This window comes from Delphinus delphis, chromosome 1, assembly GCF_949987515.2.
Source record: "Delphinus delphis chromosome 1, mDelDel1.2, whole genome shotgun sequence".
Lineage (NCBI taxonomy): Eukaryota > Metazoa > Chordata > Mammalia > Artiodactyla > Delphinidae > Delphinus > Delphinus delphis.
In genome coordinates this window covers 21,148,086-21,256,948 of record NC_082683.1, presented here as the reverse complement: position 1 = coordinate 21,256,948, position 108,863 = coordinate 21,148,086, and the positions used below count along the sequence as shown (strand labels likewise).

Here is a 108,863-nt window from a genome sequence, read left to right as displayed (position 1 = left end):
CCCCTGCCTCTGGGCTCCCCAGACTGCCCCCTGGGGTTTCCTGGCCCCTGGTCCATGCATTCTGTCCTGGGTCCAAGGAGTCTGCCTTTTAGACCTTCCTTTTGCCCTAAGTCCTAGGTCTCCCATGATTCTGAGACCCCTGTTCTCCCCCAAGTCCTTGGTTTCCTCTCCCTGAGGAACTCCCATTATAAATCCGGTCTTGGGTCTCCCCTGCTTCTAGATCCCCTTACTCCATCCTCAGTCCCAGGTCTCTGACTCCAGCCCCTTCATTTGTCCTGTGTCCCCTCAGCCTTTGGACCCCACCGTTGTACTCTGGTTCAGGATACCTGTCTTTCAGACACTCCATCAATCCTGAGCGCAAGAACCCTTGTGGGACACCCCCCTTTCCCACAGAGACTGGAGTATCCCCTGTTTGTGTGTCTCCCATCTACCCCAGGGCCTGGGTCTCCTTTGTCTCCAGGCCCCCCTCTTTTTTATCCCAACACACCTGCCTCTGCCTATGCAAACTCCAGGGTTTGACTAGGCCAAACCCATTGGCCTTCTCCTTTCTTTCCACTCTGAACCCCAAATGCCAGGTCTGTATTTCCTCCCAGCTTTTGTAAACTTTGGAAGAAGAAAACTCCTAATCCTGTGCCTATTTCTGGTGGACCTGGCAGGGCCGAACTGTATCACACCCCCTGACCTTGGGGAGCTCTTGGCTGCCCTTGACCAAATAAGCCCACTTTGGGCTGCCTGGTCCCTAGCAAGCCGCTTTTCCCATAGACCCAGTTTACGTTGAAGCTCTGCTCTATGTCCCTCCCTGCTGAAGCTCAAGGAGACTCCAAGGGACAGCTCCGCACCACCTGCCCCCCTCCCTGACCCTACCGGTAAGGCCCAGGCCTTGGGAGGGTCAGAGGAACCCTCCACCTGAGGCAGGAGACAGACCCCCACCTTCTGGGCACCCCTGTCTGAAAGAGGACGCTGGAGGGTTCAGACAGGGGCAGGTAACAGTCCCTAAAACTGCATTCTCTGTGCTGGATGTGAAGGTTCAGCCTCCCACCAAGCCCCCTCTGTGCAGCCCCAAGACTCAGCTGAAGACGCCGTTGTTCCTACCCTCCTGCGCAGTGAGGGCGGAGGCATCCACTTCACTCAAGCTGCAGCCGGGGTGGGGCTGGGAGTCGGGGCAGGGGCAGTAAGACCCGGCGAGGGTTTCCTGGAGGCCAAGACCAGGGTGCGAGGCAGAAGAATGAGGGAGTTCCCAGAGGAGGAAAGAGCAGGGCAGGGGGTGGAAGCCACACGTGGCTAGGTCTGTTTGGAGTAGACACTGTGTGTGTGTTTGGGGAGGGGAGAGGGCTTTGGAAAGGTCACCCCTGGGCAGGGGGGAGGTTGGTTGGAAGGGGTGGGTGGCTTCAAAGGCACCAGTGGGAGAGGCCAGGAGAAGTTTGTTTTCAGCCCCAAGAATCGCCCGCAGGGAGAAAATGAGTGTTCAGCGGCTGCTGAGGAAGCGGAAGAGATCAGGGAAGGCTGTCCAGGTGGGGCCGGCTGGGTAGAGGGTGGGGCCCAGTGAGGGGGTTGAGGGCTGGGAGATGGAGGTGCAGTGGGGAAGGGGTAGTGGGGGGATTATTCCGTGGAAGGGATTGTTGCAGCTCTGCAAGATGGGGAGGAGGGACGGTGAAGGCTTGTGTGCCCAGGAATTGGGGTGGGGGTGGAGATGGGTGACCCAGGAAGGAAATGGGAGTTTAGGGAGGAAATTATAGCCCAGCACGGGCTAGGGGACTCTGTAACTTGAAGAGGGCTTTGTAGGAGGGGTGGGGATTCACTGAAAAGAGAGGGGCACCTGGAGAGGGATGGAACCCAGAGAAGGCCTTGTGGTTTCCAGGATGGGAGGGAGGCTTGGTGAGAACTGGGGCTCCTTGAAAGGTTAAGGAAGGGCTCCTGGAGAGAATGGAGCTCAGCAAGGGGAGGGGTCTCAGTCTAGGGTCTGTGGCTTAGTCTGGGCTGAAGAGGGCTAAGGGGGGCCGAGGTGTATTTGGAGAGCAGGCTCAGGGACATCTGCCACGGCCCAAGGGCCCAGCCTTTGGGATGGAAGCTTCTCTTGGCCCTTGGGCCCTGGGGCTTCTGGGGGAAGGGGCTTCACAGCCACAATCCCACACCTGATCCCGGAATACATCAAGGCAATGTGGCTCCTAGATATTTGGGTTTTGCCGCCATTTATTAAACGCTTCCCTGAGGTTTTTATTCCTCAAGACAATCCTTGAGGTAGAGAAAAATATTCACCCCATTTACAGATGGGAAGACAGGTTCAGAGACACGGAGTAAGTGACCTGTCCAAGATCCCACAGGAGGTGGCAGAAGTAGGTTGGCCCAGAGTCTGGCTCTGAGCCCTTACTTTTTCATAACAATTTAAAGGCAAAAAAATCTTGCTTATAAAATTCATCCCTCAATTCATCTATAATAAAATTTTTAAATGATAGAAATAAGAGTAAGAAATAATTATATAACACTATGTACCAGTTACTATTCTAAGCCATATATATAAACTCATTCCATCCCCACAACAATCCCATGAGGCTTTACTGTAATGATTATCATTCCCATTTTACAGACAGGAAACTCAAGTGCAGAGAGGTAATTTACAAAGACCACTCAGTGAGTAAATAATGACACCAGGGTTGAAACCCAAGCAATCTCCTTCAGGAGTCTGCTTCACTATACTGTTCAAGGTGAAAACCCATTCTACCCCCATTCCTGGTAACAATCCTTGTGTCAACATTTTTGAGTCCATTCATCTAGATCAGTGGTTCTCAATCCAGAGATTTTATTGGTCTGGGTGGGGCCTGGGCATGGGGATTTTTAAAAGCTCCCCAGGTGGTTCTAAAGTGCGGCCGAAGTTGAGAACCTCTAACCTAGCTATTGTGCTGAGTGCGTACAAGCAGCCACCTGTGTGCACACACCTATATTTAATGAGTTGTCCTAGGTGTGCATAAGATGCTTTCTTGTGTGAACACTGTGGTATCCATCAGTGGTTATCACTGAGCGGCTGGTTGTAAATTACCATGGGTTCTTCTCAGTGACTGTTAGAGACACTGTGTGAACACATTAATTCAACTGATATTTCTTAAGCATCTATAAGATTCCAAGCACTGTCCCAGGCACCTGGGGATACACCAGTGAACAAGACAAATGGGGTCCCTGCCTTTGTGTGTATGGTCTGATAGTATTGACAAATTTGGTCTTATGTCTTTCCCTGTGGGTGGCAGGGCTTGGGAACCCCTCAGGGGTTGCTAAGGGGTGAATGGCTGGCTGGGAGGGCTTAGGAAGGTGAGACTTGCTGGTTGGCTGTGTGCAGGGTGGATCTTCTGGCCCTGTGTGCAGATGTGTTTGAGAGAGGGAGACCCAGGGCATGTTTCCGGGTTTGAATGAGTGTGGCTGACTATGTGGTATGTGTATAAAGGTGTGCATGATCTGGGCCAGTGAAAGTGTGGACAACAGTGTGTGTGTGTGTGTGTGTGTGTGTGTGTGTGTGTAGGAGGGGGTGATGGGGGAGGGCTGTGTGCAAAGTAGGCACCAGCCTAGAACAGCACACAGATGGTGGCACGTGCACACTCAAGCGCACACACACAGCCAGCTGCTGCAAAGAGGAGGCTGAGTTCCAGTCTCAGGGCACAAACTCCCAGGGCCAAGAGAATTCTGCTTTGGGTGTGTGGAGGAGGCACAGCTGGGGCTGGAAACTCTAGAGTGGGAGGAAGGGAGGGAGGGACAGGGAGGGAGGCTGGGGAGCCACATCCTTGATCTCTGGTCTGTTTCAGCAGTTCCGGACTTAGTGCTCTGGGTCTCTCTGTGACTCTGGGTCTCCCTCTCTCTAATGTCTGGATCTTGGATCTGTTTCTCTCTTCTGGGTCTTGGGCTCTGAGGCTGATCACATGACTCTGGGTCACCACCTCTCCAGCCTACTTGGCTCTCTGTGTCCCCTTCCAAGTCTGTCTGTCTCTGCCTCTATGTCCGCCTCTGTCTCCGTGTCCTTCCTTGTCCTTGCCAGGTGGGAGGAGGGGGCCCAGTGCTCAGGGAGCAGGTGTCAGCTCACTCAGGCAGCAGGGAGTGAAGTTGAGAAGGGCACAGAGCCAGGAGCCCCTGGACACACAGCCACACTCCAGGACACATACTCAGGGAGCTCACAGGAACACACAGTGTCATACATGGAGAGATGGGTCCTCAGGGACATACAGGTACACAATTCAACACACAGCTACACCCCACAACACACGGATGCCAAACACCGAGGGTCACATGCAAAGATCACACACACACACTGACAAATACTCATCTAGGCACACCGGGATACACAGTCACAGGCACCCGGGGCATTCTTCCAGAGGAAAACCCAGGGCCATGGGCACGCACACGGACACAACCGTACACACACCCTAAGAAACATACAGACACACAGACACAAAGATAGGAGACACAATCACACACTGAAACACAAATATACAGGGGCACAGGCACACTCAGTTCCACCACGGCAGTCACACTCAGAACCACATACAGCCAGGAGTAAGGAGGCAAATGAGCACAGACAGGCAAATAGCCTCAAGGACAACCAGAGACAGAGGCACAACAGGCACACTGAGGGACACACCCAGGCACAGGAAGAACATCCTCAGGTACACCCCCCCTCGGGGCTCACTCTGGAGCACCTGGGGACACGCCCACAGGCGGCGGGAGCGGGGCCCGGGCGGCCCAGCGCACCTGGCGCCCTCGGCTCGCCCCCAGGCGGCCCGAGGCGCCCCGAGTGTGCGTGCCCGCGCGTGCGTACCCGTGCGAGCGTGCCCGCCCCGCGCGCGTCGCCACCTGTGGGAGGAGAGGTGCGCGCTGCGCCCGGGGCTGCCTGGCCGGCTCGGCGCTGGGGGAGCGGTTGCCATGGTGCGCAGAGCGCGGCCGCATACTAATGGGGCGGCCACTGGCGCTGCCCCCTGTCCGTTCCGCTCCCTCCTCCCACTCCTTCCTCCAGCTCAGCCCGAGTCGCCCCGTCCCGCGGCTTGGCCCGCGCACCCGACTCAGAGGGCGAGAGCCTCCCCCCGCTCCCCCATGCTGGCCTGGGGCCTGGGGCGGTCGGGAAGCCCGGGGCTGCGGGACCCCCGGGGCTGCGGGACCCCCGGAGGAGGCCAGGTGAAAGGCTGCGCGGGGCGAGGGCCTGGGGCGCTGCCCGGCCTGGGCACGGGCACCAAACGGGCACGGCAGCTGGGAGCGCAGGTGCTGTCTTGGAAACCGGGGTGGCAATCCTGGGAGGGGGGAAAATAAAGGGGGAATTTAACCCTTTTGTTGCCAGAGGTCCCTCCAGCCAGTCTTCCGCCAGGCTTGGCTGGGGAGCGTGAGGGGACTTGACCAAGCACTAATACAGTCTACACCCCTCACTTTCCATCTGCTTCCAGCATCTCTCCAGTTCTGGCTTGGCCTATGGTGTGTGTGTGTGGCGGTGGGGCGGGGGTGGGAGTGGGGGTGGGTGGGGGTGGGAATCAGTTACCATCACTCCAGTTCTGCTCATCTGACTGGTGAGGTGGGGCTGTGGAGGAGTGTGCTGAGGACTGAGGGCAGGGGGGCATTGGCACCAGAAGGGTTACAACTCCCCATACCTTAATCCCAGTCCCTGAGCCCCCCCTTTCACACAGCCTTGACCCCCTACCCACTCAGGCCCGCTGATTTAATTGGTGTGGAGGGGCGTGGCGGTATTCTAGGGTTGGGGGAGCCAGCAGAGGGTTTGCAGGTAGAGGCAGTGGGTGGGGGGGTTAATGGGGGGGAGCCAGGCGGTTGCCTAGCAACCCCACAGCTGTCTGTTGACCTAGAAGAAGCTGCGCTGTCTTGACACAGCTGGTGTTTACATGTAACCGAGGCTCTGGCTTACCCGCTTGCTTGGAGGAAAGCTGAGGCAGTGCCCTGGTGGCAGCCTGGCCCCAGCCCCTGGCTGTGGTGGGCTTCGTGCCTGGTGCCTGCTTGCCCTCTTTGCTTCAGCTCCTACCTCAAGTCCAACTGGAGAGAGAGTGGGAGGGCAGAGCACAGAGCTGGAGGCTTTGGGGCTGGGGACAGTTGATACACACACACACACACACACACACACACACACACACACACACACAAAAACCCAAGGCCTTCAACATAGAAATAGTGGGAGACTAAGAAAGGGTTGGGGGAGTTCCCTGGTGGCCTAATGGTTAGGGTTCTGGGCTTTCACTGCCGTGGCCCAGGTTCAATCCCTGGTGGGGTAAATGAGATCCTGCAAGCCGTGTGGCATGGCCGAAAAAAAAAATTCCCTGAGAAAGGGCTGGGGGATGAGGGTGCCCAGTTTGTGCACAGATTTCAACCCACACAGACAACTCCAGCATTTGCAGGGACACATGGACACAGAGACCCACGAAATCAAACTAACATAGGCACACACACAGGCACAGAGATGCCCATTCACCTAATGACATCCAGGTAGACACACAGAAGTGCAGTAATCAAGGGATTGAAACCCCAACACACAGACATACGCACAGACCTCTTGATACAGAGGACAAACAGGCACTGACCATCTGATAAGAGACAGACACTCCAAAACACTGACACACCAAAATCCCCATGTGGTAACACCAGCAGCTATCATACTAACGCAGTTCATTCCAGCTAGAGTTTGCAGGTCTGCATTATGAAAGAAACCCAGCCTCACATATAGAGTCACCCACACGCACACTGAGAAACACACAACTCCCCAAACTTTTATTGATTGCCCACAATGCTTAAGGCAGGCAGTTGCTGACAGCACAGATGTAAGCAAAGACACACCCAGGAGCCCAACATGTGAAGAGACACAAGTCCCTGAAGGACCATGGGCCCTGACATGTCCCACCCGCACCCACACAAATACCCGTAGCACAAACACATGCCGGCCTAGGGTGTGAGCGGAGCGGAGACTCCTCCCTGCCCACAAGCCCTGAGGAGCAGCAGATGTGCCTTGAGGTCAGAGGGCCCTAGTGGCTTCAGTACCAGCTCCAGATGAACCCATACAGCCTGGGCTGTACCCTCAGCACTAGGGAGGAAACAGCACCAGCTCTTTCCCTGGGAGCCCTCAGACTGAGGGGAAAGATACAGCCCATCCCCAGGAGGCCCTGTCTGAAGCTCTGTCCTCCCCAGTCCCTGCCTGTACTGACAGAAGAGGCACTATCCTGCCCAGATGAGGTCCAGTCTGACGGAGGCCGCACCTCCCTCCCAGGCAGCTCTGGACACTACAGACGGACACATAGACACACACACCAGCATGTGGCAGCTCCTGGGGGGTTCTGGAGGGCTTCCTGACAGAGGTGAGCCTGGGGCCTGGTTTTGGAGCCAGGGAGGAAAGGGGGAGGGAGTGTGCTGAGGAGGGCCTCCTTATCTTACCCCACACCCGCCCCTCCCCCAGCAGCTCCTCCTCCCACCAGGGCCCAAGGGGCCTGCTGGGGCCCCACAGCCCTGTCAGCCCAAGCAGTGAGCAGGAGGAGGAGAGCGGGTATTTTTAGCTTCTCTGCCACTGACATTTCGCAGCAGGCGACCTGGGGTGAAGCTGAGTGAGTGCTGAAGGCTGGGAGAAGCCGCCAGCGCCTTCCCGCCCCCGTTGCACATGCACACACAACTGTGCACGCACACAGCCACGTCCCCCAACACTCGCAATGCTCACCTAAGGGGCACAGCTTCAGGTACACAGTTATGTGCGGATCTAGACACACACACATGCACCTGTGCACACACTTGGTCCACGTGCCACTTATGCCTAAAACCTCACACACCCGGACAACACGAAATGTACCCGTTCACACACCCAGATACATGCACACACAATTCAGACATATAACACACTTCCCACACCTAGCCAAGCATGCACACACTCGCTCAGCATTCAGTTGAGAAGTATGATTCAGTGCCTACTGTGTGTTGGGCACTAATCTAGACACAAAGGGTATCGTGAACATACAGACCAAAATTCCAGCCCTCATAGAGTTTACATCCCGGGCGGGGCGGGGGGGGGGATGTTTGACCATAAACAAAAAATAAAGTATTGCTTCAAGAACCACCCATTTAACCCAGTCCCCCCAAATACACAACCACACGTGTGAACAGCTCCCTGACAGTCACTGTCCCACAAATATACAAAACTGCACACACCACCCATCGTCAGGACTCATACAGACAACTCCACCTTGTCCCTCAAAACAATCACAGACGTGTACACAGCTGTGCACATATGCAGTTATACACTTCCCGTGTAAACACTCATGCAATCAAACACACGATACACACGCACAGATCCAACCACACACACGCTGTGCATAGCTATATAATTTACTTACCTTCGTACACAGAATATAGCCTCTGCAGAAGCATGTAAGTGCAGGTTCACACACGCCCCTCTACATGCCCGTGTGCACACACACACATGCTCACAACTATCCCCTCAGGGTAAAATTCCTCTCCTGCCTATAGCAGACACACACATGCACACATTCCCACAATCGTCCCCCCACCCAGTGAAATCCAAGCCTGTTTGCCTATGTTCACAGATGTACACACAGAGCCCTATCACACAACTTCACATACACACCTAACTCCCAAGCTCCAAAGAGGCCACACACCCAGGTTCGTGCCCATCCTCCCACCCCCAGCCCCTTCCCTCTTTTCTCAAGGTGAGTGTGGTCACTGCACACCAGACGTGCACTCAAAATTCTGCCCCCAAGATTCCAACCCTGCTGACCCCAGGGACTGGGGGTTGAGGCCAGGCCCTAGAGAAACCCAGCAAGGGGCAGGACTCCCTCTGAGCTCAGAGTTTGCCCCTGGTGCTCTGACTGGAGGTGGAGCCAGGAAGCAGGCTATGCTTCTCAGAGGCGCCACCAGGCCCCTCCTCGCTTTGCTCTCCTCCCCTCCTCCCTCTCTTCTTGAGTTCCTTTCCTTCTCTTTCTCTATCTCCCCATCCCATCGCCACCTCCCCAGTAGCCCTTGGCCCAGAACCAAACTCTCCTTTTCTCTTCCAGGTTCTGCTGCCCTAGAGGCTGTTGGAGCCCTTGTGATAAACAGATGGGCTATGAAGCACACAAACACATCACTTGAGACAAAAAAAAGAAAAGAAAAGCAAAAGCCAGAGGTCATTGTCGTATCATGAAGAACTGGGAGGGAGAAACAGCTCAATGGGCCACGGGAAGGCTAGGAGAGGACAGACGGCCACGGGCCAGTGGCCACAGCAGACACAGCCAGGGGAAGGAGCAGCCCTGGCTTCCAGTTCTGACTCTGCTGTGTTACCCTGGATCAGCCGCTGCCCCTCTCTGGATCTCTTTTCTGCTTCTAACAAAGAGAGAGCTGCAGTTGGTGATTTCTGAGGCAATGAGATTCTCAAAGTCACTGCAGCAGTTGTATAAACAGGGCGGGGGCCTGGGAGCCTTGGGAGTCTGATCAGAGTAACAAGAGCCCCCTCCTCAGAGGCTCCCCGACAGTCTCCTCCCCCCTCTAGGCCAGGGCTCTAGTCTGGGTTGAAGCACCAGAGGCCAACAGCACCCCTGCCCCCCAGTACGTATAAACACATGTGCCCATGTCTTTTGCCCTCTCTGGACCTTAGGCGTCCAGGCTCGTGTATTTAGGGGCTCACGTTCGGGCTCTGTGCCGGTGAGCCAGTCGATGTGTGCACTGTCTGTCTGTCTGTCCGGCTGCCAGCAGCCTTCAGGCGCCAGGAGGGGAGGCAGCAGTCGGGGAGGTGGGGGCGGGGAAGGAGGTAGCGTTGACAAGTTCCAATGTCTGGCTTTCCCTCCTGGAAACCCCGAGCTGGGGCTGGCCCCCCCTTCCCTTCCTGTCTCTCTCGCTCAAGCACGTCCCTTCTAAGAGCCCCTCTCTGCAGACACCCCCAGTGGAACCAAGCCCAGATCTGCTGCCAGGAAGGCCGACATTTCTTCGACTTGCCACGTTAAAGGGGCCTGCACAGGCACGCACTCAAATCCCCCCTCCATGTCCCCCTCCTGTGCACATTCAGACGACCCGAAACACACAAAGACACGGTTGGACACAGCGGCCACCTGTGCACACAGGAGGCAGCACATGGAGCGCATCCGACCCGGGGCTCACAGACAAGTACCAACACGGCCATGTACTCCCCCTTCCTACACTCAGCTCACCACAGACTCAGAAGCACGCAGTTTCCAGCACGCGGTGCTCACAGACACGCACAAACACAATCACACACAGGGCCCTGCCGAGCAGAGAAACAAGTGCAAACCCGTAGCATACTGTCTCTCCCTGCAGAGTGCAACTGCCACCTCCGCCACGGCTGCTTTGGCCCCGTGCGGATGCAACCCCAGGAACACAACAACCGTGCCGCCTGTTCTCTGCACACACAGCCGAGCATCGACCATCACACACGGTCATCCCCTGCATCACCAGAGATAACCACGCTTACAAAGCCCGCCGGGCACAGAGACACCCCGTGCCCACGCCCTGGACATTTGGACCAGCGCGCTCTGTTACACGGTGTCTTCCTGGGCACGGAGACCGGCCTAAAATCCCAGCTGCACGCATGACTCTGCTGTGCACGTACAATCGCCGTCCCTTGGGCACACACAGAGGAGCTCAAACTCACAGTTACGTCATTATCCTCTTGCACACAATAACAAATTCACAGGGGCCCCAACACACCCAGACATGAGGTGAGTACACAGACTCAGACACACATGCTGAGCCTTTTACGCACACAGATTCCTTATCACTAACAGTCGTCGTCTTGTCATCCTCCCTTGTGCTTACACAAACACGCAGTGGCCCCTGTGTATCACAAAGCAGCACAAACTCACCCACAGAGTCATCTGTGTGCATTGAGGCAAACACAGCCTCCCGAATCACCCCCAGCATGCTCCTCCCTGCACACCTAAGCGTGCACACTCCCACAGACAGACCCGGCTATCTGAACCTCACACACACACACCCCAGCCCCAGGACCCCAACCCAAGCCTCCTGCCTCCCTTTCTTGGCTGGTGAGGGTGGGGAAGGACTGGGAAGGTCGGGGGCTGGCTCAACCCTTGTTCCCTCCCTACGCCGGCTGGCTCGCTCCTTCCTGTCTGGCAGCGTCAGCCGGCCCAGCCCCGGCTCCGGCAGCCCTGGCTGTTCTGGGCAAACTCCCGGCGGGCTGGTCTCGGCTGATGCGCGGCAGCAGCGGCAGCAGCAGGGGCGAGGAGGCTGCGGGCGGCTCTGCCAACGTGGCAGACGGCGGGCAGGGCGGCAGGAAGGAAGCTGGGCCCGTTCTGCGCCCACTCACTGGGGGAGACAAAACCAAGGGGGCTGGATGAGCAAGCGAGGCAGCTGGGCAAGGGGACTTCGTGCCCAGCCCGGGCTCTGGGCCCACATTGGCCCCAGACTCACTGGGTGACCTTGGGGAACTTGCTCCCCTTCTCTGATCCTGTTTCCTTCTCCTTCAGCAAGCGAACAGCCTGGTCTGGATGCTTCCTCCAGCTCCTAAACCTGGTATCCAGTTCAGTGCAAAGACCTCATGGGAGGGAGACGTGGGTTCGCTCTGTGGCCTCAAGCTAGTCCCTTCCCCTTTCAGAGACAGCTTTTCAGTCCAGCAGTTAAAAACTCCTCACCTCTGAACTGCTGTCGCCATTGACAACACGGTTTTCATTCTACAAAGGTAGCACCATTTTACAGATAAGAAGACTAAGGTTCAGAGAGGTCAAATCATGCACCCAAGGTTGCCCAGCAAGTGAGTGTGGCAGAGCTGGGACAGACGCTCAGGGCTTCTGATTTAGTCTTTAAGATCAATGTTGCCTCCTTTATCTTTCAGACATCCCATGCCCCTGCTGGTATCCGGGCTGCCCCTCTGAGATCCTCCCACTCCCCCCCCCACCCCCCCAGGCCCTGAGCTCCCTCAGAGCCACCTGGTTCGGCCCTGGGGAGTCAGGGTGCAAAGGCCAGACAGGCCTCCCACCAGCATTCCAGCTGCCACTGGGAACATGGCTGTCGGCAGGGCCAAGAGAGCCAAAAGCCACCTCCCGAGCAGGCCCACATAATTGGTACATTGTCAACCCAAAAACAGAGCTGCTGTGGGATCTTGGGCAAGCCCCAGTCCTCTCTGGGCCTTGGTTTCTTCATCTGGCTGCAGTGGATTAGACTAGCTGATTTCCAAGGGCCCTCTCGGCTTGGAATGTCGCCTAGGGAGTGACTGAGGAGAAACACGGCTGGGGGCGGCCGTGGGTGGGCCTCAGGTGCCTGACCGGAGGAATCTGGTCTCTGCCTCGCCTGCTTGCGGGGGTCACGTCTGGGCCCTCTCACACGTCTTTGCAGGATGGCTGGGTGGACAGACAGATGGACAATCAAAGGTATGAAGGAGAGCGGGAAAGGAGGCCCTCAAGCAGTGCTCTAGGGGTTGAGCACCCCCTGCGGAGGAAGGAGGACAAAAGGCAGAAGGAGGCTCCCCCTACCCGCCTCCTTTGTTTACTAGACAAATCTCTCCTGCTGCTCACTTTGCCCTGCCCTACAGGGCAGTCTGTGGGGAGGATAAAGGTGGGACAGACAGTTACAGGAGGAGGGTGAATGCTGTCCTGGGGACCATGGAGCTCAGCTGTGGGTGTGAAGAAAGGCCTGTGGGAGGAGGAGTCACAGGTATTGAGCTCAGCCTCCTAGGATAACTCAGAGTAGGCCCAGAGAAGTGTGCATGTTCGAATGTGTGTCTGTGTGGGTGCAATTACTATCCCATTTTACAGATGGGGAGATCAATGCTCAGAGGTGGTGAGACAGAGCCAGGCCTTACATCCAGGCCTGCCTGACTGCAAAGCCAGTGTTTTTGTGCTATGCCACCACGCTGCCTCCCGAAGGAGTGAATTGCTAATGGTGGCATTTCAGATTTCAGATGTAGTGACAGCAAACTAGGGAAGAGGTTCTGGACAGATGGTTCCCAGTCGGGTCCCTGCCGCGGGCTAGCAGAGCAGAGGTTTGTCGTGGCAGGCGAAGCGCCCTCTCCTCCATTCCTCTTGTGTGTGGGATGCAGGCAGGTCCCCCCCACACACTCTCCTCACCATCCCCCTCCAGCCCTTTGGCCCTGCCTCGGTGACCTGCATGAGCTCAGCTTCCCAGCAGCCCTGCGGAGGAGTCAGCCAGGGCAGAGGCTGCCTCTGCCCTCTCACTGCTTGGCAGTGCCAAGAGAGGTGGGGCTCCGGAGGGGTGGGGGGAGCCTCCCAGCCACCAGACCTCCAGTTCTGTCCCCCAGCTCAGGCGCCCCTGGGGTTTGCTGCAGAGGCCCAGGCTGGGACAGGTGGTGCCGGGCTGGGGCATGCTGGTCAGGCCCGTCCCCGTTGCTGCAGCCTTGTTGAGCTGCCATTAACAAGTGGCCGGAGGTTGCCGTGTCTCCATGGAGACCAGACAGTCAGTGCGGCTCCGGGGTGAGGGCCGTGATTAGTGAGTGTCAGCTTTGCCAGCCCTGCTCTTCCCACCGCCTGCTCGCCGCTGGGGTCTGAGACAACAGGCCTGGCCGGGGGTGGGGAAGGACAGGGAGGGGCCTCCAGTCCCCCACAGGCAGGGGGTTTCCAAGGCTGGCCCCAGGTACTGTCTTTGTCTCAATTCCCCCTTTCTCCCTCCCCAATTCATCTTCCACACAGCCCCCAGGGTGAGCTTTCTAAAACACAAGCTGAACCCTGACACTGCCTCCCTTAAGAACTTTCCATGGCTCCCCGTTCCTCTGAGGCTGAGAGTCAAATTCCTTATCTATCGTGGCAATCACGGCCTTCCTTCCTTCCTTCCTTCACTCATTCATACCAATAAATCTTGTTTTGAGCACCTACTGTGTTTCACGAAACCTGCCAGGTATACGTGGTCAGTGAAATAAGCAAGATCCCTGCCTTCGTGGAACTTCCCATCTATTGAGAAACACACACCACAAACAAAATACAAATCAATAGATACCCGATGACAATCATGAAGACGGCTGGGAAGGAAATGGAGAGGGCACGTTGGTAGAGAGTGATCCACAGGGGGCCAGCCTACCTAGGGTGGTCAGAGTGGTCTCTCTGAGGAAGCAACATTTTGACAGAGTCACAGACATTGATGGGGACCCACCGGTGGGGAGATAGGGAGGAAGGGCATTCCGGGGAACAGCGTGCACCGGGGCCCCATCTCCCGCCTAGGCCTTCTCCTCCTCCCCACCTCCGCCCCCACCCATGTTTCCTATCTTGGTTAAAGGCATCGGGTTATCAGAGGGAGAGACCTCTGAGTTATCGCCAACTCTTTCTTTTCCCCCTGTGCTCACTTCTCATCAATCGTGTGTCCTGTCAATTCACCTGCTGGATCTCTCTCCTCACGGCACCGCAGGCCTCATCATTTTCACTTGACTATCACACCTGCCTGCTAACGGGCTTGTCCCTTCACTCAGCGGTTCAATCATTCCTCCAATCGTGGGATAAGCGCCCCCTACGTGCTGGGCACGCTCTGCTGGGCCTTGTGGACTCAAGCCTGAGCAGGACCACACAGTCCCTGCCCTCGGCCAGAGTCCAGTCTGGGCAAGTTTACAGGTCCCGAGGAGGAGGAGGAAGACCTCATCTAGACCTGGGGTGCCCAGAACAGCTTCCCGGAGGAAGCATGGCTAGACGGAGACCAGAGGGAGGACCAGGAATTAGTGGGCGAACCGAGGGGGACGATGTCGATGTTGCATGCAAAGGAGAGAGCCTGTGGGCAGGTGGGAAGTAAGAGGTCAGAGCCTGATCTGCAGGCTGCTGGGAAGCCCCTGGGGGACTTTAACCCACGGGGGGCACACACTCAGATCCGCTCCCTGACATCCAGTCTCTCCCCTTCCGGTTCACTCTCCACACTACAGTGAGAGTCATCTTCCTAAAATAGGCACAGTCATGTCCCTTCCCAGCTCTTAAAGGCCTGCTCCGTCCCCAGCCCTTTAAAGTCCAGACTCGTCGGCAGTGAGACACTCGAGGTCCTTGAAACCGGCTTTCCAGCCTCATTTCCAGTCACTCCTCCCAGCTGACTCTGCTCAGCCACACCCAAACAGGTATATCCTCCCGGTCTCTGGGCCCTTGTCCTTGTGGTACATCCTCCTGGAGTGCCCTCCCCCACTTCTCCAGGTGAAGTCTTCATCCTTCAGGGCCCAATCCAGATGTCCCTTCCTCCAAGAAGCCTCTCCTGACTCCTGTTCCCCAACAAAAAATAGGTTTCTCCTCTATGCCCCCATTACACTTAATTACAGACAGCTAATACTCATTGGATACTTCTTTCTTTCTTTCTTTCTTTCTTTTTTAAATATTTATTTATTTATCTATTTTGGCTGCGCCGGGTCTTAGTTGCGGCATGCAGGATCTTTTAGTTGCGGCATGTGGACTCTTAGTTGCGGCATGTGGACTCTTAGTTGCGGCATGTGTGCGGGATCTAGTTCCCCAACCAGGGATCAAACCCGGGCCCCCTGCATTGGGAGAGGACCCACTGGACCACCAGGGAAGTCCCCTGGATGCTTCTTTCTATGTGCCAGACTTTATATAAGCATATCATGTTCATGATATTATTTAATCCTCATGGCTATCTTAAAAGAAAATATCTTGGAATTCCCTGGAGGTCCAGTGGTTAGGGCTCCGTGCTTCTACTGCAGGGGGGCACAGGTTAGATCCCTGGTCCCGGAACTAAGATGCTGCATGCCGTGTGGTACAGCCAAAAAAAAAAAGAAAGAAAATATCTTATCATCATCCCCATTTTACACACATGAAACTGAGGCTCAGAAAGGTTTAGTAACTGGCCCCATTTCTAAGGGTAATAAGTGATAGAGCTGGGGCCCAGCGAGTTGGTTGCCACAGCTCATGTGCTTACTCTCCAGTCCACCTCACCCTATAGTACAGTTTCTAGCCATGCCTCTGTCTCCCCTAGCAGACTAGCAGCACTCAGAGGGCAATGTCCAAGTCTGACTTATCCAGGGTCCCCAGGGCCCAGCACATGGCTACACTTAGGGAAGGGGTGTGCAAATGTGCATAGAATGAATAAATAACTTTAGTAAGAACGATACTAGAGGGTTGGGAGCCGGGTTCACAGGCAGGTTTCTGAGGGTACATTAAACCCCTCTGTCCTGAGTAGATCTGCTCATCATCCTGGGACCACACCATGCCCAGTCCAGCCCATGGCTTCTGGTCCAGCCCTAACAAGAGTCTGCTGGTGACCTTGGGATTCCTAGCCTTTGGCTGGCAGCCCCTTTGGGATCAGACAGATCCAGCTTTGAATCTCAGCTGTGCCCTTAGATATACATATTTTTTATTTATTTATTTTTTATTTTTTGCGGTACGCGGGCCTCTCACTGTTGTGGCCTCTCCCGTTGCAGAGCACAGGCTCCGGATGCGCAGCCTCAGCGGCCATGGCTCACGGGCCCAGCCACTCCGCGGCATGTGGGATCTTCCCGGACCGGGGCACGAACCCGTGTCCCCTGCATCGGCAGGCGGACTCTCAACCACTGCGTCACCAGGGAAACCCATGTGCCCTTAGATATAGCTGTGTGACCCCCAAGCAAGTGACTTTACCTCTCTGAGCCTCAGCTTCTTCATCTTCAAAATGGGCTCAATAGTGCCTGCTTTTCAGGAATGTTGTGAAGATAATGGATGGCAGCCATTCTTACTATTTCCCAAGGGTCTACTATGCGCTTTGTCATTTATTCTTTTTTTTTTTTTTAGAGTTTTTGTTGTTGCTGTTGTTTTTTGTGGGATCTCATTTCCCCAACCAGGGATCAAACCTGTGCCCACTGCAGTGGAAGCGTGCAATCCTGACCACTGGACTGCCAGGGAATTCCCTATCATTTATTCTTAATTAGTTTGGCCCTTAGGCCCAGGCCACCAGGGAGGTAGGAACCCCCCCTTTCAGAGGGCCCACTCTAGGCTTCCTCTACCGGGCCCTTCCCAATGGAATGAGGAGTCAGAGAGAGGCCAAGAGGCCATGCCCACCTGGAGCCCTCTTCCACCCCCTCTAGACCACCTCTGGGTACCCAGATCCTAGAATCCCTTGAGCTAGGTCCCAGAGACTGAATGACCCTTGTCTAATCCAAACCCCACTGCCAGGGTAGATTCCTAGGCCTACAAGGTGGCCAAGGGGCAGCTGTTTGCTGGGGACAGATGAACAGAGCTTGAACATGCTAACGATGAGGTAGGGAAGGGATGTGAGAGAGAGGCCTCCAGTGGACTCCTATTAGGGGCCAGCTTGTCCTTACTAATCTTCACAGATGCCTCGAGAGGCAGAAACTATTAGCACCATTTTAGAGATTAAGAAACTAAGGCTTGGACTAGAGGAGTGACTCCAAAGCCTGTCCATTTTGCTGCCTCTGAGGTGGCAGTGCTTTATATCTTAATGCTTTACATCTATTGCCTCATTTATTCCTCACAACAACCCTATGATATAAGTAATATTATCATCCTACTTTACAGATGAGGAAGCTGAGGCACGGAAAGGTTAAGGGATTTGCCTAAGGTCATACAGCTCGTAAATGGAAGAGCTGGGAGTTGAACCCCAGCAGTCAAGCTCTTAACTCTAGGCTCTGCTGTCTATTACCATCTGCATAGTTGTAACTCAGCTCCAACTTGGCCACTGACCACTCTGCCTCAGTCATCGGTCTGAAGAATGGGATTCAGTAAAGATGCTCTGAGTGCCCCCTGGTTGTAAAGCCGGGAAGAGTCAGAAATGTGATCCAAGCTGAAGGGAGGGCCCTGTGGAAGGAGCTGGGGGCTGGGGCTTGACTCTGCTCCTCACCCTCAGTCCTGCAGCCCCAGCATAGCTGGGCAGGGCCCTGGGGGGCTGCTCCAAGAGAGGCCCCTCTCGCCTGAGCTCACAACAATGCCCTCCTTCCTAGCCTGTGGCCTGAGAAGATGGCGCTTTCCCAAAGCCAAGGCAGAGGCAGCAGCCCCCCCTTCCCCTTCAAGGCTCAGCTGTGGGGCGGCTGCCCAAGCTCCCGCCTCTCCTACTCCCTGGCCAAGTTGCTGCTCTGTGGTCACCTGGACCCAATTTCCTCCTTCCTGCCTCCTCCCATCTCTGGGAAGCGCCCCTGGGCTGCCCTGCCAATTTCCAAAGGCTTCTCCCCCAGGAAGCCATCTCTGTCTTCTCCCAACCCCCACTGCCAGGTCTCCTACCCCTACTTGGAACACTCCAGCTCCTCTCCCTTCAGCCCCACACGTAGAGAATCACTTGGACCATCAGCCCATTTTCCATTCGGTTCCTGGCTGAACATTGGGTCCCCCTGGCCAGACTGCGAGTTCCCTTTGCAGGGTGGTTATCACATCGAGTGCTTTCCTCTCCCCGCACAGTGCCTGGCAGGGAGGAGCCCAGAGCCAGCTTCCCGCGCTCCAGGAACAGAAACTTGGTGCTCAGAGGCCTGGAGCCAGAATCACTGCTCGTCAAGCTTTTGAGGTCAACCTACCCCGCATTTTAAGGGAAGAAACCAAGGAGACCCAGGGGAGGGAAGGGACTTGCCCAAGGTCACCCACAGGCGAGGCCAAGACTCAAACCTACGTCCTCTGACTCTTAGGCCCAGGCTCCTGGTGCTCCACGTGGGTATAGTTTCTAATCCCGCCAGGTCCTCATTTCCAGGCAGAAAACCAAAATAGTTCCTGACAATGTATTGTCAGAACCTAAGGGGGCTAATTCTGCCCCAAATGCCATACCTGGAAAAGGCCCAAAGGGATTATTATCCAAACTCCCTCCATCACCCCACCCACCCACCCATTTTGTAAACAAGCAACCTGAGACCCAGAAAGCAGAGGGACGTCCTCAAAGTCACATTGAGCTAGACCCAGAGCCAAAATTGGATTCCATGTCTAGTTCTTTGAAGAAGAATTAAGCATCATCAATTAATTCATTCATTCAGCGAAGAGTTGGGATTTTTTTGGTTTTTTTGAGAGCTTAATAATGTCTAGCTCTGTGCTGGGTGCTAAGAATATAAGGGTAAAAAAAGACAGCCATAGCTGAGGGGAGGGGACTCCTGGGTACAGAAAATGTTTAGCATCATAACGGTCTGCATCTTGATCTGGGTACCAGTTATGTAGTGTGTTCAGTTTGTGAAAATTCTTCAAGCTATATATTTTGATATGTGCAGTTTTCTGAATGTATATTTCAGTACAAAGTTTTTTAAGAAGACCGTCACAAGCATTGAGTTCAGAGAGCTACAGTATACAAGAGGAGAGGAGATGTTAAACAACTAATTACACGAATAATTGTTTAATTACAATTGTGACAAGTGCTACAATAAAGTACAGGGTGCTATGGGCTGTGGAGTGGAAGGAACTGATCTAATCTGGGAGCAGTCAAGGAAGGCTTCTCAAAGGAGGTGAGGGATAAGCTGAACTGTCAAGAATGAGTAGGAATTAAAGCGGGAATGAGTCTCAGCCTGTCTGACAACGCACAAAAATTAATCCACGATGAATCATGGACCTAAATGTGAAAGCTAACACTATAAACTTCTAGAAGAACACATATGGCAATAACTTCATGATCTTGGGATAGGCAAAGATTTCTTAGGCATCAAAAGCACTCAATAACCATTGTAAAGCAATTATACCCCAATAAAGATGTTTAAAAAAAAATAAAAAAAAAAAAGCACTCAACATAAAATATAATTATCAGGTGATGGGGAAAATCATTCGAGACAGAGAAAACAGTATGTGTGAAGACCCAGAGGAAAGGGCAAGGTGTGCTTGAGAGAACTGAGAAAGGGCCAGAAGACGTGGAGGCAGGGGGACAGGGAAGCGAGAGAAAGTCCACGAGGAGGCAGGGACCAGACTACCCAGGACTTTCTGGGTTGTATTGGGAGTTGAGACTTTATCCTGAGGGTACTAAGCAGTGAGAGAAGCGTTTTTAAATAGGGGGAGTGACAGGAGCACCAACTGAAGCAACAGTTGGGGATAATGTGACCTTAACCTGGGTTACAAAGAGTACTACGTTCTTTGATGTGCCCAGGATTGCAAGGGGTTGCCAACACAAAAAGGAGAATAAAAGGGAACACTCCCCTTCCTCCCTGCTCAGCAACCAGACAAGGCCAGGCTTGGATTCTGCTTCCTTGCAAATCAAGATGTAGTTTTACAACCTGAAAAGTCACTTAATCCAGGTGCCAGGATGAGGCGGGGCATGGCAGGTGGCAACCTGGGCTCTGAGGCCCTGTCCTGGCGGGCCCAGCCCTGGTCTTAGAGCAACTGGAGTCTCCCAGCTCCCACCCACGCCCCAGCTCCTGTTATAGCCCTACCTCACCCCTGCTCAGCACCTGGACCTCCTCACCTCCTCTCCCTTCTCTTCTTCCCTCAGAGGACTGAAGAGTCCTGGCCAGAAGAAAGAGCCCAGAGGTCAGGGGTTTCTTCTACCCACTTCCACTCCCATACACATACCAACATACCCCACACCAGAGCTGGAGTGGGACTCAGGCAACCAGGTCCCAGCATCCCTCAGGCCTCCTCCCTGCAAGGTGCTCAAGAAAAGCACTGAAAGCGGTGACTCCATTCAATTCTACCAACACTGTTTGAGCACCTGCTGCATGCCAGGCATGGGCTAGAGTTAAGAATGTATTGTTTCTGCTCTCCTGGAACTCTTGGGGTAACGGGGAAAAGAGTGCAACAACAATATTACAAGTGCTTTACAGAGGTGCAAAGTGAAAGCGAGTCTGGAAAGTGAGACTGATTTCACTTAGGGAACAGAGTATGAATACCAAGAAAAATTTCCTTCAAGAGGTGACATTTGAGCTGGGTCATAAAGAATAGTAAGACTAACAGTAAGAAATGCTCTTGGGCTTCCCTGGTGGCACAGTGGTTAAGAATCCACCTGCTAATGACAGGGGCACGGGTTTGAGCCCTGGTCTGGGAAGATCCCACATGCCGCGGAGCAACTAAGCCTGTGCACCACAACTACTGAAGCCTGCGCACCTAGAGCCCGTGCTCCGCAACAAGAGAAGCCACTGCAGTGAGAAGCCCGTGCACTGCAACAAAGAGTAGCCCCTGCTTGCTGTAACCAGAGAAAGCCTGCGCGCAGCAACGAAGACCCAACGCAGCCAAATATTAAAAATATAAATAAATAAATAAATAAATAATAAAAAAATAAAAGAAATGCTCTTTGTAGCAGAGGAAAGGATAAGAATTACATGAACTATTGGGCATGTCGGGTGCTGTGCTCAGCACTGTATGTATTCATTTAATCCTTACACTGACTCTATGAAGAGGTATCATAATTATGCCCATTTCCCCAGATGTGGGAACGGAGGCTTATAGAAGGGAACTGATTTGTTTACAAACTTCCACATCTAGTAAGTGGCAAAATTCAGACTTGGACCCAGGTTTGTCTTCTTCCATGCTCTTAACTTCTACTGCATAGAGTGGCTTGGCCAAAGGACATGTGGAGGAGAGGGGCAGGAAGTGAGACTGGACAGGTGGAGGCAGGAGTTAGGTGGTAGAAGCCTTGGTGAGGAGGGTGGGCTTTATCCAGAGAGCAAAGGGGAGCCATGGAAGGTTCATTAGTGAGGGAAGGGGTAAAGAGGGGTAGCACCCACAATTAGCTTTCTGTTTTTAGAGGCCCACTTTGAAGGAGGAGAAACTAGAGACAGAGAAACCTGTGTAAGAGTTGCTATAAAAATCCAAGGAAAAGATGGGCATTGAAGGATGGAAAAGAAGGGGTACACTGGGAGACATCGAGCAGAACCAGGGGACTGAATGGCTCTGGCAGATAAAGTGGAAGGAGGAATCAGAGATGACGTCTCAGGTTTTTGGCCTGTATGTTCGAGAAAGAAGCCCAATAATTGGTCTGTAACAATATATTGGGTACCCCCTCCCATCACCACGGCTCTACACGTGGCACCTGCAAAACTCACTCCTGGAAGGTGCTTTAGTCTTTTCCAAATGCTCATGTGTATATTCATAACCTGTTTGTGTCCTCATTCACCCAATGTATGTGGAGCACTTACTGTATGCCAGATGTTCTGGGAGCTGGGATGGACAAGGAACAAGCTGAATCTGCCTGACTAGTGGGGCAGCCTGGGGTCTGGATTTGAATCCTGGTTCTGCAACTTCTTTTTTTTTTTTTTTTTTTTTTTGCGGTACGTGGGCCTCTCACTGCTGTGGCCTCTCCCGTTGCAGAGCACAGGCTCCGGACGCGCAGGCTCAGCGGCCATGGCTCACGGGCCCAGCCGCTCCGCGGCATGCAGGATCCTCCCGGACCGGGGCACGAACCCGTGTTCCCTGCATCGGCAGGCGGACTCTCAACCACTGCGCCACCAGGGAAGCCCTCTGCAACTTCTTTGTATTGAGTCCTGGCTCAGCCTCCAGCTTGCTGTGACGTCAGGTTATTTACTAAATCTCTCATTGTCTTAGTTTCCTCATCTGTAAAATGGGAAAACTAATCATACCTGGCACAGGGATTCAATGGGTTAATACATGGAAAGTCTCCGGCACTGGGTAAGCCTTTTGTGTCAGCTATTATTATTACAGAATTCACATTTTAGTGGGGAGACAGAGCCAATTACACAATTAATTATTTAATTACAACAGTGATAAATACCTTGAAGGAGCATCACGGTCTGGAGGTGAGGGAGGGCTCCCCAGAGCGAGGGATGGTCCGGCTGAGCTGAGCTGAGCAAGCTGGGGCTGGCCAGGTGAAGCGTGAGGAAGGGAGGGGCCTTTGAGGCAGAGGGGTCTCTGAGTAGGCTGACCCTCAGGCAGAAGAAGGTGCTGAGAGGTCTGTATTTCTGTAACTTTACCTCTTTGAAACCTCAAAATGGTGCTGAGACATAGGCCAGGCAGATACTCTGCCCCCATTTTCCAGAAAGGGCGCTAAGGCCCAGAGAGGAAGAGCGACTTAGCTGGTCAGTGACAGGGCCTCCTGATTGTTGCTCTGCCCCCACTGATCCAGGGGGCTGGAGGGGACAGGCTGAGAAGAGGCCTTTGTCCCTTTGCCTGCTGGGGTGGGAGCGGCAGGAGCTGAGGCCGCAGCTGGCCACCAGCAGCTGTGGCGGCCAGAGCTGCATTCCTTCCCCTGCCAGCAGAGCAAGTCCAGGCTCATGGCAAGGGCTGGGAACGTTCTTTTTGTTTTTTTTTTTTTTTTTATAAAAAGGCACTTTAATCAACATTAAGTCGTGACTTCAAACAGACACAGCTCCCAACTGTCCTCCCTAACCCTGGGTCTCTCCAACTCCCCAGGGTAAGCCCCCAGGCAGCCAAGTTTCAGGGAAAGGGAATGAGGCCTGGACTTGGAGTCCAAAGACTTTGTGGTGAGCCCTGGCTCAGCCTCCAACTTGCTGTGTGACCTCGGGCAGGCCACCAGCCCTCTCTGGGCCTGAGTGTCCTCTGCTAAACAGGGAAGGGAGGGTTGGATGACATCAGGTGTGTGTGGGGCGGGGAGAGCCCAGCAACTGGCTTCAGCCAGCTGCAGCAGCTTTGCTGCCCTTCAAGTTGGAGGCACTGGGGCCTCGGGGGTCCGGAAGCTGGGGACAGGCAGCCTTTCATCTCTGCTGGCCCAGGGTCGCTGCAGGTTGGCAGGCCCCACATCCCGAGATCGCGTTTCAGGCTGGAAGAGGCCTTCCTGTGACCTCAGCCAGCCAGCCCTGCCCCTGCCCCCTCCTCCCCATTCTCACCAGAGGGAAGCAGGCAGCATCCCGCCCAAGGTCACTGGCCAGCAAGTGGCTGTCCTTCGGCCTGCCCTTCCCTCCCACCCGAGCCAGCCCCCACCGGCCTCCCACTGTAAAGCCTCAGGTCTCCTGGGCCATTAGGAATCTGCCAAGCGAGGCGTGGTCTTTTTCCTCTCTCTTGTTTCTTGGCTTGTTTTCCTGGTTCTCCAATAGCCGCCTCCTGCAAAAGCCTCTGGGTGCGTGCACAGGAACATTTTTCTTTCTTAAAAAAAAAAAAGAGAGAGAGAGAGAAAGAAAGAGAGAGAAATGCAGCCACAATTTGGGTAAAAAAGCAACCAACTCCTTAATCCTCCCCTGTAACCTCTGGCTCCTCAGCAGGGTTGGCTCCAGCCACTGGGAAGGAAGGCCCTGCTGGGGTGAGAGGCCTGGGCTTGTTTCCCGCCCGCCCCCTCCTCACCCGCCTCTGTTCTCCTTCAGGGTTTGGTCTGACTTCTGGAGCCAGGAGGAGACAAGCTGCAAGGCTCAGCAGGGCTAAGAAAGCATGGGGGTGCTGACGGGGTTGGCCAGGGCCTCTGCCCCTCTGCCCACTTGGCCACCTTCTAGGGAGGTTATAGGATCAGGATTTTCCACCCCTAACCCATTGCCTCTACTCCTGCTTTCATTCCTTCCTTCTTCTCTCCTAGGAGTTGTCGGTCTCTCCACTGCAGGTACCCTGCAGGTTCCCTGAGTGCCATCTCCCATCTCACTGCTTCATTGTCCAGCACAGGGCTTGGCTTTCTTTTTGTGAAAGCCATACCCTTTCACAATCCAAGCCTCTATACACTCAGACCGCTCTGTAGAAGGGGCACTCAATGTCCCTGCCACATCTTGCTCTGTCTGCAGAACCCTTAATTAATTCTCTCTTGCAGCCCCAGCATCTGGGTCAGTGCTTGAAACATAGTGGGTACTTGGTGTCTCTTGCATGAATGAATTCAAACCACAAAAAGGTCTCTAGCAATATTCAGAATGATCTTGCAAAAGGGACATCTGATCATGGCACATCCAGCTAAAACCCTTCCGTGCCTCCCCAGCACCCTTAGAATCCAGTCCGATTCTCCGTCCCTACCTCGTCCCATTTGCCAGCTCTCATCAAAGGATTTCCTTTTTTCCCCAACATGCCATCTTTTCTCTTGCCTCTGGGCCTTTGTACTTATGCGAAATTCCCCCTGCCCGCCACACCCTCCCCAACTCTCCCCTGGCTGACTCCCTCTGGCCTGTCACCCCGTCAGATTACCCAATGAGCAGAGCAGCATGTATTTAGAACACCAGCAAAGGAGGGGCACTAGAAACATTATTTTTAAAAAAATAATTTGATGTATGATAATTTAAAAAACATCTATATAGTGTTCATCGGAAAAATCTGAAGTTTATTGGAGTTCCTTACTCTCATTTTACAGTTGGTTTTGTTTTTATGTTGAATTTACGTAATGGCTGGGGTGGTGGTAGGTGATATAATCTGGCTCTGATCTTTAAATCTCAGCCTAGACATCAACTACTCCTCCAGGAAGCCTTCACTGACCCACTGACAAGCTTAGGTCTCTTTTTTGGTAGTCCCAAAGCCCCTCTGGATTTTTCTTTAATGTTGCTATTTTTGCTTTACTTGTTGCTTTCCATCCCCTGACACCAAGTCTGTAAGCTCCCTGGGGGCCCAGTTAATTTCTTTCCACCTCTGTATCTGCAGCGCCCAGTACAAGACCTGGCATAGAACTGACCCCAGCATGTTATTCTCTAGCCTTTATTGACTCAGTCTCCCTTGCAGGGTCTGCACTATACATCATATTCTATGTCTCTACTTCATAACTGTCTGAGGAATTCCTACTCACCCTTCAAGACCCCACTCAAATGACTCCTCTTCTGGTAAGCCTGCCCCAATCCTCCAGTTAAGTTCTATGCTTCTGTGAGCTCACAGCTCCTGCTGCAATTGGTGTCTGCCTCTTTTACTGTAGTTTTTATGTATGTGTTTTCTCCCTCACCAGATTGGGAGCCACTCGAGGCAGAGACTGAGTGGATTGATCCCTGGGTCCCCAGTGCCGTGCCCAGGCCTGGCCAGAGCTGTCAGCAATAGATGCTCATTAAATTAATAGACTGGAAGATGTAACAAAGGAGGGAAAATTCAGGCAGGATTTTGAAGGTGGGAGGAAAAAAAAGAATAACATGTACTTACTGAGGGCATAGAGTCAGTACAGATAAAAGCAAATAAAACTACCACGGAGAGCATCATAGTATGATGGGTAAGAACAGAGATAAGCTCTGCCTCTCATTGCCTGTGTGGCCTTGTGTAAGTTATAGAACTTCTCTGTGCCTCAGTGTCCTCATCTGTAAAATGGGGATAGTAATGGTCCACCTCACCAGGAATTAAATAGGCTAATATATGCAAGGTACTGAGAGCTGTGCCAGGCACACATGGGCACTGGGTGTGTTTGCCATCATTGTTATTATCTCCATTGCTGAGCGCTTTGGTTGCGCCCCGGCACTTTCATCTGGCATCTTACTTCGTCCTCACAGCAGCCTCAGAAGAAGGGATTGTTGTGTCCTTTTACAAAGAAATCAGGTGTAAGCAGGCCAAACAGCTTGCTAAGGCCACTCACTGGGTAAGCAGCAGGAATGGGATTTGAACTCAAGTCTTTCTGGCCTGCCACCCACACATGTTCCTTGACTGTGTGGCACCTGCCTGCAGGAGGAGGGGGAGGGAGAGAAGATGGCACAGTGGGAAGGCAGGGAGGCTTCACCGAGCTGGGGCCTCGGGAGCAGAGCGGCAGGCGTTTTTCTAGAGCTTTCATTTCTGTCTGCCTCTTCTGAGCAGGTGAAAAACCCCATAGAGGGCCCTTCATTGAGCCCTCCCCCTTCCCCTACCCCTCCCGGTGCTGCCTCGTCCCCCACGCTGGGAAGGGGGAGGTCAGGCTTGCAGTGTGGGAGATGCAGGAAAGGGGAGTGAGGTGGTGGGGGAGCATCATTCCAGATCCTTTCCCTCCAGCACCGCCCCCCACCTTCCCCATCAAAGTCGCTCCGGGAGGAGAGAGCATTCCAGGTGGAAGGAATGGCAAATGCAAAGGCTGTGGATTCAGGATGTGGAGGCGGGGAAAGCCTGCAAGCTTGGCTGGAACTGAGGTTCGGGGGCCCCCTGGGATTGCTCAGTGGAGAAGAACTTGTTTGACGAGAAAGGGGGAGAGAGAGAGAGAGAGAGAGAGAGAGAGAGAGAGAGAGAGGGAAAAAGAGAGAGAGAGAGAGATGCAGTGGACCCAGCCAGAGCTGAGGATGCCAGAGGCAGGGCAGTGGCTGGAGTCCGTTCTGGCTCTGATCACAGTACTCTCCACCCTCTTGCCCTCAGGCAGGGGTGGTGTGGAGCGGCCAGGGTGATTCTCCTTAGTCCCTCTGCTCTGAATCCCTAGAATCCCTTAGCCGACTGTGCTCTGCCAGCTCTGTACTAGGCATTGGCTCATGGCTTTTGATGCATTCTTTCACTATGTTTTGTCTCCAGCCCTACAAGATCAGTATTATTCACTCTATTTTATAGATGAGAAAACTGAGGCTAAGACTTCCCCAAGGTCACTCGGGCATAAAAGGGAGCTCTGGGACTCGAATCCAGGACTGTTTCCAGAGATGGCAATTTTCCTGCTATACGCTATACTGGCTTCAGCTGCTTTCCTGGAGTGCTTGCCATCCCCATAGCAACAGGAGAGGAAGGCTTGTGCTGAGAGCACTTTATAGTTTATGCAGGACTTGTTTTTTCTGCTCCTCACAACAGCCCTGTAGGCAGAGCTATTATCATCCCTGTTTTATAGATAAGGAAACTGAGGCTCAGAGAGAGGGTGTGACTTGGCTAAGACAGAACCATTAAGTGGCACAGCTGGGACTCAAACCCAGTTCTGGTGACTCTACATGTCTTTTTGCTTCCCCTTGCAGAGGGAGAAGTTCTGTTCCCTGATCTTATCAGCCTCAGGGGACAGGAAACAGGCAGGGGTTATTTTTTAGAATTGGGGGGAAAGGAATGGGGCTTGGTCTTCAGAACCTGGGATTTATGGGCAATGAATTATTTCATCGTTCCAGGTGATAACTCCTTGGGTAGTAGAGGGAGGGCTTGCCCCTCAAGACCAGCAATCCTTCTCAAGTTCCAAGGTTGGGTTTAAACTCCAGCCATGCTGTTTCTCTACTGGCTGGCCTTGGGCAAGTCACTTAACCTCTCTGTGCTTCCTTTATCTCATTTGTAAAATGATGATAATAACAGGCCCTAATTTATAGGACTGCTGTAAGAATTTATGAGTTAATACCTATAAAACACTTAGCACATGGCTGGCACATAGCAAATGCTCAAAGTTAGTGCTTATTGGCAGTGCCGTGCGGCTTGTGGGATCTTAGTTCCCTGACCACGGATTGAACCCGCACCCTTGGCAGTGAAAGCGTGGAGTCCTAACCACTGGACCATCAGGGAATTCCCAGTATTAGTATTAAGATGCACAACACCACTCCCTCCGAAAGCAACCTATCTCCATTGCCTAAAAGGAGAAACAAAGTCTCCTGTTGCCAGACAACCTTCAAGCAAAGCCCCAGAATCTTATCTAGTACGGGTAGTAACTGCTGACATCAATAATAATAATAACTATTATTAAGGTGAACACTCAACAACTGCTACTTATGTGCCAACTACCGTGCTAACTACTTCACATTTATTATCTCATTTAATCTTCACAGCTCTGGGAAATAGAAGCAATTATGATCCCCAGTTTACAGATAAGGAAACTGAGGCTCAGAGAGGTGACATCACCTGCCCAAGGTCACACTGCTAGGAATTGGTATAGATGTGATTTGAACCCAGGCTTGCCTGACTCCAAAGTCTTCTATGACAATTAAGGTCAGATGACAACTTGCCCAGTGCACAGGTGCTTATATCAGCTCTCTCCCAAATGCATCTCCAAATGCATCTGCTGCCTCAGGCTCACTTCCTTCCATGCTTCGAAGACCAAGCATCATTTATGGAGTGACTTTTGTGCGCCAGAATGTTTTATACACATTTCCACACGGAATCCTCACTCTCCACCTTATGCCCTTCTAGCACTATTCCCATTTCTCAGAAGAGTAGCCGAGGCACAGACGTGTGGTGACTGCTTAAGGTCATACAGTCCAAGATGAGATGGCAGAGCCAAGATTCAAACCCAGGTGGGTTGGCCTCAAAGCAGGGACTATCAGAAAAGAACACAGACCCTGGGAGAACTGCCTCACTTTCAAGGCCAGGTTCCCTCCCCTGTTAACACCTTATTTGTTTAGGCTCTAAGCAACAGCTCCGCCCTCCCTCCCCAATGCCACTATCCCCCTTGGCCTAGATGCCTTCCACACCCTTTCTCTTGGCCTGCAACACTTCTCCCAACCACCAGCTGCTTAGTCAACCCCCACTCACCAACTCACCTCTTCAGGAAGCTTCCTGTGTCCCCACCCCATTCCCTGACATTTACTCTCATAAACACATTGTACTTTGCCTCCTGTTCCTTATCACGGTTTCTAATTGTATTTTGATTTGTCTGATCATTTGTTTAACAACTTGTTTCCTCATCAAACTGTAAGCTCCATGAGGGTCTGAGTCTGTTTTGCTCCTCATTGTAGCTGCACCACTGGCAGGCTGCCCTACACATGGTTGGTGTGTAATAATTTTTTACTGAATGGATGAATCCATGAATGAATAAATAGCTATCAGGCACTTTACACACATGACTCATTAATTCCACAATTAACTCATTGAATCCTCACAACTGCTCTGTTCCCATTTTAGAGAAGACTTAGGTGCGGCTGAGAGCTAGAAGGTAGTGGAGCTTAGATTCATCTTGGGTCAGTCTGCCCCTAAAGTCACTGACCTCTACATAGCACCTGCTGCCTCCCAGCACCCAGTGGCCACAGGCAGGATTTAAATAGTCATTGGTTGTCAGACCACACTGCCCAACTTGAGCCTGGAGGTCACTGACTCAGCAGGCACTGGGGCCTTGTCGGCACCACCCAGTTGGTAGTTTCTGCCCTTCTAAAGTCTTAGGCTGCTCTCCCTCCCACTCCCTTTTTGGCTTCCTTCCTTTCCAGAGAGGGAAAAGGACTAGGAATTATAGCCAAGGCAGCCCTTCTGAGGAAAACAATTCTGTGGTGAAAAGAGCCCAGTTCTGAGAGCAGAGAGACATGGATTTAAGTCCTGGAATGGAGACTGCCCCTCTTGGAGCTTCTGCGTCTTGTTCTGGATTCTACCTGGGTTTCTGAACCACGTGTCATCCCTTACCCACTTCCTGATTCCTAGGCCCCCAGAAACAGCTCGGGTGCACCACTAGGATCACTTTTCCCAGGAACCTTGGTGATTAACAATAGCTGGGGGGTGGCCTGTGCCTAAGTTTATGGTGACCAGAGAGATGGGGGACTGGCCTGGCACCCTCAAGTCCCTCCCTGGAATGCTAAGGGGTTGGGGGAGGGAAGTCTCTCTCAGGGGACACCACACCTGGAAGGGAGAAATACGGGAATGGAAGCCAAAAGATATAGGTTTGAGATCCAGGGTCATTTCAAATTCCCTGGGTGACTCAGGGTAAGTCATGGAGTTTTCAGTTTCCTCTTCTGCAAAACGAGGACAGTATCTGCCTTACAAAGTTGCTCTAGAGAAGTAACTGAGGTACAGGTGAATTTGTCACACTGATACCCAGCCTGCAACCCTTTATAATCGACAAGGCGCACATATACACACTCACGCATGAATCCTTAACAAATACCCCAGGGCACGAGGCAGACATGACTACTCTTACTTTGCAGGACAAACTGAGACTCAGGTAAGTTCAGAGAGCTGTCTGTGGTCAGAGTGCGGTGGCGGCTGAACCAGGGTCCAACTCACCTGACCCTGGCCTTTCAGAACCAGCTCCCAATCCCAGGACCCCGGGCCTCGCCCCGGACGGATCCTTTAACAGCGGGCTGGAGCCTATGACTCACTCTCCCCACCCTACTCTTTGCCCGGCCTGAGACCGGGAGGGAAGGGATAAAACTACCACCAACTTTAGGGGTGTCCACAGAAAGTTCATAGGCTTGGCCCCTTCCTTCCACCAAAGGTACTGGTTATTTGAACTCTAACAAGACGAATTAGCCTCTCAATACACTTTGTACGCGTTTTTACACTTTCTTAGGTGGGATTTTCCTACTTTGAATTTAGGAGTTGGTTTAGTTTAAAATCCACCCCCACTTCACTTGGTTTGCCCCTTGCTGTTGACTCCGATTACGGAAGTAGCTCGGGTGGAGCTCCCGGGACAGTACCCTTGAGTACGTCGTTTGCGTAACTATTTAACTGACATTCTACTCAGGCCAATGGAATGCCCGGAAGCACCAGGCAGGTGGGGCAGAGAGCCAATCAGGGCGTTTGGCGGGGTGTGGCTGCGTCCCGGGGCGGGGAATCGCGTAATGGCGGACGCGGGCCGGTTTAGCGCGGCTGGGGGCGTAGCGCGCTGAGGGGGGTCTGGCTGTGTGGCAGCCCGCGACGCGGCCGGCGAGAACAGACCCCGTGCGGAGAAGGGCGGCCGGCCGACCAGCCCCTCTGTTGCTGAGGGCGACCGCGCGAGACCAGGTGAGCATCAAGTCCCCGCGGGCTGGCCCGGCCGTGAGGCGCCGGGCCTGGTCGGGCCGCCCCTCCCAAGCAGCGCAGGGTCCTGGGGGAGTGGGTGCCGCGCCTCCTGCCGCAGACCGGCAGAGACCCGGTGAGCGGTCAGCGAGGGGTGGCGCCTTACAATACACTCACCTCCCCAGGGAGAGGTGTGCCGGAGATCCCCTCGGAGGCTTGGAGGGGCCCGCGAGTCTGTGAAGCTGCGAAAGTGTCCCAAGCTGACCTAGCGCTGCCACCAGCTCGTCGTGTGACCTTGGGCAAGTCACTTCTCTCTCTGGGCCTCGTTTTACCCATTTGTAAAACGAAGGCTTTGCAGGCAGATGTACATGAGTTGGATCCCAGACGTTGTCTGAAATCTTGGGCAAGTTCTTCTCCAGGCGGAGCCTCAGTTTCCATATCTGGACCATGAAGGCGTTGAAGTGCTCTTTGAGACCTCTGGCCTAAGTTGCAGAGTGGAGGAGAGGAGTGTGTGTGTGTGTACGTACGTGTGTGTACAGGATGGTCTGCAGAGTAAGGAGGAGAGTTAGCTAAAGGGGCCCATTGAGGAAGGCTCTGGATGGACCCTAGGCTATGATGAGGTAGAGTCCCGTTTTCTTGGTCCTCCAGGATCCTAGAGCCTCTGAGATGGGGGAAGTTTTATACAGTTAGTTCTCCATAGAATCAGAGAAGAGGAAGGAATCCTTGGAGCCTTTTGGGGCTATGATTGAAATTTAGGCCCCAAAGAATTCAGGAGGGTTAGGAGGAGGAGGAGGGGGAACATTTATGGTGCTCCTACTATGCGTCAAACATGTTCTTGTTTAATTTTTACAGCCTCATTTGAGAATTTACACATAAGGAAACTAAGTTTCAGAGGAGTTAAGTAACTTGCCCAAGGTCACACAGTAAGGTACACAGCTTACCATCATTAAGGTGTTTTCCTTTGAGAGTCACTGGGCAAGGGGGAATTGTCCACTTAAAGGAAGTTTGCTTTGTCACAGATGGGGGTCAGGTTCCAGTCCCAGACACTTGAATTGACTTCTAGCATGGAGACAGGATGGGTCTTGATCTCTGGATGGTTAATTATAAGTACGTTCCCTTTGTGCAGTCTGTGAGTTGGAAAGGACAGTTACTAAATTGGAAAAGTCACTTTGAAGTGGATCAGAACCTCAGAGAACTCAGTTTGAATCATGACTGCATGGCCTGTGGAAGAAAGTTCACCAACTATTGGTGCATAGACTTGACTCTTGGTTCAGAGCGGTGCTAGCCCAGTAGCTTTTTCTCTTCCCTAAGAAGGCCAAGTTTTCCTGGGGTGGAAGAAATTTCCCATTTGTTAGTGCAATCCAAAGTCTTTGGATTCCTGGGGTGAAAGGTTCAATAGCCGGCCTCTTGATTAAGGGAAATACTCCTTTCTTTGTGCTCCCTGTTATTTGACTTCTAGATGAGTGAAGATTGTGGACTTGGAGTGGGTACTATAGATAAATTGCAGCCCTTAATTTTTCCAAGCCTCAGAGCTTTTTGTTAATCAAAATGGTAGGACGGCAGTGTGTATTGTTCTCGTATGTCAACGGTAGGGAAGAAAATTGGAAGAGGAAGTTGCTGAGAAAGAGGGCGTTTCTTAGCATTGGAGCCAATATGTATTTCTTTGTTTGAAATTCTAAAACCAGAAAAGCAGCAGCTGAAGGAGGAAGGAAGGAAAGAACTGTGAAACTCTTCTTCGCTTTGAAATATCTTTAAGGACTGTTCTGTTGTTGTCCCCTGTCCAAGGCTCTGTTTTCACAGAAAAAGTCAATTGTAATTTGTTCAACGTTCAGAAGTTGTATTCTAGAATGAAAGAATTTTAAATCTTAAACTTTCTGAGATAATTTTTAAAAAATCAGAACCGAATATGTTGTTTATTAGTGGATGATTCTTTCAACATAATTACCAATCGCAGCCTTTGGGTTTTTTTTTTTTTTAAACTGTGATTTAAATTAGTGGATTTCAATCTAAGAGGAATTGATCTAGATATTGCATGATGCAAATGTCCCCATCACCTGAAAAACACGTAATGGTGTGTTCGTTTTTTGACGTTTGTTAAGTCTTTATAATGCTTTATTTTACCGGATTGTGTATGTGTGAATAGTTAAGACACTGAGTTTATTGCATGTAAAATCTACATTCACTCTCAGTATTAGTTATATTTTCTATGTAAGATTTAGTCTTAATTAGTATACCAGTCTACAGTACCTTGGGGCCAAAAAAAAAAAAAAAGGTTCTTGGGGCCAGTTGTGCTTCTGAAATGAGAATTTTTTGAATTTTGGATAGGGAATATGGTACATATACTGTATGTTATGTAACATCCCAGAAAGGTGTGGGGCAGCACCTTGTAATCAAATGCATTACTATTTCTTCGGTAAAACATCAGAATGTTCACACCAACTGGGATAAATAAATACTATACATAGCCTCATGTCATTTCATGTCAGGATTTGCCGCCAAATGAATAATGAAAAACTTGTTTGTTTATACCTTTTGGATTTTGGAATTGAATTAAGGGATTGTGGACTTTTATGGATAAAACTTGTATGATGACAATAACAATTACAAGGACAAATATTGTAAACCAAGCTAATTTTAAAGTCATGGATCCTAAAAACAGTATTACGTAGAAGACACATTTTTTTCTTTCTTTCACATGGCAGTCTTATTCTAATTAATATATGCCAATATTCATTTTTCCTTAAGTACCAGATTTTACCTTTTAATACTGTCATTGGGCCCTGTTTTAGATGTTTGAATGACACCCTGCCCTGTTTTTTTTTAAAGTAATTTATAGGGTCTTGTGCTCATCAATTTTTGTACAGCAGTTAAGAGAATTGTACCTTTTCCTACATAATTCAGAAAGAGACGAATCAGGTGAGGATCTGTAGATTCATGTTTGCAGAATTTTAAAGCTGATGTTCCCTTCCAGGTGGTCTTTAGTATGAGGTCGTTGCTGCTGGATGAGATTTAGATCAAAATCTTTTAATTTTTTAAGCCTCCACAATTTGTTCATCTTAGTAAGGAGTTTACTAAAATATATTTAGAATTTTTTTTTTTTTTTTTTTTTTTTTTTGCGGTACGCCCACCTCTCACTGTTGCGGCCTCCGGACGCGCAGGCTCAGCGGCCATGGCTCACGGGCCCATCCGCTCTGCGGCATGTGGGATCTTCCCGGACCGGGGCAAGAACCCGTGTCCCCTGCATCGGCAGGCGGACTCTCGACCACTGCACCACCAGGGAAGCCCTAGAGTATTTTTTATTTCAAGTGTATGCCATTTGAAAAACTAGAGTTTACCAGTCTTATGAATTTGGGTGATTTCTTTAAATGGCCAAGGACGTCTAGGAGCAAATTTACAAAAATTCAGTCTACTCTTTGCTTTTCTTGGGCACTTCAACTATAGAGTGAGGTGGACTGGTATTGTTGGAGGTTAAAGAATTATTTCTTCTCTTTATTTATTAAAGAATATTTATTTATTCATTTGGCTGCATCAGGTCTTAGTTGAGGCATGTGGGATCTTTCATCGCGGCGTGCGGTCTTCTCTAGTTGTGGCGCGCGGGCTCAGTAGCTGCGGCGCTCAGGCTTTCTAGTTGTGGCACACGGGCTCTAGAGCATGTGGGCTTAGTTGCCCCACGGCATGTGGGGTCTTAGTTCCCCAACCAGGGGCCGAACCCGCATCCCCTGAATTGGAAGGCAGATTCTTAATCACTGGACCACCAGGGAAGTCCCTGTTTCTTCCCTCCCTCCCTCCCTCCCTCCCTTCCTTCTCTTTCTTTCCTATAAATTTATTTATTTATTTTTGGCTGCGTTGGGTCTTTGTTGCAGTGCGGTGCACAGGCTTCTCATTGCGGTGGCTTCTCGTTTCTGAACATGGGCTCTAGGCATGCAGGCTCCAGTAGTTGTGGCACATGGGCTCAGTAGTTGGGACTCGCGGGCTCTAGAGCGCAACGGGCTTAGTTGCTCTGCGACGTATGGGATCTTCCTGGACCAGGGCCCGAACCCATGTCCCTTGCATTGGCAGGCGGATTCTTAACCACTGCACCACCAGGAAAGTCCCTCTGTTTCTTCTCTTTAAAAGAAGGCCCTTGACGGCATGAATTTGAGAGATTCTGGTCTTCAGGACAAACAACCACCTCTTTTGAGGGCCTCAGTTCATCTTCCTACTTGGGTTATCTCCATAGTTCTTAAGAATGGTACTTTCACTGTCTGGGGGATAGAAGGGGTATGGAACAGTGTATCAGGAGTTGAAGGTGCAGTTGGTGTGTGACTGGACTGGGGAATAAGAGCAGTTGTTATCCAGACTACCTCAGTTTCTTTTGTTTCATAAGGATTGATAATATTGCAAAAGGGTTACAAATTAGTGAACAAACATACTATTACAAGTTACTCTGTTGTGACTGTGGATAAACTCTTCAACACAAGAACTGTATTTTATACTTCTTTTGTATTCTTTAACGCCTAAAGGCCAGGGCATCAGACATGTTGCATCAGAATTTACCATCAAAAAATAAATTATATCTGGGAACTCCTTTGTCAGTAAACAACCAGGGTTGAGAACCATTGAGGTAAGCACATGGTAGGTGTTCAATAAATATATGTTGATTAATTATCTCTTGGTTCTGGCATGAATTGGGTAGGGTGGAAGAGGACCCAGATTTTTTATAAAGTAAAAATAGCTTTCCAGGATACCAACACACATCCAACAGTTGGCAGATCTGGATCCATAGTCAGTTCATTGCTAGTTACTCTACCAGCATAACCACCCTGACTTTGTGATCTAGGCAAGATTGAATACAGTCTTGTCAGCAGGCAACTGAAAGTTTTATTTAATCCTTGGGTAGTGGCCTTACTGATTAATAAGATTGGTTGGGGTGACAGTCGCTAAATTGAAAGAATTCTTGGGGATTTGGGTTGGGGAGGTAGGCTGCTGGGCACCAGCAGTGCCAGGGGAAGAAGTAGAAAGTTATAATTTGACTGTGTCTCCAACACATAACACAATGTATGGAACATAATTGGTGTTCCATAGTTTTTGTTGACTGAAGAAATGAATGGTTCTTTGTTTGAAAAGAGGCATATAAGTTGTGAAATAAGATGCTTCCTACTCATCCTTCAGAACTGAACTAAGATGTCATCTGTTCCATGAATCATTCCTAGGAAAAGTTGAGTGACTCCCTTGTATGTCTTCTCCTTCATTAAAGCATTTATCAGATATTGTCAAATCAGATATCAGACAAATTATAAAACTCTTTCCCCTACCTAATAATGAGCTCCATAAGGGCTGGGCTGTATTGTTCATTTTTGTATGACTGGTGTGTAACACACAATAAAGCCTTTTTTTTTTTTTTTTTTTTTTTTTTGGCCATGTGGCACGTGGGATCTTAGTTCCCCGACCAGGGGTTGAACTCGTGCCTCCTGCTTTGGAAGCGAGGAGTCTTAACCACCGAACCGCCAAGGGAAGTCCCAATAAAGGCAAAATAGATTCTAGTAATGTTTAATTTAGGCCTCTGTCTTCTACTTCATTCTTGTAGGCTTCTCTTTCTTCCAGTTCATGGTCTTTACTTTTCAGTTCAGATCAGCAAACATTTATTGAGAGGTAGGTCTTCGTTGGGCCTTGGGGTAGGGTTTCTCATCCTTGGTGCTGTTGACATTTGGGCTGGATAATATCCTGTATTGTGATAGGCTGTGCTGTGCATATTTAGCAGTAGCCCTGACCTTTACCCACTACCTAGTATCACCCTTCCAACCCCCACCCCAGCTGTGACAACCAAAAATGTCTCCAGATATTGTCAAATGTCCTTTGGGGAGCAGAATTGCTCCCTGTTGAAAACTATGTCAAGGGTAGTGGGTTCATAGAGGGAAATAAGTGTAGATGTCCTCACGTGTGTACTATCCTTTCATTTGTTCTTTCTGGTTATACAGTCTCATGTCTCTGACTTTTGGATAAGAAAGAAAAATGAGGGAAATCAGCAGGTGACAGCCTTAAAAAATGCACCATTGGGCTTCCCTGGTGGCGCAGTGGTTGAGAGTCCACCTGCCGATGCAGGGGACGCGGGTTCGTGCCCCGGCCAGGGAGGATCCCACATGCCGCGGAGCGGCTGCGCCCGTGAGCCATGGCCGCTGAGCCTGTGCGTCCAGAGCCTGTGCTCCGCAACGGGAGAGGCCACAACAGTGAGAGGCCCGCGTAATGCAAAAAAAAAAAAAAAAAAAGCACCATTATTTTTTTTCTGTCTAAATTTTATTTTATTTGGTTTAAATATATTAGAGCAGTACAGACAGCTGAATTATTTACACAGATTTTTGTAAATTCAGTTTCCACCACTGATTAGGTGGAGTAAAGAACTACTAGAATATTACTACCTTGAATAAAAGACTCAGCTTTTCTCAGAAAAGCTGTTTAACACCTAAAGAATAACCAGCATTTTTTTTTTTTTTTTTTCTCCAGTACGCAGGCCTCTAACTGCTGTAGCCTCTCCCGTTGCGGAGCACAGGCTCCGGACGCGCAGGCTCAGTGGCTATGGCTCACGGGCCCAGCCGCTCCGCGGCATGCGGGATCTTCCCAGACCGGGGCACGAACCTGCATCCCCTGCATTGGCACGCGGACTCCCAACCACTGCGCCACCAGGGAAGCCCCCAGGATTGGTTTTATAGAGAACCTGGCAGGACTTGTCAGGATTCTTCTCAGCTAACTTTTTTTTTTTTTTTTTGCGGTACGCGGACCTCTCACTGTTGGGGCCTCTCCCGTTGCGGAGCACAGGCTCCGGACACGCAGGCTCAGCGGCCATGGCTCACGGGCCCAGCCGCTCCGCGGCATGTGGGATCCTCCCGGACCGGGGCACGAACCCGCGTCCCTTGCATCGGCAGGTGGACTCACAACCACTGTGCCACCAGGGAAGCCCTCAGCTAACTTTTGAGCTTCATGGCTAAGATATAATATATCTTTTAGTGTTCCTACATAGATACTTTATAACTCTAAAAAACATGTTTAGCTAATGAGCATGCTTTTCTAAGCTCAGTATTTTTTGTGATAGGTAGATTGGTCAAGGCAGTGGTCCTTGGTGCCAGTGGGCATTCATAAAATGATGACAGATTAGTAGTAACACTGGGGAACTTCGCGCCTTTGGCCAGCCTTCTACAATATAACATAATCATTCATGTCTTAGTCACCATTAAAGTGAAGTTGAATGAGTGTTTTTTTTTCCTGTTCCATTTGAAGTTATGAATAGTACTCTAGAGAATTCAAATGTATAGTTATGAATGGTATCTCAGAATAGTTACCATTTATGCAAGTGAGACACACTTCTTAACTTAGGAACCAAACAGAATTGAATTAGAAAAGAGAAGAATAGAAACAAGAATTGTTGAATGCTTGCAGAGGAAATAATGTTCAGATAAAGAAGTACCTCAGGAAACTTTGGTCTCCATCATGATTTCTATACACTAATAAAGAAAAAAACAGTTTGAGGTTGATGGGAGAGGCTATTAAACTTTGCCTATGATATTACCTTTCAAGCTGTTTTTCTTTTCTGGTAAAATATGGAAAAGCTCAAGACATAGTCTCTTAGTTATAAGATTAATTCTAGTTGAACCAGGTTAAGTTTCTTAATTTTTTAAAAAATTTTATTTTATTTTTGGCTGCATTGGGGCTTCCTTGCTGTGCAAGGGCTTTCTCTAGTTGCGGCGAGCGGGGCTACTCTTCGTTGCGATGTGCTGGCTTCTCATTGTGGTGGCTTCTCTTGTCGCGGAGCATAGGCTCTAGGCCCATGGGCTTCAGTAGTTGTGGTTCACAGGCTCTAGAGTGCAGACTTAGTAGTTGTGGCACACAGGCTTAGTTGCTCTGCGGCATGTGGGATCCTCCTGGACCAGGGCTCGAACCTGTGTCCCCTGCATTGGCAGGTGGATTCTTAACCACCGCGCCACCAGGGAAGCCCGAGTTTCTTACTTTTAAATTTATTTATTTTATTTATTTATTTTTGGCTGCATTGGGTCTTCTTTGCTGCACATGGGCTTTCTCTAGTTGCGGTGAGTGGGGGCTGCTCTTCTTTGTGGTGTGCAGGCTTCTCACTGCAGTGACCTCTCTCGTTGTGGAGCACGGGCTCTAGACGGGCAGGCCTCGGTAGTTGTGGCAGGCGGGCTCAGTAGTTGCGGCTCATAGGCTCTAGAGCACAGGCTCAGAAGTTTTTGGCGCGCAGGCTTAGTTGCTCCGCAGCATGTGGGATCTTTCCGGATCAGGGCTTGAGCCCGTGTCCCCTCTATTGGCAGGTGGATTCCTAACCACTGCGCCACCAGGGAAGTCCAAGTTTCTTATTTTTAGAATATAGAGGCCCTCTTGGGAAGAAGCAGTGGTTCAACTCAGTTCCAGTTTGAGTGAATATGTGTGTGTATATGCACACATACATACTTACACATATATTTATGATGTGGCTTACGGGGACATTTGAATTTTGTAATTGACATAGTAATGAGCAATTCTTTTACTCATGTATTTAGAATTGAGACCTTTTTCTCCTGTGATTATGCCATTGTTCTAGCAAGTCCTCAGTCTAGAAAGCTTTCTTCAAATCATATCTTGAGTAATTGTTTTTAACTGTGTAGAAGGAGGTCTTAGGTCATGTCCATGATGTTCCCTTCCATTCACAATTGAGAACTGTAAGTAAATTTCCCTTTTTAGAATACTGCTAGTCTTTAAAGAATAGTTTTCCTGATAACAAAGCCATTTGTGGAATTATGAGAAGTATAAGACCAACTTTGCCCCCTTTTTACCTTTAAAGTTCCTTCAACATTCATTGGGTGATAATTTGCAAAGCACAGTGATATGTATTGTTACAGTCAGTCCCCAGCATTGAGATAAATTATGTTATGCTGCATTTTTTAAAAAATATATTTATCTATTTGGCTGTGCTGGGTCTTAGTTGTGGCACGTGGGATCTTCCTTGCAACATGCGGGCATCTTTTAGTTGCGGCACGTGGGATCTTTAGTTGTGGCATTTGGGATCTAGTTCCCTGACCAGGGATCGAATCCGGGCCCCCTGCTTTGAGAGCTCGGAATCTTAAACCACTGGACCACCAGGGAAATCCCAGTAGCTACATTTTGTACAGATAAACAGGCTCAGAGAGGTTAAGTAATTTCCTTAAAGTCACTCAACTAATAAATAACAGATTTGAGATTGAACCCTGTCTTTTTTTTTAATGAGTTTTTTTAAAGGTAAGATTTACATACAATAGAATGCATAAAAATGCACGTATATAATTAGATGCGTTTTGACAAATGTAAAGACATGTGTGGCCAATACCCAGTCAAGAGAATATTTCCATAACCTTCCAAAGTTCCCTCATACCCCCTTCCAATCAGTCCCTGCTATCTTACAGGCAACCACTGTTGTGATTTCTATCCTCACATGTTAATTTTTCCTGTTCTTCACTCATACAATATGCACGCTTGTGTCTGAATTCTTCTGTTCAACGTAAAGTTTTCGAGATTAATCCATGTTGATGTGTATATCAGTATCAACCCAAGCCTTTTGGTGTATATCTGGAGTTCTTTCCAACAAACTACAACTGCTCATTTGCTAATTCTTACATCACATCCTTTTTTTTTTTTTTGCTTTGGTATTTGCATGTAATTTACTTCCTTTTTCTAATATACTAGATGTATTTATTTTTAAAATCGCTTTGAAATTACAAAAGTAATACATGATCATTGCAACAAATTACACAATTAGAAGTGAATAAAGCATGAAAGTTTCCTCAGATTTATTTTTATTTCTGCCTTTTTCCAATTATGAAAATGAGTGCTCTTTGTTTAAAAAAAAAAAGCCAAATTCAAAAAATATGAAGCAGAGAATAAGAATCGCTCATAATCCCACTAGTTAGCATTTTGATATCTTTTCCTCTTTCTCTGCACTTTGTTTACCATGGCTGAGACCACAGTTTAGGGATTTTTAGGCTTCCCTACTTTTTTTTTTTTTTTAAATTAATTTATTTTGGCTGTGTTGGGTCTTTGTTGCTGCGTGCAGGTTTTCTCTAGTTGCAGCAAGCGGGAGCTACTCTTTGTTGCGGTGCAGTGCACGGGCTTCTCATTGCGGTGGTTTCTCTTGTTGCAGAGCACGGGCTCTAGGCACACAGGCTTCAGTAGTTGTGGCATGCGGGCTCAGTAGTTGTGGCTCGCAGGCTCTAGAGTGCAGGCTCAGTAGTTGTGGCGCACAAGATTAGTTGCTCCGTGGCATGTGGGATCTTCCCGGACCAGTGCTCGAACCCATGTCCCCTGCATTGGCAGGTGGATTCTTAACCACTGCGCCACCAGGGAAGTCCGAGGCTTCCCTTCTTGTATTAGGTTTCTCACATCCTCATTAATCAGGTCTTATTATTTCAGTGTTCATGCTTGTTGGCCACCCTAAATCTGAGTATGTATCTGGCAGTGTGACCTTGGCTGGGCTGGGCTCATCAAGCAAACTGTACACTCCTTCATCACTCACCTCATTCTTGCATACCCAACACCCAACATTTCTTGCAAAGTAGGAGGCAGTTAGTTCTGTGGTTATGAGTATAGATTCTGGAGGCAGTCCATCTGTTTTCAAATGTAGGCTCTGCCACTTACTAGCTCTGTATGTACCCTTAGGCAATGAATCTCTTAGCTTCAGTTTTCTCATCTGTAAAGATGGGGACCTGGCTAATTTTACTGTAAAATATGGAGCATATCTCAAAGGATTTTAGAAGGATTAAATGACATCATTACTTAGTCCATTGCTCAAATAATGTTAACAGTTGTTATAAATTAAGACAATCAATGGCATGTTTGGTTGGATATGTCATCTATCTAGCCCAGAATTCTGCTGCTTGTGGGAAAGGGATGAAAATGTCAACTTCAAAATTTAGGGCTATGTTGCCCAAAGTTTATAATTTCTCTTAGGAAGGAGGTTCTTATGGAAATGTTGCCTATGAATTTATCTAGACTATCTAGACTATCTTTGAATTATTTTTTCTTACGTTCTGTACTCCCCATCTGAGTAATGAGTTTTATTACTTTATACACTGGATTGGGCAGTAAACTATTACTTTTTATTAGTCCTAATAAAAGTAGTAAGTGTATACTATGTGTCAGGCATTGTGCCTATTTCTATCCTCATAGCAGTCCTTCAAATTAGTTATTTACAGACGAGAAAAGCGAGGCTCAAAGAAATTAAGCAACATGCGCACTGTCACACAGCTAAACCTACTGGAATTAGAACTCAATTCTTTCCTCCCTCCACTTTCTTTCCCTTCCTCTTACCCCTTCCCTTCCCTTTTTCTACATAAAACTTCTGTCTTTGTGATTCTAAAACCTGGGTTTAAAATTTTTTTAAAAATATACTTTATTGTTTCTTTAGACTTCTAACTACATTGTAACTTCTAAGATTTGATGCAGTCTCTACCATTTCACACCCTTTTTGTTTCATACTAATATGTCCTTTATATATCTATATCTATATTAAAAAATATGTATGCATACATAAGCTCCTCTGTCCTTTGGCCTTTTGGGATACCTTTCTAGGCCTTGTGTATCTATTTTACCTTTTTTGTGCTATGATGGCCACAACTGCACATTCTATTCTAGGTACAGATACGCTTTGGTTTGTACAAGGGCAGGATAATGTGTTCTGTGTTTTCAAAGCCTTCGTAATAACAGCCAGCATTTTGTTGCCTTTTTGTAGCTGTATTCAGCATAAGTCCAGGGACTCTGAAACCCTTTTCTTGTATTGTAACAGGTAGCTTTAGAGCTCATCATCTGATAATTACAATTTGGACTATTTTTCCATTACTGCATTACCTTATTTTTGTCTACATAGAAGCTATTTTCCACATTTCTCAACACACAACTTTGTACCATCATATTTCTAGCTACTGTTTTAGAGTCATCTGCAAACTGGGAAGATGTCACTAGACAGTTTTTTCTAGATAATTTCTAAAAATGTTACTTGTGATAGGTTTCAGCATTAATCCTTGGGGGACCCCTTTGTTTATACATCTTTATCTAGAGAAGGTACTATATCAGAACACTCTTATTTCTGTTTCTAAATGAAGTCTCTGGGGAAAAAAATTAGTCTTCTTAAATAATATTTATTTACTGTTTTCAGTAGCCTTTGGAAGAGTTTTTTTTTAATTTTAATTCTATTTAATTTACATTATATCACATATCCTTTCACTTCAGATATGCATATGCTTTACCTGAAACCTTGCAAACAGTAGGTTCTCTGTAAGGCTTTGATATATTAAATGTTCAACAATAAGATAATGCCCAGTATTGGTTTATTAGTTTAACATTCAACAAATAATTATTGAGTATATGTTATGTGCCAAGTATGAAGAATACAACTCAGTGACTATGAGAGGTAAGGTCCCCAGTTTAAGAAGCCTTGGGTAGACAATAAACAAACACATAAATAAAATATTGAAAGATTGTGATATGTTAGGAAGAGAATAAAATAGGGTGCTATAATAGAGATAATAGAGGAACTTAGAGATGGTCAGGAAAGGCTTCTCTGAGGAGGTGACAAACCAAAACTGAAGAATGAAAATGAATGAGCCAAATGAAGAGGTGAGGAAAGAGTTCCAAGATAGAAGGAACTAAGAGCAAAGGTATTTCAAAGCTTTGTAGGACTGATAAAGGAGTTTTATTTTTAAGTAAAATGGGAAGTCTTGGTGAGTTTTTTTTTTTTAATTGAGGTACTTGAAAAGTTTTTTTTTTAACTTTTTTTTTTTTTTTTTTTTTGGTGGCCGCACTGCAAGACTTGTGGGATCTTAGTTCCCTGACCAGGGATTGAACCCGGGCCTCGGCAGTGAAAGCATGGAGTCCTAACCACTGGACTGCCAGGGAATTCCCTAAAAAAACTTTTTAATGCAAAATTTCAAGCATATATAAAAGTAAATGGTATAATGAACCCCTGTGTATCTGTTTCCTAACTTCAACAATTATTAATGCATGACTAATCTTTTTTCTAATATCCTATCTCCTCCCCTAATATTTTTTTCAACAGTTAATGTAGCTTTTATTTATTTTTATTTTTTAAGCTTTGAGATATAATTGACAAACAAAAATCTTATATATTAAGGTATACAACATGATAGTTCGATACATGTATACATTGTGAAATGATTAACCACAATCAAGCCAATTAACACATATTGATACATCACCTCATGTAGTAACCATATTGATGCATCACCTCACGTAGTAACCATTAATAATGTAACTTTTATTTAAAATTACTATCTAGCCTGTAGACTGCAGCAGTTTAAATACTTGAATTAACAGTGCTTTTGTTTCATTTTTACAACAGTTTTATTGAGATATTATTGGCATACAATAAACCCCATACATTTAAAATATAAAATTTGATAAGTTTTGACATATGTATATACCATTAAAGCCACCACCATAATCAAGGTAATGAACATATTCATCATCCCTAAATCTTTCCTCCTTTGTAATCACTCCCTCCTGCTCCGATGCCTCCCCCCACACCCCCAGGCCATAGGCAACCACTGACCTGCTGTCTGTCACTATAAATTATTTTGAATCTTCTAGAATTTTATATAATCATACAGTATGTGCTCATTGACAGGGGACGGAGATCTGGTGTCTTTCATTTGGGATAATTATTTTGAGATTCATCCATGTTGTTGCAAGTTTCACTAGTTGCCGAGTAATAATGCATTACATGAATATAGTAATTTGTTCATCCATTCACCTGTTGCTGGACATTTGGGTGGTTTCCAGTTTGGGGCTGTTACAAATTAAGCTGCTGTGAACATTTGTGTACAAGTCTTTTTGTGGACTTTTTTTTTTAAATTAATTAATTGATTATTTGTTTATTTATTTCTGGCTGTGTTGGGTCTTTGTTGCTGTGCGCAGGCCTTCTCTAGTTGCAGTGAGTGAGGGCTACTCTTCGTTGTGGTGCTCGGGCTTCTCATTGCGGTGGCTTCTCTTGTTGCGGAGCACGGGCTCTAGGCACGCAGGCTTCAGTAGTTGCAGCACGTGGGCTCAGTAGTTGCGGTGCGCAGGACCTAGAGTGCGCAGGCTTCAGTAGTTGCGGTGTGCAGGCTCAGTAGTTGTGGCGCACGGGCTTAGTTGCTCCACGGCATGTGGGACCTTCCCGGACCAGGGATCGAACCCGAGACATTTCTTTTTAATTTTTAAAACTGAAATACAATTTACATGCCTAACAATTTAGCCATTTAAAGTGTGGCATTCAGTGTTTTTTAGTATATTCACAAGGTTATGCTGTCATCACCACTGTTTAATTCCGGAACATTTTTATAACCCCAGAAAAAAACCGCATACCTATTAGCAGTCACTCCTCATTCCCCCCTCCCCATGCCCTACACAACCATTAATCTACTTCCTATGTCTGTGGATTTGCCCATTCTGGACATTTCATATAAATTCAGTCATACAATATGTGGTCTCTTGTAATTGCCTTCTCTCACTTAGCAAAATGTTTTCAAGTGTTCATCATGTTGTAGGCTTGTATCAGTACTCCACTGTATGTATGTAACACTTTTATTTATCTATTCGTCAGTTGATGGACATTTCAGTTGTTACTACTTTTTTTTTTTTTTGCGGTACATGGGCCTCTCACTGTTGTGGCCTCTCCTGCTGCGGAGCACAGGCTCCGGACGCGCAGGCTCAGCGGCCATGGCTCACGGGCCTAGCCGCTCCGCGGCATGTGGGAACTTCCTGGACCGGGGCACGAACCCGTGGCCCCTGCATCGGCAGGCAGACTCTCATCCACTGCGCCACCAGGGAAGCCCTGTTACTACTTTTTGGCTGTTATGAATAACGGTGCTGTAGCATTCTTGTACAGATTTTTTGTGTGGACATATGTTTTCATTTCTCTTGAGTATGTACCTGTGAGTGGATTTGCTGGGTCATATGATAACTCTTTTTGAGGAACTGCCAGACTGTTTTCCAGTGTAGCTGCACTATTTTACATTTCCACCAGCAGTGTATGAATCCAGTTTTTCCACATCCTCACCAGTATTTCTTACCTGTTTTTTTGATGATAGACATCCTAGTGGGTGTGAAATGATATCTCGTGGGGGTTTTTTTTTGGTTATTATTATTATTTTTTTGAAGTATAGCTGATTTAACAATGTTGTATTAGTTTCTGGTGTACAGCAAAGTGAATCAGTTATACATACATATATATGTATATTCATTTTCCGATTCTTTTCCATTATAGTTTATTACAGGATATTGAATATAGTTCCCTGTGCTATACAGTAGGATCTCATTGTTTATCTATTTTATTTTAATATTCACTTATTTTATTTATTTACTTATTTTTTGGCTCCGTCGGGTCCTAGTTGTGGCATGCGGGATCTTTTGTTGTGGCATGCAGGCTTCTCTCTAGTTGTAGAGTGCGGGTTTTCTCTTCTGTAGTTGTGGCACGCAGGCTTTCTCTTCTGTAGTTGTGGCACGCAGGCTCCAGGGTGCGTGGGCTCTGTAGTTGCGGTGCGCAGGTTCCAGAGCTCCTGGGCTCTGTAGTTTGCAGCACGTGGGCTCTCTAGTTGAGGTGCGCAACCTCAGTAGTTGTGGCACACTGGCTTAGCTGCCCCGTGGCACGTGGGAACCTAGTTCCCCGATCAGGGATCGAACCCACGTCCCCTGCATTGGAAGGTGGATTCTTTACCACTGGACCACCAGGGAAGTCCCTGTTCATCTATTTTATATATAGTAGTTTGTATCTGCTAATCCCAAACTTCTAGTTTATCCTCCCCTCAGTATCTCATGTTTTGATTTCCATTTCCCTAATGACTAGTGATGTTGAGCACTTTTCATGTGTTTGTTGGCTATTTGTGTATCTTCTTTGGAGAATGTCTATTTAAATGTTTTACCCATTCATAAGTTGGTTCATTCATCCTTTTATTATTGAATTGTAATAGTTTTATATATATTCTGGATACAAGTCCCTTATCAGATATGATATGTAAATATTTTCTTTTCATTTCTGTGGGTTGTCTTTTTACTTTCTTGACCATGACCTTTAAAACACAGAAGTTGGGCTTCCCTGGTGGAGCAGTGGTTGAGAGTCTGCCTGCCGATGTAGGGGACACGGGTTCGTGCCTTGGCCCGGGAAGATCCCATATGCTGCGGAGCGGCTGGGCTCGTGAGCCATGGCCACTGAGCCTGCGCGTCCGGAGGCTGTGCTCCGCAGCGGGAGAGGCCACAACAGTGAGAGGCCTGCGTAACGTAAAAAAAAAAAAAAAAAAAAAAACAGAAGTTTTTCAGTTTTGATGAAGTACAGTTTATCTATTTTTTCTTTGGTTGTTTGTGCTTTTAGGTGTCGTATCTAAGAAACTATTGCCTAATCCAGGATTGTGAAGATTTACACCTGTGTTTTCTTCTAAGAGTTTTATACTTTTAGATCTTATATTTAAGCCTTTGATCCATGTTGAGTTAATTTTTAGTATGGTGTTAGGTAGGGGCTCAACTTTATTATTATTTTTAAAGAATTTTTAAAAATTATTTATTTTTAATTTTGGTTGTGTTGGGTCTTCGTTGCTGCGCGCGGGCTTTCTCTAGTTGTGGCGAGTGGGGGCTACTCTTCGTGTGGTGCGCAGGGTTCTCACTGCGGTGGCTTCTCTTGTTTTGGAGCACGGGCTCTAGGCGCACAGGCTTCAGTAGTTGTGGCATGCAGGCTCAGTAGTTGTGGCACACGGGCTTAGTTGCTCCACAGCATGTAGGATCTTCCCGGACCAGGGATCGAACTCATGTCCTCTGCATTGGCAGGTGGATTCTTAACCACTGCACCACCAGGGAAGTCCCGGGGTTCAACTTTATTCTTTTGCATATGAATATCCAGTTGTCCCAGCACCATTTATTGGAAAGGTAAGTTGTTCCCCATTGAATTTTCTTGCATCCTTTTCAAAGATAAATTGACCATAAATGTATGGGTTTATTTTGGGGTTCTCAGTTCTATTCCACTGATCTGGATGTCTGTTCTTAATGCCAGAATCACACAGTCTTGATTACTGCAGCTCTTTTGTAAGTTTTGAAATAAAAACAGTGTGAGTCCTTCAATTTTGTTCCTTTTTCAATATTGTTTTGACTTAGCTGAGTTCCTTGCACTTCCATATGAATTTAGGCTCAACTTGTCAATTTCAGCCAAAAAAACCCAGCTGGGATTTTGATAGGGATTTTATTGAATCTGTAGATTAATTTAGGGAGTATTGCCATCTGAACAATATTAAGTCTTTCAGTCCATTAATATGGGATGTCTTTTCATTTATTTAGGTCTTTAAATTTTTTCTAGGTTTTGAAGTCTTAATATACAAGTCTTACACTTCTTTTATTAAATTTATTTCTAAATCTTCCTAAACTTATTTATTTTGATGCATTTGTAAGTGAAATTATTTCCTTAATTTCATTTTTGGATTGTTTATTGCTAGTGTGTAGAAATAAAATTGAATTTTGTATATTGATCTTGTATACTGCTACCTTACTTCTAACAGTTTTTTGGTGGATTCCTTAGCATTTTCTATTGATATAAGATCATGTCATCTGCAAATAGAGTTTTACTTCTTCATTTCCAATCTCATGCCTTTTATTTCTTTTTCTTACCTGATTGCCCTGGCTGGAACCTCCACTACAATACTGTACAGAAGTGATAAGAATGGATATTGTAGTCTTGTTCCTGACCTTAGGGGGAAGTCTTTGTCTCATTTTGATAGTACAGTAATACTGGTCTCATAGAATAAGTTCAGACTTGTTTGCCCTTATTTTTGAAGCAGATCCCAGACTTCATTTTATTTGTAAATATTTCAGCATACATCTCTAAAATACAAGTATTTCCCCTATTGAAACATGGTTATATTAACATTGTCACACCGCAGTATCTTTAAATATCCAGTCAGTTAAAACGTTTTAAGCAGGGGGTGGGTATGTGATATGATTTACATTTTTAAAAGATTAATCCAATTGCTGCAAAGAAAATGGATTATTTGGGGGCAGGAATTGACTAAGGTGAATAACAGAAGTCCAGGTAATGATGGAGACTTCAACTAGGTTGGTAGAAAAAGAAATGAAAAGAAGTAGATGTATTTAGTATGTATTTTGGAGGTAGAGCTGATAGGCTTGATGATGAATTGGATGTGTGGGTCAAGGAAGAAAACAAGGATTGAGCATGCCTTCCTTCTGGAAACTCTTCTCTTAGCTTTTATGACAAGGCATTGTTCTGATTCTCCTACATTTCTTGATGCTTCTTTCTTTGTCAGTCTCCAAGTTGTCCTCTGTCCTTGCCTCTCTGTTTATGCTTTTGTGTTAGGAGGTCATCTCCTCTCTCATGTCTCTGACTACAGCCTTCATGTATCAATAGTAACTCCCAAATCTGTATTTCTACCTCTGAACCTCAGTCCTAGAGGTCCTATCGAATCCCTCCACTTGGGTATCCCTTCTGCACCTTCAGCTTTTCATGGATTGTTTGCTTTTGGGAACCAGTGGTCAGATTGGTGCAGCTTGTTTCCTTCTTGCTTGGGAGACATGTTTATAGGTTTTAAGGATGGATTTTATACAGATTTTAACGATGGAACCTTTGCTTTTCTGAGAAAGATGCTTAGCACACCTGGACAGCATTTTCCTTCAGCACCTTGACCTCCTCATAAGTTAAAACGGGAAGGCTGAGCTTTTCTTCTGCCTGTCCACCCCCCGCTGCACCCAGTCCCCTGACTTGCTGCCTTTTATCCTGACTCACATATTTCTATTTACTTATTCACTCAGTCATTTATTCAGCACATTTCAGGGCTAGTATAGGTCTGCCAACATACCAAACATTGGCTCTGCTGTTTTCCCACTTCATTCAGATGTAAGTCCTTAGTTGCTGTTGACTTCCCTGAACTCCCGATCTCTTTTCATGCCAACACACTCTCAGGTCCCTCCCTGTCTTTTTCTCCCACTAGGTCAGTTTTGGTCCTTTGTTACCAGTTGCCTTGACTGCTGCTTCTTATTCCAGTCTCCCCCCACCCAGCTCCATTCTTTTCTCTGCTTAAGTGAGATGTATAGCATCTTCCTAAATATTCTGTAATCTATAACTCCACTTGTGTGACTCCTAGCACTTACCGACTGAAGTACAAACTCAACCTGATATTTAATATTCTGTGATCTGGCCCTACTTGTCTTTCCAGCCTTGCTTCCTACTACTTTTGCAATAACGTACTCATCTTCATTCCCCAGAAATGCCTCATTATTTTCTGCTTACGTACCTCTGCTCACACTGTCCACCTTAGACATAATAACTCCTTGTCTTTACATGTCCAAATCCTGCCTATATTTATTTTATTTATTTATTTATTTATTGTCTGCACTGGGTCTTTGTTACTGTACGCAGGCTTTCTCTGTAGTTGCGGTGAGCAGGGGCTACTCTTCACTGTGGTGCACGGGCTTCTCATTGTGGTGGCTTCTCTTGTTGTGGAGCATGGGCTCCAGGCGCGCGGGCTTCAGTAGCTGTGGCTCGCAGGCTCTAGGGTGCAGACTCAGTAGCTGTGGCGCACGGGCTTAGTTGCTCTGTGGCATGTGAGATCTTCCAGGACCAGGGATCGAACCCGTGTCCCTTGCATTGGCAGGTGGATTCTTAACCACTGCGCTACCAGGGAAGTCCCTCCTGCCTATTTTTTTTTTTTTTTTTTGCGGTATGCAGGCCTCTCACTGTTGTGGCCTCTCCTGTTGCGGAGCATAGGCTCCAGACGCGCAGGCTCAGCGGCCATGGCTCACAGGCCCAGCCGCTCCACGGCATGTGGGATCTTCCCGGACTGGGGCACGAACCCGTGTCCCCTGCATCGGCAGGCGGACTCTCAACCACTGTGCCACCAGGGAAGCCCTCTCCTGCCTATTTTTAACATCCAGTTATATGACACTCCTCTACGATGCCTTTCATGATTTACTTAACCAGGAGTAAACCATAACTTCATCACTTTTACTTTGTTTTATATTTATGTTCTTTTCTTGTCTCTCCTGTATTAGGAAACTCTTTAAACAGAAACTGTTTCTTGTATCTGTATACATCTTCTACAATGCTATGGCCTTTGCACTTGGTGGTTACTCAATAAATGTTTGCTGAGTGAGGTAATATTGCAAGTAATGTTCCTGGAGGCAGAAAACTAGATTGAATGACTTCTTGAGGTACTTGCCAACCCCATCATTTATTTTCATAGAATTTTGTAGATTCGAGAGCAAGAAGTGTCCTTATAGGTAAAATTTTCTCTCATTAAAAAAAAGTATGGGGGGGCTTCCCTGGTGGCGCAGTGGTTGAGAGTCCGCCTGCCGATGCAGGGGACATGGGTTCGTGCCCCGGTCCAGGAAGATCCCACATGCCGCGGAGCGGCTGGGCCCGTGAGCCATGGCCGCTGAGCCTGCGCGTCCAGAGCCTGTGCTCTGCAATGGGAGAGGCCACAACAGTGAGAGGCCTGTGTACTGCAAAAAAAAAAAAAAAAAAAAAGTATGGGGGCTTCCCTGGTGGCGCAGTGGTTAAGAATCTGCCTGCCAATGCAGGGAACACGGGTTTGAGCCCTGGCCCAGGAAGATCCCACATGCTGTGGAGCAGCTAAGCCTGTGAGCCACAACTACTGAGCCCACGTGCCACAACTATTGAAGCCTGCATGCCTAGAGCCCGTGCTCCGCAACAAGAGAAGCCACTGCAATGAGAAGCCCGTGCACCACAACGAAGAGTAGCCCCCGCTTGCCGCAACTAGAGAAAGCCCGTGCACAGCAACGAAGACCCAACGCAGCCAAAAATAAATAAATAATTTTTTTTAAAGTATGTATAGAAAATTTCAAACATATACAGATGTAGAGAAGATGATATAATGAACCGCTACATGCCCATCACTCAACTTCAACAGTTATCACCTCATGGTCAATTTTGTTCATCTGTACTATTACCTACTGTCTCATCCTCACAAGATTCTTTTGAAAGAAATCCCAGACACCATGTTATTTAAATTGTAAATAATTTCACTATGTAGCTATAAAAGATACTCTTTAAAAAAGAAAAATAACACAGTACACAGTAACATCATTGGATAGCCAGTTAATGTTCGTATTTCCAGTTGCTTTCTCTTTTCCCTCTTCCCTTCATCTGTGCCTTCCTTTCTCTCTAAACATTTGCTTTATTCGAATCAGGTTCCAAAAACTATCCATACATTGATTTGATTTATATGGCTCTTAAATCTCTTTTAATTTTTGCGTTCTGTGGCTCTTAAGTTTCTTTTAATCTTTCGGTTCTCTTGCCTTTTTTCCATTATATTTTTGTTGTTGTTGAAGAAAGCAAGTTTTCCCATTCTAGATTTTGCTAATTGAATTTCTATGATTTATTTGTTTCTCTGTCCCTTGCATTCCCTGTAAACTGGTTGTTAGATCTAGAGCAGCATTGTCTAACAGAAATATTCAAGCCTCAAATGAAATTTAAATTTTCTGGTAGGCACATTAAAAAGGTAAGAAGAAACAGGTGAAATTTGTTTTAATAATATTTAAAATTAACCTGATAGTTGCAAGTTACTATCATTTCACCACGTAATGAATATAAAAAATATTGAGATGTTTTACATACTAAATCTTTGTGATTCAGTGTGTTTTACACTTAAAGCACATATCAATTCATATGAGCCAGACACATTTCTAAGTGCTTGATAGCTGCATGTGTGTAGTGGCCGCCTGTTGGTCAGCACAACTCTAGAGGCTTGACCTAAATCAGGTTCCTGCTTTGGCAATATAATGCTTCTTAAGTGTTGTTGTATTCTATCAGGAGGCCTATAATGTCCAGATGTCTCTTTTTGTGTTGTAAGTGGTCATGGATAATGATTACCTAGCTGTTTGCAAAATGGTGATATTCTAGTGCTATCATTCTTTCTTCATTTATGAGCTGGAATACTTCAAAAAAGAAAAACTTTCCCTAATCAACTCTTTGGTTACTCTGAAGTTTTTGATTTGTACAGGAAAGGCAGGATAAATACTTGATTCTTTATCTTTAGTCCTTTACTTGCAAGTTTTCAAAGTGGTAAGTTGGTTCCCTGATATGCTCCAAAGGGAATCAGTGAGTTGTTAGGTTTTTTTGAAAGTATCATTATGAATTTATGGGTATTAACATATTTAACATGTTTTAATCTATTGTAGTTATTCTTTTTTTTAAAAATAGATTTATTTATTTTGTTTATTTATTTTTGGCTGTGTTGGGTCTTCGTTGCTGCGCACAGGCTTTCTCTAGTTGCAGCGAGTGGGGGCTATTCTTTGTTGCAGTGCGCGGGCTTCTCATTGCGGTGGCTTCTCTTTTTGCCGTGCGCGGGCTCTAGGTGCATGGGCTTCAGTAGTTGCAGCGTGCAGTCTCAGTAGTTGTGGCACACGGGCCCTAGAGCACACGGGCTTCAGTAGTTGTGGCACATGGGCTCAGTAGTTGTGGCACACGGGCTTAGTAGTTGTGGCGCACAGGCTTAGTTCCTCCGTGGCATGTGGGATCTTCCCAGACCAGGTCTCGAACCCGTGTCCCCTGCATTGGCAGGCGGATTCTTAATCACTGTGCCACCAGGGAAGCCCTATTGTAGTTATTCTTACTGATGTTCAATTTGTTCCATCTTGGACCAATGGGAGCCTCTTCAAGTTGGCTCCTGATTTCTTTTGACATAACTGCAGTAGTCTTTGATAGTGTTCCTTGGTTTCTAGTTATGATAAGATGTTCCAGACTCATCTTGTACATTTCCTGCCCTTTAGTCAAGGAGCTCTGGATGCTTTTAGTGAGATATGGTATTTAAAGACCACATTTATCGCCTAGGAAACTGAAGGCTGGAGAAGTAGAGCGATTTAACCAAGGTCACACAGATTTAGCAGCATCATCTGACCTAGAACCTGAGGCTTGTGGCTCTTAACTCTATGCCATTGCCATTTTGTCTTGCTTCCTCTACCTAATTTCTGTGACAGGAGTTTTAACTGCATTTGAGCTTCTACTCTAGGCCATCAGGGGAAGATAGGTTTTGTGGGTCATCATCGGAGGTACAATCAGACCTCATTAATTTGGGCTAATTGAGGTAAATCCTAGTGAGAGTGTTGTGTTTTGTTTTTCTCTAGGTGCGACTGTTACTTTGAGTCATAACTGAAACTAGGCTATTACTGTTACCAGGTTTTTTTGTTTGGTAGAGGTCCCTGTATCTGGTTTAATGAATAGCTGAGAATGATGTGCAATTTAACTTTAATTGTATGTAAATTAGACTCCTGAAATGCTTAAAAACAGCTCATTAAACATTTCTCCCTGCAATCTTATTTACACTGGTTTCTTAGCCAGGCTTTTCTTTATTAGAGTACAGAGGTAAACTTTAGCTCAGGTCTGAATTTGTCTCAAGTTTTCAAATGGGTGTGGAGTCTATGTTAATAAAGTGTTGCCATAAAGTTCAGAGAATTTTGGGAAGAATATTTGAGAAAGTGCAGAGGAAGAGCATCTGAAAGTCAGACATCTGGCATTTTCAGCCAACCAGAATGCAACTTCTTGTGTTTGAAAGTAAGCTGAAAGTACTTTTAAAAGTCAAAAAAAGCTTTCAGAAAGCTCGTTCACTATCTAAAAAGTCGTATCATCCTAGGACTTCACTCAGAGACAACTGTATATTGAGGGACAGAGGATCTAGGTGTGCTAGGGCTATCAGAGTTGCCTGTTGGCTCTGTGGCCCAGAGTAAGTCACTTGACCTATCTGAGCCTTAATTTATTCATCTATAATGAGGTAATTAAAATTGGGAGTAGTAATACATGTTCTTTTTACCTCACAGACTGCTTGTGAAATTCAAATCAGCTAATTAATCAACTGACATAGTGGATATTTATTGAATTAATGAGAGATGACATGAAAGTGCTTTTTAAACTAAAAGCCTTGTTTGACTGTAAACATTATTAGAATAATATAGATTAGATGCACTAATACATACTAATGATCAAAAGCATGACAGCAGAAGGAAGAGATTCAAGATGTCTGTCCAGACTTTATAGCTGTTTTACTACAGAGGCATATAGCACCTCATACCTTAGGAGCCTTTGACAGCATCATGGTTTTATAGCATAGTACCACTGCTGATGTGAAGACCCTGAGTTATTAAGAAAAGGTTAAATTATATTTAACATATTCTGTTTAAGAAATAATGGATAAGCACAACATATTTTACAGAGGTTTTCATTAAAATGGCTTTAAGGAGTATAGTGTCTAAAGAGTTATTTCCATTATCTGACAATTCTACCTTGTATGGAGTCTATCACTCCCTAAAAGCAGCTAACACCTGCACTAAATGCCAAAAATTGTTCTAAATTCTTTATATTTACTCCTTTATTTCTCCCAATAATCCCATGAGGGAGAGATTAAGAAACGTGCCCACAATTCTGGATTAGGATCCTGGGTTGACGAAAAAAACTCCTATACAGAGCATTACTGGGACAATTGGTAGAATTTAGATATGGACTTTATGTTACATAATAATATTGTATTGTTGTTAAATTTCCTAATGTGATAATTGGACTGTAGTATGTTCTTAGGAGTTGTTCTCTGTAGTATTTAGACATAGAGGCACCATGTCTACAACCTATTATCAAAATGGTTAAAAAATTAGTAATGAAATTGTGTGTGGGGGAGATAAAAGTAAATATGGCAAAATGTTCATAATTGCTGAACCTAGGTGAAGGACATAAAGGAGTCCTTTGTACTATTGCAACTTTTCTCCAAGTTTGAAATTATTTCAAAGTAAAAAGTAAAACAGCAAAAAATTTTTTGTCACACAGCTAGAGTTTATATAGGAGGGTTGAGATATGAACTCCGGCCATTTGGTTCCAGAATCCATGTTCTTAGTCATTCTGCTATTCTGCTGTTATATTCATGGTGCTAGATAAATGAGGTAAATCTGTACTGAATTTTAAATAATTGGGACTATGATTGGATCCTGAACATTGAGCTGTTTTAGCAGCTCTGCCTCCTGGTTCTTCAAGGAAAGGGTGATCATATAATTTATTGTGTAAACTAATTCACTTAAAAAAATCTTTTTTAAGTGAAGTATAGTTGATTTACAGTGTTGTATTAGTTTCAGGTGTACAACATAGTGGTTTGCTATTTTTTAAAACAGTTCACTTTTAAGAGTAAGGGGGAAGACTATTAATAATTTCTCTGGGACAGTTGATGGAAATCAAGACGATGGACACCCTAAAAGGACACCTGTTGGCAGAGTTTAGTTTTAACAAATGTGACAAAACATGATAATTGCTTCATTTTAATTAAATTTTGTTTACCATGGATTCTTGTTTACACAGCGTCCACACTTTTTTCTCCTGCCAGCAAACCTCAGGCCTTCACCTGATACATTTTCATTTTTTCTTCTCTAGATTTTGCTAATTCTTTTGCTTCCTTCCAGACCACTTGGGAAATATTCTTTGTCAAATTCCGTTTCCTCCAAGTCTGAAAAATGCCAACAAAAATTTCTGTAACACTTGTCCAGTTTTTTAAAATACTGGCATTTTTTTTTTTTTTTTTTTGGCCGCATGCTGTGCAGCTTGTGGGATCTTAGTTCCCCCATCAGGGATTGAACCTGGGCCCTCTGCAGTGAGAGCGCAGAGTCCTAACCACTGGACCGCCAAGGAATTCCTCCAAACATCTTTATTAACGTGATTTCTAAAAGGAAAAGTAGTAGTAAAATGCGTCTGTATTATAAGATAGGTAGAGAAGTATTACTACTGTCAACTTCCCATAGATATTTGGGAAATCCTTACTGTGTGGTACTGGAGGCTGTGATAATGCCTGTTAAAAAGGATTATACCAATCTAGAATCAAAGGTGTATGTATTGCCTCACTGATCTGTTGCCCAGGTAGTGTCCATTGCCTTTCTTCTGATTGTACTTATTTGCAGTAACAGTCTCCTGGACTGTGTCCAATTAAAGATGTTGACCTTCACTAATAGAGGACTAGTATTTTTTGGTCAGTCTCTAAAGAAGCTTTCAAAATTATTCCAATACAGTCTCTGGATTTTTAAAGCTCAAACTACCTCTTTGCTTCTCCTTTCTCATATAGAATGCATTTAACCAAGTGCACATCCACTAGGGCAGGAGAGGGTGGGACAGGGCAGGGACTGTGACATGTAAGTCAGATAGTTTTCCTTCCAGTTACCTACTATGTTATAAGGTTTGAGGAAGGAGTGGATAAAACTGATGACTAGCATAACTTTTTTTTTTTTTTTTTTTTACGGTAGGCGGGCCCCTCACTGTTGTGGCCTCTCCCGTTGCGGAGCACAGGCTCCGGACACGCAGGCTCAGCGGCCATGGCTTACGGGCCTAGCCGCTCCGCGGCATGTGGGATTTTCCCGGTCCGGGGCACGAACCCGTGTCCCCTGCATCGGCAGGCGGACTCTCAACCACTGCACCACCAGGGAAGCCCTAGCATAACTTTTTTTTTAAACCACTAAGATGACTTTTTTTTCCTTAAATCATGAAATGTGCTTTTATAGTAGCAATAGTCTTAATAATAATTATATTTTTGTTTTTTAAAATAATGTGTATTTTGTAGTTCAAAGCTGTTAAATTTCTTATTCCTGCTGTTTTTTTTCTTTAAATTCAAGGAATTGCTATATTAAATGGATTGTTTTTTTAAAAATAAATTTATTTATTTATTTTTGGCTGCGTTGGGTCTTCATTGCTGTGCGTGGGCTTTCTCTGGTTGCGGCTAGCGGGGGCTACTCTTCGTTGCGGTGTGCGGGCTTCTCACTGCGGTGGCTTCTCTTGTTGCAGAGCACAGGCTCTAGGCTTGCGGGCTTCAGTAATTGCAGCATGCAGGCTCAGTAGTTGTGGCTCGCGGGCTCTAGAGCGCAGGCTCAGTAGTTGTGGCACACGGGCTTAGTTGGTCCACGGCATGTAGGATCTTTCCAGACCAGGGATCAAACCCGTGTCCCCTGCATTGGCAGATTCTTAACCACTGCACCATCAGGGAAGTCCTTGTATTTTTTTATTTGATATAGGAAATTAAGAAATACTTTTAGAACACATTATGTACAAAAGACTATGATAGACGTGATCCCTGTCCCAAAGAAGCCTATATTCTAGGAACACAGAGATACATGAACATGTCGCAATATTGTGAAATCTCAGACCTTTGTTTTGGATCCTTATCTCTGCCCTTATTCTATCTAGCCTTCTAGCCATCTTTTCCTAATAACAATTTTTGCTAATCAATTTAAAGAATACTATGCCAGTTTATTTTAAAATTAGATAAAATGGACAAACTTCCAGCAAAAGGAAACAAGATGACTCAAGAAAAAATTGAAAACCTTTAACTATTAAATAAATTGAATTTATAGTTAAACAACTTTTCCCACAGAGAACACCAGGCCCAAATAATTTCCAGATGAATTTCAAGATACAGCCTAAGGTTTTAGATTCAGTTATAAATCCCACTTTTTCATGCTATTGTCCCCCATTAAGAAGGTGACTGTATGGTTTACATTTTCACTTCCTGGCCTTCCTGACATGGATCTCTATTAAGGGGAGTGGATTGTTACAATTTATTCTTCATTAGCTCTCACTCCTTTTCTCCTACCTTGCCTTTTCTCTGATTTTTTTCTTCATAGTCAGCAAGAGTCAGAAAGGACCTTTTCATTGTTTAGAGATTTTTTCTTTTCTTTTCTTTTTTTTTAAAGAATTAGTTTATTTACTTATTTGGCCGCGCTGTACAGCTTGTGGGATCTTAGTTCCCAGACCAGGGATTGAACCTGGGCCCTCAGCAGTGAGAGCTTGGAGTCCTAACCACTGGACCACCAAGGAATTCCCTAGAGATTTTTTCTGAGCAGATTCTGTCCATCCTTCTGTCCACTTATCCAGTATTTTATGAAGAATTGATGGGTGACCGAGTGCTGCTCAGCACCTCAGGATTTAAGAGATAGTACCTTCCTTCAAAGAGTTCACAGTCTACCCCTGTTACAACTGTAATATGGGATCGATGTCATAATAGAGGAATAATAGAGTGCTACTGAAGCAGTGGAGAGCTTGATTAATTCTTTCTGGGGAACAGGGTCAGGATGGTTTCATGGAAGCAATTACATTTGAACTGGGCAGGGAAGGATTAATAAATTTCAAGAAGCAGGGGAAAAAAAAAAACTGAAAAAAAGGTATTCCAAGAAGCAGGAAATATCTTGACTGAAATCACAGGCATGAGAGTACAATAGTGGATGCAGTGTAGAGCATTGTAAAGATGTGACCAGAAAGGAGGCTGAAGAAGTATGTTGATGTCAGATAATCAGAGGCCTTAAGTACCACAATATTTGCCCCTCTCTGATTTTTCTGTCTCAGTCTAGTCCTTCTAAAATCTCTAACTCATCTTCAATTCTCAGATGAAAAATTTCAGGTTTGCCTGCGTGTCAGGTGTCACTGTGGCTGAGATTCGGTCATACTGTTTTAGCTTAGTGCTAAGAGAGACCAGTCTTCATCTTGTTCATTGTTGGGAGGCAGCATTCTGAATGACCTCCAGCCGTTCTAGGCTTTCAGAGGTTTCTGAAAAATAAAAAGTAGCTCCTTTCTACAAAAAGCATTGGGGATGTTCAGCCTCATTAGCAGGGAAATGCACATTAAAACTACAGTGATGTACTGTTTTGTGTCTATCAGGTGGGCAAAAATTAAAGTGTGACAAAAAATGTCAGCTAGGATATGAAGCAACCGGAACCCAGCAAACAGTAGTGTAAATGGGTACAACTGTTTTGCAAAATGATTTGGTGTTGTTATCTCATGATTGAAGACGTGCATACCCTCTGACCTAGCAATTCCACTCCCAGATATCTACCCTAAAGAACTCTTGAACATGTGCAGTGGGAGACAAGTACAAAAAAGTCCATAGCAACACTGTTGGCATTAGCAAAAACAAACAAAAAATCCAACCTAGGAAAAAATCCCAGTATCCATCAACTCTAGATCGGATAAATAAATCACAGTGTGGCCATACAGTAGAGCACTACGTAACCGTGGAAATGAGTAAATTGCAACTATAGCAAAATGAATGAATCTCAACAAATTGTAGAGTGAAAAGTTGCAGAATATACATTATGATTAGATCCCTATAAAGAAACATGTGAGACTAAAAATATAATGTTTAGAGATAAGATGTGATAAAGTTATCACTATTTGGGGTAGTGTTATCTCATGGTGATGGAGGGAGATGGGTTTGGGGAGGGACATGCAGGGGACTTTAAAGCTAATAGCAATATTGTATATCTATAAATTTTAAAACATTAAGAAAAGTTTGGTGATACCTGCTCTAGTCTAGTGTTCCCCCAGTTCTGCTTTCACACACAGACACATTTTTCAGAATGTAAAAACTGAGATTAAGTAATTTAATTGTTCAAAAGAGAAAGCTTATCAGTGACAACCTGGTCTCAAACTCAGTATAGAGCAATTTCTATCATCTTATGTTGCAACTTTCCCATTGTAGATTCTATCGATCAATTAGAAGTGCTTCCACTTGGATTACTGCCTCAGTCTTTCTCCCCTTCATGTAATACATTCTCCACATTGCTGCCAGAGAGAGCTTTCTAAATGCAAATCCGATCATGCCACTCTCTGGCCTCAATCTTAAATAGTTCCCAGTAGCCTTCAGCACACTCCAAGTGCTATAGTGCAGCATACAAGGCTCTCTGTGCCTGGGCTTCTGTCTGCCTTATTAGCCTCACCACTCGTGACTTCCTGCACTTCAGCCACACCAGGCTATTTGCTGTTCCTGGAACGCTGTTTGCCTCTGCACACATTGCTCCCTCCACCTGAAACTTAACTAACCCTTTTTGTCTTTTAAAACACTCTCTTTTTTTTTTTTTTTTAAATTAATTTGGCCACACTGAGTCTTAGTTGAGGCACACGGGGTCTTAGTTGCCGCGTGCGGGATCTTCGTTGTGGCATGCGTGATCTTTTTGTCGCGGCATACAAACTCTTAGTTGCGGCATGTGGGATCTAGTTCCCTGACCAGGGATCGACCCCGGGCCCCCTGCATTGGGAGCGTGGAAGCTTAGCCACTGGACCACCGGGGAGGTCCCTAAGACACTCTTTCTTAATGACCCCCTCCACCCCTGATCTGAGCTGGATGCCTCCATAACACCTTGAATTTAACATTTGTGGCCACATTTATCACTGAGTATTATTGTTCCCTTTTTTAATTTGTCTCCTTCAGTAGCTTTCGAGCTTCATGAAGATAGGGGCAGTGTTGAATTCTATCCCCAGTGTGTGGCACAGTGTCTGGTATGTCAGGTTCATTGAATGAATGAATGAATGAACGAACAAACGAATAATTGGATATCACTTTATACGAATGCCACGTGTAGTTTGAAGTTGTCATTTGTTTGACAAATTCTCACCAGTTCTATCTGTATTTATAAGTGCAAGAAGGAAAGGAAAGAAGGGAAAGAAAGAAAGTCAGGCAGGCTGGTGAGTGAGTAGATGAGATGGGGAAGAAGTATTGAGGGGAGGGAAGCTAGGAAAGGTTCAGAGGCTTATTAACATTTTAGGCCAAGTGCCTGGAGATTTTAATAACAGCCTGGATTTCTTTCAAGCTGAGGACATGTGCTGATATTCATGACTTACCCTATTCTAACCTTCCTTAGCCTTTTTGAAAATTTATCTTCTTTGGCTGATAACTCTAGCATTCATCTCTCTTTACATTAGGAAGTAAGAGCTTTGAGGTGCATGAATAGAAGGGAGGTGGCAGATTGCTCATGTTGGTCAGGGTGGCCTTGAGCTTTTTTTGTACTAGATTAGACCCCTGATATTTTCTAGGGCTTGGAGAGTGTATGTAGATCCTGTCTTGTGATCTGGTGAGCTACCAGGAATCCTAGTCTAAAACAGAGTTTAAACTTGGACTGTTCAGATTGGGTTCTCTTCCTTCAGGAAGCAGTGCTATAAGACTGGAGGTCCAGACATTCTCCCCATCCTCACCTTCGTGAGGGCCAAAGCACAGGAGCCACTACCTGTAGCTTTATTCGCTTGGTAAATACCTATTGAGCATTCTCTCTGTGCCTAGTATGGTGTTAGGCACTAGGATTATAGATAACTGATCACCAGCCTCAAAGAATCCAGTCTTGTGGGAGAGCAGTAAGAAAATCAGTCATTTTAAAGCAGTGTGATGGGATGGGCATGCACAGGACGTTATGAAAGTTTAAAGAGTGTGTGGGGGAGGGGCACCAAGCTCCTTTGGGGCAAGGCATGTCAAGAGATGTTTCACTTGAGCTCAGCTTTGGAAGACCCTAGAAGTTGGGGGTTGTGGTAGGTGGTTAGACTTGAGCAAAAGTATGGAGGCAAGAGAGAATGTGATTCAATGGGGAGCCATGGGAAGGTCCCTGGGACTTCAGGGAAGGGTATGTATATATGAAGATGTGACAGGAGATGAGACTGGAGCCAAAGAAAGGGACCATACTGTGAATGACCTTTTCTACTTTCCTAAATAAAAAGGGTTATCAGTAGAAGTGTTTTCATTCATCTAATGTTAGATGTTTACTGTTTCTCTTATTGTTGTCTCTTGAGCAACTGAGTTTTATCTAATGTTTTATTTCTTTGGTTTGTTCTTTTTATGATCCCTGAATTTGGAGCCCTCTTTCCTTTTATTCTTTAGGTTAACTCCGCTTTAGTACTATCTAGTCAAACCCCATACTCAGGCATTGTGGAGAGGATGATGCATTGCTTTTAAGGCAGCTTGGAAGGAGGAGGATTTAAATGACCTTCAAAGACTAATGTCAGACCCTCACGTCAATGTCACTGCAATTCATGCATGCATGGAGAGTGGGAAAGGGAACTTAATTATGGAGGAGGGGAATCGTAACCCGGCTTGAATGGGTAGTTGAAAGTCCTGCATCCGCCCCTTAGCCTCAAAAAAGGACTTTCTTACATTTGCTGCCAAAGAGGTCATAGGCAGAGTCCACATAAATACCATCCTCCCTCTGGGGTATGTGAGCCTGTCTTATTCTTTTGCTTTCACAGGTGCAGAATAGGTTCAGCAAATAGTATTCTGATCTCCATTGAACAGAATTTGGCATCTTATTGTTCTTTTCCAGAAAATCAATCCCTTTAAAGCATGGAACATGGCAATTTTAGGTCAGCAGGCATTTAAAAACACCTTTTAACTTTTAAGGGCTGGCCTAATAAGATATATTTTGTACAAAAATACCAGTGTTAACCAAGATGAGACTTGAATCATTTAAATCTTGAAAGGGGCTTAGTTTTAGCTGCTAGTACACTTTTTACCTGTGAAATTACTTCTTGTTGTCTTTTAATGGCACTGTCCTTCTGGAGTTCTGTGAGCATCATCAGATATCAGGCTCCATTCCTTCTGCTAACCCTTGGTAACTGTTCAAAATTCATTACAGTGTTTGGAATGAGGGAACCCACAGTGACCCATGTCACTATCCTTTTGGACCATAAAGTAGCCTTCCATAGTTAGCCTGGATGACAGCAGAAGCCAGCCTTATGTAGTCAGGATCTGCTTCAACGTGGCTACAGTATGAATGACCAAAGGAGTTAGTCATAGTTAGGCTTATCCATTTCATTAATTTGTTTTGAGAAGTCACATCAGTGAGGCAGAGCTGCACCTTTGGCTCATTAATACAGGGGTCTGAACAGAAAAATTTATTTCAGTGAAATCCTTGAGAGTTGCTGAAAACACATGATGCTTCTTTGTACTTTATTTTTTTCAGCCGCACCTCGTGGCTTGCAGGATCTTAGTTGCCCGACCAGGGATTGAACCCGTGCCCCCTGCATTGGAAGCTTGGATTCTTAACCACTGGACTGCCAGGGAAGTCCCTCTTTGTACTTTAACTATTTATTTATTTGTTCGTTTGTTTGTTTATGGCTGCTCTGGGTCTTTGTTGCTGCACATGGGCTTTCTCTAGTTGTGGCGAGTGGGGGCTACTCTTCGTTGAGGTTCGCGGGCTTCTCATTGCGGTGGCTTCTCTTGTTGCAGAGCACGGGTTCTAGGTGCGCGTGCTCAGTAGTTGTGGCACTCGGGCTTAGTTGCTCCGCGGCATGTGGGATCTTCCCGGACCAGGGCTCGAACCCATGTCCCCTGCATTGGCAGGTGGATTCTTAACCACTGTGCCACCAGGGAAGTCCCCCTCTTTGTACTTTAAATAGAACTTTTCTACTTTGGAGGGAAAGTGCTGTACAAACATGGCCCCAGTTGTTACTGGTACACCATATATATTCATACAGTTCTTGCTATTTCTAAAGTTTGAAAAAAGTTCTGTGTTAACCTAAATACAATTTTAATTTTTCTAAACACATATTCATATCTTAAAACAAGACTCATTGATAGATTTTGGTAGGAGGTAGAAAAACAAAGCTCAGTCTTCTTAATTCCTCATCTGTGTGAGCCTTTTGCCTCTATTTTAATAGAAATTCTTCAGTGTAAAGACCATGGCAGATCCCCTTTTCAGAGCAGTTCATAGAGATTTAGGTACGCAATTTACTTACTCTTGGTCACCAAGAAAGAGTAAAAATGAAAGGACCAGATGGCTGCTAAGGGAAAATGTTGTAACATCAAACTTGAGGGGCTAGACCAGAGAGCAAGAGAAGAATGCTTGGGGGTAGTCTCAAGGAACTACAATTGCTAGTAACAGAATAGAAATTAGGTAGTGGAAAATGTAGGCTACTATACCAGAGAGATGCTCCTAACAAATTTTGGCTTGGAATTGTCTTTCTAAGTAAAGCTTTTGTGATTATTGGAATGCCACAGAATTCAGCTCTTGGCTTTTTGTCCCACGAAGGTATTAGAATTTAAAACAGACTCTTTGACATGATTTATGGCAGACAAGAAATACCAGTTCAGTTAGGGCAGGTGTTATTTAATTACCCTTCTCTCTGGGAGTGGGGCTTTTCCCACTAAAATTGTTTGTGGGTGAAATCACAACAAAGATCCATAAAGTACAGCTTTATATATATATTTAAAATAGACATCAGTGTCTTGAATTTTTCTAATGTCAAAGGTTAATTTAAAATATTAATGCTGAAAAGATTAAGATATTAAATCTAGGCAAGAATGCATGTACATATTGTAATTACTTCCTTTTTACAATTAAAGTAATTGGATTATATTTAATGAGCTATTTACATTTAATAATTAAAAAAAGACATCTTTTCAGTATTCCCCATATGCAGAAAGAGATTGAAGGGGGGAGACTCATTTCTGATATAATTATGTTTACTTGGGCTAAAAAGGAAAAACAATTGTGCTTTTTAGAAAAATGCTCAGAAGAATATTATTTTATTTTATTTTGGGGGGGATTTTTTTTTTATTCAAACAGAAAGACACAAAAATTATAATCATCCTCATCAGTTCACTCAGTCCCATGTAATTAATTTTTTTTCATCTTAAGAATATTATTTTAAAATATACATACAGTCATCACCCGTTACCTGCAGTTTCACTTTCCTTGATTTCAGTTACCCGAAGTCAACAGCAGTCCAAAATTATTAAATGGAAAATTACAGAAATAAACAATTCGTAAATTTTAAATTGCACACCATTCTGAGTAGCATAATGAAGTCTCACACCATCCTGCTCCATCTTGCCCTGGACATGAATCATCCCTTTGTCCAGCATATCCAGCTGTGTATGCTACCTGCCCGTTAGTCACTTAACAGCCATCTCGGTTATCAGATCAGTTGTTGAGGTGTCGCAGTGCTGTGTTCAGGTAATCCTTATTTTACCTAGTAATGGCCCCAAAGCGCAAGAGTAGTGATACTGGCAATTCATATATGCCAAAGAGAGGCCGTAAAGTGCTTCCTTTAAGTGAAAAGGTGAAAGTTCTCGACTTAGCAAGAAAAAAAATATCGTGTATATATAGGGTTCAGTACTTTCAGTCATCCGTGGGGGGGTCTTGGAACGTATCACCCTTGGAGAAAGGGGGACTACTGTATACAGTTTAGGAAATACCCATAGGAATGTGTTTTGTGGTTCATTGTAAAAGAAGATGAAAGATTAGGCACTTAAAAAAAAAAGTCCATGATGACAAGATTTCTTGAGCTCAGCAGTGCACAGAGAATGAAGCTTAGTGACTTTCAGGGACCTCGTAGGTAAAAGTAACCCATCAGAAGTGACAGAATCCCAGATGCCTAGCTGTTTGAAAACAGGAGTTTGTTTGAAAAGCAGTAGCATCTGAACATGTTGTCTGAGGCTGGCACTTTAAATGAGCCAGTGTTTATGTTGTTTAAAATGAAAGATGTGAAGCCCCTGAGCAGCTGGCTAAAACTGGGTGTAGAGAGGGAGAAAGCAGTGTGTTATTCTCATTAACACCATTTCAGTTCTAGGGTAAATATGTCAGGAGGGCTTTCTTAGGTTAGCATGTAGTCTTTTTTTCGAGGGGGAAGAAACTGGTCTGTGGTTTGGTGGCACTTGTGTATGAAAATGAGAAATATGGGCATAGTCTTGGTTTGGGTGTTTTGTGAAGAGTCATTGTGGTGTCATGGACACAGATGGACCTGGGTTTAAAAGCTGACTGTGTGACTTTGATAAAGTTACAGAACTGCTCTTAGTTTTTAAATTCTCTCATCTGTAAAATCAGAATGCTACTACTTACCTTTCAGAAGTGTTTTAAAGGTTAGATTTGTTCAAGAAAATGTGAATGAATACCTGACACATTTTCGGCAGACACTACAGGATACAAAGAAGTTTTAAGAATCCCACCCTTGGCTCCCAATAGCTGCTGCTGTTACTACTGTTTCTGTTAGGTTTAAGGATATTTTGTTTTTCAGTTCCTATATTTAAAGAATTATACACTCCCAAAATCTGTGCTACAATATAGAATGTAGTGACCTCCATAAAAGGTTCAGCATACTTTTTGGCACTTTCGGAGAGGGAGAAATGACTTCAGACAAGAAGAGTCAAGGAAGACTTCTTAGAAGTGGTGACATTTGCCTTGGGCCTTTAAGATGAAAGGATTAAAAAAATTTTTTTTTTAATTTTTAAGAAATGCCACAATCCAAATAATAGTACCTTTGAGACTATTTGCTTTCAAAGTACATAAAGTGAAAATACTGATTTGACTCTTGACTATGATTTGGAAGACTGATACCCTTTGTCTTAATCCTTAAAATTGGTATAATGTAAGCAGAGGCCATCCATTTCTTTCTCAGCACTTGTCTTCACACTCCCAGAGAACCTGTTTCAGAAGGTAAGAGGCCCACCTACTGCTTGGTTTCCACTGAGACCAAAGAAAAGAGAACCAATTAGGAGAGCCCCTTGTGTAATGCGCAGTGCTGTTTAATTTGACTTGTTCTCCTTAAATTATTTTATTAGCACTAGGAGGTAAGTCCAAACAAACTCAGCTTTTCCTTTGAATTAGCAATAATGAGAGCTGTCAGTTATTGAGTACCTACTGGGTGCTAGATACCTCTCTAGAAGACTTACGTATGTTATCTCATTTTATCCTTAGAACCATTCTGTGAGGTAGGTTTTATTTTCCCCATTTTACAGATGAGGCTTAGAGAGATTAACCAGCCCCAAATCATATATAACTAGTGGCTCAGGGAATCGTTGAGTCTCTCAACTGAACTTGCCTCTGGGTTCACCAAGCTGTATTGATTTTTGAATATGGTAAGCACCTGTATGAGTATTAACTTTAAAAAAGAAAAGAGAAATTGTCATTATTAATTATGATTATTCAGAAAATTAATTAAATATTTTGTTCAAGGGACTTCCTTGGTGGTCTAGTGGTTAAGGTTCCGCGCTAGCAATGCAGGGGGCCTGGGTTCAATCCCTGGTCAGGGAACTAGATCCCGCATGCCGCAACTAAGACCCGGCGCAGCCAAATTAAAAAAAAAAAAAAAAAAAAAAATGTTGGGCTTCCCTGGTGGCACAGTGGTTGAGAGTCCGCCTGCCGATGCAGGGGACATGGGTTCGTGCCCCGGTCCGGGAGGATCCCGCATGCTGCGGAGCGGCTAGGCCCATGAGCCATGGCCGCTGAGCCTGTGCGTCCGGAGACTGTGCTTCGCAACGGGAGAGGCCACAGCAGTGAGAGGCCCGTGTACCGCAAAAAAAAAAAAAAAAAAAAAAAAGTTATTCAAATATGTTATATGCGTATGATGATGATATCCTACCTACTTGCAGTGCTTTCTTATTTGTTTGATTTCAGGATACCTGTTATTCCTTTTAAAAGTACTCCATGGTATACACTTATTGAAGATAAATTGAATTAATCTGACTTTAAAAATTTTACAGTACATCTTTATGACTTGGAAGTACTTTTAAAAGTACTCCATGGTATACACTTATTGAAGATAAATTGAAATTAATCTGACTCTAAAAATTTTACAGTACATCTTTATGATTTGGGACCTTGCAAAACTAGAGTGGAAATCAATTCTGACTTAAACAGGAAGCTTGTGGCTTTAATCGCTGGGAGAAGGGAAATAAGGAGGTTGAGCCCCGTGATTACCCTTTCTGTCTAGATGTATATTCTAACCATGGAGCAAGGTGGGGGATCCCAAGCAGAGCACATTAGTCTTACTGAACTGAAGAGACAGAAATTGTAGTTCAAGGGAGGCTGAGGCAACTGGAAGCTGTGAGGTAGAGTTCTGGAAAAGAGGGAGCTATGCAGAAAACTGTTCTAGAAGTCTTCTCAGGGTCCTCTTGAGGCTTGGCGGATCACCCACATGCCTGGTGGGGTCAAGCTACAGGAGGTGGGGGAAAGAGGGACCAGGAAGTTATGAGCTAACTGGTTCTCAGTGCAGGGGTATGTTTGAATTCCTACTAGCCAGAGGAGAGAGCCCATGTGGCTCACTCTCCAGCAGAGATCCAGTTGACAGCATCCAGTAGAGATCACAGAAGGGCCACATCTGTACTGGGGCTAAAAGATCCAATAGAGTAAAGGCTGCTCAAGACCCACCCTAACAAAGCTTAAAAACAAGCCTCAGACATACCAAATTGAACCGAAAGTCACTTCACTGCCTACAGGAACAAAGCCCAGCACTCTTGCAACCAAGACAACAATGCTAGTTACTCAACATTGTAAAATCACAATGTCAAACATCCAATCAATCAAAAGTTACTAGGAAAATGTGGCCCATAATTAGGAGAAAAATCAGTCAGTAGAAACACTAAGAAATGACAAAGGTGGGACTTCCCTGGTGGTCCAGTGGCTAAGAGTCCACGCTCCAAATGTAGGGAGCCCAGGTTCAATCCCTGGTTGAGAAACTAGATCCCACATGCATGCCGCAACTAAGAGTCCACATGCTGCAACTACAGATCCCGCATGCCTCAACTAAACATGCCGCAGTGAAGATCCCACGTGCTGCAACTAAGACCTGGTGCAACCAAAATAAATAAATAAATAAATATTTTTTTTAAAAAAGAAAAGAAATGACAGAGGTGATGGAATTACCAGACACAGGTATTAAAACAGCTGTTATATCTATGTTCAAGCATATAAAGGAAAATATGAACATACTAGTTAGGAGGTAAACATTTTAGCTTTGCAAATAAACAGTGGAATTTGGTTCCAGTCTCTCTTATTTTTATTATCTTTCTTCTTCCCATGCTGTTGATGATTTGGTAAAATTTGAATATTCTCTTGTAAGTCTGAGTCATAGAATCGTATCATTTCAGTGTTGGAAAGAACTTTTAAAGATCATCTTGTTCACCCTCTCATAGTGTAGAAAAAGAAATATTATATTTCATTGATTCTGAGATGTACATTTTCCCTACATTTGAACGTTTCTTGAATCATGATGCATTTTAGATTTGATGAAATACCATAAAAGCCCATTAGAATTGTGACTTTTCTGTAAATTCTTAGTGGTAGAATTCAAGACTTCCTAGAAAACTTCCCTTCTTTATTCTTTATATCCAGATCCTGCCCAGTTCAGCTCTTTATTCCAGGAAGTCTGTTCAGTTCAAAGTGATCTTTTCATCCTTTCTATTGTCATCATTGCATCATTCGTTTGGTAACTGAACTTCTGTTTGCTATGTTACTTAACTGTGTTTTATCTGTCTCCTCAATTAAATTATAAGCTCTTAGAGTCAGGGGAGGGATTTTATATTTCTTTGTGTTTTCTAGTGTCTACTTGATAAATATTCATTGATTGATAAGTGTACTATAATTAGTAATTAGCCATTTATACAACTGAAGCTTATTAATAGTGTTGTTTAATGGTTAACTATGTGCCAGAACTAAGTGCTAGATAGATGTAGGATTAGTACTTCTATTACTGCTGCTGCTGCTGCTGCTGCTGCTGCTGCTACTACTACTACTAGTACTACTATTACAGTCACTACTACTATTATTGTAATTATTCTGAGCTAGGTACTATATTAAGCATTTTATACATGCATCATTTCATTTTTCTTCACAACAGCCTTAAAAACTAAGGATCATTATACTAATTTTAACAGATTAGGAAAAAGACTAAGAGATTGACTGCTTGCCAAGGTCCCAAAGCTGAAATTTGGCAGTAGTGGGTTGAAAGCCACACCTCTTTCTCTAATGTCCATGCTCTTGCTGCTCTACATCACTGCTTATTAGGTTTTGAGGGCTTTGGTAACCTAGTAAACTGAGGGTAGAAAGAAAAGAAATGGGCACTTACTTTTCACCCTGTTCAAGGACTTTTCCTTATAAATCCCATGTTTTGAATGGTGAATAGACCTTGTGAGAGGAAGTAGATGTACAGCTGCCCTTTGCTGCTCTTAGTTGCTGGCAGCTTGGCTGGTAGTGACAGATGAGTGTGTGACCCTTTTTCAGCAATGAATTCTTGTTACAGCTGGCAGAATAGAATAGTTGATGTGGAATTTCATGGCAGTTTGCTTCATAATTCCACTCCCTGGTGTTCAGATGTAGTTGTGATTGCTAGGTCTGTCTCCTCACTTAAGTTGGTATATTAACAGTCACATCCAGGACTACTGCTTCTGTCTGCTCCATGACCACACGGTGTGTTTGTGTATTGCCCTGAGCTGTCAGCAAAACATTTTGCTGAATTTCCTTTTTTGTTGTTTCTCTTTACCTTTTTTCCCCTGGCCTTTCTCATTTGTGTAAAACTGGTTTCTTTTTTGGCCTTTTTATCCCAGAGAGGGAGTAGTTACTGCAGAGAGAAGCTTGAAATATGAAGAGAAGTATCATAGAGATTAGCACGCATAGTTAGAGAGCTAGCAGGTTGAAATGAGACTTACTCAGTGCCTGACGTGCTGTTTGGCCCTGATTATCTCCTTCCTCCCTCATTTTCAAACTTGCCTCTGTATCTAATCCACCAGTGGGTGCTCCATTGCCTTGTCTGTAGGGAGTTTAACCCAGTGCAGTAGACTACTTGGAAGAACCAGGAAAGAAAGGTTACGACCTAGCCCCATTTTCTCCATCCCTGGGTAAGGTAGTAAACTGGGATTAGACACTTCCATAAAAACCCACTGTGTGTTCCCATACGGTAGCACATGTCCAGATTAGGCTTCCTCCCAGCTACTCAAAGCGCATGTACTTGGAGAGGAATGCATTTTGTATCTATCCTCATCTCAAATTTTTGGCCACCACCAACTGGTGATCACTCTTTTCTGTTATTGGCTATAAATAAAGGAAGCTCTTAAAAATAAAGAAGACTTTATTAGGGCTTGTGTGAGTTATTGACACATTTCTAATAATCTTGTGAGCTGATTTGTTGAGGTTTGATACTTTGTTTTGTTTTGTGAGTTAGTCTTTTTTTTTTTTAATATTTATTTATTTATTTGGCAGTGCCGCGTCTTAGTTGCGGCATGCAGGATCTTTAGTTGCAGCATGAGAACTCTTAGTTGAGGCATGTGGGATCTAGTTCCCTGACCAGGGATCGAACCTGGGTCCCCCTGCATTGGGAGCATGGAGTCTTAGCCTCTGGACCACCAGGGAAGTCCCTCCTTCACCTATTTCTTTCTTCCCCCCTCCCCTCTGGCAACCACTTGTTTGTTCTCTGTATCTATAATTGTTTCTGTTACTTTTTTTTTTTTTTTTTTTTGGCCACGCCATGCAGCTTGTGGGAACTTGGTTTCCCGGACCAGGGATTGAACCTGGGTCACAGCAGTGAAAGCACCGAATCTTAACCACAGACCACCGGGGAACTCCCTGTTTCTGTTACGTTTGTTCGTTTGTTTTTTAGATTCCATATATAAGTAAAATCATACAGTATTTGTCTGACTTATTGCACTTAGCATAATACCCTCTAGGTCCATCCATGTTGTTGCAAAGGCAAGATTTTATTCTTTTTTTAAAAAAAATATTTATTTATTTTATTTTTGGCTGCATCAGGTCTTAGTTGCGGCACACGGGATCTTCATTGCAGCATGCAGAATCTTTTCATTGGGGCGCGCAGGCTCTTCACTGGGATGCGCGGGCTTCTCTCTAGTTGTGTCCCAGGCGCTCAGTAGTTGCGGCACATGGGCTCTGTAGTTTCAGCATGCAGGCTCTCTAGTTGTGGCTCGATTGCTCAGTAGTTGCAGCGTGGGCTTAGTTGCCCTACAGCATGTGGGACCTTAGTTCCCTGACCAGGGATCGAACCTGTGCCCCCTGCATTGGAAGGCAGATTCTTAACCACTGGACCACCAGGGAGGTCCCATACCACATCTTCTTTATCTATTCATCTATTGATGGGCACTTGGGTTGCTTCCATATCTTGGCTATTGTAAATAATGCTGCAGTGAACTTAGAGGTGCAGATATCTTTTTCTTTTTCTTTTTTTAATAAGTTTATTTATTTGTTTTTATTTTTGGCTGTGTTGGGTCTTCGTTGCAGTGCATGGGCTTTCTCTAGTTGTGGCAAGAGGGGGCTACTCTTCATTGCAGTGCATGGACTTCTCATTGTCGTGGCTTCTCTTGTTGCAGAGCACGGGCTCTAGGAGAGCGGGCTTCAGTAATTGTGGGACGCAAGCTCAGTAGTCGTGGCTCGCAGGCTCTAGAGCGCAGGCTCAGTAGTTGTGGCACATGGGCTTAGTTGCTCCGCGCATGTGGGATCTTCCCAGGCCAGGGCTCGAAGCCGTGTCCCCTACATTGGCAGGCAGATTCTTAACCACTGCGCCACCAGGGAAGCCCCAGATATCTTTTCGAATTAGTGGGGGTTTTTTCCCCCTTTTGATAAATACCCAGGAGTGGAATTGCTGGATCAAAAGTAAGCCCTTTTAGATAGATAGTTTGGAGTATTTCAAACCATTCCATTTTTTAAAAATTTTTAATTTATTTTTTCATTTCTGGCTGCGTTGGGTCTTCCTTGCTGTGCAAGGGCTTTCTCTAGTTGCGGCGAGCGGGGGCTACTCTTTGTTGCGATGTGCTGGCTTCTCATTGTGGTGGCTTATCTTGTTGCAGAGCATGGGCTCTAGGCGCGCGGGCTTCAGTAGCTGTGGCGCACGGGCTTAGTTGCTCTGCAGCATGTGGGATCTTCCCGGACCAGAGCTCGAACCCGTGTCCCCTGCATCGGCAGGCGGATTCTTAACCACTGCGCCACCAGGGAAGTCCCCTAGACCATTCCATTTTGATGAATTAGGTATTGCTAGAAATTGGCTTTAGGTTGGGAAAGTAAAATGAACTTTGTGTCTGTTACTGCAAGTTATCAGTGATAACATTGTAGACTCTGTGTAATTGGGGTCTTAGAACAGGGAACTTGGGCAAAGGTGGAGATCTAGGAAATACTTTACGTTAATAAATCGTTTCTTTGGGGCGCAGAATACTTTGCAAACAAAATCTCAGTTTCGTATGGCACCTCTCAAGCATTTTTTTTAGTGCAGCTCACAGCCGAACTAGAAAGATGAATTGAAAGTTTTTCCCCAATTGCTAGTCATCATTAGACTAAGAACTAGAATCCAGGTTTCCAACTCACAGTTTTAGTGTATTTTCTTTTGGACAACCAGACGGATTCTACTAAAAAGAGAGCCTAATTTTGGCCATTTAAAAGGCAGTTTTCGGGCTTCGCTGGTGGCGCAGTGATTAAGAATCCACCTGCCAATGCCGGGGAGACGGGTTCAAGCCCTGGTCCGGGAAGATCCCACATGTTGCGGAGCAACTAAGCCCGTGCACCACGACTACTGAGCCTGCGTGCCACAGCTACTGAAGCCGGCGCGCCTAGAGACTGTGTTCCACAACAAGAGAAGCCATGGCAATGAGAAGCCTGTGCACCGCAATGGAGAGTAGCCCCACTCGCTACAACTAGAGAAAGCCCACATGCAGCAACGAAGACCCAACGCAGCCAAAAATAAATAAATAAATTTAAAAATAAAAGGCAGTTTTCTATGGAATAGTTGATACTAGAAGAAACTAATTTTGAAGTAAAAGTTATCCCCCAATTTTAGCTTTAAGAGCAAAGCTATGGTTAGAGCCTGAAGAGTAATAAAAGTAAGAACAAAAGGTGGTATTGCTCCCAAAAGATAATAGAAAGCTGTGGAATTACCAGATGTGAATGGTCCTTGATATACAGTGTGTTCAAGGAGTAAGATACAGTAGTTTGGAAGTCCTGTTTCCCTGGGCTGCTTTCCCAAAACCAAATTAGGACAAGAAGGAGCTTTACACTTATTGAATGTAGGTCCATAGCTGGTGTCATTCCTTTATGAAATTGGAAATTTCTCCTGGTTTTAGATCACAAGTAAGCTTTTTTTCTTGGTTCTCCCAGTCACATAGTTTCTTTGTCCACCCTAGGAGTTCCATTTGTCTTGCTAGCTCTTTTGAACATTACTCTAGTGACCTAAACTGATTTGTCAGTAACTTCTTATGTTTGGAGAGAGTCTGGTTATATTTGTAGGTTTAGCCCCACCCTGTATTTCAATAGGAAGTGGGTAGATGCTTTAGTCTATAATGAGGCATTCCTCGTGATTGTTGCATGATAGTGAGGACTGCTATATGCAACAGTAAATTCATACTTCTTTAAACATTTTAACAGGCAGACTTAGATTACAGTAAACCTGTGTGTTGTGTATTATTTTGAAGTCAAATGATTATTTGACTTTCAGTTGAGATTCTTGAACCGCTGTGAAACATACATTCTTTAACATAAAGAAATTTATTTCTTGAAAGAGGAAACTGGCCTACAAAGCAAAGCTCTTCTCATATGCCCCCATCCAAAGTGCTGTTAACTATAGAACAGTGGGAAATGCTGAAGTGAAAGCAGAAGTCCTAATTGCCACACATACAATATCCCCACATGTTCTCATCCCCTGCTACTGCTGATCAGCATTTTGGGGGTATGTTTCAAAGAGGAACTGCCTTGAGAAGCATTTCTGTTGTTACAGTTTTTGCTGTAGCTCAGATATACTTGCTTTTGGATGTGGCCATAGAAATCTGCAGGTGTTATCAGTGACCGTGGCTCTAAATGAAGCGTTGTTTATTTATTTATAATAAATAGCTAGTAGTACATATCATTGCCAGAATGAGTAGTCATCTGTTTTCTGTCCTGGTAATAATAAGAATTCAGAGTGTAGGGTACAGATGAGTGCATCCTCCCTCTCACATGCAGCCTTCCTTTATTATCTTCTTCCACCCTCCCAATCCCTACCTCTCACCTACTTCACCCCACTCCTGCTACAGGCTGTTGGGAACAGAATTGAGAGTTCAGAGTGTAGGGTACATGTCAAAGTCTCCTTTTGCCTTTGCACTGACCAAATGTGATATATAAATATTTCATGATAACTTCAAATATAAAGACTTGTAGAATCTTACTGTTGTGAAGGGACCTCAAAGAACACCTCATCCAGTTTCCAGTTCAAAGCATGAATCCCATAATGGTACTGGCAGTCTAGACTGGTCAATGTACTCCAGGCCATAGCTAGGAGGGGATGCCTGAAGTCTTTTATTTATTCTCAGACTCATTCTCAAGTTTCTTAGGCTGAAAATAGCCAGGGGTAAAGATGGGGGTTGCTGCTGAGTCTGGCTGGATGTCTGGAACTGGTCCAAAGCCAGTTTTTCCTTTGGACTTCTTTGGGTAGCCAACTCCCAGATTGGCTTGGGAGGTTCCCAGAGTGTAAATAACTTAACCCCAGGGCTTTGTCTGGAATGTCCTTTTTACCATTCTGGATCCTAGCCCTCCTGGTAACTAGATGAATCTAGATCTGGCAAAGGGTTTGATTCATGGTCTTGATCCGCCCTTCTCTACAGTCCCTAGACCTCCCTCTGGCCTTGTGTTCAGAATGCAAGTGGCTGTTGGCCAAGTGAACAGGTTATGGCAGCTTAGGTAGAAGCAAATCCAGGAATTTTAGAACTTCTTAAAGATCATCTAGCTCAGTCTCTTTATTTTGCAGATGAGGAAACTGAAGCCCAGAGTGAGAATTATATCATCTTTGATTTAACAGGCATTGTAGAAGTCATCCAGTCTGACCTCTCAACATCATCTTCTTACAGTCTAGGAATCTCTCCCCCAACATGCCCAATAGCTGGTATCCAGAGGATGATACTGGGGAACTTATAACTTCTGAAGAGAACCCATTCTAATATAGGACAGCTCTAATTAAAAGGAACTAACTTAATTGAAATCTACTTCCCTGTAACTTTTATCTTCTCAGTGGTTCTAATTTAATTCCTCTCCTATGTAACATCCCCCAAGGTAAGATCTTCTCAGACTCCCAAGTTAGCAAATATCTCTGTAGCATATAATTTCCCTAATCAAAATAAAGTATAACTGAAAAAGAACTTTACTGATTCTATAAAGACAGGGCATTCCACTTTCATGTGTCCAAACTTCTTTTTCCAGCCAAGAACGACTACTTTCTTGGTTTTCTTCACTTTCTTTTCATTACTGGTACTAGCATTTAGCTCTTTTCATAATACTTTTATTTTTTTTTAATTTTTTATTAGAATCAGGACCTCAGTTCCCCCGCCAGGGATCGAAACCAGGCCACAGCAGTGACAGTGCCAAATCCTAACCACTAGGCCACCAGGGAACTCCCTCATAATACGTGTAATAAAGAAACATACATTTTATCACTTTGTGAGTATAACTGTACAAAGCTATCAGGAGAGAGCTACAGATAGGGCTGAAGTGTTGGACTCACCCCTGCAGCCTGTCTATGGTTCCTCAGTTCATATTTGCTAGCTGTGGTGGGTCTCTCCATTTCTATTGTCTCCTTCTCAGCCTGGGAAGAGTTTCCCAACTGGTCTTCTTACCTCCAGTCTTCTCCTGCCCAAATACAGCTTCCAATTTCTGTTAGAATGATTTATCTAAAAATGCAGATTTGCCCATGTCACTTCCTTAATTTAGTGGTTCGTCAACACCCAGTGCTCCACACATTTTCCACTAAATGACTTCTTATGATAGATAAGCTTTTCTCAACTGCATTCCCATAAGAAAATTAAACCCTAATGCTATTAGGCATCCATTGTATGTAATGTATTAACTTTTTACCAGTGCATCTGAAATGGTCCTAGTTGCTTACACTCTTGAAGAGAATTGAGGAAATAGTCATTCAAATTCTTTTCTTTGTTCTGTGGTTCAGATGAGGAACCCAGTGTAAAAGAGTAGAGAGAGAGAATGTATGTTCTTCAAGAGGTCCAGAAGCATGGCTGGGAACAATCTCCAGAAAAAAACTCCACAAATTTCATTGAAGTCTAGGGTTTCAACTTTATTATTATTTTTAAAAATATATATATATACACACACACATTTATTTATTTATTATAAATTTATTTATTTAATTTATTTATTTTTGGCTGCTTTGGGTCTTTGTTGCTGCATGCGGGCTTTCTCTAGTTGTGGCGAGCGGGGGCTACCCTTCCTTGCGGTGCACGGGCTTCTCATTGTGGTGGCTTCTTTTGTTGCAGAGCACAGGCTCTAGGTGCTCAGGCTTCAGTAGTTGTGGCTCGCGGGCTCTAGAGCACAGGCTCAGTAGTTGTGGCACACGGGCGTAGTTGCTCCACGGCATGTGGGATCTTCCCGGACAAGGGCTTGAACCCGTGTCCCCGGCATTGGCAGTCGGATTCTTAACCACTGCGCCACCAGGGAAGACCCTAGGGTTTCATCTTTAAATTTATGTGACTATTGTATTCTACTACATAATATGTCCATTGTTAAAAGTGTTTTAAAATATTTGTCAATGAATAGAATTGATTTTACAGGAGGATTTGCCTGAGGTCCGTGGAACTAAAAATAACTACCTTTTTTCTTAGCCCTGTAGTGGACATTTTATACATGTTACATTATTTAATGTCTCTAGGAAAATTGCCCAAGATAACACAGCTAGTAAGGTGTCAAGACTCAGGGCACTAAGGGAGGTATGTCTCAACTCCACAACTTGAAGCTGAGTTGAGTCAAGAGCCTTGGAAGTCTTTGCCCCATTTCTAAGTTTGTCTTCACTGGAATAGAGGGTTTTTTTTCCCTTGGTCAAATTAGTATTGTGGTTCAGATCATGCGTAATTCCATACTTCTTTGGCATAATACAACTAACCTTGATTATCCAAAAGAAAAATGAGCAGTGATGCAGATAATTCCATATAATAGGGAATCTTGTCTTTCTCTGGTGGCTCTGAAACATATAAAATTACTTTTTTTTTGGTAGCAGATTCACTTTTCTAATTGTTTTGTCTTGATAGATATTGACATATTGTAATTTCTTGAGTACTCTAGCTGGTTGTGGGAGCTGGCTTTTTTTGGCAAGAGGTAGCTATCTTGCTATTGAAAACTTGGTTCCTCCACCCCAGAAAACATAGAGTTGACTCCATTTGTGTCTACTTACCCAAGGTACTTGGGAAAGCATAAATGCTAAAGTACCAAGGTGTCAGAGTGGCTTCCCCAGCTCCACCCCTAATCTGACATTTACCTAGCAATCTGGAATACAGTTTCCATTAGGTGTCCAAAGAGAATGTCTGGAATGCCCTGTCAGTGGCCATTCAGCGCAGAATTTCAAGGGGATCTGGCTCCTGTAGCTCCTCTAAGAAGCTAGAACAAGTTCTGAAATAATTGCTAATGGAGGGAGCCATAGTGGCTATTTTCACTCATCTCTGGCTGTACCCCTGAATTTCTGGTTCTTCCTAAAAGCTTGAAGTTTGGGAGTCTAAGGGCATCCAGAGGATGCAGAGTCCTGTGAGGTTCTTTTATTTGTAACACCTTGCCTCCTTTGCTGTTCTAAACTCTCTTTTCAGTATGAGTTAATAAAGCTTGCATGTTAGTACCCAGTACCCTTTAGATTATGTAAAAGAGGAGAAGAGGTAGACTGGGAGGGAAAGTCCAGAGTTTGGATTAGAAAACCTGTTTAGTCAAAGGGGAACTTAGCTGAGGAACAGAATGAAAATTATTTCCTTAGACAGTAGACAAACATTCAGGAAACACCTCTGCACCCCAAAGATAGGAACAGCTGCCACACAGTGACTATTAAAGGGAGGTTCTAAGTTATGAGCAAACAGCTGATTCTCTTGGTTCTTAGGCTGTTGCTGTTGGTGACAGGAAATCTTGTTTCCCAAGCTACTGGCTTCCTGTTTTATTTTTACTCTTAGCAGATCAGAATGTCCATAACAAGGAGCAGTCTGTTCCAAAGGGTTCTACTCCCTCTTTGAGCCTGAAGGGCTTTTTTTTTTTTTCTTTTGGTCAGACAATATGTAGGTTCACTTTTAAGATCTATGATGTTTAGCTTGATTTAAGCATTTCGTATTCACAATCAACTTTTTTGGTGATGAGCTGGTGTTTTGAGATTTGATGTAAGTAAACCTCTGTGGGTTTTTGTTTTTTTTTTTTAAAGAGGAGTTTGCAACCTTGGGGACTTGGGTATGTTACCTTTATGCTTTACCATTTAATTTGCCATTTTCCCTAGCACAAAAACCATTAGGCTGTTTTAAATTTCTTTAGTTTCACAAGATAGGGAAACAGTTCCAGCCCGATGTGCCTTGGCTGTAGTCATATCCATTTTGTTGGATAAAAAACCTCCTCCTGTCCTTGTAGAGCTAGGAATTTGGTAATCTAACTCTAAAACAATAGCTCAGCATGAACCTAAAGTGCTGGGGGATTTCCTAGGGAAAGGGGCTCAGCCGACAGGATAAGAAACAGTAACTGGAAGGTTTCCGGATCTGCTCCACTTCCTGCTGTTTCAAGAGCCTTTTGGCCCAGGTGTGTTGAACCGGATGGGAGAGAGAAAGGGAGCTGTGGGTAGAAGAGAAAGGACTAGGGAATCTTACAGCGCAGGGTGCTTGGCATCATGTTTGATATATTGAACGTGTAAAATTTTCCTTGATATTCTTTCATTCTGTCAATTTACAGACTAAACTTTGGTAGTGTTAATAGATACTGGCAGTATTTAGCTGTACATTAACAGTCCTCCATCAGGGAAGGACTGGAGAAGTTATGTCCTGTTGCAGATCAGTAGAATCATTATTGGCAACTTAATTTCATTGTGGAGACTGTCAGATGACAAAAGCTCTTTTTTGATTCTTATAATTGATTATCTGGAATCTGATCTGTTCTGGTTGTGGACCCCCCAAGGTTAAGATCTATACCATCCAGGACTTGCTGAATGGGCTGTTTTCTTACCATGTGTCCCTGCCTCTGGAGACTCTTGTTAGTTGGAGCATAGTTGTTATTTTAAGGTTTTTAGGTTTTTATGCTGCCTGTGTACCCTCAGTCAGCAGTCACCAGTTCAGAATTTCTAAACTTATCCAGCAAGCCTCTAATGGCAAACCTTTAAAAGGGGTGGTAGGGGTAAGGGAGGGCTTAAAACAGAAAAAAGATAGAAGATTTTTAAAGCTGTTCAGATCAGAGCAAAACAAAAGGAAAAAAGACTCACAGCCCTGGTGTGCCTGGAATTTGTGGTTGAGTAATACTTTTCCTGTTATTTCTTTTTTAGGTTGTTTTTCATCATTCAGAACGTTGCCTGAAGCAGGTCCACCATGCCGTTAGTAACGAGGAACATCGAGCCAAGGCACCTGTGCCGTCAGACGTTGCCTAGCGTTAGAAGTGAGCTGGAATGCATGACCAACATCACCCTGGCAAATGTCATCCGACAGCTGGGCAGCCTGAGTGAGTGCCGCAGAGAGCCTGTGCTTTGCCCTCAGGGGTCGTTGGTGCTCTTTATTTTGTTTCCTTCTCCTCCGTGTTCCTATTTCTCCCCCATCTGCCTTCCCTAGGTAGTGCGAAAATTTATCCCACTCCCACCCCCTCCCCAAAGAGAGGCTCCTTTTTGGTACAGATTCTTCCCCTCAACCCTTTCTTCATCTACCACCACCCTCTAGGTTCCCTCCCCCTCCCCCTCCACCTGCTTCAAAAGAAATCTGTGGGAAGGGTGGCAGGAAGGGCTGCAGCAGAAACTGCAGATGGAATGACAGAGCAGAATTCTCTGTGTGTAAAGTGGGAGGTTCACAGAGCAGTATCTTGGGTTGGGGAATGTGCCTGTAATTGCACAAAGCTATTCGACGTAGCCTGACTTTGTTGAAGCCTCAAATGTGCCAATAGTCTTTATCTACACAACACCCGCCCCCCCCCCCCCCCCCCCCCCGCTTTTCTTCCCAAAGAGAAGTAAAGCAAACATGCATTCAGAGAGATTCTGGCTGACTTGTCTGCCTTGGTACACATTTTATTGTGCTGCAAGCCCCCAGGTCCAAGTTCAGGGTACAAATTACTTCTGTAGTCTCTGGGGTATTGGGAGTTTTGCAAGCTGTGTGAACACAGTGACACAAATTGGAGCTGGAGCCATTCTTCTCTAGGAGGAAGATGGGGGTTAACCTAGTCTGTTTTGGAGCTGAGGGAAAGCCAGCTCAACTGTAATTTTTTTTTTTAATTGATAAGAATGAATAAGACTGCCTTGGGTGGGGTACATGCATGGGTTTGGATTTCTTTCTGAATTAAGATGACTTTGTTTGCTTGGAGCCGAGATATGGGAAGGGCAGATGCTTGGATAGGCTCTGCATTTGTCTAGTGCCATTCCAGCTCCCATAAGAACCTCTGTCAAAATGCCATTTTAGTGATCTTCCTTAGCAAAAGCATCTTGGTGTGAATTATTTCAGACATTCACCTCTCCTATTGCATCACTGCCCTTAGTGAAAACAGTGGAATATCAAGAAAGCCTGCATCCCCCCTCAGATAGTAATAGGCCCTGCCTTGAAAATAGGTGCCTGAGGAGACAGAGGTCTGTGACCATATGATGTATGGGGTCTGAGATTCCTAAGCCATCACCTAGCTCAGAGGCCATCTCAGTTGATCCAGGGCTTAGGGAAACCTGGATGGGGCGTCAAGAAAGAAATGAAACTCCGCCAGTGTCTGTCTTACACAAAGGAACATTGACAGCAGTGCAACAGCAGTATGGCTGACAAGGAAGCACATGAAGGCTGCAGAGAGCCTCACTGCTTCTTAAAAGCATCATTTCTGCTTCTGTCACCCTGAGAAAGCCAAATGGGTGGAAGTCAGTCACACACTGGTTCCTTCTCTATAGGACAAAGGACATCTAGCTAATGATACTTCTTATTCTCACTCAGCAGGAGTTATGCTCTCTCAGGTGTTTTTCCAGGGTAGTGTTGCTGGATGCCATTGCTCACTCTCCCACTTGTGATCAGAGCATTCCTATCTTGAGGAAGTTGATCTGAGGGACAGGGTTGGCTTGTGCCTGTGGAAACAAGATTTCCTCAGGTTGTAGAGCTAGCTGACCCTTTATTCATCCAGTAAACATGTATTGAACATATTTTATGTGCCAGATGCTGAGAGGATACAGCAATAGTAAGAAATGGTCTCTGCCTTCCAGGAGCTCATACTCTACCAGAGGAGAAAGAAATAAATAATTCTCAAGGGGAGAATGGGGAGAGGATGAGAAGGGAACTCACGTTTGTTGATTGCCTACTTTAAGCCGGGTTTTAATAGGATCTTCACATAGATTATCTCGTTTAATCCTTTTAATAATCCTATGACGTTAGATGTTGGCATTGCCATTTTTCAGATGAAGAAATGAAGGCTCAGAAAAGTAAGGTAACTTGCCTGCAGACACAGCAGTCAGAGGCAAAGTCAGACTTCCTAAGAATTTCTCAGTTCTGTCTCCTGTCTCTCTGTCTCTACCAACACTGCCCTGGTTTAGACCGACTGTAACTCTCACCTAAACTGTTGTCCTAGCCTCCCTCTGGCCTCCCTTTCTCTGATCAACCCCCTTAAATCTATAAACCTAAAAATTGTATAAAATCTTATAAATCTTAAACCTATACTCTTGCCAGAGTGGTCTGCCCAAAACTAAAATCTTACTTTTTACTTTTATAATTCTGAATTGTTTGAATTTTTAAAAGTTAAGTCTGTGTTAACTTTTGCAGTTTAAAAAGTGTTTTTAAAATAAGAGTATAAATGTTAGCTATGTATTTATCTCTGCTCTTCCTCACTATGGAATTATTTAAGTTCCTTGGCCTGGCATTCAAGACTTTAAGACCTGCCTTTCTTTTCAGCCTCATTTTCTGTAATCTGTCTTCTCCCATTTTACAGTCTTTTTAAGGGATTCTTTTAAAATTAAAAAGGGAAAAAAAGAAGGAAGAAAAACTGAATTACCAACTACTTGTAGCTTCTGAGACAGACCATATTCTCTCGTACTTCGACGTGGTGGCTTTGTTGTTCCCACTGCCTGGAGAGCCCTTGCCATCCTTGTAGCTGATCTTCAAGGCCCACCCAGCTCAGGGATCTCCTCCTCCAGGTTGGACTGAGTACCCCTCTGAGATCCTATTACATGCCTGTATTATTACCCGCCACATTATATTGAAATTTATCTCCTATATTAAATTGAAAGTTCTTTGGAGGCAGAAATCATGTGTTGTTTGTCCTTGAACCCCAGTGTCTATCTTGTATAGTACCTGGCACCCAGTAGGAGCTCAGTAAATACTTGCTGAATGATTCATGCATGTACTCTTTCCATGCTTCCATGCTGTTGGTGCACAGAGAATACAGGGAAGGAAGGAATATTTCCTATGGGGAATGGGAACATAACGGGAATAGGGAGAGTCAAGGAAAGCTTCACAGAAGAGGTTACATTTGAATCGAGCCTTGAAAGATGACTAGGATTTCATCTAGCAGAGAGGGGTGCAGGAATGGGCTCATATGTGCTTCAGGCTCATGACCTTGGCCTCATGTATTATATTCTAGCCGGAAGTGCTTGGTCTAATAGGGAAAGTCTGATTATGGAATGAATAAAGCACAAAACTAAGATTTCACAGCCATGAATTGCTCCCTGATAGCATATCCAGGATTCTCATTTTCCCTCAGTGCAGTGAGATTGGCATTTCACATATTAGGTTGCCGTATCTTAGGAAATGTGGGCACAGCCAGCCAGCCAGCACTTCTGAATCAGTATCCTGACCACCTAGGAAAAGGGAACCCCTTCTTGGGTCATTAAGATTTGTTATGGGACTTCCCTGGTGGTCCAGTGGCTAAGACTCCACACTCCCAAGGCAGGGGGCCCAGGTTCTATCCCTGGTCAGGGAACTAGATCCCACATGTTGCAACTAAAGATTCCACATGCCACAACTAAAAAAAGATCCCGCATGCCACAAGACCCAGCGCAGCCAAATAAAATAAATAAATAAAATTTTAAAAGATATGTTATGATATTGGGTTTTCTGAGTACAGTGGGTCCATGCCATTGGGGGGCTCCAAGACTCCCACTCAAATTCAAACGAGCAGCTTCATATTTTTAAAAATCAGTTTTACTTGTTCCATTTCCACATAAGATTTCATTTGAAAAACTACTGCTAAGAGAAAAAAAAAAAAGTTGAAGACTGCTTCTGGAATCTTGCAAAATGGGGTAGATGTCTATTATGAATGTCCTGATGTGATAGTGGATCTATCTTGGTAATCTGAATAAGTGAAATTATTAATTACTAATTAATAAATAAGTGAAATTATCGCCTGCCGATGCAGGGAATGTGGGTTCAATCCCTGGTCCGGGAAGATCCCACATTCCACAGAGCAGCTAAGCCCGTGCACCACAACTACTGAGCCTGCACTCTAGAGACTGCAAGCCACAACTACTGAGCCCGTGTGCCACAGTTACTGAAGCCCGCATGCCTAGAGCCCGTGCTCTGCAACAAGAGAAGCCACCACAATGAGAAGCCCGTGCACCGCAACGAAGAGTAGCCCACCTGCTCACTGCAACTAGAGAAAGGCCGCGTGCAGCAAATGAAGACCCAACGTGGCCAAAAAAAAAACACAAGTCATCTGATATGGTTGAGCAATATAAGGAGGAGTCTCATTGTAACCTGTAATTTACAGGGACTTCCCTGGTGGCGCAGTGGTTAAGAATCCGCCTGCCAGTGCAGGGGACACAGGTTCGAGCCCCGGTCTGGGAAGATCCCACATGCCACGGAGCAACTAAGCCTGTGCACCACAACTACTGAGCCTGCACTATAGAACCCATGAGCCACAACTACTGAAGCCTGTGTGCCTGGAGCCTGGGCTCTGCAACAAGAGAATCCACCGCAATGTAGAGGCCCGTGCACTGCACTGCAACGAAGAATAGCCCCCACTTGCCGCAACTAGAGAAAACCTGCGTGCAGCAACGAAGACCCAACACAGCCAAAAATAAATTAATTAATTAATTTAGAAAAAGAGTTTACATTTTTGGCTTGTTTAATCCTGTGACAACTTGGTGAGATAGATATAGTTGTCCCCATTTCATAGATGAGGAAACTGAGACTGGGAGAATTTGACTTGCTGAAAAGTACACAGGTGTAGGTAGAAAGAACTGAGACTTAAATTCAGACTTTCTGGTTTGAAGTCTACTGCTTCTTCCATGTATCATCTTGAAGTTCTAAGTATACCTAGGGCCTGACATGACGTAACGTGACAGTGGGGAAGCCTTCACTCCACCTCACTCCCCCTTCAAATAGCATTCTCAATGTTACCATTTTATATGGTGGGGTTCTTTGTATGATTTCATCTTAAACCATTGTGCCACACTGATTTCTACTCCCACTATCACTGCTCCCTTCACTGAGGAGCAGGAAATCCTGCGTACTCTCGCGGTGACCTAAGGGTAAATTGACTTGGGGTTTTCTTTTCCTCCAGAACAGCTGCATGGTTAACATATATTTTTGAGCCTGGTTTATTTTCTATGCTTAATGTGTGTTTCTCTGTTATATAGTCTTCTGATCACAGTTATTCGTTACCTAGGCAAGCATGATACAGTATGGTTTTTGGTTTGGGGTTTTTTTTTTTGAGATATGGTTGATTTACAATATTATGTAAGTGTCAGGTGTACAACATAGTGGTTCAAAATTTTTAAAGGTTATTCACCATTTATAGTTATTATAAAATATTGGCTCTATTCTCTATGCTGTACAATGTATCCTTGTAGCCTGTTTATTTTATACACAGTAGTTTGTACCTCTTAATCCCCTACCCTGTCTTGCCCCCCTCCCCCCTTCCCTCTCCCCACTGGTAACCCCTAGATTGTTCTCTATATCTGTGAGTCAGTACAGTATGGTTCTTATACGACTTAGCCATATTATCAGGGATCAGATTGGATTCTCAACCTGCCCTGTAGAAGTGCAGCTTGTTAGCCAATTTCAGTCCTTTGAGCTCAGGAGCTTCCCATGGTTGTTTAGATCACAGAACCATTCAGTATGCAAAGACTTGCTTCTTCCTTGATTAGAAACTGTTTATTGACTAAATTTACCAGCAATTCAAAATATGCTGTTGATTGGTCTTATCCTTACCTTCCAGGTTACATTGAGTGAGCTGCATTTCACCCTGAAGGTGCAGTTTTGGCCTTTTGATCTAATTTTTTCCCCTCAAGTATGGACTAAGAATAAATGTAGTTTAGAAACTGAAGTAAGAGCCTACTTTAAATAGTTCTCAAAGAAATGATCTTTTGGTTGGGCACAGTAACTTATGCCTGCCTTCACCTTGCAAGTAACAAACTCAGATGGTGTATTTATTCGTATGCACCACTTTTCATTCTAGCAAGAATGTGCTTTGTGGCTTGGAATGACAATATGGAGGTAGTGTCAGATTGCTTTTATGTTTCTTTGGCTGCAAATTCTCCTTGCATTCCAGGGTTGAAAGTACGGAACTCTTTTCTTTTTCTAAAAAACAAGACATTGTGGAATGAGACCACTGGTATGTTGTTTTTCAGGGAGAGCTTGAATGTTTCAGCTTTCCACTTGTTCCCTGAGATGTAGATTTGAAGGATTATAACCTAAAGCAAAGACTTTCAAAGTTGTAGGTCATAAAACATAAAATAACCTTTTCACCTCTTAGAAGAAGTTATGTCTCTATTATGAGTTGTTAGTAAGTTCAGGGCCCCTCAAAGATACCACATCTCATCATGGTTGTTCAGCGTACTTTTGGGGCTCCACTAAGGATGTGATTTCTTATTTTTCATGTTAATTGTAAACACATAGAAGGTCCTTCTAACTCCCAATCTGTTTTCCAGAAGCACTTTTACAAGGTGCTTTTACAGAGCAGCAAAGGGCTAAGGGCTATAGGCAAATGTATAGACATACTCTCCACTCTTCTAGGATTAGTTTTTTGGATAACACCTGTTGATTTTATTCATCCTGTTTTGAGTTCCATGTCAGTTCATTTTGCCGAGAAGACTCTGTTAGTTATAGAGCACGTGCAGGCTGCCCAGGCTCTGGAGGGTATGTCTCTGTCTCCAGGAGCAAGCTCTGCACGTAGCCTGAACCATCTTAGAGGGGTGGGTGGGTGTGTTTGGGAGGTGGGAAATACAGTCTTTAGTAGCCAGTTTTTCTGACCATGTATGTCACTTTTAGGCACTAGTGACTTGGTTTCTTTGCTCTCTCAGGTAAATATGCCGAGGACATTTTTGGAGAGCTCTTCACTCAGGCAAATACTTTTGCCTCTCGAGTAAGCTCCCTTGCTGAGAGGGTCGACCGCCTACAAGTTAAAGTCACTCAGCTGGATCCCAAGGAAGAAGAAGGTAAGGAAGCTGAGCTCAGCGTTTGCAGGCTCTGCTGAGCAGTTGCTTAGGATTTTTTTTTTCCTGATTTATAAAAAAGTGAGGGGAGAAATCACAGAGGCCTATGGAGTTCTGCTTTGAAACGACACAAGCCTGGGTGATGTAAAGAAACCTTTTAATCTCTACCACACCTCCACACACTCCCTTTCTCCCATTCCCCCAATCCCCTCTTTCTCAAATTCCCCTTCCCCCCAGTCGTATTTTGCTACCATAAAAGTACTTGGAAGATTCATTCCTCCTAAGGAGGGGCCTGCTAGATCTGGCCACATAGTAAACCTTTGTGTTGCCTCATTTTGTTCAGTCATGAAATGGCTGGGCTGCTGACAGCCTTGTGGGGCTTCCCCAGAGGGGGAGAGAAAAAAAAAAAAAAACCTGGCTGCAGACAGCCGCAGCCAAGAAATGCAGCAGCTGAGGCCTCTCCGACTGGTGTGACTCAGTGTTTGCTCAAATAGCCTGTCATCCATTTTCTAATGCCTTCCATCTTCTTTCAGTGTCACTACAAGGAATCAACACCCGAAAGGCCTTCAGAAGCTCTACCGTTCAAGACCAGAAGCTTTTTGACAGAAACTCTCTCCCCATACCTGTCTTGGAAACATACAACACCTGTGATACTCCTCCACCTCTCAACAATCTGACCCCTTACAGGTAACCTGGCTAGCTTCTACCTTTTTCAGCCTGTGGTTAACAACACTAGATTGTCTTTTTATTTAAAGATGTTGTTTACATCAGAGGATTGTATCAAAAAGCATACTACTACCCCAGAGTTGCTTGTGGCAGCAGAAGCTAACGTTTACCATATAAACAGTTGCCACTTATTATTGTTTGGTTTCTTAAACTCATAGTGAATATAATATATATTGAAAGTTTGCTATAGCATTGCATGCTGCAGAGTTTACTTTGGTACAAGCCAGGTCCATCTTGGATTCCATCCAAGGAATTTAGTTATTATAGAACCAAAAGGACTTTGTTACAAGGCAGTCCTATAGCATGCATCCCAGGGGCAACATTCTAGCAAGGCTCCCACTTACTCTGAAACCACTAGATTACCAGATGTTTGGGCGTGTTAGTGGGGCCAGCCTTGTGGACTGGCTGCTCTGGGCCCTGAGGGTCCTTCCAGAGCTTAAGGAGTAATTGGCATTCTTCCAAATGAGTGTCGTTCACTTCGTTTTGAACATCCTTTCATCATTCCCCTCTGAAAGGACCTACAGTGCTGTGGCTGGACTTGAAAAAGGTAGTCTTATAGACAACTTAAAGCCCCTCCCCTCTAGTAGTCTCTAGTGTTATCGTGCAAAAAATTTCCAAGCAGGGGCAGAAAGCGAATATTTATCTTGCTCGCATCCATAACTATCTTTGGAACAGGTAAAAGTAATTACAGATAGCTGGAGGCAGATGTCTTCTGTGAGACATGGGTGTACTGCAAAGTAGAATATGTGTGTGAAATTCAAGGACGCCCACCTGATCCACAGAGCCAGAATAGGAGCATGGTCGCTTCTCACACAGATACAGAGGAAGTACATGGCATCTATCCTATTATTATTACTGTGTGAAATTACGTTTGCCCCTTGGCTCTCAAAGGGGCCAGCTAACATAGCAGGGCGTAGATTTGACTCTCTAGCCTGCATCATTTAGCCTAGTTGGATCTGGGCAGAGGGGTTGTAGGGCAGGAAAAGACTACACACCTGATAATATTGAAGGGACTATGGTAAGACAAGTTTATTTTTCAGTTAATGTAGGGTATTTTCCTTTTTAACATTCTCCTCTCAGTTTTCTGGATTTAGCCTAACAGAAAAGAGTGGTGGTGTGGCTAACTCAGAACAAGATTTAAGATAAAAATCATTAGTGCATGATTAGGAAATGGTTTCTGTGTGTTGTGATAGGCTTGGAGGTTAGGAAAGAATTACCTTTCCAGTTCTTTTTAGTTCAGAGTAGTGTTAAAATAAATATCCACCCCTAAGTGCATGCTTTCTGGAGAATGGGAGAGACTCAGCCATGCCAAAGTGCAGGATTCCAACCAGGGTCGTCGAGTCTGGTAGATGCCTCTACATCGACACTCAGTAGCTCACTCTACCTCTTTCACAGCCACTAAGAGATGGTAATGAAATCTTGTGGTCATAAAACAGCTGGCCATCTTTTCTCACTGGGGCCCCCTTGTGGCTGGGGGGTGGGGGTGGATGCTGAGCTCTTCCGGAAGGAAGCAAGTAGGTGGAATGCTGTGGTTGTCTGTATTTACAGAAGAATAACAGCTGCACACATATACACATTCATGTGTGTATGTGCATACATGTGTACACACGTGCACCTGCACATGTGTGCACAGGTTTTGGGTGGGTAGAAAGCCACTAATGCTTCCTACAGAGACCTGGGCAATTGATGGTGGTAGGGGAACCAGTGACAGAAATCCCATCTAATGTGCCAAGATATCAGAATGTCCTCAGGGAGGTGTCTGCGGCCATGGAGATCATTAGCCATAATCAGGATCCCTGCTGCTATAGCCCATTCTTGCCCTGACCATGCAAATTCCTCTACCAGGAATTGAAAGTAAGGCTAAGGTTCTTAAAAAGCCAGATAAGTAAAGAGGTGCCGTGCCATTCAGGGGCTTTGGAACGCTGGTATGGGAGAGGAAATATGCAGTCGATTTGAATGACTTCTTGATTCCTCAGTGTAAAAACTGCTAACTGGTAGGTGTTTGGAATATTGGATTTGGTTGGGAGCTCATCTGTCTACTGACAGCTACTTGTCTTCATTTCTGTCCAAGGGACGATGGGAAAGAGGCACTCAAATTCTACACAGACCCTTCGTACTTCTTTGATCTTTGGAAGGAGAAGATGCTGCAGGACACCAAGGATATCATGAAAGAGAAGAGAAAGCATAGGGTGAGGGGAAAGGGGCCTCTGTTCTACACATCAGTAGGCACGACTGTGGAGGGGGGATAAAAAGGAAGCCAGTCTTACGTTAAGTAATCATTCCGAGTGGCTGCTTGCGTGGATGTCAGGTGAGACTCTTAAAAAAAAATGTGTCCACTCCAAGCACAACCAAGATGAAAGTATAAATCACACCAAAAATGTGTTTGTTCCTCCCGGTGCTATTAACAATTGAGTATATTCAGGCTGAGTTTTAGAAATTGACTTTTCTATTCACCATTTATTTCTCTTGCAATTTGCACCTGACTCTGCTGGACACTCAAGCTAGGCTAGTTCCCTTCCCTGCCAGTTTTGCAGCTCATTTCTCAGAGATCAGCACAAGGCTCTACAGTGTTTGATTTGCAACAAGAGTGGTTTAACACCTTGACTACTGGTTGGGTGAGGCAGTGGTGGGGGCATAGGCCTGGTTTTGGTAGATGCTCCCCTCCCCTTAGGCTGCCAGTGATGTGTGTAAGCATATGACCTACCAGTTGCAACCTCACAATCCCATTAGCATGGCTGCCGGGAGGCCCAAGAGAGCGCCAGGGGCTAGTGCAGCTGCACAGGCTGAAGAATTCTTCATTGGTTGTTTTGGTTTGTTCTTTAACTATTTCCTTATATCTGTCCCAGATATCTACCGCTATCATTATTTCTCTTCTCTCTTGACTGACCTTTGCGGCATAACAAATAATAAATAGCTGTTTACTAACTGCCTAACAATTGGAGCTGCTGAAAAACATGAATGAATTACCCAAAGAGGTAGTGGGTAGAGGTGTTTGAGTATGGGATTGAGGAAATGTGTTTGAGCCCAGGAGGTGGTTTGGATTAGATGACCTCTAGGTCACTCTAAACCCAGCAATTCTGTAAATTCTATAGTTACTGTATGTTGTCTAGGCAAATCTTCTCTTGGGTATATATCCATGAAGCTGGGTGGAATTTTAATGAAGAACTTTGGGAAATGTTTATTAAGGCTTTTCTGTTTCTTTTCATTGTAGAAAGAGAAGAAGGATAATCCAAATCGAGGAAATGTAAACCCACGTAAAATCAAGACACGTAAGGAAGAGTGGGAGAAAATGAAGATGGGTCAAGAATTTGTAGAATCCAAAGAAAAGCTGGGGCCTTCTGGGTAGGTGATGCTTCTCTCCTCTTGGTAGCATTCTTTGAAGGGGCTGGGCACCTGGGGGCAACAGTCTGACAGCTCTGGTGTGACACCTTTCATACCCCCTGAAGTCTTGCTGTGTGGCTTAAATCAATACCACTGTTAATCAGCTACTTTAAAGTGCCTCCATCTGGTGATTAAAATTTGCTAAAAAAATCAAGAGACTTGGCGACGAGAGTGGTCTGGAAAATAAAGCCTATGGCTTCTAGTGCCCTTGCTCTGCCAGACACTGGTATGTCTGAGGCACTCAAAGGAAAGACTAGAAAGGGAAGAAAAGTGGCTTTGGGAGGCCTTTGCCTCCAGAGCATTGATTTGAAGGTTGTGGCTAAAGAGCTGGGCATTTCGTGGGAGTGGGGAGGGCCAGGCAGAGAATTTGTGCACATCACCAAAGCAACTTTTCAGTCAGCCTTTGTCAGTCTTGGGAGAGAGGCTGGCCAAGGGACTGAAAGCAGACCTCAGAGACAGTGTGGGAAAGGTCGTGCGGCCAATATTGAGGCTATATATTTCCGTGAAGAAATGGTAGATGTCAGTCTGACCCCATTTCCCAACACCAAATCACACTAGAGGTTTAAAAGGAAAAAAATGGTTTTAAAGCTTGGTTTGATGCTTATCCTGGTGTCCGACCTGTGTGACATTCAAAGCCAAGTCACCACGATTGCTTGGCATAAATGTCGCCCTGGTTTTTCCCCTAAATACCTTGCATCCTGGCTGTCAGAGAACCATGCCAGCCCATGCCGGGTGTCTAGGAATGATAAAAGGAAAGAGTTGAGTTGTTCTTGCTTTTAGGAATAATTCTACCATGAAAATCTTGACTTTTAGAAATCTTGACACTTCTGACACTTGTTCTTCCTAGATTAAGAGATTTGTTTTAAAGAGTGATGAGGATGGTGAGAGGAAAAATGAGCCTTTCTTTCTACAGGGGAATCAGCCCTGAGGGTACCTCCATTATCTTCACCTCCCAATAAAAAGGGGCCATTTTGTTCTGTGGTCCCTCCTGTTCAGACAGGCCCTTGTTGTATGAAGGTTCAGTGACTCTAAGGGCAGAAGCATGTTCAGGATGCCGACCAACTGTGTGTGTGTGTGTGTGTGTGTGTGTATTGAGGTGGTGAAAATAAGGACTTTGGATCAGGCTGCATGGCTGCTCTACCTGGACATGCTTGTTGGTGAGCCTGTAAAGAGATATGCCAAGTCTATAGGGCTTCAGGCCTTGGGGATTTTCCACATCAGAGCATCATTTGACTCAGTTAGTTCCCTCCAACTCTGTTCTCCCTGGGGTCTGCTTTAGATGAGTTCCTTATAATCCAACAATGGTGGAAAGAAGCGGGAGGTGGAGCAGAACAGGCCACATTTTGTTAGCTGCTGCTTGGTATGTTCGTGCTTGTTTAGAAGTTTGTTGCTGTTCACCCAGAGCAAATTCACCCAAGGCCCAGTGCTATGAGGGACAGGTTTTCGTGAGGCAAGCCCTAGCACCCCACTTTAATCAGCAGCTCCTTTTGTTAGATAAGAGACCACGTCTAACTACCACACAGCAACTTGCATTTGTCCTCAGCTTGGTTTTGCAATCAGATGCCTCCTTGGCCTTTGAGCGCTCCAGAGGCTTGCCGACCTCAAAACCAGGCTGTGTGCCAGTCACGTGCTTGCAGCTCACTAGCCTTGGGGCTTGGCTTTGCCCTTTGCTGCAAGACAGACTTTGGGATTTGGGTCTGGGCTGCTCCTAACATTTGGGAGAGAATTTCAAAGAACTGCTGGGTTTGACAAGGCCAACATTGGGAAAGGAACAGCATGGTTTTGATAATCTGGGTTCAGTCCCATTTCTACAGACAATCCAACAGAAATATCTGGGAGAGGGTAGGGATAAATTGGGAGATTGGGTTGGACATATACACACTACTATGTTATAACTAATAAGGACCTACTGTATAGCACAGGGAACTCTACTCAGTACTCTGTAATGACCTATATGGGAAAAGAATCTAAAAAAGAGTGGATATATGTATATGTATAGCTGATTCACTTTGCTGTACACCTGAAACTAGCACAACATTGTAAATCAACTATACTCCAATAAAAATTCTTTTTAAATAAATAAATTACAACTACAGCAAGTGGGGGAAAAAACAAAAGAAATATCTGGGAGGTTTTTTGTTTGTTTAAATTTATTTATTTATGGCCGCATTGGGTCTCTGTTGCTACGCGCAGGCTTTCTCTAGTTGGGGCGAGCGGGGGCTGCTCTTCGTTGCAGTGCGCATGCTTCTCATTGTGGTGGCTTCTCTTGCTGCGGAGCACGGGCTCTAGACGCACGGGCTTCAGTAGTTGTGGCACGCAGGCTCAGTAGTTGTGGCTCACGGGCTTAGTTGCTCCACAGCATGTGGGATCTTCCCGGACCAGGGCTCGAACCCGTGTCCCCTGCATTGGCAGGCAGATTCTTAACCCCTGCGCCACCAGGGAAGTCCTGGGAGATATTTAACAATAGAATATTTAGTCCTAAAATAAAACTTCAGTACAACAGAAACTATATGAGAAATATACTAATTTTATTTCTCCCTAATAGCTTTTGTATCAAATGCATTTTTATGGGGTCTTTTAAGAAAACAAGAGAGTACCACTCAGACTTTAAATGACAGTTTTGGCATTGGGTTCATTGTCAGGTATCCACCCACCTTGGTGTACCAGAATGGCAGCGTTGGGTCTGTTGATAACGTGGATGCAAGCAACTACCCACCACCACCACAGTCAGACTCCACTTCTCCGCCTTCTCCTTCCTTCTCTGAGGACAGCTTGCCTCCCCCACCAGCAGAATTCAGGTAAATGGTGATACCTCTTCCATCTACTAGGGGTGGTTAAATGCTCAAGAACAAAGTAAGAGTTCTAAATCCAGGCCAGGACCACTAAAGTGACTCCAGACAAGTGTGTCTAGATAATAGAAATAATTAGTATTTATTAAGTGTTTGTAAAGTGCCAGGCATTATGCCAAACACTATATATGTTACTTAATCCCCACAAGAGTCCTCTTGAGATAGGTACCCATTTTACAGATGAGTAAACAGTGAAGCACAGAGAGGTCAATGAACTTACCTAAGATCTCACAGCCAGTAAGAGGCAGAGTCATGATTGGAAAGCAGGTCAGTCATGATTGGAAAGCAGGTCAGGCTTTCTTTCCAGAGCCTGTGTTCTTAACTACTAGCTACACCTGAGCAGATAGAAGTCACCAACTTATCTCTTGCTTTTTTTACTTGGCTCTGACTCAGCATGACATAAAGTGGTATAATCTCCTGCTGTACATAAAATATTGAACAGCCTCCTTCCCAGTTATCTAGGAACGTAGAAGATAGTCACCCTTTTCTCCTGTCACCTCTGGTCCATTTCACCGTGGATAAAATCTCCAGAAAGAAGGAAACAAAAGAAAAAGAGATGAAACTTAGAATCTGACCATTTTGGTATTTGTCAGTGTCCCTGGCAGAGGTATATAGAGGAAGAGTTAGCAAGTAATGGCTGAAAGAGGAAGGGATCTGAGGAGTGTTAGATTTCAGTGTTTCCTCATAGTTACTTTTCTTTCTGATGCCTGACAAGTGAGAGCTTTGACAAGTATGCTTGTCTCCTTGGACACTGTTTAATCAGAGATGGGGTATGTTGAAGACCCCTCAGATGGAGACCTAAAGCAGTGCTGTCACCCCCACCGCCCGCCCCATTCTTGGCGCTTGAAACCACTAATCCCAAGTCTCCTTCTGCCTCCCAAATCACTTCCTGCTTGTTGCCATGTTGGATGCAGCTAAGGCTCGAAGGTCTGTGGAAAATTCCAAGATGGATGCTTTTCTAAGGAGTAGCTATTAGTGTAGGGCAGATAAAAAGGTGGAAAAAGAATCCCTGCAGTCTCACACATGGCCTGAGACCTTGCAGCCTCAGTCAAGTAGGCCTGACCCAGGAGAGGTGCACCTTAATTCTCTCTCAACCCGGGTCAAGTCTGGCAGCACATTCATTTCCCGTCTCTGCTGATCCTCAGGCCCTCGTTCTGTCTCAAGTTTTTCCACATGAGCACTGAAGGTACATTCACCTAAATCTGTACCCCGCTCGGGTTCGCTCAGCTTGGCTTGGATTTCCTGCCCTCATAAGATCTGGTGAATGTTAATAGCCTGTGGAGCAGAGCCTGTGGGTAGTGGTGTTTGAATTTTTATTCCAGTTCTTTCTTGCGTGCCTTCTTAGTCCTGGCTCCAAGATTGAACTGACCCTTCTTCTTAGAAGGGTGCCTTCCCTTGGAGAGCTGAAAAGTTTGAGGGGGACCTAAGAGAGGATCTTGGCCAGCCCTTACCTGTTGGAAAAATCCTAAGTCCACTTTTTTCAGGTAGTTTTTCTCAATTTCTGCTTATACTCCTCTGCTAATGGGATGCTCATTACCTTACAAGGGTGCCCATTCCATTGTTGGTCTGTTCTGACCATCCCCAGGTTCTTCTTTCTGTTTGAGGCAAAATGAATTGATACTGTCAACCAAAATGAACCTAGGCTTATAGATAAACTTAACTAAAAGTGGAGGTTTGCATCCTGAGAGTGATGGTGGGTCTTTTTGCTTTGTCCTTTTAGCTACCCAGCAGACAGTATCCAAAGAGGGTCTGGCTTAGCTGGGCCCAAAAGATCCAGTGTGGTCAGCCCAAGCCATCCACCACCAGCTCCTCCTCTGGGCTCTCCGCCAGGCCCCAAACCTGGGTTTGCTCCACCACCTGCCCCTCCGCCTCCACCTCCGATGATGAGCACTCCACCCCCACCACCGCTTGGAGGATTTGGGTCTCCAGGGACGCCACCACCACCTTCACCCCCATCTTTCCCACCTCACCCCGATTTTGCTGCCCCTCCACCTCCTCCCCCACCGCCAGCAGCTGACTACTCACCTCTGCCACCACCTCCCTTGTCCCAACCAGCAGGAGGAGCACCTCCGCCTCCCCCGCCCCCCCCCTCCTCCGGGGCCCCCTCCTCCCCCTTTCAGTGGTGCAGATGGCCAGCCTGCTGCACCTTCACCACTTTCTGACACCACCAAGCCCAAGTCCTCCTTGCCTCCTGTGAGCGATGCCCGCAGCGACTTGCTTTCAGCCATCCGTCAAGGTAAAATCCCAATGGTGGGTCCGGGATCATGAAGCCTTGTCTTTCTGCAGCTGGAAGACTGATTGGAGGGTGGACAAGGGGTTCTGCGACCTTCCAAGGGAATAGCTTTCGTTGGGTGGGGAGAGATTAAGACCTCAGATCAGCGTGAAGAAAGGCTTCACTCTAAAAATACAGAGGTTTATATTTCTTTCCACCTTGCTTTAAAGTAAAGACTTCTTATCGTGGGATCTTTGAACTCCTTGGAAATTTATGCTTTGTGTATGTTTGCATCCATTTTGTGCCCCAGAGAAAAACAAGAATCACTGTCTTAGAAGGTACTTCCTCAGCTGGACTCACACACTCCTTGTCCTCCACTTTTTTGCCTTTCATATCCTTCCTCCCTACTCTCCCCCACTTCCCACCCACTTCCTTCTCCCCTTTTTCTCCTATCCCCTTCCCTTCCTTTCACCCTACCTTCCTCCCCTCCCTCGTCATCATCTCACCATCATGGGGCATTTATTCTCTTTCTGTCAGAGGCCGGTTCTGGTCCCAAGGGACTGGAGTGGTTTCTTCTGTCTGATCCTCCAGGAACTGAAGGGTTGTCTAGTGGAGACAACCTAAGGCAGCTGAGCTTCATGAAAACAATGACTTGGGCAGACTGAGTGCCCACTAGGAGGGGATTGGCAACCACTCCCCACTCAGTCTTGGGAGAAGTACCATCCTCACCAGCCTGAGAAACTGGGAAGCGTGGAAACTGGGAAGAATGGCAGGCTCCTTTCAGACACACCTGTAGCACTGGGGCCACAATTTCATAAAACCTGTCTTTACTTCTTGTCCTGAGGATCTTGCTTTCCCAGAGGGTCCTTCTTTTTCACTGTCCTTTCCAATACCCACCACCACCAGGGGCTGCTCCCTCTTCCACAGTCCTGGATGGATTCGGAGACTGACGCACCCCTTAACCCTTCTCTCTCTCTCCCACCAGGCTTTCAGCTGCGCAGGGTTGAGGAGCAGCGGGAACAAGAGAAGCGGGATGTTGTGGGCAACGACGTGGCCACCATCTTGTCACGTCGCATTGCTGTGGAGTACAGCGACTCAGAAGATGACTCCTCTGAGTTTGATGAGGACGAGTGGTCGGATTAACTCTTCTGCCTGCTGCCCGCTTCCTTTTTCTTTCCTTCCTACCTGCCTCCTTTGATGCCTACCCCGACAGTCCCAAGGGGAAAAAAGGGAGGAAAAAAAGAATCTCAAGGGGCCAGAGCCTTCCCTGAAGCAACCAAAGATATATCCAAGTGCTTCCTCCAAATCAACATGTATTTCCCATCTCCCCGAGGTCAGGCCCATGGGGCTCCTGAGGTTCAGTAGCTGAGATATTCCCTCTTCCCTTCAAGTGACTGTTGCATATTGAAGAGAAGGGAAAACCCCAAAGCAGATCCCTTTGATTGGATTTAAATTTGGAGTTGGTGCCTTCCCCTAGAAGCCGTTTTCTGTGGTCTTCTAGAATCCTTGCCCTCAGCTACTTTGAATAATGCCAGCCATCTTCTGGTCCTAAAGCCTGCCTGGACACAGCTGGCCCCTTTCCCATGCACTGAGAGGGCGGAGCAGCCGCATACCCCGTGCCTCCCCCTTCTGCCCTCATCAGCAGGGTGAGGCTGCCTTTTGCTAAGCCATCTCTATGTCTGGATGCCCTTTATTCCAGGAGCCATCCAGCCCCTAAAGAAATGTCTTACCCCTCTGCTCAGAAACAATGCCTTTCTGGAGGCAGGGGTGGTTCCCTCCCTCCCAGGGTCCCTCTCCTGAATGTGGTGTTCCACGTTCCTTAAATGCCCCTCCCTCACCACCAGGTGCCTCCAAGCACCACAGCCCGGTTCTAACCTCTAATACTCACGACCAAACTAGCCCTGACACACAGGGATCTGGGCCTCTTCTGGCTCTCGGGAGCCAAGCTTAGAGACTTGTAACTGCAGGACTGGAAAAAGGCGGAACTGGGTTGAATGATGCTGAAGCCTAGAGATGGGAAGTGACTTGCTCAAGGTCACACAGTTGGATGATGACAGAGCTAGACCCCAGAGTTCCTGATTCCAAGTTACCTGTGCTTTCTGGGACCAAATGGTGGACACCTGCTGGAGCCCGGGCAGAGCAGTTCTTGGCTCTGTGCTACTTCAGACCTCACCACAGGTGGGGGTCCCAGTAGAAGGGCTCAGGGCCTGTGCCAGGCCTATCAGTGCTGCTCAGACCCTCATGGCCTCTCTTGTAATTGTTTGCTCCCCCTTTCCTATCACCAGCCAAGCACCTGGCCTTGAGAGCTGCCCTTTTGGGGGACCAGAGGTAGTGAGAGAAGGAAGCGGGTAGGCAGCGTGACAGGTGCTGCTTTCAATTCCTCTGCAACTCCTCCCCCTTTTATTTCCCCAGTTTAAGCATAGGTCCTTCCAACTGTAGAAACTTCAGTCCCTCGGGCTGGCAGCCGCTGCAGGTAGCTGCCCCGGGGCAGGGGGCGCTGGCGGCTGGCGGCCATGAGGAGGGTCGAAAGGCAGAAGGACTCTGGGTCTTGTTTCCAGCTCCCCTCCTCACTGCACAGTGACGTTCCCTCCCTCACTCCCCCTTTTTCCCAGAGCTAATACACAGGTGCTATTATTCAGAAAAAAACTGGTCAACTTTGGCCAACAGTGAGGTTTCTTCTCTTCTGCCCTAACTATTGTGTAGCCTCTTGTGCTGAAACTGGCTTCTGGCTTCTCCGGCTTCTCCGGCTTTCCGAGCCCTGAAACAAAGAGAAACAGGATCTGTCTCTACCCAGCACAGCAAATGGGTATAGTAATTGCCAAAGCCCTCATCAACCCCTCCGGCTTGAGGAGAGGGTGTAATCGTGGGTACTGCCGCTGTGCCCTGGCTGAATCTCCCCCTCAGCCTTCTTGCTGTGAACTTGGGGCGTGGGGACCGAGTCTTTAGAGGCCAGCGTGCCCTCCTGCAGGGGCTGCTCCAGAGTGTGCCCTCCTTCCTCTCCTAGATCACACATCTCTGGCACAGGGCTGGCGTCAGGCCCCAGTGCTGAGCGTACCAGACGGTGTGCACCCCCTCCTTGCCTCCCACTGTGCACTCTGGAAGCTGAAGGTGCTTTCTTCAGAACTCTAAAATGGCTGTCGAAGGTGCCCCCGGCTGCAACCCAGCAGTGACCAAAGTGGCAGGTGGAGGGCAGTGGTTCTCCCAAATAGGAGTCCTGGGGCCTGGCTAGGCCAGGGTTTGGGCCTAATGGCTTTGACTAAATTACCCCCATCCCCCTCCTTTCCGGAGAAGGGGGAGCCAGCACTACTCACTATCATTCTTCTCTGACCTTGAAGGGGGCGGTGTTGGCCTGGCTTCTGGAATGGACGGAGTCTGCCTTGGAAAGGGCTGGGGGCAGGAGGAGGTGGGGAGGGCCACTGCCTGCAGAAGGTAGGATTAGATCATTAGCTCAGTGACCTCCTAGGGTTTCGATATGCTGTGTTCTCATCCTACAGCTGGTTTGGTAATGATCTGAAAGTCCCGGAGAGCAACAGCACAGCTCTGCCCGATGCTCTCATTAAAATCTATGCAGCCAAGCTCGGCGCTTTGTAGCAGCCGGCCTTGCGAAGCCTCCTCAGCTCGGGGGGCTGGGGACCCAGTCAGCCGAGAGGCCCTCTGGGCTCTACTTATGCATATGTGCACCAAAAAAAAAAAAAAAAAAAGCTTCTTTAAACACAGAGCCCTTTAAGATGATAAAGGACCCTATGCAGGTAATTGTGTTATCTTTGGAATCCTGTAATTGTAGAATGCAAAGTTTAGTGATTATTTAAACTGGGCTGAGGCTGGTAAAGAGTATGGAGCAATGGCCCCTAAGGACTCTAAGGGCTGAAGCCAAGGAGCCGCCTCCCTTCCCTATTCTGCCCAGCCCAGGGGACCTGCCCCCATTCCTGTGGCCCAGGGGCCCAGCTTCCACTCGGCAGTGTCAGAAGTGAGTTGTGACTCTGCCTTGGTTGTGAGATGAGTACATTCCAAGGGAGCAGCCACGGGGAGGGGGCAGGCTCAGCGATCCCTTGGAGGCTCCGAGCAGCTGGCCCGAGCTCCAGCTCGCCTCCAACGGAAGCTCCAGCGCCCTCAGAAATGACCCTGGCCGGTGTCACCGCAGAGCTGAGGCAGTGTTGTCAGGGCTAATGTGAAATCTCTTCCCGTGGCGCCGATTCTCCGGCTCGGCAGCGCCATCTCGGACAGATTGAGGTCTCTGTGGCTTTGGTGACCCTGCATAAGCATTCCCACCGTGTCCCAGCTCTGCTTTCAGCCTGCTGCCCACTGCAACCCCCCTCACCTGACCTCAGGGCTTGAGGAGGGGGGCAGTGACCCCAAGGCCAGGGGCTTTTGCTCAGGAGAGAGGTCAGGCTTCCTGGGGGCTTTGAGCTCTACCGGGGTTCAGCCGACCTGGGACCAGGTGTCACCCAGAGATGTGCCTCAGGAAGGGCTAGGGAACAATTTTGTTACTGTATTAACTTTAGTCACTTAACTCACTTGAGAAACTAACCAATTTTTACTTTCTGTCTAGAATGATGTATGTGTAGGAGAGAGAGCCATCATGCTCCTGAAGTGCCTTGTTTTCTCTGATATAAATATATTTATGAGGACCTGGTCCAGTGGATTCTTGGGTGTGTTTGCCACATCAAGATTTTAGGGAGTGGGCTTGTTACGTAGTGGGGTTACAGTCTGAAAATGAGTCCCCTTCCCCTGAAGATGGGAACAGAGCTTGAGATGCAGCTCTGAGCTCTAACCTTCAGGGGTTAAGCCAGACCCCTGACGTGACCCTTTCCTTGTCACCCTATTCCTCTCAGGTCCTTAGAAGGAGGACTAGTTTTTCAAAGCCCCATGCCTCCAAGCCTGGTCCTACTTGAGTCCCTGCCAGGCTCGTGTGTGTACCACATTAGCACCCCAGTGACCTGAAGATTCTGTGTAATTGTTTTACGTATACATGCGAATGCATAAATGCCAACATCTTAAATAATTTGATAAAGTCTTTGTAACCATGCAGCCACCTCTGGGGTGTGTGTGTGTGCACATATATGTGTGTAATGGGAGAAGCATTTATAAGGGGACGACTGATAGCCACGGGTGGTGGCCAGAGCTCCAGAGGGTGGTCGGTGTGGGTGGGCTTGGAGGGCGGGAGGCCTCTGGGCCTGGATGGTGCACCCTGTGCAGGAGGTGGGGGAATGAAGGCCGGAAACCATTTTGGGTTAGGGTGAGACCCAACTGGGGGACCTAGAGGCCCTCAGCTGGCTGAGAGGGGGGTGCTGGGGCCAGGGAGACTCCTTGCATCAGGCAGGAGAGGAACACAGGCTGAATGCTGATGCTGCCTCCCAACATCTGGCCGGCATCTTGTCTGCCTCTCAGACCCAAGCAACTTACCTTAAATAGAATGATTTACAATGGAATCCGATAAAAGGTTTAGGGTGCTGCATGCCCCTTCTGCCTGGGAAGGTGAGGGAGCTGGGTTTATATTCTGACCCCCAAAAAATGACCTACCCAGGAAGCAACGGTTGTTCCGAGCCCAGCTGCTGCGGGTGACTGTCCCTGGGGGTAATTTATGAGTAGACACCCAGTTCTGGGCCCAGCAAACAGTGCGGTGGCCCCGGGAGAGGGTTGGGAGCAGGGTTGGCGACTTGGCTGGTCACGCCTGCTGTTCAGAGAGAGTCACCCGCTGGCATCCCAGGAGAGGGGGCAGAAGTTTTGAATTGTCAGCAAGTGCTGCGCCAGCCACTCTGAGCTCATCGCTGGAGGTGGGGTGCAGGGGAGGGGGCGCGGGAGCCAGCTCGCCCCGGGCGGAGCCCCTCGCTCCACCCTTCTGCTCAGGCCTGTGTTTAGTCAGCACTTGGCTTCCCGAGGCCGGTGACTGACAGGCAGCCAGACGCCCGCCCTGGGAGAAGACAAAATGGTGGTGTCAGGAGCCGCCCTTGGTGGGGAATTGGAGGGAAGGAATGTGGTTCTGGGAAGAAGGAGGCCTGAGCTTGAATTCCGGCTCCTCCGCTTGGGAGCTTCAGCTCTCTGGGCTAATCCTGAGAAGAATGAGCATTTACTACTACCTGCCCAAGACTGCATACATTTTATTTCAACCTCATGAACCAAGAGTCTCCCATTTTACACACGAGAAAAAGATTCAGAGAGGTTGAGTTGCTTAAGATCACATTGCTGGCCAGGAGCAGAGCCATAGTTCGCACATGGGTCTCTTGTGCTCTGTCCACCATGGAACTTAAACCGTTTTCAGAATCTCTCCATCTAGCATCATGGTCTTTGGTGTGAGGGGGTGTGTTAAAGGTTTTCTGTTACAGTCTACCCTACCCCCTGGTGCCCAGTTTTATAGGTGATGGTTATTTTTGCTCTTACTTTGAAATCAAGTGGGCTAGACTGAGGGTTTGGCTATCCTAGACCTTTATAGTTAGAAGTACCCTGTGCCCTCAACTGCCTGGGACAAAGTGAGTTCCCTAGGTATGGGCTGGGGCTTCCGTCGGGCATGCCTTCAGTGTATGCACACACCTGTTCAGATGGGTGCATCTATGCACACTCGGACATGGATACACACGGAGACGTGCACACACTGCACAGAGAGTCTTATCCTTGTGCAAACAAGGGCACAGATCAGCACACAGTTACAGGAGCACACATAGGTGCAAGCAGACCTCACACAAAGTCCTCAGGAGCCACCCCTCCCTTCGTGCTCCCTCCGCCAGTTCCTCACTGCCCCCTCCTGGTCACCCAGCGGCCAGGGCAACCTGGCACCACTTCCTGTAAGTTCTGCTCTGGGGTGGTTGTCAGCTAGTTCCTTCCCAGATCATGCGGCTAGGAGCTGTTTCAGGTGCTCCCCAAGCCAGCCTTAGCCCCAGGAGAAGAGGTGTCGGGGGTGGGGGGCCTGAAGCTGGAAGACAAAAAATAAGCCTTTCACACCCAAAAGAATCTCTTCATGGTAGAATTGTCAGTACCATGGTGGCAGGAGTCCTGCAGAGACACCTTCCCACCACAGCAGGCAGCCATCCCCACCCTTACCTGGGGAATTGTGCACACACCTGCTGACGCTCTGCATACATATTTAAAGAAGAGTAGATATCCTGGCTGAGAAGTCAGAGGTCAGCTCTTCTAGCTCCCACCTTGCTGCTCCCTCTCTGGGCCTCAGCTTCTTCCACTATTCAATGAGGGGTTGACCAGGATGATGTATGCTGCACCCCCCACCCCCAGCCCCCTGGTATCTCAGTATCTTGGAAACTAACCTCTCCCAGACGTGTTCCTGAGTAAGGCACACCTATAAACATGACCCCATGGACTCCTCAGGCCAGTTCTGCAAGGATTACCAACACTTTAAAAGCTTTTTATTCCTATTTTATGGTTGAGGAAACAGAAGCACAGAGAGATACAGCAACTTGTCTGAAGTCACACAGCAAGTTGACAGCAGGCATGGAAATAGAAACCCTCTTCTTTCCAATGCCCCAGGCTGCCTGGGGCATTGGTAGAAAGTAGAACACCCTATGGGCTTGGGTCCAGAGCCAAGGAGACAGGAACTACAGAAGCAAAAGCCAGAACCTCTGCCCTGAAGGCTGAGAACCAAGAGGAAGTACCAGGCTTAGGCATTAGTTGAGTTCCACCACTCCCCACCCCTGCCTATAGACTGCAGGAACCTCAAGCTCCCTATTCCTCTGCAAAGCCAGTGGCTGGCTATGGGGGTTCTCCCTATCCTGTGGCTACTTGCTAGTTCATCAAGGCAGGCACACACCGGAGTGGTGTGTGCACGCATGCCTGGACTCCACGGGTGTGCACACACAGATGTGGATGTATGTTCTTGCGCACCTACAGGTATACTTAGGTGTACATTCATAGGCATGTGTAACATGTAAATTTGTATGTTTGCAACCCTGTATACATGTGATACATTTGTGTGTTTAGGTGAAGTATGTTTGGATGTATGTACGTAAATGGTCTTTGTGTTTCTGGCGGTTGAATTTATGAACAGGCAAGATTTTGCCTGTATGCTTATTGGGTTTGTTCGTGAGTGTACTTGGGTGTGTGCAGATGTTCACATGCATTTGTGTGGAGAAGTGGGGTGGGGCATGTCCACCCACATGACTAGTAAGTGTGTGTAAAAGTGCATTCAGGGAAAGCTCAGGTGACTGGGTACACATGAATCCTAGAGTGCCCTCCCATGAGAATACAATACCAGTGCCCCCCCAGCCCTAGTATAGGGGGTGCCCTGCCTGGCTCCAGCCAGGCCCTGAGCTCATAGCACCCCCCACCCCCCACCTCGCACTCTATTCCCCAGACCCATCCTGCTTGGCCAATTTGCAGCCTCTCGCTCCCAGCTCCCGAGAAGGCCTGCAGCAAAGTCAAGGGGCTGGTGGCCAATTAGTGAGGGGGTTAATCAGGGATCTGGGGACCCCCGGGGGGCGGGAAGCCAAAGGCGGGCATTGGGGTTGGCAGGAGCATGAGCTGCCTGTCATGAGGCTGGGGGAGGGGAGACTGAGCCAGCCGGATGGTGCTGGAAGCCAAGGGTCTGCCTGTGAATTCATGGTTGCTGAGCACTCACAGTGAGGAGCCTGTGTGACTGTGTGTACACTGTGTGCAAAAGACATGTACGTGCATTCAAGTCCTTGCATGTAGTCCTGTATGCAAATGTATGGACATGATTGTGGATGCCATCTGTATGCACGTGTGCAGTTTTGTGCCTGTGTATATGTGGGTGTGCAGTGGTATGCAGATGGGTCTGGGTATGCAAGCATGTCTGGACCTGTGTGCACACATGTATATATAAGGATAAGTGTCTGTGTATACATGTGTGTGCAAGGGCATTGCATACATTTAAGTATGTGCTTCTGCATGCGAACATGTGCACATGAAGTTGACATGGTCCGTGTACATATGTACCATGATATATCTGTGTGCACAGGTGTGCGTACCAGTATGCAGATACATCTGGGTATATGTGCGTGTCTGGATATGTGTGCATGTGTGTGTGTTCTCTGAACAGCCAGAGGCCTGGACCCCCACGTGTGTGCCTGTGTGCACGTGCCTGTGTGCGCCCAGGTCTCAGCCTGTAGGGGGATGCGGGGCTGATGGGCTCCAGGCTCCAGGAGAGAATCTGACAGACGAGACTTGCCGTAGCCCCCGGCCCCGGGAGCCTGTTTTCCAGCTTGCAGAAGCTGTGAGCCCGTGAACTCATCTTATATTAATAGCTGCTGTCTCCTCACTTATTGCAGGGAGAGGCGGTCATGGCCCTGGCGGGGGCTGCCCCCCTCCTCTACACAGGACCTGGGAAGGAGGGGAGGAGAGGTGGGCCCCACCCCCACCCCAAGGCCTACCCTGGCAGAGAGGCAGGGTTCTGAGCCCCAGCCTTTGCCTCCCCCAAGCCAGGGAGCCCCCACTGCCCAGTTCACCCTCCTAGGCCTCTGCAACTGGGTGGGGTCAGGCATGGGGTTGGACAACTGGCAAAGGCAGAGAGGCTGGAAGGCTTGACTACTCCCCCCCAAAAAACGCACACACACAGGCGCGCACGCGCACACACACAGGCACGTGGTGCTGAGCAGCCCCAGGCCGAGCACCAGCTGAGTCTGAGGCTGAAAGAGACATAGAGGCTTCAGTTTGGGGGGGGCAGACATGTCCCTTCTCTCAGGGACCCTCAGTTGGAGAGGGGACACAGCCTTTAGGGGAACGAGGAAGGCAAGACTTCTCTATAAATATTTACTAAGGAGAAGCGCAGCACGGTGTGTTGTATAAACCGCATCTTTACAGCCACAGGAGGGCTTAGCCAAGGAGGCTTCCTGGAGGAAACACAGAGCGGGAAGCACAGGGAAGACCTGAGGTGTATCTGAAGAATCCCGGGAGCAGGGAGAAGCCAGCTAGCCCCACCACGTACAGAGGCCCCAACCCAGGGACAGAGTCAGACACCCTCAGGGTGGGCCCAGGACCCAAGGCAGAGACCGCAGATACAGGCTCCCGGAAATGTCTCAGATCCACCACACAGCCACACCCAGACAGACAGACGAGGACTCACAGCATGAGGGTCCATCACAGGCCCTTGCAGACATGAGGCTGGCCAGCATTCGGCCCTGCTGGGCCCTGGAGCCAGAAGCTAGGATGGGGAAGCAAAGGGCCAAGCCCCCCCAGGGCAGGAGAGGCACCTGGCCCCTCTCCTTCTGGTCCTTGGTGGGTGCTCCTTGGGAGTGAGGCGGAGGCAGCAAGGAGGCCTGTTCCTACACCGCCCCTCCCAAAGGTCTAGGGGTAGCCTGGAGAGCCCCAAATTTTCCCTAGCCTGGGGACAGAGCTCCCTGCCCTGGTTTCCTTGCTTGCTGTTTCTGAGCTGCTCCTGAAACCCATTCCCTCACCTAGGAAAGAAACAGATTTGGAGTCAAATGGACCTGGGTTCAAATCTCAGCTCAACTGTTTTACTATGTGACTTTAGGCAAATCAAACGTCACCTTCAGGAAGACCTTTTGGGGGCACCCTCTTTTAGAGCTTACACGTGCTCCCTGTGCCCCTTCTCTGTTTTTCTCTGAGGACTCATCACTCTCTGACATTACCATGTTTTAGCTTATCTCTTTATTACTGTCTCCCCTGGCGAGAATTTAAGCTGTCCATGAGGACAGCAGTGAATAAATGAAAACCCATTACTCTCAGAGCCTCAACTTTCTCTTCTGTAAAGTGGGGAGAGCAATAGTACCACCCAGTGGACCATGGTGATGTGTGTGATGTTTGCCATAGAACAGGTGATTCCTGAGTGGGGGTCTTTTCCCAGGGACCTTCCAGGAAGGTGGGGGGAGAGAGAAGCCTCAGCCAGATCTGGTGGACCCTCCCCACTTTGTGCCTGGACTCGAGCTATGTGTACCTAGGCCCAGGGCCGCCCTCCACCAGCTCTGACCCAGCCCCTGTTGGTGTGTCCACTCCCCTTGGATTCCTGTGGCTACTACTGGGGAGGGTCTTGAACACCAGGCAGAACTCTCTGGCCAGGGAAATGGAGAAAGACCTGAGTCCTAGCCTGGCACAGTTGTGTGAGTTTGAGCAAGTGGCTGTTCTTCGGGCCTCAGTCTCCCCATCTGTACAGTGGAGATGCCCTGAGGGCTCCACCTCCAGGCTTTGCCCACCCAGGAAGATGGGGGGTTTGGGTAGTCAGAGCTTCCTCTTCAGCCACACCCCAAACCTGCTCCTGCCCTTGCCTGTTGAACATGTCCTTTCTGGTTCCCAAACACCAAAATTCAGGGTTCTGAACACTTACATCCTCAAATGCACACAAGGGCACACGCACACACTTACCATCACTCACCTTTGCATAGCAAAAAAGCTCTTTCAGCTCCTGAATGAACAGACCCCAACCAGCCACCTCCCAAAATGTGGCAGCTGGCTGTGAGAATGAACCCCAATACAAATCTGAGTCCAGAATGTCGTAAGCCCTAGGGTTGGGAAGGAAGGAGATGGGGAAGCATTGGCCAGTAGACAGTGCACAGGTTCTGGAAACAAGTGTTCCTGGTTTGAATTCTGGCTCTATCATTTCCTAGCTGTATGACCTTGAGCTGGCCACTGAATTTCCCTCGGCCAGTTTCCTCATCCATAAAATGGAGAAGTTATTATTACCTGTGCCATGGGATGCTTGTTAGGCATAAATGTGGTAATGGGTGTAGTACACTTAGCGCAGTGCCTACCACACAGCAAATACCCATGACTGGGAA

General features: G+C 46.3%; 1 protein-coding gene across 1 annotated transcript; it reads left to right on the top strand.

The window, feature by feature from the left end:
- The first annotated feature begins 31,010 nt into the window (after positions 1–31,010).
- On the top strand, positions 31,011–102,195 carry WASF2 (WASP family member 2). Its single transcript, XM_060017087.1, is given in 10 exon segments — positions 31,011–31,178; positions 80,950–81,122; positions 87,868–88,002; positions 88,533–88,686; positions 90,797–90,914; positions 91,937–92,067; positions 94,749–94,904; positions 96,676–97,036; positions 97,038–97,191; positions 98,153–102,195. Coding segments are annotated over 9 exon segments (1,497 nt in total). The 5' UTR covers positions 31,011–31,178; positions 80,950–80,992; the 3' UTR covers positions 98,311–102,195.
- The last annotated feature ends 6,668 nt before the right edge of the window (positions 102,196–108,863 follow it).